We start from the raw sequence: 144179 nt of genomic DNA, 5'->3' as shown, positions 1-144179 counted from the left end.
ATCATTTATTAAAATACTGTGTACTACAGTAATGACCGGTGACCCACAGGAGGTAGAGATTACAGCTAGGCAACAAGTTCAGCTAGGGGAAGCAATAACGCCAGTGGAGAGTCTTAGACAAGAAATGGAAAAGAACATACCTAGCAAGGTATGGTCACAGTATGACACAGATGTGGGACTGGTAGAATCAGCTAGTCCCATATACATCAGAACAAAACCAGATGCAAAGCCTCCTTGGAAAGCCCAGTATCACATGAAACCTGAGGCAGAACAAGGCATAAGCAAGACAATTGAAGGATTAATAAAAACAGGGGTGCTGATAGAGACGCAGAGTTGCTGTAACACACCTATGTTGCCAGTCCTTAAAGCAGACAAACAGAAATGGAGGTTGGTACATGACTTGAGGGCAGTAAATGACATAGTGCAAGACTGAAGTGCCAAATCCCCACACGATGCTGACCAATGTTCCTCTGGAAGCCAAGTATTTTACAGTAATAGATCTATGTGGAGCATTTTTTAGTGTGGCCCTGGCAGAGGAGTGTAGACATCTGTTTGCATTGACATACAAAGGCAAGCAGTACACATACACACGCATGCCACAGGGGTTTAAACACTCACCCCAGGTATTTCATCAGGTCCTGAGAACAGACCTTGAGGAATTGATACTCGATGGTTTACTAATCTGTGCTCCCTCCTTGGAACAATATCATACCAATTCCATGAAAGTCTTGACAAAACTAGCGGAAGGGGGACACAAGTTATCGAAAACAAAGCTTCAATACTGCCAGACTCAAGTTGAATATCTGGGACGAACAATAGCTCATGGTACAAAGGCAAGAGCACCAGGACAATTAGAAGGCATCAGCAAAGCACCGCTACACCAAACAGTTGCCCAAATGATGACGTTTTTAGGGATGACAGGATTAACCTCTGACTGGATAGAAGATTATGCTGTCAAAGCAGCCCCTCTATGACAATTTATGAAAAATGCTGGGCAACTAAACCTTAATGCTAACATTGATTGGACGAATGATGCCTTAACTGCATTTGAAACATTAAAATAAGAAATGCAGTCTGCCCCGGCTCTAGCAGCCCCGGACTACACAAAGCCGTTTCTGTTATATGCAGCAAATCGGTATGACGGTTATGCAGCAGCAGTTCTTATGCAGGAGTCCTGCAGTGGGCGACGGAAGCAGCCTATTGCATACTACAGTCGTGGTCAACAGTTTTGAGAATGACACAAATATTAATTTTCAAAAAGTCTGCTGCCTCAGTTTTTATGATGGCAATTTGCATATACTCCAGAATGTTATGAAGAGTGATCAGATGAATTGCAATTAATTGCAAAGTCCCTCTTTAACATGAAAATGTATTTAATCCCAAAAAAACATTTCCACTGCATTTCAGCCCTGCCACAAAAGGACCAGCTGCCATCATGTCAGTGATTCTCTCGTTAACACAGGTGAGAGTGTTGACGAGGACAAGGCTGGAGATCACTCTGTCATGCTGATTGAGTTAGAATAACAGACTGGAAGCTTTAAAAGGAGGTGGTGCTTGAAATCATTGTTCTTCCTCTGTTAACCATGGTTACCTACAAGGAAACATGTGCCATCATCATTGCTTTGCACAAAAAGGGCTTCACAGGCAAGGATATTGCTGCTAGTAAGATTGCACCTAAATCAACCATTTATCGGATCATCAACAACTTCAAGGAGAGAGGTTCAATTGTTGTGAGGAAGGCTTCAGGGCGCCCAAGAAAGTCCAGCAAGCGCCAGGACTGTCTCCTAAAGTTGATTCAGCTGCAGGATCGGGGCACCACCAGTGCAGAGCTTGCTCAGGAATGGCAGCAGGCAGGTGTGAGTGCATCTGCAAATACTTTTGGAGGATGGCCTGGTGTCAAGAAGGGCAGCGAGGAAGCCACTTCTCTCCAGGAAAAACATCAGGGACAGACTGATATTCTGCAAAAGGTACAGGGATTGGACTGCTGAGGACTGGGGTAAAGTCATTTTCTCTGATGAATCCCCTTTCCGATTGTTTGGGGCATCCGGAAAAAAGCTTGTCCGGAGAAGACAAGGTGAGCGCTACCATCAGTCCTGTGTCATGCCAACAGTAAAGCATCCTGAGACCATTCATGTGTGGGGTTGCTTCTCAGCCAAGGGAGTGGGCTCACTCACAATTTTGCCTAAGAACACAGCCATGAATAAAGAATGGTACCAACACATCCTCCGAGAGCAACTTCTCCCAACCATCCAAGAACAGTTTGGTGACGAACAATGCCTTTTCCAGCATGATGGAGCACCTTGCCATAAGGCAACAGTGATAACTAAGTGGCTCGGGGAACAAAACATCGTAATTTTGGCTCCACGGCCAGGAAACTCCCCAGACCTTATTCCCATTGAGAATTTGTGGTCAATCCTCAAGAGGCGGGTGGACAAACAAAAATCCACAAATTCTGACAAACTCCAAGCATTGATTATGCAAGAATGGGCTGCCATCAGTCAGGATGTGGCCAAGAAGTTAATTGACAGCATGCCAGGGCGGATTGCAGAGGTCTTGAAAAAGAAGGGTCAACACTGCAAATATTGACTCTTTGCATAAACTTAATGTAATTGTCAATAAAAGCCTTTGACACTTATGGAATGCTTGTAATTATACTTCAGTATACCATAGTAACATCTGACAAAAATATCTAAAAACACTGAAGCAGCAAACTTTGTGAAGACCAATACTTGTGTCATTCTCAAAACTTTTGACCACGACTGTATAGCACCAGACTGCATTCTGTGGCGCTGTGATATCCACTCTGCTATCAGGGTCTGGCTGCTCTGCAGTATGCATACAACAAAGTATCCACCATTACTATGGGCTACCCTATAGTAATGTACACACATCATAAAATAGTGGAGCTAATAGAACAGGGAAAATGTGTGCTATCCAATGCAAGAATATATGACCCTATTAACATACCCAGATGTCTCCATTAAACACTTCAGTACAGTGAACCCAGCAGAAAGAATTCCGTTAGAATTCGAGGGTTTAGCACACAATTGTGTGGCAGAGTCATTGACATTCACCCGGCTTAGACCAGACTTAGAGTCAACACCATTGCCCGATCTGGGAAATGGCTATGTGGAGGACTATTTTGTAGACGGGTCTTGTTACAAAGACCACACTGGAAATCAGGCTGGATTTGCAGTAGTGAAGAAGCAAGGGAGGGAATTTAGAGAAGTAATGACAGAACATTGCCCACAGCCATTTTCAGCCCAACTGGCTGAACTTAAAGCACTTACTGCGGCCTGTATGCTGGGGAAAGGGAAGACAGTTAACATATACACTGATTCAGCCTATGCACATGGTGTGTGTCACCTGTTTGGGGCAGTCTTGAAACAACAGGCGTTCAGGAAAAGTGATGGCATGCCTATACAACATCACAAGCAAATTGTGAATCTTATGACAGCACTAATGTACCCGACACGGCTGGCTATAGTTAAGTGTCAGGCTCACAAGAAAGGCAATGACTTTGTTATTAGGGGCAATAATGCAGCAGATGAAGCTGCTAAACAGGCCTCCAAATGCATAATATAATAATATAATATAATAATATAATATGCCATTTAGCAGATGCTTTTATCCAAAGCGACTTACAGTCATGCGTGCATAAATTTTTGTGTATGGGTGGTCCCGGGGATCGAACCCACTACCTTGGCGTTACAAGCGCCGTGCTCTACCAGCTGAGCTACAGAGGACCACATCATCCCGGTGCTAGCACCAATGGTCATTGTAGAATCTGCCCCTCAGTTAGATGACATCAGTAGAATGCAGGAAACAGCAGGACCCTACGAACAGACAAAGTGGCACCAAAGAGGAGCTACGAAAGATGTGACAGGGTTATGGAGATCCCATGAGGGTACTATTGTAGCACCCACCATATTACTTAACTTGTTAATAACAGATGAGCATGGTTTTGCCCATTGCGCAAGGGGTGAAGTGATAAGGAAGATCAAACAGCAAGGATATTGGTCACCGCATCTACAGGCAATGGTAGATGATACGTTGGCAAAATGTGAAGTTTGCACACAAAACAATGTGCGCAAGGGCATAACCACGCCTATTGGTCACATACCGGCCCCAGAGGGACCATTTCAACACTTGGTCATAGACTACGTGGATATGATTAACAAAGTGAATGGAAAAAGATACATGCTTGTAATTATAGATAGGTTCAGTAGATGGGTAGAAGCAGTACCATCAGTAGACCTAGGATTAGGAACAGTAATCAAATTCCTAACCAGAGAAGTGATACCCAGGTTTGGAATACAGACAGAAATCAGTTCAGACAATGGGTCAGCATTTATTCAGAAAACAGTAAAACAAGTATTACAACAGCTAAAGATAAAGCATAGACAGGGATGTGTGTATCACCCACAGTCACAAGGGATGGTTGAATTAATACATGGAATCCTCAAGGATAAACTGAATTAAATCTGTGCTAGTGCAAGCTTAACTGGGTGGATGCATTACCACTTGCCTTAATGAGCTATCGCATGCAAACTAACAGAAACACGCACCTAACTCCGCTTGAAATGCTTACGGGTCGACCCATGCCAGTGCCAGTTATGAGAGGACCCTATAAAGGTCCCTCACTTGAACAATTCGAAATGGAACTCAAAGCATATGTGAGACAACTAACTGCTATACATAAAAGTATTTATCTCCAGGAAAAAAGACGAGAACCAGAGCCAGGACCAGAGGTGTCCAGTCCGGTGGTGTCAGGGGACCAAGTGTACATCAGGGTCTTCCAAAGGAAGTGGAATCAGCCCAGGCGAGAAGGTCCATACAAGGTGGTTCGAACTACGCCTACGGCCATACAGGTGGAAGGAAGCGCTGCGTGGTACCATCTGAATCACTGCACTCGAGTCCCGAAAGGAGTCGGTGCACCACCAGCGAGCCATGAGGAAGCTGAGGATACTGAGACATCAGGCAGGATCCAGGAAGAGGAGGAAGCAAGCACAAGCCACGACACGGGCACCGAAGTCCAGAAAGTACTCCCTCCTGAAAATTCAGAGAGTCAGGGGGTGGGGCCTGGTGACGGATGGAATACTGTTGATGGGATACCTACTATGGCAGGTACCCAAAGCACAGGCAATGACCAAGGTAACAGAGAAACCACAGGAGATGGAGGGGAAAGTGACTTCCCTACCATTGACTTCTCCTCCCTTCAACGGTCCCCCTAGTAACAGCTGGAGGCCAGAACAGTTGAAAAGCTGTGGATTGGCCTTGACGACAATCGCTGTGAACCTAGGGAAAGTCGTGCTAAGCCTACCCACAACCATGCAGTACTCTAGAGATAGTCTCACTGAACCAGGGAGAATATTCATTATGAACAAATAACAAATACTACATGTAGGATGGCCAAGGCTGGGCAGGTGCCAGATAGAAGGATATGCATTATTTAGAGTTAAATGCCTAAAAGACCATTGTATGGAAGTAGAATATAAAACGGATGAGAATGGAAGGCCCATAGGAAAAATTATGGGGATTGAGCAGGCGAAACGACTCATGATCCCACCAATACCAGACAAAATTGGACCTAAAGCTAGGATGAAGCTATGTTGCATAGCAGTCTTAATGGCAAAGAAACCACAACAATCTGAGGCAAGACAATGCGAATTAATAGGCCAAATACACCAACAACCTGGGGCAGGAATAACTACAATAAGGATAATGACCTCTGACCAAAAATGGAAGGTGTGGACAACTCAGACAGAGGATGCATGTAAATTAGATGAGTCAGATTACCAACTTAAGACCTATGGTGTAGCAATCAAGTGTCATTACAACTGGTGCACTTTGACAGATGAGACTGATATTACCCTAACCAAAGGAGACGTAGGGCAATATTTAGGTCAGCAGATACCGGCATTAGAAATACACTCTCCTAAGAAAGAAGGAACATGTAATATTACACTGGGAGATATAAATAGGATAAAAAGGGAAACTGCAACTAGCTCAACAAATGGTATTACCCTACCAACCACTACTTCGCCCTCAACAGAACAGACAAAATTAGAAGGAGGTCTACAATGGCTGTGGAATATCCTAAACAGGGATAAGCCATGGGAGGAAGCAATAAAAAATGAGTGGTACAAATGGGTACAATACTCAGCGAACGTGATTAAAATAATTACATTTAGTTGTCTGGTTTGCACTCCTTCTCCGTTACAGGAGCTAGTGATAATACCTAACCCACATAACTATTGAGAATGCGCTGACTTTAACCAAAACTTTTGTCACCAAAGAAGCCAGAAAGACCATATTGCCCAGAAGAATGCTTGTCCTACTTAGGAAGTCCGGGATATCAGAAAGACTATAACCAAACAGGATGGGGACGTTGGTGTAAACAGCTAGATATAAGAATAGACTCTAAAAGGATGGAGACACCAGAGAAACACCGAATAGACTTTAAACAGACTTATGAGTGTTTTAATAGAACTCAAGGGAAACACGATTTAGGGACATTCCAGGATGAGTGTGGTACTATCTGGCACTTAACCACTGATACCTCTTGGAATGCAGATACGCCAGAAAGGGCTATGTACCAGGCAGCAGGGACAAGCAAAGACAAATAGTGACACCAGAATAATGTCAGAATCAGAACTTGGCATTGCCCCTGATTGCTCCATATGAAGATCAGTCAGTGGCAGTGGCAGATTTCTTCTGGGTCTGCCAAGGGCGACGACTCAGGGCAACGTGACCAGTGGACTGGTAAGGGCTCTGTGCTAGGGTACAGTTGATACAACAAGCTGTAATAGTGGAGTGGGATTCCTTAAGAGTTTAAACTAAAAAGGACAAAAAGAGATTATGTGTCTGACCCTAATATATATTTAGATACAATTGGCCAACCTAGAGGAATTCCAAAAGAATATAAGGCAAGAGACGAAATTGGGTCAGGGTTTTAATCAATATTCATCTGGATAACTCCTAACAAAAACATAGAATAGATTAATTAAATTTCTTACAATCAACAGAGGTTCATAAATTATACGGACTCAGCATTAACAGCTTTAGATGAACAGGTGCATGCAACTAGCAAAATGACCTGGCAAAACAGACAGGCGTTGGATTGGTTATTTGCTGAAAAAGGAGGAGTCTGTGTAATGTTTGGGAAGCAGGGCTGCATCTTTATCCCCAATAACACCGCCACAGAAGATTCATTCACTGAGGCCATGATAAAACTCAAAGGACTATGACAAGAAGTCAGAGACAGTGCGGGGCATGATGCTCATGCCTGGGATTGGCTGGACTTGACTCTGGGAAAATGGGGAGCCATGTTTGCAAAGATGGCAATTATGAAAGGTGTAGCCTTGGTAGTAATGGGAGTAGTATTATGTTGCATACTACCTCTGTTGAAATCATTCTTGATTCAAACTACGGTTAAACAAATGACTGTACAGACAATTGTTAACAAATCACCCAAGGAAGTATATCCAGCTCCAGGAGCTCAGGACAGTATCTTGATAAGAGAGGAAAACCTCAAAGGGGGCCTGCTGGACTGTCCGTTTGGCAACCCTGAATGCGAATGGGGTGTTATCCCCGTGGGAGGATGGGCTTGCATTGACTACGAAACTAAAAAGCACAGATTGGGAGCAAACCTTAAGAATGATTTTCCGGACTTATATCCGGTTCTGGAATGGGCTCCACAACCTCAGCATGATGGTTCATCCGGAGAAGAAGAGGATGAAATAGTTTAAAGAGTGACAAACTTTAATGAGTATTTAATGAAACTACAGGGGCAAAGCTAAAAAACAAGTTATATGCACACGCTTACATCCATTCTTACACAAATGGTTAAACCATTATTATGTCTATTATCTGTTTTATTTTGAATATATTATTTATTAGGTCATGAAGATTGGGACTTAGAAAGTCCCATAAGGGGAATATATAGGTATTTGTTCATTACATATATTATAAAATAATTTAACAATAAGCAGAATCATTATGGGTTTAAAAAAGGATTAGTGACTACACCTGTCTGTGATGTATGAACATATTTTGAAACATTTGATATATGAAACATATTCTAAAACATATTTTGTGATCCAGATGCATGACTGGACAACCACATTGTGACTGCAGTAATCAATGTACTATATAATTATCATCAGGTGTGTATGTATATTATTTTTACAGGAACTGTCTTTATCACGCCACCAATAGAGTCAGGCAAGAGGAGGGGAAACCAAGCAGACATGGGCATAGACAGGAAAGAGGCTAGACAAAGAAACCATAGTGGCTCAAGGTCAAGGGTGGGTGGCTGTTTGGATAAAGAGGGGGTTCCTATATGATATGAAAAGATATGTTTAAAAAGAGAGCTCCAAGTCTGGGACTAGCAGTTGCTCCGCGGATCAGCTCGGCTTGTTACTTTGTAATAACATCTATTCTGAACTCACAAGCTCCAGTGTCTGACCGATATCTTTGAGAAGTATTTCCACGACATTAATCAGATGGCGCAGGAGTGATGGGGTCCGCTATAAAACATGACGGATGATATCGTCCGGTTGGGCTCCTGTTAAAAAAAGTGTAATTTGTCAACTATATTGACGCTGCTCTGACTGCTCTTCATTTGAAGATTTGACTGAGCTTTGGGAGTGATTAGTGTGCTTAGCTTGATCTAATCGTGGGAGAGAGAGAGAGAGAGAGAGAGAGAGAAGGAGAGGTGGGTGAGACAGAGAGAGAGAGAGAGAGAGAGAGAGAGAGAGAGAGAGAGAGAGAGAGAGAGAGAGAGAGAGAGAGAGAGAGAGAGAGAGAGAGAGAGAGAGAGAGAGAGAGAGAGAGAGAGAGAGAGAGAGAGAAGAGAGAGAGAGAAGGAGAGGTGGGTGAGACAGAGAGAGAGAGAGAGAGAGAGAGAGAGAGAGAGAGAGAGAGAGAGAGAGAGAGAGAGAGAGAGAGAGAGAGAGAGAGAGAGAGAGAAGGAGAGGTGGGTGAGACAGAGAGAGAGAGAGAAGAGAGAGAGAGAGAGAGAGAGAGAGAGAGAGAGAGAGAGAGAGAGAGAGAGAGAGAGAGAGAGAGAGAGAGAGAGAAGGAGAGTGGGTGAGACAGAGAGAGAGAGAGAGAGAGAGAGAGAGAGAAGGAGAGGTGGGTGAGACAGAGAGAGAGAGGGAGAGATGAAGAAAAAAGAAAGGACTGAGATTGAGTCAGAGATAAAAATGTGTTTCTAAAAATGTCAACGTGCGTTGAAAGAACAGAAAGGAAGATGAGAAGGACATAAAATATAAAGAAATAGAGGAAAAATGAAGAGAAACAGAGGATGAGGTAGACAGTCAAACTGAGCTAAAGAAAGTGTGGTGGCTTAGAATATGAGTAATTATTATGGTTCTGGGAATCAATTAATCTGTAATATTATTTAAAGGTAATTAAGAAGATATATTTAACTTTTTACTGGTCCTACGTAGGTCTCTAAGCTAGTCGAAGCTAGTCCTGTCTGCATGCCAAATGACCAAGGCTCTGGTCAAAAGTAGTGTACTATACAGGGAATAGGGTACCATTTGGTATGGCTGAGGAGTGGAGAGGACAGATACTTGAATTATCTTGTTTTAAGTATTCAAGCCTCTGAAATATTCGCAGTAGCTTCCTGTTGGCTTCTGGAGATTAAATAGATAAACAACTAAAATCCCTGGCTTTGTCATACATCACACAGATTGTTTTCAGCCAGCAGGTTTTCATCAAGCATGCTGCTCTACTGGAATATTCTTCAACTTGGGATGGGGAGATGTGATAGGCTACTTGTCGACACTGCAATTATGTCAAATATTGACACCACAGGGAATCATTTGAATTGTTCTACACAGTACAACGAAATACTTAATGTGTCCGTTTTCCAGACACAGATTAAGCCTAAGTCTAGTCCTGTGTTAAAACTTTATGGAGATCTGTGATTCTCCAAGACCCGTGCAGCGTGCTCTATCCCCATTTTTTTTTTTATGGGACTACTATGGTGGAAGAAGAACTAGCTCATTTGCATGCTAGCACTAATGTGTCTAGGCCCTATGGGATATTGCTTGTCTTTTCTCCGCTCATCTGATAAACAAGTAGACATTGTGTCACGGCCAAACTTGGCTGACTTCCATTTTGCATTTTGCGGTAGGAGGTTTGCATGCCATCCAAAAATTAAAATGAGACGCATCAGGCATCACAAAGCCATTGTCTGGTCTTATTTTGATATTAAAACGACAGCGGTAAAAATTGTCCTTGCTGTTTTTGGTTGGCAGTCACAGTGAGCGGGTAAAGCTTAGCTTAACTTTAAAATTGCAGCTAGGCTAATCCCAATGGAACCACTGAATTTTCTTGAGTTCTCTGTGTTTGTGTATGTGTGGGAATAAGTAAGTGTGTGTGTGTATGTGGTTGTGTGGGAGTGTGTGAGTGTGTGAGTGTGTGAGTGTGTGTGCGAGTGTATGTGCTTGCTCATATGTATGTGAGGAGAGAGAGAGAAAGAGAGAGAGAGAGATGAGAGGGAGATGGAGGGAGATAACGACAGAGGGGAAAGAGAGGGAGGAGAGAGATGAGGAGCTGTAAGGTGACCCAGAGGTGATCTCTTAAAAAGTTTCCCATATCCTCACCTTTGAAGTTTAATTGGGCATTTCCTTCCAGAATGACTCTGTGCTAGTGGCGGGTGTGTGTGTGTGTCTGTATGTGTGTGTGTGTGTGTGTGTGTGTGTGTTTGGAGGGTCCCTTAACCACCACAGTTGCCTAGGGAGGACATGAGATCAAAGGAACTGATCTGGACAACCAGTCCATAGAGAGATAGACGGAGTGTATGTGTGTGTTCAGATATGCGCATGGCATGCATCAGAGAAAGCGGTCAGGCAGCTCTAATGTGCCAAACAAGGCTTTTTTTCTGAAAGAGGAAAGCAGCTGAGATTTATCAGAAAAAGGGCTAGGTTGATGTTGTCATTAAACAAATATGTGATCACCTTGGAGAAGAAACCTGAGCTTCTATCTTCCTCACCACCACAGACCACATAGGTGATGTGATCACACTGCTGTCTGTCAGTGAGGCTGAATCTCTTCAGCGGTAAAACTATGAGCTAATCGCACTGTCACTGTCCTCTGACTGGAAACCAACAGAGCCACACGACAGACGGGGAGAGGACGGGGAAAGAGAAATGTTTTCAACCAGCAGACCAGTGGAAAACCAATAATGGTGTCAAAGTTAATCTCTTCTTTCGCCCTTCTCTCCCCTTCTCACCCCTCTCTCCAGTCAATTAACTGTATCAAAGGTGAGAAACCAACTAAACTTCAGCAAAACAATCAACAGAGGTCATGGAGAGAGGGAGAGATAACCGTTGAGATGCAAGCTGTCTGATGATCCAGGCTCCTGCTAAAGAGCTAATAATCTCCCTGTGAGCATGGAGTGAGACACGGGAGAGAAAGAGAAAGAGATAGAGAGAGAGGTGAGAGAGAGTGAGAAGAGAGAGTGGGGAGAGAGAGTGGAGAGAGAGAGTGAGGAGAGAGAGCGAGAGAGAGAGAAGAGAGAGCGAGAGAGAGAGAGAGAGAGAGAGAGAGAGAGAGAGAGAGAAAGAGAGAGGTGAGAGAGAGTGAGAGAGAGTGGGGAGAGAGAGTGGAGAGAGAGAGTGAGGAGAGAGAGGAGCGAGAGAGAGGAGCGAGAGAGAGCGAGAGAGAGAGAGAGAGAGAGAGAGAGAGAGAGAGAGAGAGAGAGAGAGAGAGAGAGAGAAGAGAGGGGGGAGTAAGGGGGGAGATAGAGAGCGAGAGAGAGAGAGAGAGAGGGGGGGGAGAGAGAGAGAGAGAGGGTAGACAGAGAGAGGAGAGAGTGGGGAGACAGAGAAAGGAGAGAGCGAGAGAGATCCTGGAGTGTCGGAGTGGGGAGAGAGCCAGTCAGTCTCTCTTCCTCACATTGAAAAGCAATAAAGAACACAGCGAGAAGAAGAAAAACAAACTAGAGAAAAAAGCCCTCATAATTACAGTAGTTACCTCCATACAGCAGGTTACCCCCACAATGTCTGAGAAATACAATAATAACGATCGTGCATAAAGGGCATAGCAGGACCCAACATTAATCTCTATCTTCATTAGCCAGGCAAAGCTGCATTAATTATTCTGGTAAATGGGCTTTTTTTCCCTGAGAGAGTGAGTCTCCTTCCCAAATGGCACCCTATTCACTGTAGTGCAATACTTTTGACCAGAGCCCTATGGCTCTATATGGTGAATAGGGTGCCATTTGGGATGCACGCAGTGTCCAGGCCTCGGGGCCAGGCAAGGTACAAGGCCGTGAACAGAAGGGGTTACGGGTGCCTCAAGGGTGTGTACTGAGACCTTTTATACTTCACATCGTACATATTTAATGGCTAATCATATGTTTGGATCTTGGATCTTTTACTCTTTTTCTCAGCCAGGGACTTGTTCTTTGGTCTTTCAAAGGAGATTAAACTGCAATGTTTTTTGGAAAGGTGTGTTATGTTGGTTGAGTTGAAAATTGTATTTCTTTTTGTTTTGGTGGTGAGCTTTTGAGGGAGACCATGGGACCCAATAACACTTTCTACTCAAGAAACACCATTAATACCACTGACCCAGAAAAGCAAAGGCCTCTGTATCCAGGCCGATGGTACTTTAATTGTACTGTAAATGGAGAGGTGTGAGAATTTAGTGAGTGTGGCTATGTCCCAAATGGCACCCTATTCCCTATTTAGTGCACTACTTTTGACCAGGGCCAATATGGCTCTGGTCAAAGGTAGTGCACTAGGGTGCCATTTGGGACGTTCCCTATGTCTGTTGTTGACGCTCCCTGTAGGAATGCACAGATGTTGGATGGCTGGCTCCTGTGGTTGGCTTGGCTCAACTGAGAGCTGGAGCAGTGGCGCTTTATTAATGAAGAGGGATCACATGCCAGACTTCTGTGTCTGCTGTGACAGCTACCGCTGGATGGAGTGGAGGGAGGGAACCATAATATTGACTGACAGGATTAATGTGTGTGTGTGTGTGTGTGTGTGTGTGTGTGTGTGTGTGTGTGTGTGTGTGTGTGTGTGTGTGTGTGTGTGTGTGTGTGTGTGTGTGTGTGTGTGTGTGTTATGAGACAGTGTCTGGTATGAGTTCCTTATTTTATGTGTGTGTTTGTTTACAATGTGATGAGACTGTTGGTGAGACAGTGGCTGTGTCTGAAATGGCACTCTATTCCCTATATAGGTCACTTCTTATGGCCAGAGCCCTATGGAACCTGGTGCACTATATAGGGAATAGGGTCCCATTTCAAACGTAGACTATGGTCAAGATTTAATCAGTTCGCAGATTTGGACCACCATTCACCATTTAAAGGTAATTTCCGATTGAGCCGACATATGCAGCATTTACCGTGAGTGTGGTCTCCGCGAATGCGGGAACATTGCCCTTAAAACATGCATTCTGGACAACGTGCGATGGGAATGAATCTAGAATAGACTTCATTTGCTATGAATGATTTAGTGAAAACAGCATGGTGCAACACACAGCACAAATAGAGGATATGAGGAGATTTTCAATCATGTATTCAGCACATCATTTCAGTTTCCTTCCAGTTGCAGTTCCCAAATGTGTGTGTGTGTGTGTGTGTGTGTGTGTGTGTGTGTGTGTGTGTGCATGTGTGCGTGTGTGCGTGTGTGCGTGTATGTGTGTATGTGTGTGGTCTCTCTCTGTCTGTGTATGTGGAGACATTCAATCATGTTTCCAGCACATCCTACCAGTTTCCTTCCAGTTCCAGTTCCAATGGAAAACATTCACTGGCTCTGTTTAATTCCTATTCCCCTCCCTGGCCAGCGTGACAATGACATAGGAGTTGGCAAGACAGCACAAACAGATCTTGGACTCTAGGATCTGAGGCTAACCCCTCCCATCCTCTCCCTCCCTTCTTTCCCTCCACATTTCCACTCTTCCATTTCTCTCATCTCCTCAGTGTCATCGGGTAGTTTTTCAGCCAGTCCCCTGCCTCGTTAAACACATAGGCCAGGCAACAGGAAAAAGAGTTAAGGACTGGCAGTGCCCTGGTCCTGCAATGACTAACTGTTTGAATTTACTGGTCATATTTCCTATTTTTGTCTGTGTCCCAAATGGCACCCTATTCCTTATATTGTGCACTACAAAGTGCACTATGTAGGGAATAGGGTGTCCTTTGGGACTCACACTCCGTCTGAGCTGAGAGGAGTGTAGAGCAGGCCGAGGGAGAGGAGGAACTAGGCATCTATTCAGTCCCACTCAGTGTGTGTGTGTGTGTGTGTGTATGTGTGTCTCCCTGGGTGACGGATAACTCTGGAGATGAACCAACTCCATGACCCTCAGATTTACAGCACAACAGAGACAGGTCCACAGCTCAGACACAGTGAGCTTAGCATCCCTCCAAGACCACAGTTTGTCTCCAGAAGCTACTGCAGTATCAATGAGGAATTGGAGGGAGGAGAAGCAGAGAGGGGAGGGGAACACACGCAGGCTCACAAATACACACACACACTATATTCATAAAAGCCAAGCCGACAACCAACCAATATTTCTCAACTGCAATTATTGTCATGTTTTTATGGAGGTTCTAAAGTTCTGTTATTTTCCTTCTCCCACACTTTGGACTGAGTGTTCAGGCTAATTAACTCTGGGCTATTTAAATCACAGGTGTTATACACTATGCACAATATATTATGCACCCACACGCGCACACACACACATGCGCACACACACACAGTGGGGGTTGAAGAGAAAAACAACAATTCAAAGAGGTGATTTTGTAGCAATCAACCCACTGAGGAACAGCTAGGGTAAAGTGCCGATATGCTTTTTTCATTTGTCATTTGAAATGTCAACACGTTTAACAATGAACCAGTACTACACCCACTCATACTTACAGAAACGACATGTTCTCGCAGTTGTTAGGCATATGTTTTCTCCCTTTTTCTGATTTTTTCTTCCTCTTCACAGTCATCCTCATCTCCAAGCTGACTGAACTGACCTGTTCAGGAGGATAACATTACAGAACATTCAGATAGAAATGTATAATGTAGAACAGATAGGATTGAAATGATTGTCGGTCAGATAGAATAGGGAATCGTGTCAGCTCTATTCATTCTATTTTTATCTACAACCCCTTGTGAGGCAATCATGTAATCACAGCACCCCCATGGTCCCAATCACACTTCCCCCTATCATACCACCTGTTTCCTTCCCTTTTCTGTATCTGTCGCAATGTAGCCTACAATTGCAATAAACCAGTTCTGCTACAGTTTAATATGATCATGTATGATTTAAAATGATTGTGGGCAGTGGAATAATATCACTATTTCAGAAATCAGCCTCTAATAGTTATCGGAGTAGAATCAATCATAACAGGACATATTTGATTGTAGTACACCAGGGTGAATAACTCTTTATGAAGAAACAAGCCAGATGTCTGTGTATTGTCATTAACCAGATATGTTTCGGATATGTGCTATAGGATTTATTTGAGCATATTTCAATGACTGTTGTCATCAGTTTACGTTCAGCCTAAATTGTTAAGACTGTGTTACTGCCCCCTAGTGCCCTCTTAGGGAAGCAAGGTTCTACCCAACACACAAATCAAATCAAATCATATTGGTTGAACGCACACATTTAGCAGATGTTATTGCGGGTGTAGCAAAAAAGCTTGTGTTCCTAGCGCCAACAATGCAGCAATATCTACCAATACACAACAATTCACACAAATCTAAAAGTAAAAGAATGGAATTAAGAAATATAGAAATATTAGGACGAGCAATGTCGGAATCCGGAGTATATATATATATATATATATATATATATATATATATATATATATATATATATATATGTGATGGGATGTATAGATATTATGGACAGTATGTGGATAGAATATGTAGTATATCTGAAGAATACATGGACAGAAAAGTACACAGTATGTACAGCAATAGTTATATAGGATGGCCTTGACTAGAATACAGTATATATATGAAATGGGTAAAACAGTATGTAAACATTATTAAAGTGACCAGTGTTCCATTATTAAAGTGACCAGTGTTCCATGTCTATGGACATAGGGCAGCAGCCTCTAAGGTGCAGGGTTGAGTAACCAGGTTGTAGCCGGCTAGTGACAGTGACTAAGTTAAGGGCAGTGTACTGGGTGGAGGCCGGCTAGTGATGGCTATTTATCAGTATGATGGCCTTGAGATAGAAGCTGTTTTTCAGTCTCTCGGTCCCAGCATTGATGCACCTGTGCTGACCTCGCCTTCTGGATGATAGCGGGGTGAACAAGCCGTGGCTCAGGTGGCTGAGGTCCTTGATGATCTTCACAATCATTCCTGATCAGGTAAGACTCACAGTAAGAAATACAATAACTCTGAATGTTGCTACAAGAACTTCAACTGACAGAAAAATGAGGAGGAAGAGGAGGAGGAAGATGAAGAAGAGGAGGAACCTGAACTGATTCAAGCAGCCAAACAGCCTGGAATGGAGTGTGCGATAAATCTCAAAATGACCACTTGATGGTGCTAAACTACCTCTTTTAGTTCAACTGCTGAGACCATTTAGTGAGGAAAGGTATATCCACTTGACTGCCTGTACAAGGACAGTATCATATTTATGCATATTTATCATATGTATATTTTATCACATTTATGCATATTTATTTAACTTTTATCTTAAGCAACTTACAGTTCAGTGAACGCATAGGACTACATTTTACATGTACAGTATGTGATCGCTGCAGGAATTGAACACATAACCTTCTTGTTGCCACACACAACTATCTGGAGGAATCTTTTGGTGTCTGAAAAAGTCTACTGTGTACCTCTGTAGACCCACACCATGCCATGTCGCCATCTAATAGCCTACCACAATCCCATAATTATCCACAAAGCGTAATGGCTCAGTTTAATTGTGTTCCGCATGAGTTATAGCTCACTCATTCATAAAAGATTGTGCTTTACTAAGATCCTTTTGTTATTTTTGTTATTTTATTTACATGCATTTGTAATCTGTGATGAACTGTTATAGCTCTATTGTAGGCTATACAAAATGCTTATTATATACTGTACATGTAGACCTACAAATCGCAGTGCTTTCTGACTTGAACTATGAACCCACAGCCTGTCACAGTGGAGACATGCTGAACCATTGTTTTTACTACTTCTCACTGGAAGTGGATACCACAATATCTTGGCTTGGCTAAATATAGGCCTACCAGTGAATAAAACGAACACACCCTAGCACAAGATGTCAACCCAGTTAGTCCTACAGAGCTCCACAGTCATTTATACAGTTAAAGTGATGCTCCAGAACTCTTGTATAATTTCAGCCAGTTGTTTTGAAAGTGGTGCTCACGAGCCAAAACGGGTCCCCTTTTTTTGTGTACTACGTCATCCAATTGTGTACTACGTCATCCATTTCGTATGATATATTACGGGGTTTTTTCAATGCGTATGATATGTTACGAATCCAATTCATACAAATGTTACGCATTTGTGGGCTTAAGATCCCTGACTGCATCTTTAATAACAGTAAGTACAGTTATTTTAACAGTAAGTTATATCTTAGGGTATAACATTGGAAAAGCGCTTGTTGAGCCAATGGCCACCATACCCCATATAAATGATGATTACATTTTGTCAGTTTTTTGCATAACATGCATAGTATTTTTGCAATGTGTCATGCAGATGAACTCAAGTTAGTGCATTTTTATTGTTACAGAGCAGACATCATCATGCCCCATTTATGTAAGTTTAAAACAAGCAGGGGTCTAGCCCCCCTTGAGGTTCTTGAGAGTATAGCCAGGTTTTGAGAGAAGGGAAGAAGTCCATTCTAGCAGCAGCAACGGATTAAAAAATAGACTGAATGACACTGAAGAGGTACATTGAAAAAAAGAAAACTAACAGAGGCTATGATAGAGTACAGATGTGGAATGTTAATTTGATCACTTTATTGCTGCTGAGAATTTTCCTGCACAGCAGGAAACGCAGACTTGCGTGTATTCAAGGTTTAAAAAGGCTTCTAAAGTTTGTATTTTCCACTTTAAAATGTCAGACTTGATTTACCTTAACAAAAAATGCATCAACCCCTACAAAAAAAGGTCAATTAACTATAATCCACATAATAATTCACATTTCCTGTTGCTGCTGGATTATTTTCCTGCTGTAGCAAACTGGCTCAAATTAAGTTCCTACATCTGTAGTAGAGGCAAACAAGGTCTTACTGTATCTGATGACATTGAGTCTGAGCTTGCTAAACATATCAAGAATCTTGCGGACCAGTTTCATGGGTTTAGTAGCCTCAAATGCAGAGAACTTGCCTACGAATTGGCACATCGAAACAACATCCCTGTCCCAGACAACTGGTCAAGAAATGGAAGGGTAAGTGATATTGAACAGTGATATCTATATATGAATGTAGGCATACATTTAAGATATACAAGATACCACAACCCCATTCCATGAATTTAACTTTGACCTACTAGCACCATCACCCACTGTCACAGGACACCCTACCCACTTACCCCAAGGTGGCTCAACCGTTCTTGGACAAGCTATGTTTTCAAAACTGTTATGTTTATATGAATTCTGATTATTTAAAGGGATACACAACATCCTGAAATATATGTAGATACTGTATCTTTGTTAGAAAGAATACTTTATATTTCTCTTGACGTGGTGATGCTGAATGTAAAAAACGGCTCAACTTACCCCACTCTCCCCTATTTAGGGAATAGAGTGCCATTTGGGAAACAGCCTGAGACCACAGATCAGTAAATAAAGACCACAGCACCGCCACCAGATTGTGTCTGGGGACTCACGCTCATCTTCTGGCCCCAAGTCAATTTAATTTAAATGTAAATTTCAGCGATGCATGGTGTTTAAAGGTTTAAATTAGCAAAAAAGGGAAAGTTAATTAACGTATTTCAGACAGTCTCTCCAAACTCCAAAGCCCTAATTTTTCTCTGTGTAATATACTCGATCAAGTGTTAAGGGGCAGGGCAGGGACAGGCTGAAGATATGCATATCGTTTAACCCATTCTCCTCAAGCTGTTGGCTGACTGCATATATTTTTGGATGTTGTCAGACTTTCAGTTGTGAAGGCTTAAATGTTCATAGATTCAGATGGAGATGGTAAAAACCTCAATGACGAATTAACAACTTCAGTATTAATTGGAGGAGAGCTCAAGAAAAAGAACAGAAGGAGGAAGGGAGAAGGGGGGAAGAGGAAAGAGAGAAGGCTGGTCAGGGAGAGAGGCAGTATGCCCCCCTTGGTAGGTAGTTGGACTGTAGGGGTTGTTTAGATTGTTATTTTGTGAATAGTAGAATAATATCACCTTGCCCCAGAACAAACATGTGAGAGTGTGATTTGAAGGAGTCAGGCGCAGGAGGGTAAATCACAGAATACAGAGTTTATTCCGTAGTACACAGTTACGCTGGATAGCGTCAACAGTCCAGTGCGCAAAACAGGCGCACTGGAACAAATACAGGCACACGGGGAAGATATATCCCAGCAATACAAAGTACAGGTAGCTCCACCGAGCTACACTCATCTCACATGAAACAATCACACACAAGGACAAGGGGGCAGAAGGAACACTAATGAGGGGAATATGAACCAGGTGTGTGTAATTGACAAGACAAGACAAATAGAATGATGAGATATGGAGCGGCAGTGGCTAGAAGGCCGGTGACAACGAACGCCGAAGCCTGCCCGAACAAGGAGGGGAGGCAGCTTCGGAGAAAGTCGTGACAGTACCCTCCCCCCTTGACGCGCAGCTCCAGCAGCGTGCCGACCCTGGCCTCTGGGACGGCCAGGAGGACGCGGAGCAGGGCGAGCCGGATTGCGACGGTGGAAATCCCGCAACAGGGAGGGATCGAGGATATCCCTCACCGAGACCCAGCACCATTCCTTCGGAACTTACCCCTCCCACTCCACGAGGTACTGAAGGCCCTCCACCCAACGCCTCGAATCCAGGATGGAACGGACGGAGTACGCCGGAGGGACCTCCCGCACCTCAGACTACTGGAGCGGACCAGCCACCACCGGCCTGAGGAGAGACACATGAAACGAGGGGTTAATACGGTAATCAGGGGGGAGTATTAACCTATAGGTAACCTCGTTGATTCTCTTCAGGACTTTGAACGGCCCCACAAACCGCAGGCTCAGCTTCCGGCAGGGCAGGCGGATCGGCAGATTCCGGGTCGAGAACCAGACCCGGAACGAAGACTGGGGCCTCACTGCGGTGGCGGTCAGCGTTGGCCTTCTGACGACGCACGGCGTGCAGGAGGTGGACGTGGGCAGCGTCCACGATGCCAGAACCGGTTGGTAACCTAACATACATTGGAATGTCGTCAGGTTAGTGGAGGAGTGACGGAGAGAGTTCTGGGCATTTTCGGACCATGGCAAGAACACCGACCACTCCCCTGGCCGGTCCTGGCAGTAGGACTCTGGGCACACACCGAGCAGGAGGAGACATACACCCTCACGTCCTTAGCCAAGGTAGGCCACCAGTACTTTCCGGTCAGGCAGCGCACTGTATGACCGATACCTGGGTGACCAGAGGAGGGTGACGTGTATGCCCAGTAGATCAGACAATCATGGATAAGAGCAGGCATGTACTGCAGCCCAGCTGGACATTGAGGTGGAGATGGCTCTGTGCGTAACGCCTGCTCTAAATCCGCGTCCATCGCCCATACTACCGGTGCCACAATGCAGCAGGCCGGGAGTATGGGGGTGTTGTCTCTGGGCCTCTCCTCTGTGTCATACAGCCATGACAGTGCGTCTGCCTTCACGTTCTTCGTACCCGGAATGTATGACAGTGTAAAATCTAACCGGGTGAAGAATAGGGCCCACATGGCCTGGCGAGGATTCAGCCTCCTCGCTGACCGGATGTACTCCAGGTTACGGTGGTCTGTCCAGACGAGGAAAGGGTGTTTCGCCCCTTCAAGCCAATGCCTCCACACGGTCAGGGCTCGGACAACAGCCAACAGCTCCTGATCACCAACGTCGTAGTTCTGCTCCGCCGGGCTGAGCTTCTTAGAGAAGAAGGCACAGGGGCAGAGCTTGGGTGGCGTGCCCAAGCGTTGAGATAGGACAGCGCCTATCCCTAACTCGGACGCATCCACCTCCACTACGAACGGTAGTGATGGATCGGGATGGGCCAGTACCGGGGCTGAGGTGAATGCGCATCTTTTCCTTGTTCAGTGGTCGATAATCAATGCAAGGGCGCAGACCGCCGTCTTTCTTCTTCACAAAAAGAAACTTGAGGAGGCGGGTGAAGTGGAGGGACGTATATACCCCTGGCGCAGGGACTCGGTGACGTATGTTTCCATAGCCTCCATTTCAGCCTGTGACAGGGGATACACATGACTCCTGGGAGGCACAGCGTTTACCCGGAGGTTTATCGTGCAATCCCCCGCCCGATGAGGTGGTAACTTGGTCGCCTGCGTTTTGCAAAACGCGTGCGCCAAATCGAGGTATTCGGGGGGAATGCGCACGGTGGAGGTACTGTCTGGACTTTCCACCGTTGTTGCACCAACGGAAACACCTAGACACCTACCTGACACTCTCGCGACCACCCTGTGAGAACCCTCTGCGGCCATGAGAAGGTGGGGTTGTGGAGTGCTAACCAAGGGATACCTAATACCACAGGGAAAGCAGGAGACTCAATAATAAAAAAAGTGACTTGCTCGCAATGAGTCTCATGGGTAATCATGGTGACTGGTGCTGTAACTTCCTTAACAAACCCAGACCCTAATGGTCGACTATCAAGTGCTCTGATGGGGAGTGGAATGAATAGGGGAACCAATGAAATACCTAGACTGTGTGAGAATGCCCTGTCCATAAAGATACCAGCTGCGCCTGAATCGACTAGTGCCTTACACTAGGAAACTACCATGTGATTAGGAAAGTAGATGGGTAGGGTACAGTGCGCAGCAGAGGGCTCTGAACAAGTGTGGGTGTTCGATACCTGGGGTGATGCGAAAGTGCCTTGCCTGCCGCCTCCAGACCCAAAAGAATGCTGACGACAACGTGCGGTGTAATGTCCCTTCGTGCCACCAGAGTGACACTGGCGCTTTCGTCCTCCGCTCTCTCGGATTGCGGTTCCACCCAGCTCCATCAGCTCGGGATCCAAGGCAGCTGGGGTGGGAAGGGGCAGACCCCCTCCAGGACGTCCTCTTACTGCCAGCAGGTTGTCCAAACGGATGGCCATGTCCACCAGTTGCGTGAAGGACAACATGGTGTTCCGGCAGGCTAGCTCCCTTCGGACGTCCTCCCGCAGATGGCCCCGGAGGTGGTCGATAAGGGCCTGCTCGTTCCACCCGGACCCAGCTGCTAGAGTCCAAAACTCCAAGGCGAAGTCCTACGCAGTCCTCGTCCCCTGCCTCAGGTGGACCAGCCGCTCGCCCGCCTCTCGACCTTCGGGTGGGTGATCGAAGACAGCCCGAAAGAGGTGAGCGAACTCCCCGTAGTTGTCCAACGCGGCTCCTCCTTCGTTCCAGACCGCATTGGCCCACTCCAGGGCTTTCCCCGAGAGGCAGGAGACGAGGGCGGAAACCTTCTCCCGCTCCGATGGGGCCGGCCTGATGCTGGAGAAGTAGAGCTCCAGTTGGAGGAGGAATCCTTGGCAGAGAGCAGCTGCCCCGTCGAACTCCCGTGGTTGGGATACATGGATCCCTCTGGGTGCTGGGGTGTGGGTGGCTGGATCCTGTTGCCCAGCTGGTCTCGACAGATCGGGTCCTCTCCTCTCCAGGCATTGGACGACCTGAAGAACCCGATCCATCGCTTCTCCCAAGCTGGCTAGCATCGTTGAATGCTCCTGGACCCGTGCTACGACTCCAGGTATGTGCTCCTCTCCCGCTGACTCCATAGCGGGTGGGTGATTCTGTGAGAGTGTGATTTGAAGGAGTCAGGCGCAGGAGGGTAAATCACAGAATATAGAGTTTATTCCGTAGTACACAGTTACGCTGGATAGCGTCAACAGTCCAGTGCGCAAAACAGGCCCACTGGAACAAATACAGGCACATGGGGAAAATATACCCCGGCAATACAAAGTACAGGTAGCTCCACCGAGCTACACTCATCTCACTTGAAACAATCACCCACAAGGACAAGGGGGCAGAGGCAACACTTATACACTTGTACTAATGAGGGGAATATGAACCAGGTGTGTGTAATTGACAAGACAAGACAAATGGAATGATGAGATATGGAGCGGCAGTGGCTAGAAGGCCGGTGACGACGTACGCCGAAGCCTGCCCGAACAAGGAGGGGAGGCAGCTTCAGAGGAAGTCGTGACAAAACAGCTGGAGACATGTTAATTTATACCTCAACTCTTGAGGAATTTGTGTGAATAAAGGTATTTCAGTCTGGGGTTTCAAAGTGAGGTATATATTAACATATGAGTGGTGGTCAGGGCCACATGCTGAGAGATTTGCATGGTTGCCATGTGAGGAAAGTGTGGTCTTCTGGCACAGGACTGGTTAATAGGTGTGAAAACCTTGTGATGTAAAATCTGGCCTTTGATCTCTCAACTCTACATGGGTTTCAAGTGTTAAGACTGTGTGATCTTTGATTCATGAAAGAGTTTATTTTATTCTGTAGTAAATCCTTTAGGTTAGACAAATGGACTTTGTTACTGTATGGCTGTGGCTGATCAGAATTCAACCTGCACTCTCTCAACACTGTTCAATATCCCTTTGATGTTCCCCCACCTTGAAAGACATAACAGACAGGTGTTCCAATTAGTCCAACAACTGAATATTTGAAGCGGTTCAGTACGTATAGTGATGAGAAACTAGAGAGACGTGGACACTGTAAAGATGAGGACAATACGATACAGCAATTTGTGCCCTCAAATGGTACCATATTCCCTATGTAGTGCACTTCTACTATGGGCCCAGGTCAAAAGTAGTGCACTATATTATAGGGAATAGGGTGCCATTTGGGAAGCAGCCTATATTTTGGTCTAATAGAGGGGTGAAGTAAGGAGCCATGTATGTGTATTGGGAGACCCTTTACTGGCACACTGCTTTTATATTTTACACCCCATAATATACAGTAGTATTCCACTGGTGATAATTATGCAGATAGGCTTCAGTGCTTCTGGGTTTCCCTGAGTATAGATAGAGTCCCATATGGTCAGTCCTACTACATATGGACCTGCCATAGGCGTACCCACCTCTACTGTAGCTTATAGGATAAACCATTATTTAGGATATTGTTTTATTTCTCCAGTCCATGGTCACATTTAATAGCAATTCATTAGTGAGGTGGGACATGTACAGTAAAGACACGTAAAAGCACATTACATTTTTGACAATGGTTTTATCACAAAGGTCAACTTTAACATTAGGAGCCTGGCCCTGGGCTACAGTAAACTAAACTACCGTTTGGAATCTGGGGCTGTGGGTGAGCAAACATTGTGTTGTTCCAATACTGAAAGAGAAGGGGGAAGGGAGCTTTTAGATAGAGGAGCAAATACAGCAACACACCAAAATGTCAATGGTTATCTATGTCTATACCATATGTCTATCTATATCTATATCCATGGTCCTGTCATAACATTATTATTTTTTTTTTTACTATAACACATACAAGTACATATTGACCCTGTAACGCCCCATGTTTCATCTCTCTACGGCAACAAACTAGGGACATATTTGGCACATCAAATAAATTATTATTTAAGTTGCATAGTGACTTCAAAGACTAGAGATCGCCTTGTTCTTGTGAACCGGGGAATATGTCTGGCTGGTCAAACTGAATGATAATGCCCTGTTTCTGGGCAGGCTCTAAACATTGTGTGTGTGTGCCCATGCACACGTCTCTGTTTCTGTGTGTTTGTGTATGAGAGAGAGAGAGAGAGAGAGAGAGAGAGAGAGAGAGAGAGAGAGAGAGAGAGAGAGAGAGAGAGAGAGAAGATAGCAGGACCCGAAGACCCTTGCTTCTCTCCTGAAAGTCTACATTAGTCCCCTCTGTTGATCTTGAGCCTTAACAGGAACAGCCACCATGACTGTTCTGATTTGTAATCAGGTTACCAAGTACTCTTGGATGACCTCTGTTGGGGCAGCAGCATCAAGGAGTTCATACTAATGGCTGTATTTTTTTTCTGAGAGTCTGTTGATCCTATTATATGGGCGGGGTAGCACTTTATAGTACAGCATGGAATAAAATGGTAATAATGGTAAAAGTATTTTGTTTTTATTATTATTTAGCAATCTTAGAAGATAACCTGCACACAAAAAATGCCCAAGAGACTATGGGGACTATCCCACTGCTGCCACCAATAGAAGGTGGGCATCTGGAGCCGCGCTAAAAACAGAAGTGGTGGAGTAGGGACTATACGCAGAGAAATCATGCACAAAGTAGCCTACACAAATGCAAAGCACGTGAAATATATTCATGTGAGCTGCACACATATCATAGTTTCAGCGGAATATCATCTGTCAGGCAGCCAGAGCCAGCAGCTCTCAACTGGTTGTCTCATGGAGCAGCTCACAGAAGAACAACATTGGTAGCCGGTCGGGTAAGTAGGAAAGAAATGTCAACTTATGATATCTACAATATTAGAAAAAAGGGTTCCAAAAGGGTTCTGCCGCTGTCCCCATAGGAGAAGCTCTTTTGGTTCCAGGTAGAACCCTTTTTGGTTCCAGGTAGAACTCTTTTGGGTTCCATGTAGAACCCTCTTTGGAAAGGTTTCTACAACGAACCCAAAAGGGTTCTTCTACCTGGAACCAAAAAGGGTTCTTCAACATAAAATTAGTAATTAGAATACTAGAATGGACTTTAACCTTCTTATTATGGTCCAAAGGTCAGCCATGTTGGTCAGGGAGTTGGCCAACCATGGTTTGTCAGTGCTGTGATAAGATATTGTGTAAAACAATGAATGTGACAAATGTATCTGCACTGTATGTATCTTAGCTAGCTAGCCAGACAGTTTTAGAGGAATGATTCCAGTAATTTTTCAAATTAACTGCCAATGTGCTAACACTCAATTCAAACAATGCAGTCCATCCACATACAATACACTACCTCAAAACAGTTGATGATAGGACTTAGACAAGTTATAAATGCAAAAAGTACTGATATTGTATCATATAATAGCACTCACAGCTTTCCAAGAAAACAAAATCTAAGACATTTATGGTCTGTTTACATATATTTGAGGCTATTATACAGAACATTGGTATAAAACCCATATAAACTATATATAATTAATTATATGACAATAGTTAAGGTTGACTATAATTCCATTACGCAATTTTTATACATCACATGCCTTTTATTTTCCTGAATAAGTAAAAGCAGGAAATGCATCGCCTATGCCTCTACTACCATGGCGGCAGGTAGCTTAGTGGTTAAGAGCGTTGTGCCAGTAACCGAAAGGTCGCTGGTTCTAATCCCCGAGCCGACTAGGTGAAAAATCTGTCGATGTGCCCTTGAGCAAGGCACTTAACCCTAATTGCTCCTGTAAGTCGCTCTGGATAAGCGCGTCTGCTAAATGACCAATTATTATTATTTTATTATTTACTACCATTAATTTCAATTAGACTGGTTTTGGGATTTCTCCCTGACCAAGATGGCTGCCATTTTCGCCCCATTATGGAACTTTTAGGGTTTATGAGATAGTCCCTCTATTAATTTAATAGGATCTCTATGTTCTTCAAAGGGTTCTCCTATGGGGACAGCCCGAAGAAGCCTTTTTGGTTCTAGATAACAGCTTTTTTCAAAGAGTTTACCAGTAAATGCTAACTAAAAGGCAACAATGGGTATGAAAACAAGGTATTGCAAAAGTTTTGTCCGAAGTCGTGGTTGAATCTTTGCCATGCGCAATTCAGTCATCATGCACTGTTTGAATGAACATTTCTAAAGAGTTTCCCAAAAAACCTTGCCAATTAAATGTTGACTGCAAAGTAGGCCTACCTGGCAGAATTATATCATGATGATTTGTATCAATTGGGAGGGCATTTGTTTGGCAAACTCTGCCATCACATGTACACTGTAGGCCTACATTGTTGTACAGTACAGAAACACAGCTAGCCAAAACTTGCTAGGTGCGCAATTTTTGTTGTTTTGCTATGAAAAAAAAATAATGATTTTGACAGGGAAAACCTGAAAAAACTATAGGGAAACAGAGCATTTTTCACACAGGGCACCTTTCCTTCGCTAGGTGGGCCGTTGGGGAAATTGTTGGCAAAATAGAGTAGGCTATACCCATTTCTCCAGGTACCACTACACAACAGAGAAACAGTAGTACACAGTAGTACACTCGTTGTAGCTAGCTGCAGTGGTGTAAAGTACTTAAATAAAAATAATTTTAAGTACTACTTAAGTAGTTTTTTGGGTATCTGTACTTTACTCAACTATTTATATTTTTGATTACTTTTACTTCACTACATTCTTAAAGAAAATAATGTACTTTTTACTCCATACATTTTCCCTGACATCCAAAAGTACTCGTTACATTTTCAATGCTTAGCAGGACAGGAAAATTGTCTAATTCACACATTTATCAAGAGAACATCCCTGGTCATCCCTACTGCCTCTGATCTGGCGGACTCACTAAACACATGCTTCGTTTGTAAATGATGTCTGAGTGTTGGAACATTCCCCTGGCTATCTGTAAATTTAAAAAACAAGAAAATTGTGCTATCTGGTTTGCTTAATATAAGGAATTTGAAATGATTATACTTTTACTTTTACTTTTGATACTTAAGTATATTTAAAACCAAATACTTTTAGACTTTTACTCAAGTAATATTTTACTGGGTGACTTTCACTTTTACTTGAGTCATTTTCTATTAAGGTATCTTTACTTTTACTCAAGTATGTCAATAGGGTACTTTTTCCACCACTGGCTAGCTTTGAAGAAACAGTAGTACTCTCACAGTAACTCTGCTGCTACCTACCACCTGTGCCATAAAATCCCAGGCCTCTTGGAAGAAACAGTAGTACACTCACAGGGAGGAGACCACTAAGACAATTAATTATGTGCATTAGACCTGTAAGCACCTCCCATTTCGGATACAGCCTACTTGTAAGTGTTTCCGCAAAAATGCACGCATATACTATATATTTACACTAATTTCTGATCGCCCACGCACAGTAAAGAAGTGTGGGTTAATTCTAAATATAAACGTGTCTATGAACATCGTGTTTCTGCATGGTCTGAGCTCGGCTTCTCCTGCCTGGTTAGCTCGGTCGTCACTAGTTACCACAGTCACAAAGTCATAAACCCCGCCCATTTATACACATTTCCTTCTCAAAATTGGTTTTTAAACCTAACCCTAATCTTAACCCTAACCTTAACCACACTGCTAACCTTATACCTAACCCTAACCTTAATTTAAGACAAAAAAGCAAATTTTTGTTTTTAATGAATTTTTACAATATAGCTTTTTCTGACTTTGTGGCTGTAGTAACTAGTGGAAACCCCATATATTCTTCATCCCTCCTCCCCGCGTTCGATGCGCTCTGCTATCGATTCTCTCTGGATCCTCAGTGCGGGCGAGAGCGGTGGTAAACATGGCGTCGGAAGGGATGATTTTAACCAACCACGACCACCAAATTCGAGTCGGAATTCTAACGGGTAATTTCTAAATATATCTAAATCGTTTGATGCCATCTCCGGCTACCTTTGTGTGTTCATTTTATGTGATTATCCGTACTGTCTTGCTCTCCACCGGGTTGTGGCCAGCTAGCTAGATGAGTTGTGGCTGTCTTGCATCGGCTTCTCGAGCCTGTCAAACGGTTAACGTTAACTCGCTAATGTAACGTTACTGCTTGACCGTATTCCTCGACTCCTATACTGCTAGTAATTTACAGATGTTTGCCTCTGTATATTTTTCTGTCATTTGCACCCTTTCAATGTTTTTTTAAAACGCAAAATACAAGATATGTTCATGAAGATGTAACTTGCAGCATTTTCTCGCTGTGTAGAAAACAGTTTTGTGATTTGAATAATTCATGTCTTGTACGCAAGCTGCAGCTAGCTTGGCAAAGCATAGCAGCAAGAGCCAGATTCTGTCAGTGTCACCGACTCGAATATGAGAACTGAATTAATGAGAATAAATTCTCACATTAGCTTATTTTCAGCATGATTGCTAAGCTATACTGTTACCGAATTAATTGATGTTGCTTACTAAGTTAGTATTGTTATTAATTTGGAAAATAGGCAATTATTTCAGATAGATTGGCTCGTTTTTAGTGTGGGACGCTTGCGATGTAATTTTGTACTCGAGCGTGTCATTTTAATTTTCTGTCGGATTTATTCAGATTGCTAGTTATATATAGGCCAGCCAATACAGATGACTGTTGAAATACATTTTATTTGGATGCATGATAAATTGAGCTGTATTTTGTTGCAGCTGTAGTCCCTATAGCTAGCTGTGGAGAATAATCGTGTTTTCTTTTAAATTCAAGGCAAGCCTCTGGCTACTGAGTTTGGGCTTGCTATCCCTGTCCCACTCACCGGACCCTTTTTTTATGGCAAGAATAATAGCTTAACGATGACTCCGTCGGTCAATATTGGCATTCCGCTGCCTCTGTGCACATAAGTACACACACACACACACACACACACACACACACACACACACACTGTTTTGACATAGATCCTCCGCAGTAGTTAGATTGCTATCACACACGAGTACCCCACCCCGCCCCCTAGTTTCGGGGTAGGCGCTGTTCATTGAAATGTGGTTCTGAAATGGGGCGTTGGGGGGCGGGGGGAATTGATACCTAGTCAGTTGCACAACTGAATGCGTTCAACTGAAATGTATGTGCAGCGGTTTGTTCGAACAATATCTCTGGAATTGTTAGATTGTGATAGGTTGGGTGGGGCATAGGGGTTTTCCCAATGACATGTACATTTACAGGGCGATTCCATGCCAGCTGGAGCGGAACATATTTTGTATATCTCAGTTTGTTCTGGCAATTCTCACATAGAAATTTCACTGAGAGAAGGAGGTTTGAAATGCTTTTTACATTTGTAAAACAAACCATGTTGGAGAAAATCATGACGAAAGTGGGCTCCTTTAAGACCCTATGATCTGTTAACTGTACATGATACAGACATCCTGGTGTCATTATAGCCTACTCCTTATAAGTGTGCTCTATCATATGGAATAGACCTATGTCTAGATTTTGAAATACAAATGTTCACATTAATTTATTCAACATCAAAAGTACCCTTTTTGATTTTGTTCATTTGAAGACATATTGTTTGGAACAATACACTAGACAAGTACATAACATTTCCAGAGTGGGCTGTCTGCTAATTCTGAAGTTTTTATAAATTTTATGACCACTACCAACACAGTGAATTGGAATATGGATTTAAAGGGAACTCCCTCTGCAGATAAATTTGCTGAATGTGCGATTCTAAAGGAAGGTTGTGATTGGTTAATTACTTATAACGTCCATTTCTATGTATAACATGGGTAATATCATTAAAAGTACCAGGGAGCCCACTCTGGAAATGTTGTGTTGGAAGAGTACTGTATACTGTTCCAAACAATATGTCTAAAAATAAGCAAATACATTTACAGTGAGGGAAAAAAGTATTTGATCCCCTGCTGATTTTGTACGTTTTCCCACTGACAAAGAAATGATCAGTCTATAATTTTAATGGTAGGTTTATTTGAACGGTGAGAGACAGAATAACAACAAAAAAATCCAGAAAAACGCATGTCAAAAATGTTATAAATTGATTAGCATTTTAATGAGGGAAATAAGTATTTGAACCCCTCTCAATCAGAAAGATTTCTGGCTCCCAGGTGTCTTTTATACAGGTAACGAGCTGAGATTAGGAGGTCACTCTTAAAGGGAGTGCTCCTAATCTCAGCTTGTTACCTGTATAAAAGACACCTGTCCACAGAAGCGATCAATCAATCAGATTCCAAACTCTCCACCGTGGCCAAGACCAAAGAGCTCTCCAAGGATGTCAGGGACAAGATTGTAGACCTACACAAGGCTGGAATGGGCTACAAGAACATCGCCAAGCAGCTTGGTAAGAAGGTGACAACAATTGGTGCGATTATTCGCAAACGGAAGAAACACAAAATAACTGTCAATCTCCCTCTGCCTGGGGCTCCATGCAAGATCTCACCTCGTGGAGTTGCAATGATCATGAGAACGGTGAGGAATCAGCCCAGAACTACACGGGAGGATCTTGTCAATGATCTCAAGGCAGCTGGGACCATAGTCACCAAGAAAACAATTGGTAACACACTACGCCGTGAAGGACTGAAATCCTGCAGTGCCCGCAAGGTCCCCCTGCTCAAGAAAGCACATATACATGCCCGTCTGAAGTTTGCCAATGAACATCTGAATGATTCAGAGGAGAACTGGGTGAAAGTGTTGTGGTCAGATGAGACCAAAATGGAGCTCTTTGGCATCAACTCAACTCGCCGTGTTTGGAGGAGGAGGAATGCTGCCTATGACCCTAAGAACACCATCCCCACCGTCAAACATGGAGGTGGAAACATTATGCTTTGGGGGTGTTTTTCTGCTAAGGGGACAGGACAACTTCACCGCATCAAAGGGACGATGGACGGGGCCATGTACCGTCAAATCTTGGGTGAGATCCTCCCCTCAGCCAGGGCATTGAAAATGGGTCGTGGATGGTTATTCCAGCATGACAATGACCCAAACACACGGCCAAGGCAACAAAGGAGTGGCTCAAGAAGAAGCACATTAAGGTCCTGGAGTGGCCTAGCCAGTCTGCAGACCTTAATCCCATAGAAAATCTGTGGAGGGAGCTGAAGGTTCGAGTTGCCAAACGTCAGCCTCGAAACCTTAATGACTTGGAGAAGATCTGCAAAGAGGAGTGGGACAAAATCCCTCCTGAGATGTGTGCAAACCTGGTGGCCAACTACAAGAAACGTCTGACCTCTGTGATTGCCAACAAGGGTTTTTCCACCAAGTACTAAGTAATGTTTTGCAAAGGGGTCAAATACTTATTTTCCTCATTAAAATGTAAATCAATTTATAACATTTTGACATGCATTTTTCTGGATTTTGTTGTTGTTATTCTGTCTCTCACTGTTCAAATAAACCTACCATTAAAATGATAGACTGATAATGTATTTGTCAGTGGGCAAACATACAAAATCAGCAGGGGATCAAATACTTTTTTCCCTCACTGTATGTTACCTTTGACCTTCAGCCAGTCCAGAGTCCACCAGTTATTACGCTCTATTAGGTTGTGGATTTTGTATGCAAATAAAAAAAACTAAGATGGTTACCACTTTGACTACTACTTTCAGTATTTTACTGTTGATTATTGTGAATGATTATGATAGTGTCTAGAGATGGGCCTAGTTGAAAAGGTTAACACAAGCTTTAAGCTGAAAGGGCTATTTTCCCCCAACATGAAATTCTGTCTGTCCTGTCTCCTCTGCTGTATGGTCTTTCCTCAAATAAAGATTCTCTCTGTGAAGCCTCTCACTTAAAAATGTCAATGGAAGGGTTCATTGGGAGATCTCACTTCTGTGGCAGACTACACATTTTCTCTCCCTTTCTATAACAGGCAAACTGAGCCCAACAGAATTGTGTTTGTGGGCAGCTTTATATATACCGTCTATGGTGGGCAGGGGCTTCTGAAGTTAGTGTATCAGTCTGGACCAATATTAGACAACTGTATGTTCTCAATTAGACAGATACAGTAGGCCTGTGTTTTCAAATAAGAGTTTACTATGACTGATTTATTATGATGAAGTGTTTGTTTGTGGGGTAAGCCCGTGTGTGTGTGTGTGTGTGCGTGTGTGTGTGTCATTAGGACTGTCAGTATGTATTGGGCAGATAAAAGTACCATATATCCTATCCTACCAGCCAGTCAGTACATTATCAGTCTGTTTATGTGCCAGAGAGAGACAGGTCCTGTGTTGTAGTGAAACCACTACTCCTGTTCACCCTCCTGCTGTGTGCATAGTGGCCTGGCAGCTATGATAGTGGAACTTGTCAGATGTGTGTGTGCCTGTGTGTGTCTAGAGGCAGCTATGGTATTTTCCTCGCAGGTGTGTGTGTGTGTGTGTTTAAGCTGAGCTGTGTGGTGTGCTTAATTTATGTTGGTTAGGGAGATGTGTGATGGGACTTTGCAATTGTGCTGTCTGTCTGTTTGACTGTCCTGCTGATCTGCATGTCACCTTTTTTGTCTAGCCTCCTATAGTAGTCCTGCAGTGTGTCGGTGAGGTATTTAAAATGTTGTGACGATATTATCTTTGATAAACAAACAAAAAAACAAACTTGGGGTGAGAAACAGAAACGAAATACCTTTCAAAAAAGTTGTTTTCTTCTTTTGGTTTCCAAAGTTGCATTCAAAGGAGCTGCGGCTGGCATCAAAGATTATTTCAGGGCGAGCAGAGTAGAGTAGAGCGTCTGCCTGACAGCCCCTGTCTCTGTGCTGTTCAAAGCACTGATCACAACCACGCTGTTAATGCTACACCATGCAAGGCAAGGCTACATACTCAGTCTCTGCTTTCTCTCTCTCCCTTGCCTTTGCAAAACAGCCTCCGTTGCGTGTCCCTTGTTGAAATCACCATATCTCCTATTTGTGAAAAGAGCAGAAGGGTTGTCTGTGTTCAACCTTTTACAAAGACTATAAGCCTTTTGAAACGTATTAGACAAATGACCTTGAACAACCAACTCAAGTCTGTCTGCCAGCAATGAAAGAAGTTAGCGTTGATGAGGTAAGGGAACATGTTGACTGTTGACACCTCTGTGGCGTCTTGTCTCTTTGGACACTCAACACTCCACAGATCTGTGATAACTGTGTAACATCTCTCTAAAGCCCTTGTTGGCTGATCCAGTGTTTCCGCTGCACTCATTTAATTGGCGCTGCGCCACAGGAAAATCATTGCCACCATGCCCAAAAAATATTAAACATAAACAAATATTTCTGTCAAGGCGCACTTTGACGATGCTAGTACAGTCCACATTTACTTTTTCTTAGCAAACAAAACGAGTAATAATTAGAACAATCAGACAACCCCATAGTAGAATAGTCTATTTACCTAGTCAGCTTGTTGTTGTGTGTTCTATGAGAGAGAAACATTCCTCTCGAGGTGCATTCAAGTTACGAGTGCCATAGGGAGGGAAACCTGCATTCTGACAAGCAATCAATGCACAACAATTCTTGCAATCGCGGGGAAAATAGCAGTTTTAATCGCCTTTGTTAAAAAGAGAAGGTTCCCAGCATTCCATTCCTACTTTATTTATTTCTAAACTCCTAAATATGTGCGAACTGCACCATTTTAAACCCAGAGTTTTTAGTAGTGTCATGGTTAAGCACAGTACTGCTCCGCAATTCACCATCAGTGCATAGGGGAGAGTAGGGCTAAATGTAACAGAGGGTAACTTGGGGTAAAACACAACTTTACCTCAAAATAATTTGTATTGAGTGACTTAAATTGTGATAAGACAGATTACATGTTTAGTTAAGCAAGAGTAGTGGCAACCAGGGAAAGTGGGAGAAAAAAATAGTGGTTTCTGTGAGAAGTACAGGCAAGGGGCGTGTCATTTATTTTTTAGTCATTTAGCAGACGCTCTTATCCAGAGCGACTTACAGTTAGTGAGTGCATACATTGTTTTTTTGTTTGTTTGTTTTTTCATACTGGCCCCCCGTTGGAATCGAACCCACAACCCTGGCATTGCAAGCGCCATGCTCTACCAACAGAGCTACACGGGGCCCATGTTACCCCCTGCCTGTTGCCTTAATAGGTAGGCCTACATCACTGTGTTTATGCAAGGTTTTTGGGACATAAAAAGATGCTAACTAGTTAAAATATCACATTTAGATCTAGATAATGATGAACCCAATAGGGTAAATGCAGATAGGCAACCCTATGATTCAGCCTATTTATCTTATAGCCACTATGCTGCATCAGTTGGGCTACAGATGATAATTGCTAATAGCATACCTGATAATATGGACCATGCATAGGCTACATGCATGGTCCAATGTTTGAAAATAATTGTAACAAATAATTTTACCAATATGTTATTGGGCTCATTTCTGGAGGTGGACATTTTATTTTAGATGGTGTCAGCATAATTTTAGTTAAATTCATTTTGGAGTAGAATTACCTTTTTAAAAAGTCACGAGAACTGAGCTTCTCAGTCCTTATACATTAAACTTATCTGGGGGGGTTTCCAGAGGAAACACTTGGCTGATCTGTGATCAGATATTGTAAATGTAAGCCCTGTAAACCCTGGCTGGCTGAGAAGAGGAGGCTGAGGAGAAGTGGACACCGGTAGGCAGCTAATTCAATCTAAAGCTCATGTTGACACCCTTTTAGGAATTACAGAGCTGTGTCAATGAGTGGCCTCAGTTTCTGCCAAGTCCCACTCTACAGTCAGTTGTACGGGGAGTCAACCAACCTTAAATCAAACTTACATCAACTTTACATGGTCTAATGGGATCTGATGGGATATTGTTTTGTCACTAAGGTCAGTCACTAGGATCAAGGTGCCTCTTGAAGAAGCATAGTAGCGCTTTGTTCTGTGCCTAGCTCCCGAGTGGCACAGCGGTCTAAGGCACTGCATCTCAGTGCTAGAGGCGTCACTACAGACCCTGGTTCGGTTCCAGGCTGTATCACAACCGGCCGTGATTGGGAGTCCCATAGGGCGGCACACAATTGGCCCAGCGTCGTCCGGGTTTGGCCGGGGTAGGCCGTCATTGTAAATAAGAATTTGTTCTTAACTGACTTGTCTAGTTAAATAAAGGTTAAATAAAATGTTAAATACAACAATACATCTCTTATAGTTTTCATTTACATCTGGCGGGGCATTTTCATAGGCTACCTGTCATTGGATTAAAGTTCATAGATCATACTCCTATGAATTATGGATTAATGTTGGTCTAGTGTTGGCTGCTGGGTGCCTTGGTCTATCTCCCATTTAGGCCTAGAAGACCTATGTCACAGTGGAAATGCATAAGTTCTACATTAGGCTTGGGCAGTATACCGTATACAGTGGGGAAAAAAAGTATTTAGTCAGCCACCAATTGTGCAAGTTCTCCCACTTAAAAAGATGAGAGAGGCCTGTAATTTTCGTCATAGGTACACGTCAACTATGACAGACAAAATGAGAAAAAATAATCCAGAAAATCACATTGTAGGATTTTTAATGAATTTATTTGCATATTATGGTGGAAAATAAGTATTTGGGCAATAACAAAAGTTTCTCAATACTTTGTTATATACCCTTTGTTGGTAATGACACAGGTCAAACGTTTTCTGTAAGTCTTCACAAGGTTTTCACACACTGTTGCTGGTATTTTGGCCCATTCCTCCATGCAGATCTCCTCTAGAGCAGTGATGTTTTGGGGCTGTCGCTGGGCAACACAGACTTTCAACTCCCTCCAAAGATTTGCTATGGGGTTGAGATCTGGAGACTGGCTAGGCCACTCCAGGACCTTGAAATGCTTCTTACGAAGCCACTCCTTCGTTGCCCGGGCGGTGTGTTTGGGATCATTGTCATGCTGAAAGACCCAGCCATGTTTCATCTTCAATGCCCTTGCTGATGGAAGGATGTTTTCACTCAAAATCTCACGATACATGGCCCCATTCATTCTTTCCTTTACACGGATCAGTCGTCCTGGTCCCTTTGCAGAAAAACAGCCCCAAAGAATGATGTTTCCATCCCCATGCTTCACAGTAGGTATGGTGTTCTTTGGATGCAACTCAGCAATCTTTGTCCTACAAACACGACGAGTTGAGTTTTTACCAAAAAGTTATATTTTGGTTTCATCTGACCATATGACATTCTCCCAATCCTCTTCTGGATCATCCAAATGCACTCTAGCAAACTTCAGACGGGCCTGGACATATACTGGCTTAAGCAGGGGGACACGTCTGGCACTGTAGGATTTGAGTCCCTGGCGGCGTAGTGTGTTACTGATGGTAGGCTTTGTTACTTTGGTCCCAGCTCTCTGCAGGTCATTCACTAGGTCCCCCTGTGTGGTTCTGTGATTTTTGCTCACCGTTCTTGTGATCATTTTGACCCCACGGGGTGAGATCTTGCGTGGAGCCCCAGATCGAGGGAGATTATCAGTGGTCTTGTATGTCTTCCATTTCCTAATAATTGCTCCCACTGTTGATTTCTTCAAACCAAGCTGCTTACCTATTGCATATTCAGTCTTCCCAGCCTGGTGCAGGTCTACAATTTTGTTTCTGGTGTCCTTTGACAGCTCTTTGGTCTTGGCCATAGTGGAGTTTGGAGTGTGACTGTTTGAGGTTGTGGACAGGTGTCTTTTATACTGATAACAAGGTCAAACAGGTGCCATTAATACAGGTAACGAGTGGAGGACAGAGGAGCCTCTTAAAGAAGAAGTTACAGGTCTGTGAGAGCCAGAAATCTTGCTTGTTTGTAGGTGACCAAATACTTATTTTCCACCATAATTTGCAAATAAATTCATTAAAAATCCTACAATGTGATTTTCTGGATTATTTTTTCTCAATTTGTCTGTCATAGTTGACGTGTACCTATGATGAAAATTACAGGCCTCTCTCATCTTTTTAAGTGGGAGAACTTGCACAATTGGTGGCTGACTAAATACTTTTTTTCCCCACTGTATATCGTATACCGGGGTATTTGGAAATAGCCACGGGATGGTTTTTTCAATATCGTTGAAACTATTCCTTTTTGATGTTTTTTTAAAATAATAAATTTGAATATTTGTAGCTTCTTTTCAAGTAAAGATAAAGAAGATTGCGTTCTTCATTTCACCTGTCAGATAATTTGTCATTATGAAGCTTACTTTTAGTCCCCAGTCACGTGGTGTTTGTTTACAAGCACACAACAAGGAGAGACGGGAGCCTTGTGTCACTCAATGGTGATCTAGTTACGGTATGTAATTCACAACTAAATGTTTGCCAGCTAGATATCTTATAACTATTAAGTTAACTGTCTAAAATGTGCTAAAGGCTCTGCAGTGGTTAGCTTCTTCCAAAATCAAGTTTGGTAACAGCAGAGAATCCCCTCCTGGATCAAGAGCCTTGCTGTCTAATATTTGTTTTGTGCATGCAGCAACCTGTGTGTAGCATTTTTGAGTTACTTGTATAACGTTATGAGCTGGGACGTCTGTCCTGCAAATACTTTAGGTCAGACACTGTATAAAATGTTTGCACGCACTCGTTAGCATTTAGTTAGCATTCTCAATTGGATTGTAAATGTACTTGTTAGCATTGCTAACCTTCGAATTACAGATGGATCAGTAGGGTATGACAATAGCACCCCTTGTGTTCAATGCCAGTATTACTGAATTTCCCGGTATGGCACAAGGTCGGTATGAATGTATGACAATCTGGATACCGCCAAGCCTACTCTACATTCTGCCTGCAGCTCCCCAGAGTGCTTAGCATACCAGCCCCTGTGCTGTGCTGTAGGTCCCTATACAATCTGTTAAATGTTTTGCCTTATTCCGTTTAGGTTTTTTCCCAAATTCCGTTTTATATTTCCAGGTTCCCGTTTTTCCTAGTTTTTTCAGGTTTTCGCTCTAAAAATCACATTTTGTTAATAGACCATCCAATGTTGTTGTTTTTCTAAGTTCACAATGTTTAAACCACATCAGAAGACCATTTGAGGTCTGGGAAATTTTTTTACGATTTAGATTTTTAGGTGTCGTTACCCTTTAATGCAAGTGTACACCAGGAAGAGACCTTGTTTGGTTAGGCGGTGTTGCTGTAGTGCTCATTTGAATTCACATGAAGTGTTCGAAAAGCACATGTGAAATGTGACGTGAAGTGTTCCAAAAACACATGATTTCCAAAAACACATGGTTTTATTATTTACTTGATTTCTCATGTAAAATGTAACGTGAAATGACACATGAAGTGTTCCTAAAACACGTTTTCAGAAGATTTCACATGTAAAATATCACGTGAACTGTTCTCCCCAAAGAAATTAATGTGAAATGTCACGTGAAGTGTTCCAAAACCACGTTTTCACATGATTTCACATGTAAACTGTCACATGAAGTGTTCCAAAAACACGTTTTACATTTACATTTTACATTTACATTATTTAGCAGACGCTCTTATCCAGAGCGACTTACAGTTAGTGCATACATTATTCTATTTATTTATTTATTTATTTTTTCATACTGGCCCCCCGTGGGAATCGAACCCACAACCCTGGCGTTGCAAACGCCATGCTCAACCAACTGAGCTAACTCCCTGCCGGCCATTCCCTCCCCTACCCTGGACGACGCTGGGCCAATTGTGCGTTTTCCCATGTGAAGTGTTCCAAAAACACGTTTTCACATGATTTCACATATCAAATGTCACGTGAAGTGCTCCAAAAACCCGTTTGCACATTTTGTGTGAAATCATGTGATTTTCCACATGTGAAATCATGTGATTTTCCACATGTGAAATCATGTGATTTTCCACATGTGAACTCATGTGGTTCAACGTGTGAAAACATGAAACTACACTGTTAGCCATTGCTGTTAATTTGGCTGTAAATTTTTGTCATTTTACAGTACATAGAATTTTTCTATATATTTACTGTGAATCGCAATGCACTTTGGTACTTTTTGGCCCGTCCTGCAAATTAACTTAGCACGCTTCACTGGCAATTGCATTTAAATCTATAGGATACTTGTTTAGATGCACTTATGGCACTAACATTTATTTTAATTTTTTTCCTGTAATTTTATAGTAAGTTACCGGCTACTGAGTTCCAGTGAAAATATTGGAAACAACTTTTTAATGTATTTCTACAGCTGAACTGTATTTTTACAGTAAATATACTGTACAACAATTACATGTATTCAGGAAGTACATAGAAATTCTAATTCCAATTATTTTCAATTCCAGAAAATATGGAATTGGAATTAGGTTCACTTTTTGAATTGACTGGAACTTCAATGGAATTGACCTCAATATTGGTTAGCACACTTGGGATGCAACCACACCTAGGATTTGAACTCACAACCTCTTGGATGCAAGCAACCTGAATTTCCTGCGTCACCACCAGGTCTGTGGCCATGACAGAGATCGGCCACAGATTTATTGGCAATTATACAAAGGGTGATTTGGTTATAACCGCATTCCAACCGGTGTCTATTCCACAAGTTACCACCGGCTAAATCTATGATGTTAAAATGCCTACTTACTCTGTTCCATCTGACTGCGGAATCCACTGTCTCATCAGCGCAGCCAAGCAATTTATAAACTTGATCTCCACAAAAAAAGCATCTAGACATTATCTCACATTTTGTTTTCAACAGCAAATATCTGTATAGACCTTGCTGTCTGTCTCTCCGACATTTGCAACATTGTTTCAATATTCAAATTCGATCTCTAACTGTCCCATAGTAATGAACGTGTCTGTAGTTGGGACAAGACCGCCAGGCAGGCAGCGTTTCTCAGCCAGTCGAAATCATGAATCAGCTGACATCATTTTTATGGATATATACAAAGAAATGTAATTTGAAAAAGGGTCAAACGAAAGAAGTGCAGCTAGTTTACAGTCTTTCCAGCTTCAGTTTGAAGTAATTGTGTTAGCTGGGTTGTTGGCTAGCTCCTCTGAACAACAGTGTCCTGACGAGTTAGCACATTTTCTATGCCAGTCGAAATCGCGCCTCATTAGCTCATTGTTATGGATGTATCCAAGTAAATGTAACTAGAAAACAGCTTAAACAAATTAAAATGCAGCTACTTTGCTGTTATTCTGGCTGCACTTTTTGACGTGAATGTAAGTTAGCCGTAGTTGGCTAACATTTTAAATGAAAATATGTCAATCATTATTTAAATATGTTGGTAACCCGTTGTATAAAAGTGATAATGCCTTCGAAGACTGTGTTTGGAGGATATATTGGCACCCGTGCCAATATATCCTCCAAACACCGGCTTCTCTGGCATTATCACTTAAGAATACGTTTCTGCACTTAAATAATCGTGCAAGTATCTGACAACACCAACAAAAAAGTAGCTGTGCTCATGGACACTTGACATTAAATCAAATCAAGTGTAAACACGCGATTGACGACACCCGCATAGCTGGTGCAGATCTGATTAGAATCTAGCCCTATGTGTGCATAAATGCTCTCAGGATTTGAACTTGCAACCTTTTGGTCTGGAGTGCATTAATGCCTCAGCAGTGCCAACAGATAGTTATTTGTTACTAAGAATATATATCCACTACTCTCAAATATAAGAGTACGGTTATGGTACAGTGTTGTTCCCTGGTTTACAAAAAGGTCAAAGGTACAAATAAGGTACCTTCAGAGGTACACATAGGAACTCATATGGTACTGGTCGGTACCTTTTAGGGGTACATGTGCGGATAATCTGCTATAATAGTAAATTTTTCTTTCCAATATATTCAATAAAATGGTGCGTTCGTAGCCATGTGGGAGGTGTGAAGTCGTAAATATCAGTTGGATGCGTTCATGTGCTTTGAACTCATTGAGAAATGCCAATTGGCTAATGGCCAACAAGCTGCATCACCCATGAACTAAAAGTAAAGCTATCATGATTGTAAACTAATAATGTAGTTCAAAAACCATATTAATAGATCACCTTTTATAAATAATGTTTTGTTGTTACATTTAACTGCAGAAAATTCTGTTATCAAGGTCATTTTCTTAGTAGGTGATGTCAGAGGTCATCATGTGGGAGAAGTCGGAGCTCAGGGGTGATAGACACGTTTCCCACTAGTAATTACCAGTTGGAGGGCCGTTCAAGTGTATTTTTCCCAGTCGTATGTGGTAAATTCCCACTTGGTTACAAATGCAGAATTAAGTACACTCATTACTGCACTTTGAAATGTAAGTTGGGGCAATGTGCTGGCATGGGGTTCATTAGCATATTTGGCGGCATGGGTGCGAACCGTCAGTGGAAATGTTTTACCAGTTTAAGTGGTTTTATTGTTATGTTGATTAAGGTTGAGCACCTCTTTTGACACTGTCAGTTCCGCAATCTTTGTAAGAACTTGTGGCAATCAAGATCTGCACTGTTAAGAGGTTACTGTGCTACTTCCAAAAGCTTAATGGCAGCTGTTTAATAGGAAGTTAATGTTTTTATTTTCAATAACTTGCTATCAACTAGTTGCATGTGGTTTATTGTGAAATTCACTGTAATTTACTGTAGATAATCCGTCACATTCACTGACCTGACGGTCTGGTTGGAAAGTGAGTATTACAATAACATGGTGACTAGCTATGAATGAAATATAATATGGCTCTTTGGTATCACATGCACTTATGTCAGCCTTTAACAAGGCTGCAGAACTGACAGAGCACATTAACTGGGATGACATTCCATCTCATGGGAGACCAAAAAGAGCTAGCTGAAAGCGACACCTCGAATAAGCCTTCTGATAGGCTGCCGCTGCTACAGAATGCTGCCAATCAGCAAGTGATGTGCATGTTGTCAACAGAAACGTCAGTGAAGGCACAGTAGGATACTGGCATGGCTTGCTAGTGTCCTGTAGGTTACTGGCAATGTTTTGTCATTGAGTTATTGTGACTTTTATAATAACTTACTGACAAGTAGTTTCCAGTTTTAAGATTTACAAATTCACAGCAACAAGTTTCCATTAAGTTACTGTAAAATGCATAATAACCTCTTTACAGTGCAGCTCATTATTGGCACATTCTCTTAAAAGTGTACAGAACAGTGTTAAAGGAGTTGCTCAACTTGCATCGGCATAACCATCAAACACTTCCACTGACGGTTGGCACAAACACACATTTATTTTGCCACACCCTCAAATATGCTAATGAGCCCCAACCAGTACATTTCCCCTAGCTATATTTTAAAGCGCAGTGATGAGCGTACCTTATATTCAAAAAATAATGGGTAGAAAAATGTCCCATATCTACAAGGTACCGAACTGTACCATGTGAGTTTATATGTGTAGCAGGAAGTGTACCTTTTTAAAAACCTTTTTTTACCCCAGGGAACAACACTGTACCCTAACCATACCCGTATTTTTTGAGACATTGTTAATATATATAATAAGTATGAACCTGGTGGCACTGCAGAAAGAACGAGGCACTCCCAACCAAGAGGTTGCAAGTTTAAATCCCCAAATAATTATTGTATACTCTGAGTCTACTTCAAGTGTCCTTGATCACTGCTAGTTTTATGTTGATGTAATGTTGATGGTGATAATTGTACAATTATTTACTTGAATCTGGGCAGCTTTTAGCAAAGTGCAGAAATGCATTCTTGCCAATAAGTCTGTGGCCGTATCTTTTACGCTCACAGATCTGGTGGTGTAGCTGCACTGTAGCAGGACATTACAGGTTGGTAGCGAGCAAGGGGTTATTAGTTCAAATCCCATTTAAAGCTGAGTCCCAATTTTGTTTACTGTACAAAATTATACAAGATTTTACAGTAATTAAAATCAGAATACAGCAGCATACTGTCATTTTATAGAAATAACACCTTCAAGTTGATGTATATATTTACTCTATTTTTACTGATATTTAGGAAAAGTGCAGAAAAATATTGTTGGCAATAAATGTATAGCCAATCTCCATTATGGCCATAGACCTGGTGTCACAGCAGGAACTTCAGATAACTAGCTACCAAGAGGTTGTGAGTTCAAATCCCAAGTGAGGTTGAGTCCCAAGTAATCAGCAGCATACTGTCCTTTAACATTAACACCTTCATTTAGCTGTACAAATACAGTAACTAGTTGTAGATTTACCGTATTTTACATTTACATCATTTAGCAGACGCTCTTATCCAGAGTGACTTACAAATTGGTGCATTCAACTTATGATAGCCAGTGGGACAACCACTTTTCTTCTTTTTTTTTATGGGAGGTTGGAGGGGTAGAAGGATTACTTTATACTATTCCAGGTATTCCTTAAAGAGGTAGGGTTTCAAGTGTCTCCGGAAGCTGGTCAGTGACTCCGCTGTCCTGGTGTCGTGGGGGAGCTTGTTCCACCATTGGGGTGCCAGAGCAGCGAATAGCTTTGACTGGGCTGAGCGGGAACTGTGCTTCCGTAGAGGTAGGGGAGCTAGCAGGCCAGAGGTGGATGAACGTAGTGTCCTCGTTTGGGTGTAGGGTCTGATCCTGAAGGTAAGGAGGTGCCGTTCCCCTCACAGCTTCGTAGGCAAGCTTCACCACAACTAGACAAAAATCTCCTCGCGATGTCCTTGAAACAAACCGGGAACTAGACAAAACCTGCAGGGGACTATGACTGTTTAAATTGAAATCATGTCAATTACGCCTTTTTAAAGTAAAGTATTCTAAAGGACGTTTGACATCACCTCATTGTCACATTTATTTCACGAGATCATTGTCACGTTGCTTCACATGTTGTCACGTTATCACCTTAAACTTCACATGAAATCACGTAAGGGACATAATGAGCTCCTAGAGAGCCGGAGGTGCTTGTAACCTTTTAGACTGGCTAAACCACAAGGGCTCTTCTTTCTGCTGTTGGTGTTGGTATGCTGCAGTAGGGTGGGATTCGGGTAGCAGTGCCTATGGGGTCGGACGATGCTCTTGAGGCGCTACATTCCTCATTCATAAATGTGTAACGCTACAGAGCATCTCTTCATGACATAATAATATATTTAGAGCACTCAGGGTTGCTCTTCACTGCCTCTCTCTGCCTGTCTGCTTGCCTGGCTACTAGCTCAATGACCCTGTAGGCTATCTAATGACATACAAATGCTTTTACTTGGGGTTAGCTATGTTAACACTACGTCATTGAGTACGGTTGCATGCACACAATGTGATTATTGTGGATAGTCAGATTTAATAGAATAGTTATATTTAAAACGTTTACATGCTTTGCAAGAAGATCGTTTTCCCTAATAATCCTGTTTACATGGACACATCTGAAATCAGGCTACCTGATGGGACTCTGATAAATGCTGAAAATCGCTAATCAAAATAAACGTTCTACCACAGCGACTATGTTATTTTTGGGAAGCATATTTGATTCTGAGTTCGGACATATACATTTTGTATGCAAAAACTACTTCTAGGATGCATACATTCAGTTGTTCCGAACTCACTTCACTCGCGCTAAAGAGGGAGGCTCGCTTGGCTGGTGCTAGCACATGCACAGATCAAATACACAGCTGGAATGCTGATTAAGGTGTTTACATGTCCTAATAATTAGAAAGATTGCGCAGAAAAACAGGTGTTTTAATCGGTGTACGCTTATTTCGATTTTGACCATACACCGATTAAGATAAGTTGACTGAACAGCGCCGGAGAAGATGGCTGCCGTTTTACAGCCCTCTAACCATTTGTACTATTATGTGTGTTTTTCCGTGTTATTTGTAATTTATTTTGTACATAATGTTTCTGCCATCGTCTCTTATAACCAAAAAGAGCTTCTGGATATCAGGACAGCGATTACTCACCTCGTATTGGACGAAGATTTTTTCTTCAACGAGGCGGCCGCGAAGGATATCATACAGACACCCGACAAGGCCCAAATCCCCGTCATTCGCGTGAGGAAGAGACAGAGATATCGTGGACGTAGATCGGGGTGCCTTGTAAGGATCCGACGGCGAGCGAGTAAACTGCCTCTTCCATCAATCCTATTAGCCAATCTTCAATCATTGGATAACAAATTGGATGACCTAAGATTACGGTTATCCTACCAACGGGACATTAATAACTGTAATATCCTATGTTTCACCGAGTCGTGGCTGAACGACGACAATGATAACATACAGCTAGCGGGCTATACGCTACATCGGCAGGATAGAACGGCTGACTCCGGTAAGACAAGGGGTGGCGGTCTGTGTATATTTGTAAACAACAGCTGGTGCACAAAATCAAATACTAAGGAAGTCTCAAGGTTTTGCTCGCCTGAGGTAGAGTATCTTATGATAAGCTGTAGACCACACTATTTACCAAGAGAGTTTTCATCTATATTTTTCATAGCTGTCTATTTACCACCACAAACCAATGCTGGCATTAAGATTGCACTGAATGAGTTGTACAAGGCCATAAATCAACAGGAAAACGCTCATCCAGATGCAGCGCTCCTAGTGGCCGGGGACTAAATGTGCAACCAGAGGAAAAAAAACTCTAGACCACCTTTACTCCACACACAGAGACGCATACAAAGCTCTCCCTCGCCCTCCATTTGGCAAATCTGACCATAACTCTATCCTCCTGATTCCTGCTTATAAGCAAAAACTAAAGCAGGAAGCACCAGTGACTCGGTTAATAAAAAAGTGGTCAGCTGACGCAGATGCTAAGCTACAGGACTGTTTTGCTAGCACAGACTGGAACATGTTCCGGGATTCTTCAGACAGCATTGAGGAGTACACCACATCAGTCACTGGCTTCATCAATAAGTGCATCGATGATGTCGTCCCCACAGTGACCGTACGTACATACCCCAACCAGAAGCCATGGATTACAGGAAACATCCGCACTGAGCTAAAGGGTAGAGCTGCCGCCTTCAAGGAACGGGACTCTAACCCGGACGCTTATAAGAAATCCCGCTATGCCCTCCGACGAACCATCAAACAGGCAAAGAGTCAATACAGGGCTAAGATTGAATCGTACTACACTGGCTCTGATGCTCGTCGGATGTGGCAGGGCTTGAAAACTATTACAGACTACAAAGGGAAGCACAGCCGCGAGCTGCCCAGTGACACAAGCCTACCAGACGAGCTAAACCACTTCTATGCTCGCTTCAAGGCAAGCAACACTGAAGCATGTATGAGAGCACCAGCTGTTCCGGATGACTATGTGATCACGCTCTCCGTAGCCGATGTGAGTAAGACTTTTAAGCAGGTCAACATTCACAAGGCCGCAGGGCCAGACGGATTACCAGGACGTGTACTCCGAGCATGTGCTGACCAACTGGCAAGTGTCTTCACTGACATTTTCAACATGTCCCTGACTGAGTCTGTAATACCAACATGTTTCAAGCAGACCACCATAGTCCCCGTGCCCAAGGACTCTAAGATAACCTGCCTAAATGACTACCGACCCGTAGCACTGACGTCTGTAGCCATGAAGTGCTTTGAAAGGCTGGTCATGGCTCACATCAACAGCATTATCCCAGAAACCCTAGACCCACTCCAATTTGCATACCGCCCCAACAGATCCACAGATGATGCAATCTCTATTGCACTCCACACTGCCCTTTCCCACCTGGACAAGAGGAACACCTACGTGAGAATGCTATTCATTGACTACAGCTCAGCATTCAACACCATAGTGCCCTCTAAGCTCATCACTAAGCTAAGGATCCTGGGACTAAACACCTCCCTCTGCAACTGGATCCTGGACTTCCTGACGGGCCGCCCCCAGGTGGTAAGGGTAGGTAACAACACATCTGCCACACTGATCCTCAACACGGGGGCCCCTCAGGGGTGCGTGCTCAGTCCCCTCCTGGACTCTCTGTTCACCCATGACTGCATGGCCAGGCACGACTCCAACACCATCATTAAGTTTGCCGACGACACAACAGTGGTAGGCCTGATCACCGACAACGATGAGACAGCCTATAGGGAGGAGGTCAGAGACCTGGCCGTGTGGTGCCAGAACAACAACCTCTCCCTCAACGTGACCAAGACAAAGGAGATGATTGTGGACTACAGGAAAAAAAAGAGGACTGAGCACGCCCCCATTCTCATCGACAGGGCTGTAGTGGAACAGGTTGAGAGCTTCAAGTTCCTTGGTGTCCACATCACCAACGAACTATCATGGTCCAAACACACCAAGACAGTCGTGAAGAGGGCACGACAAAGCCTATTCCCACTCAGGAGACTGAAAAGATTTGGCATGGGTCCTCAGATCCTCAAAAAATTCTACAGCTGCACTATCGAGAGCATCCTGACTGGTTGCATCACCGCCTGGTATGGCAACTGCTTGGCCTCCGACCGCAAGGCACTACAGAGGGTAGTGCGTACGGCCCAGTACATCACTGGGGCCAAGCTTCCTGCCATCCAGGACCTTTATACCAGGCGGTGTCAGAGGAAGGCCCTCAAAATTGTCAAAGACTCCAGCCACCCTAGTCATAGACTGTTCTCCCTGCTACCGCACGGCAAGCGGTACCGGAGTGCCAAGTCTAGGTCCAAAAGACTTCTCAACAGCTTCTACCCCCAAGCCATAAGACTCCTGAACAGCTAATCATGGCTACCCGGACTACTTGCACTGCCCCCCCACCCCATCCTTTTTACGCTGCTGCTACTCTGTTAATTATTTATGCATAGTCACTTTAACTCTACCCACATGTACATATTACTTCAACTATCTCAACTAGCCGGTGCCCCCGCACATTGACTCTGCACCGGTACCCCCCTGTATATATAGCCTCCCTACTGTTATTTTATTTTACTTCTGCTCTTTTTTTCTCAACACTTTTTTTGTTGTTGTTTTATTTTTACTTTTTTTGTTAAAAATAAATGCACTGTTGGTTAAGGGCTGTAAGTAAGCATTTCACTGTAATGTCTGCACCTGTTGTATTCGGCGCATGTGACCAATACAATTTGATTTGATTTATTTGATAAAAGGAGTAAGGTTTTACATGACTATTGCATAATCTGCCTAATGCCATAATCAGTTTAATATCAAATTATTACTGTGCATGTAAACGTACACTACCGGTCAAAATTTTAGAACACCTACTCATTCAAGGGTTTTTCTTTATTTTTACTATTTTCTACATTGTAGAATAATAGTGAAGACATCAAAATGATGAAATAACACATATGGAATCATGTAGTAACCAAAAAAGTGTTAAACAAATCAAAATATATTTTACATTTGAGATTCTTCAAATAGCCACCCTTTGCCTTGATGACAGCTTTGCACACTCTTGGCATTCTCTCAACCAGCTTCACCTGGAATGCTTTTCCAACAGTCTTGAAGGAGTTCCCACATATGCTGAGCTCTTGTTGGCTGCTTTTCCTTCACTCTGCCGTCCGACTCATTCCAAACCATCTCAATTTGGTTGAGGTCGGGGGATTGTGGAGGCCAGGTCATCTGATGCAGCACTCCATCACTCTTCTTCTTGGTAAAATAGCCATTTCACAGCCTGGAGGCGTGTTGGGTCATTGTCCTGTTGAAAAACAAATGATAGTCCCACTAAGCCCAAACCAGCTTGGATGGCGTATCGCTGCAGAATGCTGTGGTAGCCATGCTGGTTAAGTGTGCCTCACAGGCGGTGTCACCAGCAAAGCACCCCCACACATCACACCTCCTCCTCCATGCTTTATGGTGGGAACTACGCATGCAGTGATCATCCGTTCACCCACACCGCGTCTCACAAAGACACGGAGGTTGGAACCAAAAATCTCACATTTGGACTCCAGACCAAAGGACATTTTTCCACCAGTCTAATGTCCATTGCTCGTGTTTCTTGGCCCAAGCAAGTCTCTTCTTATTATTGGTGTCAATTAGTAATGGTTTCTTTACAGCAATTCGACCATGAAGGCCTGATTCACACAGTCTCCTCTGAACAGTTGATGTTGAGATGTGTCTGTTACTTGAACTCTGTGAAGCATTTATTTGGGCTGCAATTTCTGAGGCTGGTAACTCTAAATAACTTATCCTCTGCAGCATGAGAGCCAGTTTCATCATAGCGCTTGATGGTTTTTGCCACCACACTTGAAGAAACATTCAAAGTTCTTGAAATGTTCTGTATTGACTGACCTTCAGGTCTTAAAGTAATGATGGACTGTCGTTTCTCTTTGCTTATTTGAGCTGTTCATGCCATAATATGGACTTGGTCTTTTACCAATTAGGGCTATCTTCATACTACTTTGTCACAACACAACTGTTTGGCTCAAACGCATTAAGAAGGAAAGAAATTCCACAAATTAACTTTTAAGAAGGCACACCTGTTAATTGAAATGCATTCCAGGTGACTACCTCATGAAGTTGGTTGAGAGAATGCCAAAAGTGTGCAAAGCTGTCATCAAGGCAAAGGGTGGCTATTTGAAGAATATAAAATATAAAATATACTTTGATTTGTTTAACCCTTTTTTGGTTAATACATGATTCCATATGTGTTATTTCATAGTTTTGATGTCTTCACTATTATTCTACAATGTAGAAAATAGTAAAATAAAGAAAAACGAGTAGGTGTTCTAAAACTTTTGACCGGTAGTGTACTCAGTGTTTGTGTTGGTAGTTGGAAGATCTTATAGAATGCCCCCTGGGCCAGCTTTGAGGATCTCTGTTCTGCTGAATGTGAGCATTCACAGGCACATGTGTTTGGGGATAAATAGTGTATCTCCATACTCTGCTACTGTATGGGATCTGAATCAGACCATTGTGACTGATTGATACAGTGAGCATGTGATGCGCGCGCACACACACACACACACACACACACACACACACACACACACCCCTTCAGTCAGTGAAGGACAGTCAGGAGGAATAATCAATGTTCTCCCTGACCCCTCACTGTGATCCCTGCTGCTCTGTTAGAAATAGGTTTCATTGGGATACAGTGGTTACTGCTGTGTAGTGCGGTGTGTTGTAGACCCAGCCAGCCAGGCAGTGTGTCTGTGTGAGTACTGGAGTTTGGCCCTGACATGCTCCCTTCTTCCCTCTCCCCTGCCCTGGTGGAGTGCATGAGTGATAGAGAGAAAGAAAGAGGTGGAGAGAGACTGAGGGAGAGACTGTGAGAGAAAGAGTGCTGAGCCTGGATAGCGGGCGGGCGGGAGGATGGAAGGATCAGAGGCGTGTTAAGTCCATTAGGATGTGAATGGAGCTGTGCTGGGCCATAAGCATGCTGGGTGCATTCTCGCTCTGTGCTGCTGTCGCGTGAGTGCCTCTGCTCTGCCTGCCTCCCCCTACACACTTTCTATTTTTCCCTCTCCCTCTCCCTCTCTCTTTTTCTTCTCTCTATTCCTCGGTCTCCTCTCTCGCTCTCTTTCTCTCGACAGCAGGGTGGCAGCTCAGTCCTCGTAGGTTACACACACACACACACACACACACACACACACACACACACACACACACACACACACACACACACACACACACACACACACAGTAGTTGCAGAGGAAGACAACAACAGAAAGAGTATCAGGGCTAAAATCTCAGTAATCTATATCTTCAAAACCAATGTGCGCGTGCCTGCGTGGGAGAGTGTATGTGTGTGGGTGGGAGGATATAGACTGTGTGTGTGTGTGTGTGTGTGTGTGTGTAAATTAGTTTTGGACTCATTGTGATTCAGTATGTTGAGAAGTGATGAGTCATACTCCTCTCTGTGAGTTAGGCACGTGGAAGGAAGGATTGAAGAATGAAAGGAAAGAAGGCTCACTACCTAACCCACTGGGCTGTCCTCACCACCTCATGATGCCAGCCTGCTCTAACACTGGTCTTATGGTTCGGCCTAGTTACTTAGTGAGTGTGTCAGTCAGTTAGTTAGTGTGGGTAGTTGCTGTAAAGAGTGAGGCAACCCTTTTAGCTCATCCTTTTCCTCCTGTTGTTTTCTGCTGCTTTATTCCTCTGCTTTAAATCACCCTGACAGCATAGCCACTGCCACAGCTTAGTAATTTGACTGTTTATTATGATTATTAAACGTCACAACAATTTCGTTAAGGATAGATGGGGAAGGGGAAGTAGGAAGAGGTCACAGTCAATCAGATATGCTTTAGTTGTACTGTAATTTGTTTTTGTATTACTGTATGTCATTCAACATGACTAATGTGGTGAGAGTCCAGTATCTCTCTGAGCCACTGACTATGACCTTCAGGATCGAGCACTAAGCTGAACACTGATGCTAAGGAGAGTCTGTTTCCTTCTAACCTGATGCTACCGAGACCCATGACCCTGGCTGCACTTGGTCTGATTCTCTGTGATTCTCTATCTACCTTTCTCTTAGAAGTGTGACATGGAATAGTGTGTGGAAGAAATGTTGGAATTTCCTGCCGTTCCAACCCCCTGCAGAGATTACAAATCTATTTTTAGGGGACATAGAAGAGCACTCCCTTTCCCTCCTGTCCCTGTCATAGTAACATCAGGACTAGGGAAGGAGGTGTGTCAATGATTTATAGTCCACATTACACTGGGTGAAAATAGGCCTTTTAGTCTGGAAGGTGTGGGCTGCCTGGCATGGAGGTCATGGTGAGTTGTTCAGAACCCCCCCCCCAGCCAAACACCTCAGTCAGTCAGACAGACAGGTACTGGAGATAGCCCATGGTTCTAGCGCAAACAGTCAGCAGCAGCATGGAAAGCAGGGATTCCTGCAGCTGTCCAGAGTAATGTTGTCACGATCCCTGAATTTTGACTTTGATACTGATACAAAAAAAAAACAAGGCGTATTAGCAAAAGTCACAGAATGGGCACTTGATCCAGACCGCTACTGCGCTGTTCAATCATTGGGCATCTTTTGAGTTCAATATCATTTAGGGCTGTCCCCAACAACAACAAAAAATCTTGGTCGACCGAGAATCAATTGGTCAACATTTTTTAATTAATATTTCTTCCATATATAGACACATCCTATGTTTTAATCAAATCAACATTACATTACATTTTTTACATTTTAGTCATTTAGCAGACGCTCTTTTCCAGAGCGACTTACAGTTAGTGAATACATATATATATATATTTTTTTATACTGGCCCCCCGTGGGAATCGAACCCACAACCCTGGCGTTGCAAACGCCATGCTCTATCAACTGAGCTACATCCCTGCCGGCCATTCCCTCCCCTACCCTGGACGACGCTGGGCCAATTGTGCGCCGCCCATGAGTCTCCCGGTCGCGGCCGGCTGCGACAGAGCCTGGATTCGAACCAGGATCTCTAGTGGCACAGTTAGCACTGCGATGCAGTGCCTTAGACCACTGCGCCACTCAGGAGCCACTCAGGAGCCACTCAGGAGACGACTAAAGTCTGAGCTTTAAGCGCACTGTTTTATGAAATAATTAAGACACACAAATGACTAGAGGGAGTCCGACTGCAATTGATTTGATTGTGCCGGGCTCAGACTTGCTGCGCTATGTAAAAAAAAAAAAAAAGACAGCGAGTGACTGTGTGACTAGCACCTGTTCTCTCTCTCTCCTCCCTGCTGCACCGACCACTACAGAACATCAACAGTGTTTATCACGCTGTCCGTTTTGCTGAAGCTGCAACATAATTACAGCCATTTCTGACTGATAAGTTATGTTACCGAAATCCATCATTTGTTTAGGAAAAACATTCCCTGTTCCCTCAGTCCTTGCTCTGTTTACATGACATGTATTCATCACATGCACCTGATCAATAGGGCGTGACCTATAGAATATCATAATCACATCAATAAATTGGTTATAACCAAACTCCGAACACCATAACACATTGACCGCAAAATGGATGCAGAGGATGTGAAAAATAAACTTGAAACGGGGGAATGTTTACTGGTTGAGCAGGAGGTAAAGGGGAAGTCAGATGTGTGGAATAAATGTGACTAGTTGTGGAAAATACTGGGGATCAAGAAAAATAAGGTATGGAGCAAGCGCTGCGTGCATATTATGTGTGCCAAACAGGTGCTGTTAAATTATATTGTAATCTTTGTGACCGTTTTGGAACAATGTAAACAACACTAAATAAATTCTAAGCGTACCAGAGAGTCTGTTGTAACGTTGTTTTTGTAAAGCCTTTATTACAGCAAAGACATTCATTCGTGAATGCAATTTCCGAAATGGAACGGTTTATTTATTGTTTAAGCTAATTATTCAAGGGTCGCTTTGTTATTTTGTCTTAACTAAAATGCTTGATTGCATTTCAAATCATGAATGACTCGTATGCTGTGTGATGACATGAACGAATGAATGATTGATTGATACAGTAGCCTATGTAACTATTGAAATATAGGCGTAAGTAAGTTAAGTTATTAAGACTAAACAGGAGGTGCTCTTAGGCCTACAGCTCAATGGTGGTTATACAAGGCTACTATACTAAGCCTGCTAATGATAATGACATTACTTATTATTATAATGATGATCATAATAATAATAATAATAATAGTAATAATAACAATAAGAAGGAGATCAAGAAAAAGCAGGGTTATTATTATTATAAATAAATAAAAATCAGACAATTTGGAACAGTGTAAACAACACTAAATAAATTATAAATAATACCAGAGAGGCTGGTGTAATGAGAAAAAAAGTGTAAAGCCTTTATTACAGCACAGCAAAGATTAAAAACAGAATTTGTGAAATTGTTTATCTGACATGTTGTGGTTGCGTGAGGGCTGTTTTCTAATCTAACTGCTGCTGCCTCCACCGCATTGTTCTCACCACCAATATGCTGGTTAACTTTGCTATTATGCACATAGCAACATGGTCTAGGAAAAGGCGGCAATTCAACAACGCACTGATGTGTTTCAGAACTGTGGACAGCGACCGCTATCCAACGTGGGAGAAAGCGCATTTGTTATAAAATAATATTATTTTTATTAGTGTTGCACCATTCTTCTTACTTAATATAACCATATACAATTTCAGTAGCACATATCTTGGAGTGATGGACTGTTCCATCCCCATTCCCCACGGCCTCCACAATGGATTAGTCCACTCAGACAGGCGTGAATCAGACAGGTGTCTTGTACACCATGAAAAAATTATAAATGTTTTGCTATTGCTCGACTAAAGAAATCTCGGTCGACCGACAGCCTATCGACCAAACAATCGACCAGTCGACTAAATGGGGTCAGCCCTAATATCATTACATTTCAAAATGTTTATGTCAATGTTTTTGAGACAGCCATGTATGCATTAATGAATCAATTATACAATCATACAATCAATTTGACTTTGTTTTTACCAAACCTACTACAAAACAACATAATGGTAATAATTTATTTGAATGCTAAATCTCTATTGGTAAACTGGGTAAATTTACATTTTACATTTAAGTCATTTAGCAGACGCTCTTATCCCGAGCGACTTACAGGAGCAATTAGGCTTAAGTGCCTTGCTCAAGGGCACATCGACAGATTTTTCACCTAGTCGGCTCGGGGATTAGAACCAGCGACCTTTCGGTTACTGGCACAACGCTCTGGCATTACTGGCATTGAGCTTGTTTTAGCTGTCTCTCCTTTATCTGTCTCTCTCCCCCCTCTTCTCTCTTTCACTCTATCCCTTATTTTACTCTAGCACTGCTTGTCTGTCATGCTCAGATTATTGTTCTCCCTCTCTCTAGCTTGGTGTGCATGAGAGAGAGTAGAAAGGGGGACAAGCGGGGGTGGAGGGAAGAGGGCTCAGCTCAAACAGCTGTACTGTTAATCCAGGAAAAGAGAGCGAAAGAAGAAGAGAGAAAGCGAGAGAGAGGGAGAAAGAGCGAGAGAGAGATTACATCTGTTAACTCTGACCTCTCCTGCGCTGAACACACAGAACACCATCCTTGGAGAGCGGTAGCTACTGCCTGTTTCTCTTGCTTCTATCTTCATCATATGTTTGTGTCTGTGTGTGTGTGTGTGTTATGTTCTGCGTGTTGTGTGTTCTGTGTAGTGTTGTGCAGGGCCAGGCAGAATAACGAGCTGTGTGTATTTGTCAGACGCTCCTGATTCCAGCTGCAGCAACACAGCTGTAGCCTCCCTCATCAGGGGAGCTGTACTGTAATCCAATCATACACTGCCTACCGTTCTAAATAAAGACACACACACACAACCACACTAGGGTTGGCCAATATGAGCAACATATCATATCGCAATATTGTAAAAAAAAAAAAAAATTTAAATGTACGGTATTTGACAGTATTTGTATGTTTTTGAAAAAAAAGTTATAAATATGCTTTTTTTTTTTTTGGGTGGCAACACATAGCCTAAATTTCAATGGGGCTTTCTCCATTCTGATTGTTTTATACTGTTTAATCCAACTTCAACCCAAAATAATTTACAGCATTTTATCAATTTCTGCATTTCCTGCACTCGTGTTATAATTTCCACACTGTGCCACGTAGTGCTGCATGATATGAGCAATAATTCTAGGCCTAATTAATTGGTGAACTGTTGGAATCATGGAAATAGAATGATTATTCAAATTCTATAGTTGGAATATGGGCAACATTTTGAATACATTGTTGTTTGACATGACAACGAATGAAAAGCCAGGGTAGGAGTCAGTGTTGGTCAGTGTTTCCCAAGGGACCCTAATTAGATGTTACATTACATGTTTTGTTAGTGCTAGCTAACATATTCATGCTTCGCCTATTCCTCTCTGATTTAGGAGAGACCGTTGCACAAACAACATACTGATCTAGGCCTACACCAGGCCTGGCATCAGGCAGTACGTTTGCTCTGACTCTTTGTACATTTAGCTAGCTAACTAGCCAGATAACTAGCGATTAGCATTAGCGAAAAACACCATTTATTTTAGCCACAACTTGCTAAGAAAATACAAAGTAGCTGTTTGCAGACAGAAATATACACAAACTAAAAGTGTAATTATAGAATGCGTGTTGATTTATATTGAGAAGCAAAGTGGAAATCAGCGTCGTTGTCACCAACATCTTGTTGCATCTGAACATGCAGACAGAGTGAACGGCACCGCAAGCAGTGTTGCCAGAAACATTTCAGTGAGAATCGCTATTGGCTCCTTGATTTGTGGCTAGATGATGTTTTCCGTTGCCGCGATGACATCACAGCACCAATTTGCCTTGCTGTGGCACAGCTGCGGTCCCCGACATAGCATTTCTGCCCCCTCTCCCCCCGCGCACCCCCTCCCCTTGTGTTTCTCTGACTGTGTGTGCCCCATTGCTGTGACTTCTGTTGCAGACAGCTTCTCCAACTCTCGTTTGCAGCAGAATTGATTGGGAAAAGTCGCTAAATGCAATGAAAACCATAGAAACTCTTGGTGGCAAAACTCCCCAAAAGTAGCCTGAAAAGGAACTGAATTTGTCGCTAGCTTCTTTTACCAATAAAAGGCACTGGAGGGGTCTGAAAACTTGCTAAATATAGCGACAAAGTTGCTAAATTGGCCACACTGACAGCAAGTGCTCAAGTGACAGGGGGCAGGGCTTGGTGTGCAAAGCGCATGGGGAAGCGGCATGCAGGAGGAGAGGGAGAGAGAAGACTCAAATAGCAAACGGAGTAAACTATAAAAACGGACATTACACGCACGTATTACATTTAACCTTTTACTGCAGTGGGCTAAATCAGGGTCACACAGTGTTTCTTGGTAGTCTTACACAAGTCTACTTTGAAAAAGAAAAGTATACACCTCACACACATGGTTATGAGCTTAAAAAAAGAAGAGTTGAAATGTATTACATTTTGAGTTTGCATCCCAATATTACACTTTATATACATTACAGAATACTGAAATATAACAAAACTGTTTGACATAGAAACACCGTATTTTCTGCGTAAAAGTTGATTAATAATGAAATTATGAAGAATATTGATAACATGCGCCATGAGGCCACTACATCAATTGACTGCAGGAAAGGGCTACCAAACCAAACATTGAAATACCGTCGTTATAGAAGGTAAATTAAAAACCCAAACCGGTCTGTTCATCAATACCGGTATATAGTCAAATACAGTATACCACCCAGCCCTAACACACACACACACACACAACTCTGCGTACAACTGCGCACACACAAACACACACACACGTGCATTCAACACACAACCCCACAAACAGTGACACACACATACACACACACACACACACACACACACACACACACACACAGTTCAATTCACACAACTGCACTCACTCAAATGTACACAGAGAGAACTCATACTGTCACACTTTTATTCACAATCATTCACTCATGCAAGCAGTAGTGACACATTACATTAATATAGTAACAGACTGATATACATAGGCTGCGTCCCAAATGGGACTCTATTCCCTATGTAGTGCACTATATAGGGAAGAGGGTGCCATTTGTGCCGCAACCATATATTCAGCCCCTTCTAAAGATGAGTTCATCAGATTATGTTGAGTAGAGATTACATTAGAGTATGTGTCCTTTGGCATTTTGCCATCTGCAGGTCAGCACCTACAGTATATAGGAGGTATGACATTGACATGTCTTTCAACCTGTTTAGTGAGGCAGAGTTACAGAAATGACATGTCATCATCAGCCTTTTTACTAAGACACAGAAAGAGCCAGAGACAGGTTTTTTGCAATCTGCAAGGCATATAGTATTTGATAGTGACATGTCTTTTAGTTTGTTTAGTACGGCAGAGTTACAGGAATTACATGCTATCAGCCTGTTTAGTGCTGCATTTACGGGAATGTAACTACTGTATGCAGCCTATCCCTTGGACTTTTGCTATCTGCAGGGTAGGCAGCCCATTTATGTATGTGATGTGACAGTGGCATCTCTTAGTCTGTTTAGTCTTTAGTGCAGCAGTTACGGGAATGACAAGATGTCATCAGCCTGTTTAGTGTGGCAGGCTCATGGGAATGACAGCCTGTTTAGTGCGGCAGCTGAGTTGCAGGAATTACATGCAATGGGAATGACATCCTGTTTACTGAGAGACGGTAAGCAGCAGTGACAGTGTGGATGTCGGCCTGTTAAGAACAGGGTTACGGCAATGACCGTGTATCCATCCACAACCACAGCAGGGTAACAGCACTGACACATGTATGCTTCCCCTAGTAGGCACAATACGGTTACATACGTCAGTGACATTGTGTTCCATCCTATTCCTGGACTTAAAATAACTTTCAAAGGAGAATCTGGGTCCAGGAAACTGTCCCACAGTGCGCCATATCCCAGACATAGTGATGCAGTACATTAGGGAAGTAGGCCCAAGCCATGTCATCATGTGCAGTGTTTACTGAAACTGTTTATCACAGTAGTGCCATGGTGTTGACGTGGTGTAGGACGGTTATGATAATGACATGCCTCCCCTCGTGTCCACAGTAACTGTGTGTGTAGTAGTAATAATAATAATGATGTTTGTGTGTGTGAAGTCCAGTAGGCCCAGCCAACGACGGAGGTCATCAGTGTGAAGGCTTTTGGGTAATTACTGTGTGTGCTCCAAAAGGGAATCAAAGTGTGTGTGTGCGTGTGTGTGTGTGTGCATGTGCGTGTGTGTGTGTACTTTCATTCACAGGAGCAGGCAGCCAGTGGAAGGACTTGCGTCACTCCCCTCTGTAAATCTAAATTTCTCTGTCGCTCCCCTCATTCTCATCCTGCTCACTCCTCCACTCCTTCGTCTTCCCTCCTCTCCTCTACTTCTCCTCCCCTCATTCTCATCCTGCTCACTCCTCCACTCCCTCGTCTTCCCTCCTCTCCTCTACTTCTCCTCCCCTCATTCTCATCCTGCTCACTCCTCCTCTCCTTTGGGTGATGCCTCATGAAACCAGGACAAAAAAAGACCATGATTTTGGGGATTTTCACACAATTTCATCCAAAGAATGAATGGTCCTTTAGAGGAAGGATTATTAACATATTTTTGACATTTGTATCTTAAAGCATAACTGAGAAATAATTAATCAGAGTTGGTATATTTATGACTGATGTTTTTATTTTTATATGATTTTGGCCTTACCCAGGCCTCCTTTAAGACTCCGTTATGTTTCCTCTGTAAGTGCTACAAAGCAAACATTTGTGTCATATGAAGATTTACTGCTTGCTCTGTAATGTGAGTAGTATTTTGATTTGTATTTTTACCCCTTTTTATGTATATAATCTTTTTTTTGTGATATCCAATTGGTAGTTACAGTCTTGTCCCATCGCTGCAACTCCCCTACGGACTCGGGAGAGGCGAAGGTCGAGAGCCATGCGTCCTCCGAAACACGACTCTGCCAAGCCGCACTGCTTCTTGACACACTGCTCGCTTAACCCGGAAGCCAGCCGCACCAATGTGTCGGAGGAAACACTGTCCAGCTGGCGACCGAGGTCAGCTTACAGGCGCCTGGCCCACCACAAGGAGTCGCTAGAGCGCGATGGGACAAGGAAATCCCGGTCGGCCAAACCTTCCCCTAACCCGGACGACGCTGGGCCAATTGTGCGCCGCCTCATGGGTCTCCCGGTCACGGACCCAGGTCTGTAGTGATGCCTCAGGCACTGCGATGCAGTGCCTTAGACCGCTCTGCCACTCGGGAGGCAGTATTTTGATTTCAGTAACAATTTTCAAACATTAATTTATGAAAATTGACAAATATAAACATGGATATATAAAATATATTTTTAAAAATAGGCACATTGTTGAACATAACATACTCTACGGGCATATCAAAGTTCCAGAGTAGGATCTCTAATACTTTTAGGGTTAGGATCCAATTTGTAAGCATTACCAACACAGTGAATGTGAAAATGGATTCAAAATTGTCGCCCTCTGCTGGTAATTTACAGGATGTGCAACGATACAAGTAAAAGGAGGGCAGTGATTGGTTACATTGCCTACTATGCCAATTTCTCTGTATGAAATGGGCCAAAACTTTAAAACTAGCAGAGATCCCACTCTGGAACTTTGATATGACCATAGAGTAGTCTATATTATGTTCACAAATTATATAGAAAAAATTGCCAAATCAAAAATGGTATATTTTCTATATTCATAAATTAATGTAAGAATTTGTTTATTAAAATCGAAATACTACTCATATTACAGAGCAAGCAGTAAAGCTTTATATGACACACATTCTTTCTATGTAGCACCTACAGATGAAACATTATGGAGTCTTAAAGAGGCCTGGGTAAGGCCAAAATGTCATAAATAAACAAACAAATTATTTCTCAATTATGCTTTTAGATACAAATGTCAAAATATATATCAACAATCCTTCCTCTAAAGGACCATTCTATGGATTATATTTAATGAAAACCCCCCAAATCATGGTCTTTTTTTGTCCTCCACTTCTCCTCCCTCGCTCCAGACAGACCTGTCAATCTAAGATGTATGGTTTGGCCCTCCTCATCATTCATCTCTTCTCCATCCATCCTTTCTTCTTTACATCCTTTGTTGTTCTCTCCTCCCCCTCCCTCACTCACTCCATCCCTCCATACAAGTTCCCCTGCTTTCCATTTTCCCTTTCTTTTTTCCTCCTTTATTCTTTCAGGGCGGTTCCACGGTAACAGAATGACGCTGACTCAGATTTTTTCAATTTAAATGTTTGCCAAACAAAATGCGTTGATTGGAAAGTTAAACAAACTATACAACTGTATGCACAATGACTACTTTTAACAATTTCCACAGACATTTTTACAAAAACACATTTACTTGTTTCACAAAATTCAAAAAAATGTATAACGGAAAAGTGGTGCGTGCATATGTATTCACCCCCTTTGCTATGAAGCCTCTAAATAAGATCTGGTGCAACCAATTACCTTCAGAAGTCACATAATTAGTTAAATAAAGTCCACCTGTGTGTAATCTAAGTGTCACATGATCTGTCACATGATCTCAGAATATATACACCTGTTCTGAAAGGCCCAAGAGTCTGCAACACCACTAAGCAAGGGGCACCACCACGCAAGCGGCACCATGAAGACCAAGGAGCTCTCCAAACAGGTCAGGGACAAAGTTGTGGAGAAGTACAGATCAGGGTTGGGTTATAAAAAAATATCAGAAACTTTGAACATCCCACAGAGCACCATTTAAATCCATTATAAAAAAAATTGAAAGAATATGGCACCACAACAAACCTGTGAAGAGAGGGCCGCCCACCAAAACTCACAGTCCAGGCAAGGAGGACATTAATCAGAGAGGCAACAAAGAGACCAAAGATAACCCTGAAGGAGCTGCAAAGCTCTAATGTGCTGTGCTGTCCAAACTTGTGAAACAGACGTCTATGATTTGTTCAGATTTGGACTGACCAAACGTCCACTACTTTTCAACGTCCATGGACTTACGGTGTCGGTCGGTGCTCAGTGGGTGAGAGGGCTGGTTAAAGTAAATGGAAAGAGAGGGACGTCATAGACGTCTGTTTCACAAGTTTGGACAGCACACTAGAGTTGGGCGATGTCAACCTTTGTCCTATTGTGATTAAGGACCCATTAAACATAGTGATATACGATGTTATCGCCCCCTATTGACCAACTGCTAAAAGTACTTCTAAAAAGGACCGATAGTGCAAGCTTGCATGCTACGGGAGGGACGACAGGAATCATGACAAAATATATTTTGGAGCCAAATCTTCTTAAGTAGCCTATTTCTCTCTGTTGGAGCTGTAGCACAAAATAGTTGTGTGTCGGTGTGTGCAAGTGACAGTTATGATTTGGTAACAGAATGTTGATATTAGCTGGCAGGGGTCTTTACTTCAACATGATTGTGTTTTGCATTTAAGTAATTTAGCAGACGCTCTTATCCAGAGCGACTTCAGTAGTGAGTTCATAAATGTTCATTCTCTTTTTGTACTGGTCCCCCGTGGGAATCGAACTCACATCCATGGTGTTGCAAGTGCCATGCTCTACCAACTGAGCCACACGGGACCTTTTTCATTCTTACATGGTCAGCTCGGGGATTCAACCAGCGATCTTTCGGGTACTGGCCTAACGCTCTTCACCGCTAGGCTACCTGCCTGCTGTATTTCTATTACCTTTTTAATACTTTTTCTGGTAGATGTTTTCTAAGACCTCCTTTCTATACTGAACAAAAATATAAACGCAAAATGTAAAGTGTTGGTTTCATGAGCTGAAATAAAAGATCCCAGAAATGTTCCATACGCAGAAAACGTATTTCTCTCAAATTTTGTGCACAATTTTGTTTACATTCCTGTTAGTGAGCATTTCTCCTTTGCCAAGATAATCCATCCACATGACAGGTGTGGCATATCAAGAAGCTGATTAAACAGCATGATCATTAAACAGGTGCACCTTGTACTGGGGACAATAAAAGGCCACTTTAAAATGTGCAGTTTTGTCACATAACACAATGCCACAGATGTCTCAAGTTTTGAGGGAGCGTGCAATTGGCATGCTGACGGCAGGAATGTTCACCAGAGCTGTTGCCAGAGAATTGCATGTTCATTTCTCTACCATAAGCCGCCTCCAACATCGTTTTAGAGAATTTGGCAGTACGTCCAACCGGCCACACAACCGCAGACCACGTGTAACAACGCCAGCCTAGGACCTCTACATCCGGCTTCTTCACCTGCGGGATTGTCTGAGACCAACCACCTGGACAGCTAATGAAACTGAGGAGTATTTCTGTCTGTAATACAAACCTTTTGTGGGGAAAAACTCATTCTGATTGGCTGAGCCTGGCTCCCCAGTGGGAAGGACTATGCCTTCCCAGGCACACCCATGGCTACGCCCCTGACCAGTCATTTGAAATCTATAGATTAAGGGCCTAATTTATTTATTTGAATTGAACGGTAAGTCAGTAAAATCGTTGAAATTGTTGCATGTTGCGTTTTTATATTTTTGTTCAGTGTATATGTTTGACCAGAAATCAAATCCTTTGCTTATTCCACATTTTTAGGATGGAAAATGGTTGAAAAATGTATATATGCCTTAGTTTCTTCAAAATATAGACAGTTAGCTTTCATTTGAAATACAAGGGAGGATTATGTGCTCCTATGAACTTCACGTTAGTACTCATGAGGTTTTTTACATGGAAATTCGCTTACCCGTTTCTCTCTATTTACAGTGCATTCGGAAAGTATTCAGACCCCTTACTTTTTCCACATTTTGTTACGTTATAGCCTTATTCTAAAATGGATTAAATATATAAAAAGCCTCATCAATCTACACACTACCCCATAATGACAAAGCGAAAACAGGTTTTTAGACATTTTTGCAAATGTATTTAAAATAAAAAACAGATACCTTATTTACATAAGTAATCAGATCCTTTGCTATGAGACTTGAAATTGTGCTCAGGTGCATCCTGTTTCCATTGATCATCCTTGAGATGTTTCTACCACTTGATTGGAGTCCACCTGTGGTAAATTCAATTGATTGGACATGATTTGGAAAGGCACACACCTGTCTATATAAGGTCCCACAGTTGACAGTGCATGTCAGAGCAAAAACCAAGCCATGAGGTCGAAGGAACTGTCCATAGTGCTCCGAGACAGGATTGTGTCGAGTCACAGATCTGGGGAAGGGTACCAAAAAATGTTTGCAGCATTGAAGGTCCCCAAGAACACAGTGGCCTCCATCAATCTTAAATGGAAGAAGTTTGGGACCACCAAGACTCTTCCTAGAGCTGGACGCCTGGTCAAATTTAGCAATCGGGGAAGGGCCTTGGTCAGGGAGGTGACCAAGAACCTGATGGTAACTCTGACGGAGCTCTAGAGTTCCTCTGTGGAGATGGGAGAACCTCTCAGAAGGACAACCATCTCTGCAGCACTCCACCAATCAGGCCTTTATGGTAGAGTGGCCAGACGGAAGCCACTCCTCAGTAAAAGGCACATGACAGCCTGTTTGGAGTTAGCCAAAAGGCACCTAAAGGACTCTCAGACCATGAGAAACAAGATTCTCTGGTCTGATGAAACCAAGATTGAACTCTTTGGTCTGAATGCCAAGCATCACGTCTGGAGGAAACCTGGCACCATCCCTACGGTGAAGCATGGTGGTGGCAGCATCATGCTGTGTGGATGTTTTTCAGCGGCAGGGACTGGGAAACTAGTCAGGATCGAGGCAAAGATGAACGGAGCAATGTACAGAGAGATCCTTGATGAAAACCTGCTGCAGAGCGCTCAGGACCTCAGACTGGGGCGTAGGTTCACCTTCCAACAGTACAATGACCCTAAGCACATAGCCAAGACAATGCAGGAGTGGCTTCGGGACAAGTCTCTGAATGTCCTTGAGTGGCCCAGCCAGAGCCCGGACATGAACCCAATCAAACATTTCTGGAGAGACCTGCAAATAGCTGTGCAGCGATGCTCCCCATCCAACCTGACAGAGCTTGAGAGGATCTGCAGAGAAGAATTGGAGAAACTCCCCAAATACAGGTGTAGCGTCATACCCAGGAAGACTTGAGGCTGTATTCACTGCCAAAGGTGCTTCAACAAGGTACTGAGTAAAGGGTCTGTAAATGTGATATTTTCGTTTTTTATTTTTAATACATTTGCAAAAAAATCTAAACTGTTTTTGCTTTGTCATTATGGGGTATTGTATGTAGATTGATGATCTGGGAAAAAACTATTTAATCCATTGTAGAATAAGGCTGTAACGTAACAAAATGTGGAAAAAGTCAAGGGGTCTGAATACTTTCCTAATGCACTGTATATTCAGAGTAGGTTGATGTGGAAAAGAAGGGATGATAAGAAGATGAGGGGAATGGGGCAGAAAGGGGGGATGGAGAGGAGGAATCAGTCAAGGATGGATGATCACAGAAGTTTGAGGAAAAGCATTTTTGAATCTCCAATTTTCTTTTCCTGTAAAACCTCCCTTTTCTCTCTGAAATACTGCATTGAACTGTTTCATTAGTAAGAAGCTTCTATTGAATATTTATAAGTCGCTTAATAAAACATCAATAAAGGAGAAGATGCCCTTTACATGGAGCTGCTACTGCTAGACTCCAGGACTCTCTGCTACATCCCAAATAGCACCCTATTCCCTATGTCATGCACTACTTTTGACCAGGGCCCATAGGGTGCCTCAGGACTCTGCGCTGCAAACTTTTTAATTATTTCTAACTAATTCAAATGGAGAAACTCCAGGTTAATCTCTCTTTTGCTCCTCTCTCTCTCTCTTTCTCTCTCTCTCTGTTTCTCTCCCTCTCTCTGTCATCAGTTGTGTAGAATGTAGGCCAATGGGTGTGCATGTGCGTGTGTCTGTGTTTCTGTGCATGTCTATAGAGAGTGTGCAGGTATAACTATATAATTGGTTAGTGTTAGGGGGTGTAATTATGCTGAGATGCAAGTAGGCCACATTAATTGTGTGTATGTGTTTCTGTGCATGTCTGTAGGGAGAGTATACTGTATAAGTGTGAGTGTCAGCGTGTTTTGTGTGTTGAGGGATGGACTGTGCGGTGTGTTTTGCTGACTAAGTTCCTAGCTGGCAGTAACAGTAGGGCTCTGTAGGGCTGTGCTGTGTGATGTTTTATTAATCTGTCTATCCTGATGGAGCTTGGCTCAGATAGACGTGCTGGTCATTCCTAGAGCGAGCCTCTGCCTCCTCACCTCACCTAGCCACCTTCACTGGCTTGATAGTATACACACACAATCTCTCTTTATCTACAGTTGAAGTCGGATGTTTACTTACACTTTAGCCAAATACATTTAAACTCAGTTTTTCACAATTCTTGACATTTAATCCTAATAAAAATTCCCTGTTTTAGATCAGTTAGGATCACCACTTTATTTTAAGAATATGAAATGTCAGAATAATAGTAGAGAGAATGATTTATTTCAGCTTTTCTTTCTTTCATCACATTCCCAGTGGGTCAGAAGTTTACATACACTCAATTAGTATTTGGTAGCATTGCTTTTAAATTGTTTAACTTGGGTCAAACGTTTCGGGTAGCCTTCCACAAGCTTCCCACAATAAGTTGGGTGAATTTTGGCCCATTCCTCCTGACAGAGCTGGTGTTACTGAGTCAGGTTTGTAGGCCTCCTTGCTCGCACACGCCTTTTCAGTTCTGCCCACACATTTTCTATAGGATTGAGGTCAGGGCTTTGTGATGGCCACTCCAATACCTTGACTTTGTTGTCCTTAAGCCATTTTGGCACAACTTTGGAAATATGCTTGGGGTCATTGTCCATTTGGAAGACCCATTTGCGACCAAGCTTTAACTTCCTGACTGATGTCTTGAGATGTTGCTTCAATATATCCACATAATTTTCCTTCCTCATGATGCCATCTATTTTGTGAAGTGCACCAGTCCCTCCTGCAGCAAAGCACCCCCACAGCATGATGCTGCCACCCCCGTGCCTCATGGTTGAGATGGTGTTCTTTGGCTTGCAAGCTACCCCCTTTTTCCTCCAAACATAACGATGGTCATTATGGCCAAACAGTTCTATTTTTGTTTCATCAGACCAGAGGATCTTTCTCCAAAAAGTATGATCTTTGTCCCCATGTGCAGTTGCAAACCGTAGTCTGGCTTTTTTATGGCGGTTTTGGAGCAGTGGCTTCTTCCTTGCTGAGCGGCCTTTCAGGTTATGTCGTTATAGGACTCGTTTTACTGTGGATATAGATACCTTTGTACCTGTTTCCTCCAGCATCTTCACAAGGTCCTTTGCTGTTGTTCTGGGATTGATTGGCACTTTTCGCACCAAAGTACGTTCATCTCTAGGAGACAGAACGCGTCTCCTTCCTGAGCGGTATGAAGGCTGCGTGGTCCCATGGTGTTTATACTTGCATACTATTGTTTGTACAGATGAACGTGGTACCTTCAGGCGTTTGGACATTTTTCTGAAGTCTTGGCTGATTTCTTTAGATTTTCCCATGATGTCAAGCAAAGAGGCACTGAGTTTGAAGGTAGGCCTTGAAATACATCCACAGGTACACCTCCAATTGACTCAAATTATGTCAATTAGCCTATCAGAAGCTTCTAAAGCCATGACATAATTTTCTGGTATTTTCCAAGCTGTTTAAAGGCACAGTCAACTTAGTGTATGTAAACGTCTGACCCACTGAAATTGTGATACAGTGAATTATAAGTGAAATAATCTGTCTGTAAACAATTGTTGGAAAAATTACTTGTGTCATGCACAAAGTAGATGTCCTAACCGACTTGCCAAAACTATAGTTTGTTAACAAGATATTTGTGGAGTGGTTGATACACTTAGGTTGGAGTCATTGAAACTCGTTTATGTAAACTTCCGACTTCAACTGTAAATAACAAGTATTGCATATCTAGCAAGTTAGCTAGCAAAATGTACTAGAAAACAGTGAGGAGAAACAATAATACAACTATTTACTGTTGTAACTCTCTAAAACTGAAGCTGGTTTTACTATAAACATATTTGCCTAAGCATGCCTGATAGACATGGCTGTAGGTAGATACTGTCAGCCTACTTACCTAGGCTCATTTGTACGGTCTGGTCACTGTGCAAAGGCTAGATATGGTTGTAAATGTAACATCTGTGCCTGTGCACATGTATGCATGTTCAATTAGTCTACCCTTATGGTGATGTTATGCTGGCACGGTTCAACTGTTGTTCAAACTGTACAATAGAGTATAATGTTTTGTTTTTTGTCTTACAGACAATACCGTTTGGTGCCTAGGCTTCTTCTTGGAGTGGATTCGAGATACAGAAACAGAATACCTTTGCCTGCATGTGTCATTATAGCAGAATTGTCCTGTGAACCATATCCATCTCGAGGGATTAGATATTATGCTGGATTTCAAGCAGATGACTCATGAGGAGCTGAATGGCAGTTTGATCATGTCAACACTCCTCCCACAACTTTAGTATTCCCTGAACTTACTGTATGTTTCTTTGGATGGCAATTTCCTTATGACCACCTATACCATAATCTGCTGATCACCAGTTCTCTTAGCTACAGATTGTTACACCATGTAATGTGATTTAACCAAAGATTTTTGGTATCCATTACTGGGAGTTACAGGATAGGTACTGTTTGGTGTAGCACAGAGAATTTTCGACCAACCTTAGCGATGCTGTCGTTATCCTCAATTCGGGGAAACAAGAGTCTCATAAAATGTCTGTGTCCATTTGCAGGGGGTCAGGTTGAATTTATAAAATGATCTGTTACTTTTTTTTGCTCCATAAAGTAATACAACAATATGTGGGCCGCAATCGTATCTATTTCGAGTCTTCTCACTCATTGATCGAGACAGGGCTCTGTCATCATGACATGCAGCATGTTGGGGTGGACACCCACCTGTCTCGATCAATGAGAGAAGACTTGAAATAGACAAGATGTCTGCAAAAATTTGGGTAAGTTACATAATCTGGTGTAACAATCTGTAGCTACAGTTCTCTGCACTTGTGTGCCTCTACACCTGAGACACACTCGGACACACTGAACTGTACTACACTGTTCATACAATTTTTTTTTACCATATAACATTCTTGTTGAATACTGTTTTCTTGAGTTAGCATTAAATAGTGTACACTCCCCTGTATTTTAGAATTTGACAAATTAACAAACATTCTTTGGATATCTGAATGTCTAGCATCTGTTTGATGCTACAGAGCCCTGTACAGCTTACAGTGCCTTCGGAAAGTATTCAGTCCCCTTGACTTATTCCACATTTTGTTACATTACAGCCTTATTTTAAAATGGATTAAATAAATAAAAATCCTCAGCCATCTACACACAATACCCCATAATGACAAAGCGAAAACAGAAAACAAACAGCAAATTTATTAAAAATAAAAAACGGATATCTTACTTATTTACATAAGTATTCAGACCCTTTGCTATGAGACTCGAAATTGAGCTCAGGTGCATCCTGTTTCCATTGATCATCCTTGATGTTTCTACAACTTGATTGGAGTCCAACTGTGGTAATTTCAATTGATTGGACATGATTTGGAAAGGCACATACCTGTCTATATAAGGTCCCACAGTTGGCAGTACATGTCAGAGCAAAAACATTTACATTTACGTCATTTAGCAGACGCTCTTATCCAGAGCGACTTACAAATTGGTGCATTCACCTTATAGCCAGTGGGATAACCACTTTACAATATGTTTTTTTTTGGGGGGGGGGGTAGAAGGATTACTTTATCCTATCCCAGGTATGTGGGTGTAGGGACTGATCAGAGCCTGAAGGTACGGAGGTGCCGTTCCCCTCACAGCTCCGTAGGCAAGCACCATGGTCTTGTAGCAGATGCGAGCTTCAACTGGAAGCCAGTGGAGTGTGCGGAGGAGCGGGGTGACGTGAGAGAACTTGGGAAGGTTGAACACCAGACGGGCTGCAAGAGCCATGAGGTCGAAGGAGAGCTCCGAGACAGGATTGTGTCGAGCCGCCAATCTGGGGAAGGGTACCAAAAACTTTCTGCAGCATTGCAGCATTGGTCCCCAAGAACACAGTGGCCTCCATCATTCTTAAATGGAATAAGTTTGGAACCATCAAGACTCTTCCTAGAGCTGGACGCCCGGCCATACTGAGTAATTGGGGAAGAAGGGCCTTGGTCAGGGAGGTGACCAAGAACCTGATGGTCACTCTGTCAGAGCTTTAGAGTTCCTCTGTCGGGAAGGGAGAACCTTCCAGAAGGACAACCATCTCTGCAGCACTCCACCATTCAGGCCTTTATGGTAGAGTGGCCAGACGGAAGCCACTCCTCAGTAAAAGGCACATGACAGCCTGCTTAAAGTTTACCAAAAGGCACCTAAAGGACTCTCAGACCATGAGAAACAAGATTCTCTGGTCTGATGAAACCATGATTGAACTCTATGGCCTGAATGCCAAGTGTCACGTCTGGAGGAAACATGGCACCATCCCGACGGTGAAGCATGGTGGTGGCAGCATCATGCTGTGGGGATCGAGGCAAAGATGAACGGAGTGAAGTACAGAGAGATCCTTGATGAAAACCTGCTCCAGAGCGCTCAGGACCTCAGACTGGGGTGAAGGTTCACCTTCCAACAGGACAACGACCCTAAGTACACAGTCAAAACAACGCAGTAGTGGCTTCGGGACAAGTCTCTGAATGTCCTTGAGTGGCCCAGCCAGAGGCCGGACTTGAACCCGATCGAACATCTCTGGAGAGACCTGAAAATAGCTGTGCTGCAACGCTCTGCATCCAACCTGACAGAACTTGAGAGGGATGGGAGAAACTCCCCAAATACAGGTGTGCCAAGCTTGTAGCGTCATATCCAAGAAGACTCGAGGCTGTAATCGCTGCCAAAGGTGCTTCAACAAAGTACTGAGTAAAGGGTCTGAATACTTACGTAAATGTGATATTTTGGTTTTTAATTTTTTATAAATTTGCAATATTTTCTAAACCTGTTTTTGCTTTGTCATTATGGGTCATTGTGTGTAGATTGATGAGGACATTTGTTTTTGAAATCCATTTTAGAGTAAGGCTGTAACGTAACAAAATGTGGAAAAAATCAAGGGGTCTGATTACTTTCCGAATGCACTGTATAAATAGCTTATTCTCCTCTCTCTGCCTCTGCTTTGTTAAATGGTTATCTGGGAAACGCTACCGTTGTACAGGGAGATGCTTTGAAATAGAGCTCAGATTAGGGACCATCTCTCGCTCTCTCTCTTTCTCACTTTCTCTCTCGCTCTATACCTCAATTTCTCTCTCTTTTTCACTCTCTCCTCTCTTTCATTCCCTCGTTAGCCCGCTTCACTCACTTCCCACGTGTGTGCAATACACACACACACGGCACGGCTGTCTGCCGCTGTTGACCATGAGCCCGGGGATCAGTGTGTTCCTGTCTCTGATCCGTACGTCAGCCCTAAGAGGAGCTGACCACGCACACACACTTCCATCTCTCTCTCTCTCCTTTTTTCTTGCTCCCTGTCTCTTCCTTTCTTTTTCTCACATTGCCCTATTTTGCCCTGTTCTGTTCTTATCCTTCTCTTTCCTCTCTTTCCTCTTTCTGTCTCACTTCCTGTTGTGGGCTGTAGTGTGTAGTCAGTGTGTGTGTGTGTGTGTGTGTGTGTCCTTCCACTGTTGGTGTGAAAGGCGAGATCGTAAGAGAGAGTAATTGAGGTGAGCGACAGAAAGGGTTATTGAAGGAATAGAATAGGCCAGGGGTATTCAAACGTTTCTTGCCCAGGGACCCCTACTCAGGCAAACCGGGTAGGTATGTAATTCAAAATGTGGTTATTCTGTTGTCACTAGCGATATTAGTAAAAACCTAGAATAAAAAAAAGATATATTTTTTCATGGACCCCCTGCAGTACTACCTCTGTAGACCCCAGTTTGAATATCCCTAGAATAGGCCTATGACCTTGTACACTTGGTTTACTCACTCACTCTCACTCACTCACTTACTCACTCACTCGAACATTACTAGCCTAGTCACTACAGCACAGTCGTGTCCTCCCCCTCTCTCTCGCTCTCTCGCTCGCTCTCGCTCTCTGTTGCCTGGGGCTGTGGCACAGGGGTGTCTCACCAGAGAGAGATATGGGATAGGAGAGGAGAGGGAATCTCCTTACCCTCTCACTCTGCTACGTCTGGGCTTTCTCTGACTATTCTACCCTACTCTACTCTAAATTGGCTAATCTACCCTCACGTCTGCAAACAAATATTTTGGACCACATGGACCTCAGTTAGAGCTCCGAGAGAGAGGACAGAGAGAGGAGAGGGGTGGAGGAAAGAGAGAGGGGAGAGAAGGAGATGGTCAAGAGTTTTTCCTGACCAAGTTGCCCGACAAGGAAGAACTGTCTCTAGAGCAGCACTCGTCTCTACACCCTCTACTCTCCCTCCATGGTATCCCTCCGTCTCTACCCTCCACTCTCTCCATTCTATCCCTTTCTCTACACCCTCCGTTCTCTCTATTCTATCACTCCGTCTCTACACCCTCCACTCAAAATTCCACATTCAAATGAATTCAACATTTTGAATTTTGAAAAATATTCCTTTCATGCCTGTTCCAACTGCAGTCAGATTCTCTCTCTCGCTTTCACTCTTTCCCCGTCTCTTTCTCATCTCTCTCTCTCTCCTCTCTTCTATGTAGAGATCACTCCTGCTGCCTGCTGTCTCCTGCAGCGAATCAGCCTATTTATAGATCAAGGGTTAGCAGGGGAGAGAGGGAGTAAAAGGGGGAAGAACGAGCGAAGGAGAGAGAGTTGGGGGGAAGGAGAGAGTAAGAGGGAGAGTAGTTGGGGTATAGAAGTGGAAAGCGCAGAGAGATAGAGCAAAGACATGAGTTTTGGCTATAAGATGGGAGTAAGGGGGTTAGGGGAATGCTGCAATTATGAAGCAAGTGTTACAACACTCCCACTGCCTCTCCCTCTCTCTCCTTCCCTACTCTCTCTCCTTTGCTTATTCCCTACTCTCTCTGTCCCCTTCTCTCTCCTTCCCTATCTCTCTCTCTGTCTCCCTCCCTCTCTCCCTCTCTCTCTCGTTCCCTCTCCTTTCCTCTTTCTCTCTCTTTCTCACTCTATCCCTTCCTCTCTCTCTCCCTCTATTTATCTCTCCCTGACGTGGAGCAGAGCAGAGTAGAGAGCAGTAGAGCCCAGTCAGTGTTGCTGGTTGAAATGTCACTGCTTTATCATGTATTTAATAGGCTATAGGTCAGTTTGCTCCCTAATACGGACCACACAGCCATGGTGCCACCACACTGCCACCACCACCACCCCCTGCAGCCATTCTCTCTCTCTTTCTCTCCTCCCTCTGTCCCTCTCATTCTTTCGCTCTCTCTCTCTGTCTCGCTCTCCTCTCTTTTTCTCTTCACGTCTGCACTCTATATTTAGCTCATCCTGTCATTCTCTCATCTTCAAATCTTCCTCCATGCCTCATTCTCTCACTTCTCTTCTCTCGTTTTCTCTCTCGGTCCCGTGAGTAAAGAGTGTTGATAGAGATGTCACATCCATGTGGACATGTCCACACTTAGTCTGGACCTGAAGATGCTGGATGTGTGTTACTGTGTGTTGTGATACTGTTGTAATACTAACCTAGGCCTGAACTAATGGTTCCTAATCTCCCTCCCTCTCCCTCTGCCCTCTCTCTCTTTCTCATTCTCTCTTTCTCTCTCCCTCCCTCCCTCTCTCTATCAACAGTGAGTGACAGCTGCTTCAGGAACCTGGCTGAGGACCGCAGTGGAGTAAACCTCAAAGATCTGGTCCACGACCCGTCACTGTGAGTATGCGCACACACACACACCCTTTTAGACGAGCACACACATACCAGTCATCCAGGTCCTGTTCGAGGCGTGCGTGTGTGAACCTGCTGGCCTCTCTCCTCCACCACTGCACAATCCTGCTCTGCAGCCTCCTCAGCTCTCCTCTTAGCTTAGATTGTTCCTCACGTAGCACCCTCCTGACAAGCCACTTTCACCAAGGACAGAGCCTCCTCTCCTACTCTCTCTTCCTCTTTCTCTCCCCATCTCTCTCCCTCGCTCTCTCTCCATCCATCCATCGTCTCTCTACCTCCCTCCCTCCCTCTATCCTCTCAGAGTCAGGGGTCAGGCACCAGCGTGTAACGTGCCATTTAAATAATTGATTAATCTCGGTCCAATTATGCTGGTGCCACACTTGATATTTCACGGCTGCAGAAGCGTGTTGTGGAGCGTTGAGACACCTGTGTGTGTGTGTGTGTGTGTGTGTGTGTGTTGCAAAGCATTGAGGCACCAGAGGATGGTTGTGATAGATGACTCCATGACACCTCCCTCCCCGTGCCTAGACTGTAATGTAGCGCTGCTAGCTAGCCACTAACCGTGAGACTGTAATGTTGCTCCTAACAGTTAACTGCTGGTTAATGCCAACACCAGCTGGGCTTGGGCTGTAGGCTAGGCCATGACCACTATATTAACACCTTACTACATTTGAAATGTTATTCATTTAGCAGACGCTCTTATCCAGAGCAAATTTCAGGAGCAATTAGGGTTGAGTGCCTTGCTCAAGGGCACATCGACAGATTTTACCTAGTTGGTTCGGGGATTCTAACCAGCGACCTTTCGGTTACTGGCCCAACACTCCTAACCGCTAGGCTACATGCCGCCCATTCTACACACAAACACGTACGCATGCACGGACGTACACAAGTGCACACACGTGCATACATACATATATTCTAAGGCTGTGCGCTAATCTCACCAGTCAGACATCTCTCCATTTACCTCAAAGGAAGGGAGAGGGGGAGAGAGAAAGAGAGGATGGATGGGGAGGGTGTGGGGGTTTATACACTATATATATACAAAAGTATGTGGTCAACCCCTTCAGATGAGTGGATTCTAGCACACAGCCATGCAATCTCCGTAGACAAACATTGGCAGTAGAACGGCCTTACTGAGCTCAGTGACTTTCAACGTGCCACTGTCATAGGATTGAACTGTTCCAACAAGACAGTTCGCCAAATTTCTGCCCTGCTAGAGCTGCCCCGGTCAACTGTAAGTGCTATTATTGTGAAGTGGAAATGTCTAGTAGCAACAACGGCTCAGCCGCGAAGTGGTAGGCTAGACAAGCTCACGGAACGGGACCGCTGAGTGCTGAAGCGCGTAGCGTGTAAAAATTGTCCGTCTTCGGTTGCAACACTCATTACTGAGTTCCAAACTGCCTCTGGAAGTAACGTCAGCACAGGAACTGTTCGTCGGGAGCTTCATGAAATGGGTTTCCATGGCCGAGCAGCCGCACACAAGCCTCAGATCACCATGCGCAATGCCAAGCGTCGGCTGGAGTGGTGTAAAGCTCGCCGCCATTGGATTCTGGAGTGATGAATCACGCTTAACCATCTGGCAGTCCGACGGACGAATCTGGGTTTGGCAGATGCCAGGAGAACGCTACCTGCCCGAATGCATAGTGCCAACTGTAAAGTTTGGTGGAGGAGGAATAATGGTCTACGGCTGTTTTTCATGGTTCGGGCTAAGCCCCTTAGTTCCAGTAAAGGTACATCTTAACGCTACAGCATACCATGAAATTCTAGACGATTCTGTGCTTCCAACTTTGTGGCAACAGTTTGGGGAAGACCCTTTGTTGTTTTAGCATGACAATGCCCCCGTGCACAAAGCGAGATCCATACAGAAATGGTTTGTCGAGATCGGGGTGGAAGAACTTTACTGGCTTGCACAGAGCCCTGACCTCAACGCCATCGAACACCTTTGGGATGAGTTGAAACGCCGACTGCGAGCCAGGCCTAATCGCCTCGCGACTAGCTCTTTGGAAACTTTGCGGTATTTAGTTTTTTTATGTATTATTTTTTACATTAAGCCAAGTATATTACTCGCTAATATATGAACTGACACGCAAAACGACACCGGATTCAAAAATTAGAATCTTTCAATTTAAATTATTATATAAAATTCTTGCTACCAATAGAATGTTATTTATATGGGGGATACAATCTTCCCAGCTCTGCAGATTTTGCTGTGAAGAGATAGAATCATTAGATCATTTGTTTTGGTTCTGTCCATTTGTAGCTTGTTTTTGGACACAGGTCCAGGAATGGCTAAAGGATTGCAATATTTACCTGGAACTAACCTTGCAGATAGCATTACTGGGTGATCTGAAAAGTCATAGTCAATCAATCAATAATATAATAATACTTTTAGCAAAAATGTTTATTTTTAATTCACAATCTGTAGAAGCAATGAGAATAGAAAGGTTCAGAACTTTTGTAAAACATCACAGTACGGTTGAAATATATATGGCAAATAGAAATCCTATATGGATGGTGTTAAGAGATAGATGGGAGGTATTGAATAGAGTTGAAGGATGGGACTAATAACAAATAACAACAAATAATAACAAAGATAGCTAATAATGTAAGCATACTGTGTCCATAATAAGTATATAGGTTGTATGTTGGGAGCTTTTGGGAAAGAGCACAGTTAGAAAGATATGGCATTTAGAAGCAAACCGGATGGACATCATGAAAATGATCGGAGAGGTTGAGAGTAGAAGAAGTTCAGGAGCAAAAAAATAAATAAATAGATATATATATATATATAGATATAGAATTATTGTAAAATTAAGGTGTAGATAGTAAGTATAGACCGGAAGTAGAGGCCTGGGCATTGTTGTTCACTAATTTACTCCAAGTAGGGAAAGGATGGTGGGGTTGAAAAGTAATAAAGGGGAATATATATATAAAAAATAAAAAAAACATGGGGGATTGGAAGTGATGCAGACAATTACATTGATAGAAGATACAATCTATCTGCAATATTAAGCTGATCCATCCCACCAAAAAAAAAAAAATAATAATAATAAATAAATATTCAGTCTCTGGATAACAAAGTCGACGAGCTCAGGGCAACGATTTCTTTACAGAGCGACATCAGGGCCTGTAACATACTATGTTTCACGGAAACATGGCTCTCTCAGGATATTCTGTCGAAATCGGTCCAGCCAGATGGGTTCTCAGTTCATCGCACAGACATAAATAAATATCTCTCCGGGAAACGGGCGTAGGTGTGTGTTTCGTGATTAACGACTCATGAAAGTCCTTTTGTTCACCCGACCTAGAATACCTCACAATCAATTGCAGACCGTATTATCTCCCAAGATAATTTTCTTTGGTTATAGTCACGGCCGTGTATATCCCCCCTCAAGCCGATGCCACGACGGCCCTCAAAGAACTTCACTGGACTTTATGCAAACTGGAAACCACATATCCTGAGGCTGCATTTATTGTAGCTGGGGATTTTAACAAAGCAAATTTGAGGACTAGGCTGCTGAAGTTCTATCAACATATCGACTCTTGTACTCAGGCTGCTAAAATTCTTAACCATTGCTATTCGAACTTCCGGGATGGTTACAGTGGGGAAAAAAAGTATTTAGTCAGCCACTAATTGTGCAAGTTCTCCCACTTAAAAAGATGAGAGACGCCTGTAATTTTCATCATAGGTACACGTCAACTATGACAGACAAAATGAGAAAAAAAATCCAGAAAATCACATTGTAGAATTTTTCATGAATTTATTTGCAAATTATGGTGGAAAATAAGTATTTGGTCAATAAAAAAAGTTTCTCAATACTTTGTTATATACCCTTTGTTGGCAATGACACAGGTCAAACGTTTTCTGTAAGTCTTCACAAGGTTTTCACACACTGTTGCTGGTATTTTGGCCCATTCCTCCATGCAGATCTCCTCTAGAGCAGTGATGTTTTGGGGCTGTCGCTGGGCAATACAGACTTTCAACTCCCTCGAAAGATTTTCTATGGGGTTGAGATCTGGAGACTGGCTAGGCCACTCCAGGACCTTGAAATGCTTCTTACGAAGCCACTCCTTCGTTGCCCGGGCGGTGTGTTTGGGATCATTGTCATGCTGAAAGACCCAGCCACGTTTCATCTTCAATGCCCTTGCTGATGGAAGGAGGTTTTCACTCAAAATCTCACGATACATGGCCCCATTCATTCTTTCCTTTACACGGATCAGTCGTCCTGGTCCCTTTGCAGAAAAACAGCCCCAAAGCATGATGTTTCCACCCCCATGCTTCACAGTAGGTATGGTGTTCTTTGGATGCAACTCAGCATTCTTTGTCCTCCAAACACGACGAGTTGAGTTTTTACCAAAAAGTTCTATTTTGGTTTCATCTGACCATATGACATTCTCCCAATCCTCTTCTGGATCATCCAAATGCACTCTAGAAAACTTCAGACGGGCCTGGACATGTACTGGCTTAAGCAGGGTGACACGTCTGGAACTGCAGGATTTGAGTCCCTGGCGGCGTAGTGTGTTACTGATGGTAGGCTTTGTTACTTTGGTCCCAGCTCTCTGCAGGTCATTCACTAGGTCCCCCCGTGTGGTTCTGGGATTTTTGCTCACCGTTCTTGTGATCATTTTGACCCCAAGGGGTGAGATCTTGCGTGGAGCCCCAGATCGAGGGAGATTATCAGTGGTCTTGTATGTATTCCATTTCCTAATAATTGCTCCCACAGTTGATTTCTTCAAACCAAGCTGCTTACCTATTGCAGATGCAGTCTTCCCAGCCTGGTGCAGGTCTACAATTTTGTTTCTGGTGTCCTTTGACAGCTCTTTGGTCTTGGCCATAGTGGAGTTTGGAGTGTGACTGTTTGAGGTTGTGGACAGGTGTCTTTTATACTGATAACAAGTTCAAACAGGTGCCATTAATACAGGTAACGAGTGGAGGACAGAGGAGCCTCTTAAAGAAGAAGTTACAGGTCTGAGAGAGCCAGAAATCTTGCTTGTTTGTAGGTGACCAAATACTTATTTTCCACCATAATTTACAAATAAATTCATAAAAAATCCTACAATGGGATTTTCTGGAATTTTTTTCCTCATTTTGTCTGTCATAGTTGACGTGTACCTATTATGAAAATTACAGGCCTCTCTCATCTTTTTAAGTGTGAGAACTTGCACAATTGGTGGCTGACTAAATACTTTTTTCCCCCACTGTATAAGGCCCTCCCCCGCCCTCCTTTTGGCAAACCTGACCACGACTCCATTTTGCTCCTCCCTTCCTTGAGGCAGAAACTCAAACAGTAAGTACCCGTGCTAAGGACTATTCGACGCTGGTCTGACCAATTGGAATCCAAGCTTCAAGATTGTTTTTATCACGTGGACTGGGATATAATTTAGACGAATACACTGAAACGGTAACTGAGTTTATCAGGAAGTGTATAGGAGATGTTGTGCCCACTGTGACTACCCTAAACCTACCCTAAACTGAAAGCGCGAACCTCCGCATTTAACCATGGCAAGGTGACTGGGAATATGGCAGAATACAAAGTGTAGCTACTCACTCCACAAGGCAATTAAACAGGCAAAACATCAGTATAGAGACAAAGTGGAGTCGCAAATCAACGGCTCAGACACAAGACTTATGTGGCAGGTTCTACAGACAATCACAGACTACAAAAGGAAAAACAGCCACTTCGCCGACACCGACGTCTTGCTTCCGGACAAGCTAAACATCTTCTTCGCCCGCTTTGAGGATAACACAGTGCCACCGACGCGGCCCACTACCAAGGACTGTGGACTCTCCTTCTCCGTGGCCGACGTGAGTAAGACATTTAAGCATGTTAACCCCCGCAAGGCTGCCGGCCTAGACGGCATCCCTAGCCGCGTCCTCAGAGCATGTGCATACCAGCTGGCTGGGGTGTTTACGGACATATTAAATCTCTCCCTATCCCAGTCTGCTGTCCCCACATGCTTCAAGATGGCCACCATTGTTACTGTACCCAAGAAAGCAAAGGTAACTGAACTAAATGACTATCGCCCCGTAGCACTCACCTTTGTCATCATGAAGTGCTTTGAGAGACTGGTCAAGGATCATATCACCTCTACCTTACCTGTCACCCTAGACCCACTTCAATTTCCTTACCGCCCCAATAGATCCACAGACGATGCAATCGCCATTACACTGCACACTGCCCTATCCCATCTGGACAAGAGGAATACCTATGTAAGAATGCTGTTCATTGACTATAGCTCAGCATTCAACACCATAGTACCCTCCAAGCTCATCATTAAGCTCGAGGCCCTGGGTCTGAACCCCGCCCTGTGCAACTGGGTCCTGGACTTCCTGACGGGCCGCCCCCAGGTAACGAAGGTAGGAAACAACACCTCCACTTCGCTGATCCTCAACACTGGGGCCCAACAAGGGTGCGTGCTCAGCCCCCTCCTGTACTCCCTGTTCAACCATGAATGCGTGGCCAAGCACGCCTCCAACTCAATCATCAAGTTTGCAGACGACACAACAGTAGTAGGCTTGATTACCAACAGTGACGAGACAACCTACAGGGAGGAGGTGAGGGCTCTGGGAGTGTGGTGCCAGGAAAATAACCTCTCACTCAACGTCAACAAAACAAGGAGATGATCGTGGACTTCAGGAAACAGCAGATGGTGCACCCCCCTATCCACATCGACGGGACCGCAGTGGAGAAGGTGGAACGCTTCAAGTTCCTTGGCGTACACATCACTGACAAACTGAAATGGTCCACCCACACAGACAGTGTGGTGAAGAAGGCATAACAGAGCCTCTTCAACCTCAGGAGGCTGAAGATATTTGGCTTGGCACCTAAAACCCTCACAAACTTTTACAGATGCACAATTGAGAGTTTCCTGACTTTTCTATCATGGCCCCTAGGAGCAGTGCTGTCACCTCAGGTGACTGCTGCAATTAGACAGACAGGGAGGCAGGCAGACAGACAGACAGACAGACAGACGTGTCAATGGGTCTGAAATCTGCAGAGCTGGGAAGATTGTATCCCCCATATAAATAACATTATATTGGTAGCAAGAATTTTATCTAATAATTTAAATAGAAAAATTATAAGTTTTGAATCCGGCATCGTTTTGCATATCAATTCATAAACACTATGCCATGGAAACGGTACGTCAAAAATCTCTTCCCAACTATTTTACAATCTATATGGGACGGCTGTCAATCCTTTGGTCCTTAAATTAAACTAGTATACTTTTTTATTTATCATTCTTTAACCAATTATATTATTTAATGCAAGGCCGACAGACAAGTTCCTTACTTTTTCCCCCTTCCACTTTCCTTTTCCATTTTTGTGGTAATGCTGCAATTATTTGGTTGTAATTTTGGGTAGAGCAGACATTTCCATATGTTTTTGTTAGCTGCATGTGCGACATAACTCCACCAGTCCTACCGATAATATAATTTATTATATTATTTAAGATTATACCTTTTTTAAACATTTTATCAAAAACAAAAGGTTTTTTATCAATTAGTATATTTTGAGTTTAACCACAATATTTGTTGCATTATTTGTTCTGTCGTTTCTGGAGGATTAAATTGAAATTGCAACCAACTTTCTATGGCTTGTTTTAGAAATAGTGATATTTGGGAGATTATTTCTTTTTCAAAGAACTTAAAGTGAGAGGTTGTAATCTGAATAAAGGGAAAAAGGCCATTCTTGAACATTGGGTGAGACAATCTTACTAATTTGCTAGAGAACCAGTTCGGATTTAAGTATAACTTTTGTATGACTGAAGCTTTTAGTGATAGGTCTAATGCTTTAATATTTAATCATTTCTGTCCTCCGAATTCATATTCATTATATAAATAGGCCCGTTTAATTTTGTCTGGCTTGCCGTTCCAAATAAAATTGAATATTTTTTTCTCATATAATTAAAAAAACTGTTCGCTAGGCGTAGGCAAGACCATAAGCAAATAGGTAAACTGGGATAATACTAAAGAGTTAATCAGGGTGAATTTCCCACAAATTGACAGGTATTTACCTTTCCATGGTAGCAAGATCTTTTCTATTTTTGCTAACTTTCTATTAAAATGTATTGGAGTGAGATTTATTTCATTTGGGATATGTATTCCGAGTATATCCACATCACCATCAGACTATTTTATTGGTAAACTATATGGTAATGTAAAATTTGTATTTTTTAGTGATCCAATACTTAATATAGTACATTTATCATAATTGGGTTGTAATTCTGAGAGGTTAGAAAATGTATCTAGATCCTCTATGAGGCTGTGGAGGGATTCAAGTTTTGGATTTAAAAGAAAACATGAATCATCAGCGTACAATGACACCTTTGTTTTTAAGCCCTGGATTTCTAATCCCTTGATATTATTGTTGGATCTGATTTTAATAGCTAACATCTCGATGGCAATAATAAATAGATATGCCGATAGTGGACAACCTTGTTTCACTCTTCTTGACAGTTTAAAACTTTCTGAGAAATAGCCATTATTTACTATTTTACACCTAGGGTTACTATACATGATTTTAACCCAATTTATAAGAAATTGTCCAAAATTGAAATGCTCCAGGCATTTATCTATAAACCGTACTTTATCATATGCCTTTTCGAAGTCTGCTATGAATAGTAGGCCTGGTTTCCCAGATTTTTCATAGTGTTCTATTGTTTCCAATACTTGCCTTATATTATCGCCAATGTATCGCCCATGTAAAAAACCTGTCTGATTCGAATGAATAATGTCCGACAATACCTTTTTAATTCTATGCGCTATACATTTTGCTAGAATTTTTGCATCACAACACTGAAGTGTAAGAGGCCTCCATTTTTTTTAATGGACTGGATCTTTATATTTTCCACTATCCTGTTTCAGTAATAATGAAATCAGACCTTCTTCTTGAGTGTCAGATAATCTACCATTTACATAGGAGTGGTTAAAACATGCTAATAACGGTCCTCTGAGTATATCAAAAAAGGTTTGGTATACCTCGACTGGTATGCCATCCAACCCTGGAGTTTTCCCCGACTTAAAGTCTTTAATTGCATCCAGAAGTTCCTCCTCTGTCATTTCACCTTCACATGAGTCTTTCTGTATGGCTGTTAATTTTAAATTATCAATAGAAAAAAAATCTCTACAATTTCCTTCAGTTAGAGGAGATGGAGGCGACAGAAACGAAAACATATGCTTAAAGTACTTTGTTTCCTCCTTCAAAATATAATTTGGTGAATCATGGGTGACTCCGACATTTGTAACCAGTTTCAATAAATTACTTTTGGTAGCATTCCTATGATGAAGATTAAAAAAGAATTTGGTGCATTTTTCCCCATATTCCTCCAGTTTGCTTTATTTTTATAATATATTACACTTGATCTTTCTTGAATAAGTTTTTCCATTTCTTTTAGTTTTTCCTCTAATTTTAGTTTTTCCTCTAATTTATTCTGAGCCTCTGTTACAGTTTTTATTGCTATCTATCTGTTCTGTTAGACCTTCTATTTCCTTTGTTAGTGTGGACTCTTTTGACTTAAATTGCTTTTGTTTTCGAGATGAGTACTGAATTGCATGGCCTCTAAAGGCACATTTAAAGGTGTCCCATACAATAAGGGGATTTGCTGTACCTATGTTATGTCGGAAAAAATCAGTTATAAATTCCGATGTCCTAGTTAAAAGCAAGTTATCATCCAATAGGCTTTGATAAAATGTCCAATATCCTCACCCACGTGGAAATTCAGTAAGAGTAATGTATATGCCAATTATATGATGGTCCGACCGCATTCTGTCCCCTATCAACACTTTTTAAACTGTTGGTGCCAACGAGAATGACATGAGAAAGAAGTCAAGACGACTAGCTTGATTGAGTCTCCGCCATGTATATCTCACTAGATCAGGATATTTAAGCCTCCATATATCTACTAGTTCTAATGTATCCATGACATTCACGATTTCCTTAAGCGCATGAGGGTGATTGTTTGTAGTGTGATTTCCTTTACGGTCCATTGAGCTATTTAAAACGGTATTATAATCTCCCACCATAATAATAGAGTCTTGAATTGCTTGCAGAGTTGATAATTTATTATATATATTGTCAAAGAAGTGTGGATCATCATTATTTGGTCCGTAAAGGTTAATGAGCCATATCTGTTTATGGTCCAATAACATATTTAAAATAATCCATCTGTTTGGACAATTTGCACATTCGGATCGAAATTACTGTTAATTAATATCATCACCCCTTTTGAGTTTCTTTGCTCATGGGAGAAGTATATTTGCCCCCCCCCCTGTAAACAATAGATATTATATTCCTTCTCTTGGAGCCATGTAAATATTGTTCTTCTTTTGTTATTATCTGCTAAGCCATTACAATTATAACTGGCTATACTTATTTCACCACATACCATAATGGGATACAAGTTTCAAATCTATTTATCATTATATATGTTTGTACATTTACCAATAAAAAATACCATAGCGATTGACTGTCCATATAGCTGTACCATGATATTTGCATTGCTACTAAGTAACCCTCCAATTGTTCTCCACTATTTCCCCCGCTAAAGCCCCTCCCCATCCCAAGTTGGGCCGTCATCCCAGTGATCAGCATACCACCCCCGTCCCCCCGAATCCCTAGGCCCCCGAGAGGCCAGGACCCATCCATCGAAACAGCACACAGTGCCACCCACAAAACAGAAGCAGGTCAACCGCCAAAAGCATTTCCAATGCTCTCACATCAATATATACAGTGGGGAAAAAAAGTATTTAGTCAGCCACCAATTGTGCAAGTTCTCCCACTTAAATAGATGAGAGAGGCCTGTAATTTTCATCATAGGTACACGTCAACTATGACAGAGACAAATTGAGGGAAAAAAATCCAGAAAATCACATTGTAGGATTTTTAATGAATTTATTTGCAAATTATGGTGGAAAATAAGTATTTGGTCAATAACAAACAAGCAAGATTTCTGGCTCTCACAGACCTGTAACTTTTTCTTTAAGAGGATCCTCTGTCCTCCACTCGTTACCTGTATTAATGGCACCTGTTTGAACTTGTTATCAGTATAAAAGACACCTGTCCACAACCTCAAACAGTCACACTCCAAACTCCACTATGGCCAAGACCAAAGAGCTGTCAAAGGACACCAGAAACAAAATTGTAGACCTGTACCAGGCTGGGAAGACTGAATCTGCAATAGGTAAGCAGCTTGGTTTGAAGAAATCAACTGTGGGAGCAATTATTAGGAAATGGAATACATACAAGACCACTGATAATCTCCCTCGATCTGGGGCTCCACGCAAGATCTCACCCTGTGGGGTCAAAATGATCACAAGAACGGTGAGCAAAAATCCCAGAACCACACGGGGGGACCTAGTGAATGACCTGCAGAGAGCTGAGACCAAAGTAACAAAGCCTACCATCAGTAACACACTACGCCGCCAGGGACTCAAATCCTGCAGTGCCAGACGTGTCCCCCTGCTCAAGCCAGTACATGTCCAGGCCCGTCTGAAGTTTGCTAGAGTGCATTTGGATGATCCAGAAGAGGATTGGGAGAATGTCATATGGTCAGATGAAACCAAAATAGAACTTTTTGGTAAAAACTCAACTCGTCGTGTTTGGAGGACAAAGAATGCTGAGTTGCATCCAAAGAACACCATACCTACTGTGAAGCATGGGGGTGGAAACATCATGCTTTGGGGCTGTTTTTCTGCAAAGGGACCAGGACGACTGATCCGTGTAAAGGAAAGAATGAATGGGGCCATGTATCGTGAGATTTTGAGTGAAAACCTCCTTCCATCAGCAAGGGCATTGAAGATGAAACGTGGCTGGGTCTTTCAGCATGACAATGATGAAATTACAGGCCTCTCTCATCTTTTTAAGTGGGAGAACTTGCACAATTGGTGGCTGACTAAATACTTTTTTCCCCCACTGTATATATCCATTCAAATATCTTGCATATCTTATTTTCCATCATTATTGATTAATATGCGTAATAATGTCGGCAGTTCATGCGTAGGATTTTAACCTATAACCCGGATTGCCATTGTATTACATTACATTTTTGACAAGCAATTATTATTTTAGCAAACAATTATTGTGGTTCATCCTATATTCCCTCTAACATCCTTACCCCCTTGCAACAGATGTGGGATAAACATACACGCACATACTCTAACACACTCAACCCCTTTCCTCCACAATCAACCATAAGATCAGATGCTCAACGGTTGTTACATCCCAGAGCCCAACTCAAGAAAGGACCTGATTTTACGAATGCATATACAGTTACAGCTGTTTGAGAAAGCATGCAAGATTGAGCAAAAATTGACAACAATGTGAGATTTGATTAATCTATGTCAAGTCCTAGGTGATGGAGATCAGATCCACCCTCTTCACCTGAGACACAAACACTCTGGTACCGCGTTGTAACCATTTTCCCCAAGCATCTCCATACAGTCAGACCTTTGATTATTTTTGTGCCACTTGGGCCAATGTTACTCATGAGAGCTGATAAGAATAGAGAGGCGATAAATCACACTCACACTGATGACACTTACCTCTCCTTCACACCAATGACATGGAGCTAGATACCTGGCTCCGCTCCGGACACTGATGGGTTAGGGCCCATCATGAAGGAGGGAGGGAGAGATGGATGGAGAGGGACAAGTAGAGAGCAATGGGGGGAGAGACAGGTTAGTTGATGTATGTGTACGTCTGCACATTTGTGAGATTTGTTCAAGTGTAGCTTTTAGCTGGCCTGACAGAGTAGTTAGGGATAAAAGGTGGAGGGGGAATGAGGAAAGAGGGAGGCAGAGAGAGAGGAGGCACAGAGAGATCGAGAGATGTATTCTACTTGCTTTGGCAATGTACAGTGGGGAAAAAAGTATTTAGTCAGCCACCAATTGTGCAAGTTCTCCCACTTAAAAAGATGAGAGAGGCCTGTAATTTTCATCATAGGTACACGTCAACTATGACAGACAAAATGAGAAAAAAAATTCCAGAAAATCACATTGTAGGATTTTTTATGAATATATTTGCAAATTATGGTGGAAAATAAGTATTTGGTCAATAACAAAAGTTTCTCAATACTTTGTTATATACCCTTTGTTGGCAATGACACAGGTCAAACGTTTTCTGTAAGTCTTCACAAGGTTTTCACACACTGTTGCTGGTATTTTGGCCCATTCCTCCATGCAGATCTCCTCTAGAGCAGTGATGTTTTGGGGCTGTCGCTGGGCAACACAGACTTTCAACTCCCTCCAAAGATTTTCTATGGGGTTGAGATCTGGAGACTGGCTACTCCAGGACCTTGAACTGCTTCTTACGAAGCCAATCCTTCGTTGCCCGGGCGGTCTGTTTGGGATCATTGTCATGCTGAAAGACCCAGCCACGTTTCATCTTCAATACCCTTGCTGATGGAAGGAGGTTTTCACTCAAAATCTCACGATACATGGCCCTATTCATTCTTTCCTTTACACGGATCAGTCGTCCTGGTCCCTTTGCAGAAAAACTGCCCCAAAGCATGATGTTTCCACCCCCATGCTTCACAGTAGGTATGGTGTTCTTTGGATGCAACTCAGCATTCTTTGTTCTCCAAACACGACGAGTTGAGTTTTTACCAAAAAGTTATATTTTGGTTTCATCTGACCATATGACATTCTCCCAATCCTCTTCTGGATCATCCAAATGCACTCTAGCAAACTTCAGACGGGCCTGGACATGTACTGGCTTAAGCAGGGGGACACGTCTGGCACTGCAGGATTTGAGTCCCTGGCGGTGTAGTGTGTTACTGATGGTAGGCTTTGTTACTTTGGTCCCAGCTCTCTGCAGGTCATTCACTAGGTCCTCCCGTGTGGTTCTGGGATTTTTGCTCACCGTTCTTGTGATCATTTTGACCCCACAGGGTGAGATCTTGCGTGGAGCCCCAGATCGAGGGAGATTATCAGTGGTCTTGTATGTCTTCCATTTCCTAATAATTGCTCCCACAGTTGATTTCTTCAAACCAAGCTGCTTACCTATTGCAGATTCAGTCTTCCCAGCCTGGTGCAGGTCTACAATTTTGTTTCTGGTGTCCTTTGACAGCTCTTTGGTCTTGGCCATAGTGGAGTTTGGAGTGTGACTGTTTGAGGTTGTGGACAGGTGTCTTTTATACTGATAACAAGTTCAAACAGGTGCCATTAATACAGGTAACGAGTGGAGGACAGAGGAGCCTCTTAAAGAAGAAGTTACAGGTCTGTGAGAGCCAGAAATCATGCTTGTTTGTAGGTGACCAAATACTTATTTTCCACCATAATTTGAAAATAAATTCATTAAAAATCCTACAATGTGATTTTCTGGATTTTTTTCCTCAATTTGTCTGTCATAGTTGACGTGTACCTATGAGGAAAATTACAGGCCTCTCTCATCTTTTTAAGTGGGAGAACTTGCACAATTGGTGGCTAACTAAATACTTTCCCCCCCCACTGTAAACATATGTTTTCCATGCCAATAAAGCCCTTTTAATTGAATTAAATTGATACAGGGACAAAGAGAGAGAGAGAGAGGCAGTAACAGATTGAGTTTATTAATGGAGCTGTCCTAGAACAGAGTGGATCTGCACAGCTGGGACGCAGCAGCTGTAGACAAGGGCAGGGGGTATTACACACACACACACAAATCGCTCAACCCTATGTAAAAATACAACACAACCAACACACCAATCTCTCTCTCTATACCTCCCTCCCTCTTTCTCCCCCTCTTCCCGCCTTCTGTCATTACTGCTCTCCAGTTATTCCTAATTGCCTTCTCCTTCTCTATCTCATTAGTTTCTTGTCCTTTCAATCTTCAAGCCCAGAATAATCTGGAGTTTCGGGGAGTAGCATTCACCCAACCCCTAAAATCAATCAGATCAGGTGGGCATCTCGACTAGAATCACTGCTGTTAAAGACAAACAGATGAGATGACAGAACCTTCCCTTTTAAAACCACATTGCTACTGCTAATAGTGTCATTCCAAGTGTGTGCGTGCTTGTGTGTGTCTACCCCTCATCCCTATTTAAGACCTGTAGAGTACCTCACCCCAAACACACAACACACAATCCACACACACAACACAAGTGGTTTCCCTGACAGCTGGATTAATGAAAACTTGCTGTGTTTTGTTTAACACATTCTCATATTCCTATGTGTCAATTCAGTTTGTTCGTTTTGTTTCTTTGAATCTGTTGTGACTCACTTTTGACGGATTCCTTCAGAGAATTTTGACAGTAGACTGAATTCCCTCTAGCATTACATTAGGTTTAATGCTTGTATTTTCAGCATGTTCAATATTTTAAGGAGCTGAGGAAAATACTATTTTTTGTCGGAGAGTACTATTGAGGAGAACACTACATACTGGAGTTTACTGTGTAGTTCTTTCCCTGGTGTGGTAAATAAATGTTCCACTGGTAGGCGCCAGTGGACACGATTTGACTTGAAATAACAGTCTCATGGCATTCTCTCCCCTCAGCTCAGAGAAACACAATCACTCTCTAAAAAGAGCGAACACTGACTTATCTTTAAAGCCTCTGTTTTTGCCTATATTGTCTGTTTTGGAGAGTCAGTTGTCTTTTACCTGCACATACAGATCACTCATGAGCTCAGAACTTAGTGTACGGATTTGTTCAGTATAACCCTTTTTCATCTCTCTCTCTCTCTCTCTCTCTCACACTTTTAACACATCTCCTTTGACACTTACTCCTACTTACCCTCTTTTGCTACATATATCTTCACTCCCTGTTTTGTGTATGCCTTTTTCTCTCCCCCCCTCCCCTCGCTTTCTGTCTCTAGTGAGTTCGTGAAGACTGAATATGAACTAACTATGTTGTTGTTGTTTTCTGTGTTTTTCATCCACAGGCTCGGAGGCATCATATCTTCCTACAAAATAGTCCCAGATGAGATCGACGAGATTAAGGTGCAGATCTCTCTCTCTCTCTCTCTCTCTCTCTCTCTCTCTCTCTCTCTCTCTCTCTCTCTTACACCCCCCCCCCCCCCTTCTCTCTCCCTCCCTCCCTACTATCTCTCCCCTCTCTCTCTCTCCTTTCTCTCTACTTTAACTGCATGCTGCCCACTAGAGCCCACCTCAGGCTGTAGTTCAAAGGTGACACCATTTTGGATTCTCACATGTATTCTCTCTCACTACATGAAACAACTGTTGTGGTTTGAAACAACTGGTGAGACTACAACAAACAATTGTTACAGCGTTCTATCTTGGAAAGTTGTTCCACACAATGGGTGAATCTCAATTGTCTTTCAATGATGCCTCGCATCCTCTCTCCTTGCCTCCTTCTCAAAACACAGAGGACAAGATCCAAGGTCTTCAACTCCAATTTATTTTGAGAAAGAGGCGAGAAGAGAGGACGCGAAGAATCAAGGAATCAAGGAAAGATAATTGAGATTCACCCAGTGCTTTAGAGATTCACCCGCCTCTGTTGTCTGTATGATTGACACTGCTCCCAGCCAATGGGGTGGTAATTTCTGTGATTTACACTGCTCCCAGCCAATAGCCTGTCTCTCTGCTCTGTTTCCTCAGGAGACATTGGTGGACTGGTGTGATGAGAAGGAGCTGAACCTGATTCTGACCACCGGGGGAACAGGCTTCGCCCCTCGTGATGTCACTCCCGAGGTACATGGGGACCCCAAAGTTTGTGTTTGTGTCCATGTGAGTGTGGATGAGTGTCGACCCTAGATGTAGTGTAAGCCGATGTAGCTGTGATTGCGCGTGTGTGTGTTGGTTGGCACCTGCATGCATGGTCAATGTGCATGTTTATCTGTGTATTGTGTTTGTCAAACCGTAGATTGTCTTGTGCTTTGTCAGGTTTGTCACATTACAGATAAATACATTATTTTGTTCCACTCTGTTGTAATTCCATATGATGCATCTTGCATATTTTGTAAATGTGTGTATGAGTTTGTCATATTTTATGGTTGTTGTGAGAGTGTTTTATTTTATGGTTGTGCATGTGTGTGTGTGTGTGTGTGTGTGTGTATGTGAGGTAGAGGCAAGCGCTTGTGACTCCCTGGGGATTACTGCTGGCTGCTGGCTGTGAACGCCGTTTCTCTCTCTCTTTCTCTCCCTCCTTCTCTCCCTTTCTCTCTCTCTCCTCTCTTTCTTTGATCTGTCCTTCTCCCTTTCTCTTCTTTCTTTACTAATGTGCATGTTTGAAGTGTCATTCAACTCGAGGGCACACAATGTCACTATTCTTAAATCAATTCCACTCTTTTTTCCTGCTGGGATAGAACGAACAGGGGCTGCTAGAGGGCATTTCTGCCTAGAGGATCGAGGGGTTAACAGGGGGTTACACATACACACACACACACACAGGCGAGGGGGTTTGAGATAAATAAATAAACATCAGGGATTAAAGGAATCACTGTTCTAAAACATGCTATCTGCCTGTCTGTCTGTGACTCATGCTCATAGTAGTAGTTACCCTAGTCACTAGGGTATTAGCAGTGGATGTGGCAGTCGTATACTGCAGTGGATTAGGCAGTAGCTGTTGATTGTCCCTAACCCTGCTATACTGTATGGGCATGTTATGTAGTGTGTAGGTAGGTGATGACAACTGTACTATGCACCGTGTGTGCCGTACAGTAAAGTAATGATGCGACACCCCCCCCCCACTCTCTCTGCTCCCTCGCCATGCCGCAGGCCACCAGAGAGGTGATCGAGCGCGAGGCCCCAGGGATGGCCCTGGCTATGCTGATGGGCTCCCTCCAGGTCACACCTCTGGGCATGCTCTCCAGGCCTGTCTGTGGAATAAGAGGCAAAACCCTCATTATCAACCTACCTGGCAGCAAGAAGGGCTCACAGGTAAGATCTGGTGTGCGCGTGTGTGTTCAAGTTTTATTTGTCACATGCACAAGTACAGTGAAATGCTTAACTTGCAAGCCCTACCCGACAGTGCAGCATTCAATATAAAAAAGTGTAACTAATAAGAAAATATAAGAAATAAGAGGGGAAGCTATATACAGGGTCAGTGCCAGTACCAAATGTACAATGTGCAGGGAAACTGGAGTATTGATATGTACATGTAGGCAGATAAGGAGAAAGTGACTGGTAGCAGGATAAATAATAGTGATAGTTATGGCAACAGCATAAGTGGTGGGTGGGTGTGTGTGTGGTGATGAGTGTGTGTGTGGTGATGAGTGTGTGTGTGGTGATGAGTGTGTGTGTGGTGATGTGTGTGTGTGTGTGTGTGTGTGTGTGTGTGTGTATGTAAGTGTGAATGTGTGTGTGTGCAAGAGTGTCAGTATAGGCGTGATAGACAGATATACATGTAAAAAGGGCTGAAAAGTGACTGGTAGCAGGAATATATAAATACTGTACTATACTAATGGTAATATATATGTAAACAGGAGTATGCGCTCGAGTGTGCATGCATGTGTGTGTCTCTGTGTGTGTGTGTGTGTGTGTGTGTGTGTGTGTGTACATGTGTCTTTGTGTGTGTGTTTGCGCCCATGCCATACACCTGCTGTGTATTACTCTCCTTGACCTCTGACCTCTGACCTCTAACGCTCTCCTCCTACAGGAGTGTTTCCAGTTCATCCTGCCCGCTCTGCCCCACGCCATTGACCTGCTGCGTGACGCGGTGGTGAAGGTGAAGGAGGTTCACGATGCCCTGGAGGACCTGCCCTCACCCCCACCGCCCCTCTCCCCGCCCCTCACCCTCAACAGCGTCGCCTGCACCCAGACAGAGGAAAAGGTGACACTCTTTGGCTCTCCTGTGTTTTTTTATTTCACGGTGTAAGAAAGGGGGGGAGAAAGAGGGAAGGAGGCATAGAGAGAGAGATTGGTGGGTTTGTATTTTTACATAAGGTTTAGCGATTTGTGTGTGTGTGTGTATGTGTGTGTGTGTGAGAGAGAGAAAAAGAAAGAGGGTGATCTAAATCTCCCACCCTTGAGAATACAGGTGCTTGGCTAACGTATGATAAAAGGTCCACGAAGGGGACACCTGAAATATTGCTGCACCCGAGTGCTTTATTCCTGCACCATAATCACAACGTTTCCACTTCACAGAAGACTTCATAGCAGTACTTCGTTTTGATCATTATATAGCTGGTGTTACAACGTGTTTACCATGCTACTGTAATTGTCTTTTATCAATTGTTTGAAGTTATTTTATGAAGTACAGCACCTTAAATTGTGGTTTTCTGCACGAATTGTTCTTTACTAATAAAGTGTATTATTATTCTAAGGGTGTGCAGTGCGAGGATGATGAAGATGAGAAGACGAAGGACATTGGGGTGGCGTCCACCGAGGACCACCACCACCACACCCACTCCCACCACCGCCATTCCCACTCCCACGGACACAACTCGCACATCACCGCCGCCGCCATCGCTGCCAAGGTAAACACACTGTGAACACACAGTGTAATAATGTACTGTGTTGTAGGCTATGAATGTTACATGAAGGACACTGGGTTAGTGGTAGGAAAAGCCCTGAATCTTAGTTCGTTATATTATGATTAGTGCCATGGTCAGTTTCTCATATCCTAAAGGCCTTCATCAGAATGAATCATGATTATTTGAAACTGAGATGGAGGTTAAGCACAAAAAGAGGGATCGAGGGAGGAGTGGAGAGAGGGAGTGAAGGGGAACGGGGTGAGTTGGAGGTGAAGAGGAGACAACATTGAAACGAGAGAGGGCTGAGGGAAGGATTAGTGAGGTGGAGAGGGATTTGAAGCTCATTAAATGCATGTATTGTCTGTTACATTATTATCCCCTGTCCCTGTTCACTCCATTACTGCACATGTGTTGATCCATCACCATTGTGATGTTGTGATACGTCACTCATAAATCCATGTGTCTAAATGCCTGTTTGTGTGTGTTTTGAATGCACGTGTGTATATGCCTGATTTGTGTGTGTGTGTGCGTTTGAAAGCATATGTTTGTGTGTGTATGCCTGTTATGTGTGTGTTCATGTTGTTGTCCCATCCTGTGTTGACCCCATGTACCATATCCATCACCAGAAGGGGAAGCCCCAGCAGCACCATAACCATGCTGTTGTCATGGCAAAAGGTAGCCAGTATCTACCTGGCCTGGTATCTGACCTACCCCCCGCCCCACGTAATTTCACCTGCTTCTGCTCTGGAGACCAGCCGGTAACGGTAAGACCCCTCACAACCTCCCACCCACCCTCATGTCACACGTCACCCCTACATCACATACCAGTGTACTCTGCACGGCACCTCTCCCATAATTCCTTCCTGAAACACCATAGATGAATCTCAAAAGTACTCGATCCCATCCTCTCCCCACCTCCTTCACAGATCTGACTAGGGGAATGTTGGGAGGGGAGAACGCGAGGAATCGAGGAAGGACTTTTGAGATTCACCCCATCTTGTATAGGTCAAAAAGTGTGGTGTATCGCTAGGTGGAGCCAAGGCAGTGTTATTAGTGAAAGCTGGGTTAGCCTGTGTTGCTAATTAGCAGAGTGGGGTTCAGTGCTGTGCTGCCAGTAAAGCTTATTGTCTTAATTAGCGCATCGCTAAGCCCGTAGCGCTCCAATGGAAACCCCTTGTAAATCCCACTGGCTCTCCCAGGGCCTGTTAGCACTGCTTGAATGAGCCGCACGGATCAGTCGCAGATCCACACATCCACAGCAGCAGCCCTGGGGGGAAACTGTGGGCCTGCCTGGCCTGCTTGTCTCCTCACAGGCTCACAGTGGGTCTGTATCTGCAGCCATACTGTGTATGGTACACACACAAGCGTGCGTCGCACACACACACACAGGGTTTAACATGCGTCTGGGGCATTTGTCTAATGATGCTTATAATGTATTCATGTTGTTAGTTATTAGAAAAGTCTGACTTGCCAATCAGAAAACAGATGATCTGGAGTCACCAAAAAACATAGACTGACTGACCAATCTGTGTGCTTTCGAGATGTCTTTTATATCTGTGTGTATAGTAGAGATTACAGTGCTGTTTGTGCACACAGCTTTCCTCTCTGTTCCTGTGTGAGGATGAGATAACTACTCGTGTGTGTTGTAGTTATTACTAACCTGTTTTCTTTGTCGGTATGTGTGTTGTAGATATCATTAACTTGCTCTCTGCCTGTGTGTAGTAGTGGATATAACTGGAAATAAATTCTCTCTCCATAGATCCCAGACAGCATCATCTCCAGGGGTGTGCAGGTTCTTCCTAGAGACACAGCCTCTCTGAGCACCACGCCCTCTGAGTCGCCCCGCGCACAGGCCACCTCGCGCCTCTCCACCGCCTCCTGCCCCACACCCAAAGTAAGACACTTCCTGTGCCCTATACTTACACCTACCCCACTGCCCATCCATCTATCCCTCCTGTACCCCATACTCACCCAGCCTCACCCAGTCCTCTCACCTCCTAACCCTCCCTCCCTCCACCTCGCTGCCTCTTCCCCTGCCTCCCCCTCACTCTGTCCCATCGATGCTGGGAAGTGAAGGCATATTGCTCCTCAACTCCCTCCCTCTCCTCCATGGTTTTAGGGGAGGTCCTCTATTGGATCCCTATGGTTCCGTAACTCTTGAGATCATGTCCAGAATGTTGTCTCTTGATTGGTTGGAATTATAGGCTCCTCCCCTTGACCTCGATTCCATCCTATCCCCATGCTTCGCTTTAAAATTTTAACATTTCATTTCTTGACCGTAGAAACGTCCTGTAATTGGTCAGAGCACACAGAAGGGCGGAGCAATGACCTCAGCTGGAGTGTCCCATTAATTATTTGATTGACAGGTGTCATGATGTCTATCTGTGTCAAACTGCACTGTGACTCTGTGGAAACAAAGAAACCAACCAAAGACTTGACATGCATGTTGCTGCTGTTGTTTTCATGTCCTAACGCTAACCCCCCCGGTTGAGGTGCCTTGCCTAAGTAATAAGTGATCTAAACTCTTCCTTTATGTTCCTAATGTTGATTAACGACTTTATTGTGGGCTGTGTTTTGGTTCAGGTGTTTCTGGGTCTTGTGTAAGTGATCTAAACTAAGTAGACGTGATCTTACTCATTACTTACCATGTTTGTAATGATAATGAATGGGCTTAATGTGTATAGTGCTCTGGAGAAGTTGCTTCTTCAGGAGTTTTGGGGTCTGTCTCAGAGTTGCTGTGATTAGAAAAGATGCCTGTGTTCTGTTCCTCACAATGTTGCTGAGCTAAGAGAGTGGAGGAGTGGTATGGGAAAGGGGGGGGGTATAACTTGACTAGATCAGAATGGTTGGCAGACTTTGTCTTTCACCACTAAGCCCATTCTCATCATATCATGTTTTTAACTGGTAGGTCTGTTCTGTGGAGGATTGTGGCTTGCCAGCCACTGTGATCATACCTTCATACCTTCATTCCATTATACTGCTCTGATCGTAAGGCAATATGACAGAGTCTGTCTTGAGCTTGTGTTGAGTTTGTCATCCACCTGGTGAGGTGTGTGTTTCGTAGGGAAAGGCTGTATCAAGCAAGGGGAGCTTCTCTTTTTAGTGGTTTGTTTCTGTGCTTGCTTACATGTTTCTTTCAGAGTGCCCTTCCCTTCCCCTCACAGCCCCATAAGGCTGCATCAACTGGGTAAGAGTGTGTGTGTGTGTGTGTGTGTGTGTGTGTGTGTGTGTGTGTGTGTGTGTGTGTGTGTGCTTGCAACAAGATCTCATAGTTTCCATTTGAAATTCAACGTATTATGGATGAATGTCTATTTTTGACGCATTCATTCCTTGTAGTTTCAGGGTTAATTCTGCATGGTTACAGGGGCGGCAGGTAGCTTAGTGGGTAAGAGCGTTGTGCCAGTAACCGAAAGGTCGCTGGTTCTAATCCCCGAGCCGACTAGGTGAAAAATCTGTCGATGTGCCCTTGAGCAAGGCACTTAACCCTAATTGCTCCTGTAAATCGCTCTGGATTAGAGCGTCTGCTAAATGACTAAAAATGTTTTTTTTTTTTTATGTTAAAACAGAAACAACTCAAAGGGTTAAGTTTAGGGATTCATTCCGAGTGGTTAAGGTTAGGGCTATGATTTGGGGAAGGCTTAAAACAAAATAATTAAAAATGACACACTATTACCATCAGGTATCATCAGTATTCTCGCGGCTTGCTAAAGCATTGTGAACTGCCGTAGCGCGGTGGTCTAAGCAACGCACTTCGGCTCCGAGCATCACAAGTTTGCTCCCAGTGCTGGGCAATCTTTTTTTTATTTTTTTTTATGGTAAACGCCGAGGAAGCATATATCGACTTTCTCAGGACCTTTTCAAACGTCCGAAATCGCAGTGTGTTTCTAGTGATCAATCTGGTGCGTGTGTGTATGTGTGTGTATGTGTGTGCATGTGTGTGCATACCCCATGCAAAGCAGTCCTAAACCTGCATCAATAATCCCTATAAATGTAAATTAAGTGCAGTTGTTGGTTGAGCCGATGCAGATAGGCAGAAGCATAGAGAGGCAGAGACCGAAAGAGCTATGCAGCACCAGGCAGCATCATCAGTCAAAGCCATAGTGTGTCTTGGACAGAATTCTGATGTTCTCCACAGCTCCCTCTGTTGGGGAAAGTGTGTACTGCACCTTGTAGTATGGAAGGGTTGGTTGTTTAGCAACAAAACCGACGCGTGTGCAACTATGGGGCAAAACAGACGGGTGTTGGCTTAGATTGTTGACAACATGTCAACTATATTTAGTCTCTAAATGTTTATTGAAAACATAAGTGCACAATGAGCCCTTGTCTCTCAAAATACATTGTTACATTTGTTGGTTAGCTAGCTAGTGAATTTTTTATTAGCATTGACATTAAATCAGTCAAAACACCTCAAAACAAGACATGATATCAATAAGAAGATACAACGAGCCACCTACGATTCCCCACATGGCAGCTTCTTGTCATTGTTGCTAGCTATCTGACCGTTCAGAATCATAACAATGTGCGGCTTCTGGCCACATCGATGCGCGCGCATCATTTTCGTGATATTGTCAGCCAACCCATTTATAATAAATTTCACTCCTTCACACTTAGGTGCCCTGTTTCTATGAAGTGATAGGATATGCACCTGGATGCTCCTCTTAACTTTTCCCCTCACTCATATCACACACTAATGTATGGTTTAATCCAGATTATTCCAGGTCAGGATTATTCTCATCTGGGATTAATCAAGGCCAGTTGAGAGAGAGAGATGATCTGGGGTGAGTTTCCTGAGAGCTTCGTAGCTAAGATCATCTTAGGTCCATTAGTAGGCAATGGAAGAAATATTATCTTAGTTCTATAAAGCGTTCTGGGAGAATGGACCCTAGCCAACGCTGGTCAGTCAGTGAGTGGCGAGAGAAAAGAGACAGACCGACCGTTAAATCCCAGAGCGCTTAGAGTTGATTCGGTGACCCCTGTCCTACAGTTGCCCTATCCCTAATACTGTCTCTAGCTCTGCTGACATGGTCCTGTCCTACAGTAGCCCTAGTCAATTCTTGGGCTGACTCTTTTCTCTGTGTATATCAATGATGTCGCTCTTGCTGCTGGTGACTCTCAGATCCACCTCTACGCAGACGACACCATTTTGTATACATCTGGCCCTTCAATGGACACTGTGTTAACAAACCTCCAATACAACACTCCTTCCGTAGCCTCCAACTGCTCTTAAACACAAGTAAAACTAAATGCATGCTCTTCAATCGAACGTTACTGGCACCCGCCCACCCGACTAGAATCACTACTCTCGACGGGTCTGACCTAGAGTATGTGGACAACTACAAATACCTAGGTGTCTGGTTAGACTGTAAACTATCCTTCCAGACTCACATTAAGCATCTCCAATCCAAAGTTAAATCTAGAATCGGCTTCCTATTTCGCAACAAAGCCTCCTTCACTCATGCTGCCAAACATACCCTCGTAAAACTGACTATCCTACCGATCCTTGACTTCGGCGATGTCATTTACAAAATAGCCTCCAACACTCTACTCAGCAAATTGGATGCAGTCTATCACAGTGCCATCCGTTTTGTCACCAAAGCCCCATATACTACCCACCACTGTGACCTGTACGCTCTTGTTGGCTGGTCCTCACTACATATTCGTCGCCAAACCCACTGGCTCCAGGCCATCTATAAATCACTGCTAGGCAAATCCCCGCCTTATCTTAGCTCATTGGTCACCATAGCAACACCCACCCGTAGTATGCGCTCCAGCAGGTATATCTCACTGGTCATCCCCAAAGCCAACACCTCCTTTGGCCGCCATTCCTTCCAGTTCTCTGCTGCCAATGACTGGAATGAACTGCAAAAATCTCTGAAGCTGGAGACTCTTATCTCCCTCACTAACTTTAAGCATCAGTTGTCAGAGCACCTTACCGATCACTGCACCTGTACACAGCCCATCTGAAATTCGCCCACCCAACTACCTCATCCCCATATTGTTATATATTTTGCTCATTTGCACCCCAGTATCTCTATATGCACATCTATCATTCCAGTGTTAATACTAATTGTAATTATTTTGCAATATGGCCTATTTATTGCCTTACCTCCATAACTTGCTACATTTGCACACACACATATATATATATATATCTTTTTTTTTTTCTGTTGTATTTTTGACTTTATGTTTGTTTTACCCCATATGTAACTCTGTGTTGTTGTTTTTATCGCACTGCTTTGCTTTACCTTGGCCAGGTCGCAGTTGTAAATGAGAACTTGTTCTCAACTGGCTTACCAGGTTAAATAAAGGTGAAATAAAAAAAATAGTCCTAACCCTGTGTCTAGCTCGGCTGACATGGTCCTGTCCTACAGTAGCCCTAGTCCTAACCCTGTCTCTAGCTCTGCTGACATGGTCCTGTCCTACAGTAGCCCTAGTCCTAACCCTGTCTCTAGCTCTGCTGACATGGTCCTGTCCTACAGTAGCCCTAGTCCTAACCCTGTCTCTAGCTCTGCTGACATGGTCCTGTCCTACAGTAGCCCTAGTCCTAACCCTGTCTCTAGCTCTGCTGACATGGTCCTGTCCTACAGTAGCCCTAGTCCTAACCCTGTCTCTAGCTCTGCTGACATGGTCCTGTCCTACAGTAGCCCTAGTCCTAACCCTGTCTCTAGCTCTACTGACATGGTCCTGTCCTACAGTAGCCCTAGTCAAATCAAATCAAATCAAATTTTATTGGTCACATGCGCCGAATACAACAGGTGCAGACATTACAGTGAAATGCTTACTTACAGCCCTTAACCAACAGTGCATTTATTTTAAACAAAAAAAGTAAGAATAAAACAACAACAAAAAAAGTGTTGAGAAAAAAAGAGCAGAAGTAAAATAAAGTGACAGTAGGGAGGCTATATATACAGGGGGGTACCGTTGCAGAGTCAATGTGCGGGGGCACCGGCTAGTTGAGGTAATATGTACATGTGGGTAGAGTTAAAGTGACTATGCATAAATACTTAACAGAGTAGCAGCAGCGTAAAAAGGATGGGGTGGGGGGGCAGTGCAAATAGTCCGGGTAGCCATGATTAGCTGTTCAGGAGTCTTATGGCTTGGGGGTAGAAGCTGTTGAGAAGTCTTTTGGACTTAGTCCTAACCCTGTCTCTAGCTCTGCTGACATGGTCCTGTCCTACAGTAGCCCTAGTCCTAACCCTGTCTCTAGCTCTGCTGACATGGTCCTGTCCTACAATAGCCCTAGTCCTAACCCTGTCTCTAGCTCGGCTGACATGGTCCTGTCCTACAGTAGCCCTAGTCCTAACCCTGTCTCTAGCTCTGCTGACATGGTCCTGTCCTACAGTAGCCCTAGTCCTAACCCTGTCTCTAGCTCTGCTGACATGGTCCTGTCCTACAGTAGCCCTAGTCCTAACCCTGTGTCTAGCTCTGCTGACATGGTCCTGTCCTACAGTAGCCCTAGTCCTAACCCTGTCTCTAGCTCGGCTGACATGGTCCTGTCCTACAGTAGCCCTAGTCCTAACCCTGTCTCTAGCTCTGCTGACATGGTCCTGTCCTACAGTAGCCCTAGTCTAACCCTGTCTCTAGCTCTGCTGACATGGTCCTGTCCTACAGTAGCCCTAGTCCTAACCCTGTCTCTAGCTCGGCTGACATGGTCCTGTCCTACAGTAGCCCTAGTCCTAACCCTGTCTCTAGCTCTGCTGACATGGTCCTGTCCTACAGTACCCCTAGTCCTAACCCTGTCTCTAGCTCTGCTGACATGGTCCTGACCTACAGTAGCCCTAGTCCTAACCCTGTCTCTAGCTCGGCTGACATGGTCCTGTCCTACAGTAGCCCTAGTCCTAACCCTGTCTCTAGCTCTGCTGACATGGTCCTGTCCTACAGTAGCCCTAGTCCTAACCCTGTGTCTAGCTCTGCTGACATGGTCCTGTCCTACAGTATCCCTAGTCCTAACCCTGTCTCTAGCTCTGCTGACATGGTCCTGTCCTACAGTAGCCCTAGTCCTAACCCTGTCTCTAGCTCTGCTGACATGGTCCTGTCCTACAGTAGCCCTAGTCCTAACCCTGTCTCTAGCTCTGCTGACATGGTCCTGTCCTACAGTAGCCCTAGTCCTAACCCTGTCTCTAGCTCTGCTGACATGGTCCTGTCCTACAGTAGCCCTAGTCCTAACCCTGTCTCTAGCTCGGCTGACATGGTCCTGTCCTACAGTAGCCCTAGTCCTAACCCTGTCTCTAGCTCGGCTGACATGGTCCTGTCCTACAGTAGCCCTAGTCCTAACCCTGTCTCTAGCTCTGCTGACATGGTCCTGTCCTACAGTAGCCCTAGTCCTAACCCTGTCTCTAGCTCTGCTGACATGGTCCTGTCCTACAGTAGCCCTAGTCCTAACCCTGTCGCTAGCTCTGCTGACATGGTCCTGTCCTACAGTAGCCCTAGTCCTAACCCTGTCTCTAGCTCGGCTGACATGGTCCTGTCCTACAGTAGCCCTAGTCCTAACCCTGTCTCTAGCTCTGCTGACATGGTCCTGTCCTACAGTAGCCCTAGTCCTAACCCTGTCTCTAGCTCTGCTGACATGGTCCTGTCCTACAGTAGCCCTAGTCCTAACCCTGTCTCTAGCTCTGCTGACATGGTCCTGTCCTACAGTAGCCCTAGTCCTAACCCTGTCTCTAGCTCGGCTGACATGGTCCTGTCCTACAGTAGCCCTAGTCCTAACCCTGTCTCTAGCTCGGCTGACATGGTCCTGTCCTACAGTAGCCCTAGTCCTAACCCTGTCTCTAGCTCGGCTGACATGGTCCTGTCCTACAGTAGCCCTAGTCCTAACCCTGTCTCTAGCTCTGCTGACATGGTCCTGTCCTACAGTAGCCCTAGTCCTAACCCTGTCTCTAGCTCGGCTGACATGGTCCTGTCCTACAGTAGCCCTAGTCCTAACCCTGTCTCTAGCTCGGCTGACATGGTCCTGTCCTACAGTAGCCCTAGTCCTAACCCTGTCTCTAGCTCTGCTGACATGGTCCTGTCCTACAGTAGCCCTAGTCCTAACCCTGTCTCTAGCTCGGCTGACATGGTCCTGTCCTACAGTAGCCCTAGTCCTAACCCTGTCTCTAGCTCTGCTGACATGGTCCTGTCCTACAGTAGCCCTAGTCCTAACCCTGTCTCTAGCTCGGCTGACATGGTCCTGTCCTACAGTAGCCCTAGTCCTAACCCTGTCTCTAGCTCGGCTGACATGGTCCTGTCCTACAGTAGCCCTAGTCCTAACCCTGTCTCTAGCTCTGCTGACATGGTCCTGTCCTACAGTAGCCCTAGTCCTAACCCTGTCTCTAGCTCGGCTGACATGGTCCTGTCCTACAGTAGCCCTAGTCCTAACCCTGTCTCTAGCTCTGCTGACATGGTCCTGTCCTACAGTAGCCCTAGTCCTAACCCTGTCTCTAGCTCGGCTGACATGGTCCTGTCCTACAGTAGCCCTAGTCCTAACCCTGTCTCTAGCTCTGCTGACATGGACAGTAGCCCTAGTCCTAACCCTGTCTCTAGCTCTGCTGACATGGTGCTTTTTAAACAGAGACTGTCAACAGTGACAGATAGAGGAAGACACTGTGAGGGGAGAAGCCTGGTCTTGTGGGAACCAGGTGTGAAACAATAAATACTGTATGCGGATAGGGTTGGATGGTGTGTCGTGTGTTTGTTATGGGTGCAGTGCTCGACTCAAGGTCAGCCCGTAAAACTCCTTCTCTCGTCTGTGTTTATGTGTATAGAATTTATGAGAACAATTCCTACACAGTTAGCTGTTTTTGTAATTTTATCAGTAACTTCCTATTAATCAACAGGATGACATTGTATAAATTGAATACAGTAGATTACCATAGAATGAACAGTAAAATACCATACATTTGTTTTACAGCACACTGTGAGACCTTTCTGTAATTTCAACAATAAAACACTGTAAAATGCACAGTAAAATACCATAAATGTTTTTTACAGTATTAATTATGGTGCATTATAAGAAAATGTTGTGGGCGGGGAAAGAGTCTCTGGCTCATATTTTAAGGCGTGCTTTGTAAGAGGCTATATTTGTTTCACCCGTGAGTGAGATTCCTGTACCCCCACAGAATACGGTAATATACTGTATTTTTGGAATTCTACAAACCTTGTCCTGAAAATGTACAGTAATTTACTGACCAATTGTTGACAGTAATTTACTGTAATTCAGAATAGAGTACAGTACCACATTTATGGAGCGCCAAAAACTTTTTGGGTGCATGGTATTGTTGTTTCTCACTCATTAACATATTTTTAAGCGTGTGAGTGACTAGCCATTTCCTTTAGATCAATGTCAGTTTAGAAGCCTTTGTTAAGGCCTAAAGTGCAGTGATATAAAACACCAAATATCACTTGGTATGCTGTAATATATAGTTAAATATTCACTATTAGCGATTGCTGATTTTATTTTCAATACAATTCAACAATAAAGTACTGTATTGCTGTTTTGCTATATATTTACTGCAGCATACTGTATATTATGGTGCATTGTAGAGAAATATTGTGTGAGGAGAAAGAATCGCTGGCTCATTAACATATTTTAAGGTGTGCCTTGTAAGTGGCTATATAAGTTGCACCCGTTAGTGAGAGTCCTGTACCTATTTAAGTGATATGTGGTAGTAGTTCCGTAACAATTAAATGTATAGAGGGAACAGATCAGAGTGGTATCGGGTCTTAAACCTTTTAATAATTGAATATTTACCCATGTCCATTTGATCTGTTTTGCCCTGTAATCACAACCAGTTTGGAAGCCTTTGTTTAGGCCTCTAGAAGTGCAAGTGATATAAAACATCTAGTATTCATTAATATGCTTTAATATGCAAATACCTACATCTACAGCAAACCTGCTTGCTGAATTACAGTAAAATACTGTATAAATATTTTTCTTACAGTTTAATAGTCACTTTTACTGGACTGTGTTTCATTTCTCTGTCATCAAGTTACTGTGAATATCTCAGTATTGTATTGGCACCATCAAGAGAAAGTTAGAGATACAGCGCCTTCAGAAAGTATTTATACCCCTTGTCTTATTGCACATTGTGTTGTGTTACAGCCTGAATTCAAAATGGATTCAATAGATTTCTTTCTATTTTTATTCACACCCCTGACTCAATACTTTGTAGAAGCACCTTTGGCAGAGATTACAGCTGTGAGTCTTTCTGGGTAAGTCTCTAAGAGCTTTCCACACCTGGAATTTGGAACATTTGCCCATTATTATTTTCAAAATTCTTCAAGCTCTGTCAAAATGCCATAGATTTCCAAGTAGATTTAAGTCAAAACTGTAACTCGGCCACTCAGGAACATTCACTGTCTTCTTGGTAAGCAACTCCGGTGCAGATTTGGCCTTGTGTTTTAGGTTATTGTCCTGCTGAAAGAGGAATTCATCTCCCAGTGTCTGGTGGAAAGCAGACTGAACCAGGTTTTCCTCTAGGATTTTGCCTGTGCTTAGCTCAATTCCATTTCTTTTTTTATCCTCAAAAACTCCCCAGTCCTTAACGATTACAAGCCTACGCATAACATGATGCAACCGCCACTATAATTGAAAATATGGAGAGTGGTACTCATTAATGTGTTTATTTGATTTACCCCAAACATAACACTTTGTATCCAGGAAAAAAAAGTGAATTGCTTAGAGAAATGTTTTGCAGTGTTACTTTAGTGCCTTGTTGCAAACAGGATGGATGTTTTGTAATATTTTTCTTGTGTACAGGCTTTCTTCTTTTCACTCTGTCAATTAGCCTAGTATTGTGGAGTAACTACAGTGTTGTTTGATCCGTTCTCAGTTTTTTTCTATCACTGCCATTAAACTCTAACTATTTTAAAGTCAACATTGGCCTCATGGTGAAAACCCTGAGCGGTTTCCTTCCTCTCTGGCAACAGAGTTAGGAAGGACGTCTGTATCTTTGTACAGTGAGGGGAAAAAAGTATTTGATCCCCTGCTGAATTTGTACGTTTGCCCACTGACAAAGAAATTATTTGCATTTTAATTAGGGAAATAAGTATTTGACCCCCTCTCTATCAGAAAGATTTCTGGCTCCCAGATGTCTTTAATACAGGTAACGAGCTGAGATTAGGAGCACACTCTTAAAGGGAGTGCTCCTAATCTCAGCTTGTTACCTGTATAAAAGACACCTGTCCACAGAAGCAATCAATCAATCAGATTCCAAACTCTCCACCATGGCCAAGACCAAAGAGCTCTCCAAGGATGTCAGGGACAAGATTGTAGACCTACACAAGGCTGGAATGGGCAACAAGACCATCGCCAAGCAGCTTGGTGAGAAGGTGACAACAGTTGGTGTGATTATTCGAAAATGAAAGAAACACAAAAGACTCTGTCAATCTACCTTGGCCTGGGGCTCCATGCAATATCTCACCTCGTGGAGTTACAATGATCATGAAAACGGTGAGGAATCAGCCCAGAACTACACGGGAGGATCTTGTCAATGATCTCAAGGCAGCTGGGACCATAGTCACCAAGAAAACAATTGGTAACACACTACGCCGTGAAGGACTGAAATCCTGCAGCGCCCGCAAGGTCCCCCTGCTCAAGAAAGCACATATACAGGGCCGTCTGAAGTTTGCCAATGAACATCTGAATGATTCAGAGGAGAACTGGGTGAAAGTGTTGTGGTCAGATGAGACCAAAGTCGAGCTCTTTGGTATCAACTCAACTCGCCGTGTTTGGAGGAGGAGGAATGCTGCCTATGACCCCAAGAACACCATCCCCACCGTCAAACATGGAGGTGGAAACATTATGCTTTGGGGGTGTTTTTCTGCTAAGGGGACAGGACAACTTCACCGCATCAAAGGGACGATTGATGGGGCCATGTACTGTCAACAAAGGAGTGGCTCAAGAAGAAGCACATTAAGGTCCTGGAGTGGCCTAGCCAGTCTTAAGACCTTAATCCCATAGAAAATCTGTGGAGGGAGCTGAAGGTTCGAGTTGCCAAACGTCAGCCTTGAAACCATAATGACTTGGAGAAGATCTGCAAAGAGGAGTGGGACAAAATCCCTCCTGAGATGTGTGCAAACCTGGTGGCCAACTACAAGAAACGTCTGACCTCTGTGATTGCCAACAAGGGTTTTGCCACCAAGTACTAAGTCATGTTTTGCAGAGGGGTCAAATACTTATTTCCCTCATTAAAATGCAAATCAATTTATAACATTTTTGACATGCGTTTTTCTGGATTTTTTTGTTGTTATTCTGTCTCTCACTGTTCAAATAAACCTACCATTAAAATTATAGACTGATCATTTCTTTGTCAGTGGGCAAACATACAGAATCAGCAGGGGATCAAATACTTTTTTCCCTCACTGTAGTGGCTGGGTGTATTGATACACCATCCAAAGTGTAATTAATAACTTCACCATGCTCAAAGGGATATTCAATGTCTGCTTTTTTTTTTTTTTTTTTTTACCAATAGGTGCCCTTCTTTGCAAGGCATTGGTAAACCTCCCTGGTCTTTTTGGTTGAATCTGAGTTTGAAATTCACTGCATGCTAAACACAATTATTGCACACAGAGTGAGTCCATGCAACTTATTATGTGACTTGTTATTAAGCACATTTTTACTCCTGAATTTATTTAGGCTTACCATAACGAAAGGGTTGATTACATATTAACTCAAGACATTTCAGTTTTCATTTTTAAGTTCATTTGTAAAAATGTCCACTTTGACATGGGGTATTGACATGGGGTATTGTGTGTAGGCCAGTGACAAAAAAAAATCTCAATTTAATCCATTTAAAATTCAGGCCGAAACCAAACAAACTATGCTAGACTTAGTATGCAAATTCCACACAACAAAATGTGGAAAAAGTCATATGATGTCTTGTTGTAATTACAATTATTTTGAAGACCAATGTATCCTTAACTACAACATTTTCAGTAATGGTTACAGATTCGTTTTACTTGCTATGACTATGAAACGTAAAAAAAAAAAAATCAAGCTTGGTTGAATGCACTGACTGTAAGTTGCTAAGAACAAGAGTGCCCGCTAAATGACCAACATTTAAATTAAATGTAAAAATGAAAACTTGCAAAGAACACTGCGTAATATGTCGCTGCATGGGTAATTCCAGTAATATACCGTAAATTAGATTACACTAACATTTTTTGTGCCGTAAAATGGATTACAGTAAAATGGATTACAGTAGTTGTACAATAAATTACAGTAACTTACTGGCTGCCAGTAAGTTACTCTACATTTTACAGGAAATGTTTTACAGTGTATTCAGTGGTAGATATGGCATGCAAACAAATAATCCTCCAGTTGAATTGATAGGGAGAGAGAGCGAGAAAGAGAGGGATGTGAAGAAGAGAGAGAGAGAGAGAGAGAGAGAGAGAGAGAGAGAGAGAAAGAAACCGAGATGAGGGAGACGTGTAGAGATATAAAGCGCTTTTCAGACAATCAGTGGAATATGGCAGAGTACCCCGCTCTGCCATAGTTTCTAAACCCAGAGTTTCTAAACCCAGAGGCGCAGCATCGCAAGACTTCTGGGAACGCTTGCGAAACAGACCAGGCCGGGGTTTGGGGTTTTAGAAGTCAATGAGAAAAGTAAAATAATCTTCCTTAGTTGTTAATTTTCTCGAAATCTAAAGGCACAACCTAGATTTGAGCCAATGTCTTAAGTAATTGAACATGTTATTACTCCAACCTCATGAAAGTAACAAACTGACACGTTTTCATTTTCGTCAAAAACAACTTTATATCAAAGGAGTGCCTTTTGATTTGATGGCCTGCATGTGCGCAGTTCGGCGCGAGACAACCGTTAGACCCGATGATAAAGAAATGTGTGAGTAAGATATGACTAAAATGTCACACCCTCAGTTAAACTAATAATGTATGACTATTAGTAGACTAGAGCTTAGAGAGTTAATCAAATGTGTTTATATAAGATGCATATTTGCCCAGCAACAGAGTATTTTTGTCTTGTAATTAGGCACGCATGTCACGATCGTCAAGGAGAGACCAAGGCGCAGCGTTGAATGCGTACATATTTATTAATAGAATGATCACACGATCAAAAACAACAAACGAAAAACGTGACGTCTATGGTTTCAACACAAACCAACACGAACAAGAAACCACAAACACAAAGTGAAAGACAGACAGTTAAATATGGCTCCCAATCAGAGACAACCAGCTGACACTCGTTGCCTCTGATTGGGAGTCACTCAGGCCAACATAGAAATACAAACATAGAATTACACACCCTGGCTCAACATAAGTGTCCCCAGAGCCAGGGCGTGACAGTACCCCCCCCTAAAGGCGCGGACTCCGACCGCGCCAACTAAATACCACAGGAGAGGGACCGGGTGGGCACTCCGCCTAGGCGGCGGATCCGGCTCCGGGCATGATCCCCACTCCTTCTCTAACCCCCCAAAGTACCCCTGGTCCGATCTGGCCCTGCTGACCAGAGCTGAACTGAACACTGGTGGAGCGGATTGCTCTAGCTCCGGCGTGACGCAGCACCTGACCGGTGCCGGACCCGCCACCGTGCCGGACTGACGACGCACACCACTGGCTTGGTGTGGGGAGCAGGAGCGGGCCGGACCGGGCTGACGAAGCTCACCACTGACTTGGTGCGGGGAGCAGGAACGGGCCGTGCCGGGCTGACGACGCGCACCACTGACTTGGTACGGGGAGCAGGAACGGGCCGGACAGGGCTGACGAAACGCACCACAGACTTGGTGCGGGGAGCAGGAATGGGCCGGACTGGGCTGGCGACGCGCACCACAGACTTGGTGCGGAGAGCAGGAACGGGCCGGACAGGGCTGACGAAACGCACCACAGACTTGGTGCGGGGAGCAGGAATGGGCCGGGCCGAGCTGGCGACGCGCACCACAAACGTGGTGCGGAGAGCAGGAACGGGCCGGACAGGGCTGACGAAACGCACCACTGACTCGGTGCGGGGAGCAGGAATGGGCCGGGCCGAGCTGGCGATGCGCACCGTAGACTTGGTGCGAGTGGCAGGAACAGGCCGGACCGTACTGGGAACACACACCACTGGCCCTACATGGGGATCAGGAACAGGCCGGACCGGACTGGCAACACACGCCAGTACCTCTCGCCGTGCCTCTACATCTTCCACCCCCTCTTCGACCAGTGGCCCCCGTAACCTGGCGGCCTCCTCTGCCAATCCGCTGGGCCGCTCTGCCGCGGTCTCCTGCTGGCCCGTCGTCCACGGCGTTAGCCCCCCCCTAAAATTTTTCTGGCCGTCTCCCCTACCCGTGGACCAGGTCTCCATGTCCCTCGCCAGCCTTTCGCCCTTCTGCCACAATGTCAAGCCCTTCTCTTCCTCACTCGGCTTGACCCAGTCGAGGAGGCGAAGGAGATCTGTTAGGGATCTCCCTGGCGATGGCTCCTGGACACGCTGCTTGGTCACATCTTGGTGGTTTATTCTGTCACGATCGTCAGGGAGAGACCAAGGCGCAGCGTTGAATGCGTACATATTTATTAATAGAATGATCACACGATCAAAAACAACAAACGAAAAACGTGACGTCTATGGTTTCAACACAAACCAACACGAACAAGAAACCACAAACACAAAGTGAAAGACAGACAGTTAAATATGGCTCCCAATCAGAGACAACCAGCTGACACTCGTTGCCTCTGATTGGGAGTCACTCAGGCCAACATAGAAATACAAACATAGAATTACACACCCTGGCTCAACATAACAGTGTCCCCAGAGCCAGGGCGTGACAACGCAGAAGTGCAAATGATTGAAACCAATAACAGGAGACAGGTTTCAAAAACACACAGGGAGGGGGAGTGAAAAAGGCTTGCAGAATATTGTGAGAACAGCGATAACTAAAAAATGCAGCCTGCCCGAGCAAGGAGTAGACTATGATAGGAACATGTGTGTGTGTGTGTGTGTGTGTGTGTGTGTGTGTGTATGTGTGTGTGACCTGATGGTCAGGAGAGCAGAGGATAACCACGTGAGCTAAACCCAGGTGTGAGCTTACAAGATGTGTACAGTGGAAAAATACAGCCCGCCTAAAGCGGGGTGGGATTTTTCCTCTGACGTGTGTGTATAAAAAGATTGTACGACCATTTTGTTGCAGAGCGCTCTGAATGAATAAAGGCTGACCATTGCAGAGTTGGGTCATTGTATAATTTATTTAAACTAGAGATTTACACCTCTGGGAATTATTCAAAGATTTAAGAAGTGTTTGACTTCAACCATTGAGAACAAAATTCTCGTGACACCCGATGACGTGTTTCTACACGAGTTTAGCTAGCCAACATCGCCATGACATCGCCAACAAGTGTGATCAGGATTTCTATTGGAGAAGCAATTTTAGCCTATCTTCATACTGTACTGTCTTTGCTATAACACCATAAGCATGCATAAAAACGTATTTACATGCAACAGCAAATGATTAATCCAAAAATGGATTAGTGGGCAAGTTAGCTGGTCCTGCTGTTGGATGTACATTCCGACGTATCACCACGCAGGCTACGTTTTCTACTGTGATTGGTCAACAACGACGGCACCGATTTGAAAAAATAGAGCAGAATCCTATTCTCCGCCTCGGCTGAGCGGCTTCCTCAGGCATGGATGCATTGTTGACCGCTCCGCCTGGATAACACCCCCCCCCCCCCCCCCGCTGCACACTGTGTCAGCGCCATAAGGGAGAGAGAGAGAGAGAGGGAGAGGGAGACCTGGAGAGAAAGATAGATATGAGCATGACAAAGAAGGACATGGTCTCCCACTCTGAAACAGACCCTATGATTAAAGAGTCTTTCTATCCTACATATTTACAGTATCAGCCTTGTGCAGCCACAGACCCTGTATGATGTGTGAAGGCGGGGATGTAGCGCTAACAGTCACTACCTTGGCTACACAAACATCTGATCCTGTATCACACACTGTCTCAAAAAACACTGCTACACTCAAACGCGCACACACACACACGTATATCAACCAGCCTTGCCTCAGTGCAGCATCAAGCTGTTACATAAGCTGCTCCTGTGCTGTGAGCAATTCATGACTGTGTGTGTGTGTGTGTGTGTGTGTGTGTGTGTGTGTGTGTGATTAGCTCTGGGGTAATATGTTAACACTCAGGCACAGTCATCTCTCTCTGTCGCTCTCTTTGTCGCTCTCTCACACACACATACATACACACGTACACACATGCTTTGAGCCCCGCAGGCACATGGGCTACAGCACAAACATGGAGCATAGCTCTCAATGCACAGAAACACAGCGAGACTGACATAGCGAGAGAGATCCATACAGCTCTCGCTGTGTGTGCGTGTGCGCTACTTGTGTGGGTGTGTGAGCGTGCACTTTTGTGTGTGTCTGTGCATGTGTGTAAGCCAATGTTCCCTCTAAGCTCCCCTCGGACTGCCATGCAGATGAAATATCAGCCCGCGCAGAGAAGCACGAGATTGAACTTCACTCAACTTTCTAGAGTTTTCCCCTTTAGTTAACACTATCAATGTTTCCTTTACTGTGGGAATTGTGCTCGAATCAACGCAATATTAGCTACTTTCAACATACCGAAACCAAACGAACTATGCAAGACTTAGTATGCAAAACGAACTGTGCAATTGTCTTGTAAGCGAGCGCATTGGAGTAGAATTCTATTGCATTGACATGCACAACTCAGGCCCGTACTCTACACAGACCGGTGCGCCATAACCAATCAGAGCTGCAGTAGGCCTATATGCAAATAGCCATTTGCCATATATTTATCTGTGCCATTCACTTTGAACTGGACAGCATGAGCGGTTCTGAGTAGATGCGCTTGTTTAGAGATCAAAGTGAGAGTACCTGTCACGCCCTGGCTCTGGGGACAATGTTATGTTGAGCCAGGGTGTGTAATTCTATGTTTGATTTTTCTATGTTGGTCTGAGTGACTCCCAATCAGAGGCAACGAGTGTCAGCTGGGTGTCTCTGATTGGGAGCCATATTTAACTGTCTGTCTTTCACGTTGTGTTTGTGGTTTCTTGTTCGTGTTGGTGTGTGTTTAACCATAGACGTCACGTTTTTCGTTTGTTGTTTTGATCGTGTGATCATTTAATAAATATAATATGTTCACCCGCAACGCTGCGCCTTGGTCTCTCCATGACGATCGTGACAGAAGAAACCACCTAAACCAGACCAAGCAGCGTGTCCAGGAGCCATCGCTGGCAGATCTCCGTGGCAGCCTCGACTGGGTCAAGCCTAGTGAGGAGCAGAGAGGGTGGACTTGGGACCAGTTGAGGAGGAGCTTCGACTGGGTCAAGCCCATTGAGGAGCTGAATGGCGAGAGTTGGAGACAGAGGAGCGAGAGTTGGGCAAGAACGATGGAGGCCTGGCCCACGGGGAGGAGAGACCCCCAGAAATTTTTTAGGGGGGGGGGGCTCACGACGTCGGGGCAGCAGGAGGCCGCGATAGAGCGGTCCAGCGGGTTGGCAGAGGAGGCCGCCAGGTTACGGGAGTCACTGGTCACCAGGGGGAAGGAGGTTGTAGAGGCACGGCGAGAGGTACTGGCGTGTGTTGCCAGTCCGGTCCGGCCTGTTCCTGATCCTCAAGTAGGGCCAGTGGTGTGTGTTCCCAGTACGGTCCGGCCTGTTCCTGCCACTCCCACCAAGTCAGTGGTGCGTTTCGTCAGCCTGGCGCGGCCCGTTCCTGCTCCCCGCCCCAAGTCAGTGGTGCGCGTCGTCAGCCCGGTCCGGCCCATTCCTGCTCCCCGCACCAAGTCAGTGGTGCGTGTCGTCAGCCCGGTCCGGCCCATTCCTGCTCCCCGCACCAAGTCAGTGGTGCGCGTCGTCAGCCCGGTCTGGCCCATTCCTGCTCCCCGCACCAAGTCAGTGGTGCGCGTCGTCAGCCCGGTCCGGCCCATTCCTGCTCCCCGCACCAAGTCAGGGGTGCGCTTCGTCAGCCCGGTCCGGTCCATTCCTGCTCCCCGCACCAAGGCAGTGGTGCGCTTCGTCAGCCCGCTCGGCCCGTTCCTGCTCCCCGCACCAAGTCAGTGGTGTGCTTCGTCAGCCCAGTCCGGCCTGTCCCTGCTCCACGCACCAAGCCTACGGTGTGCGTCGTCAGCCTGGTAAGGCCCGTTCCTCCTCCACGCACCAAGCCAGGGGTGCGCGTCGTCAGTCCAGCACAACCCGTGCCTGGGTCATGTCCGGAGCCGGATCCGCCGCCTAGGCGGAGTGCCCACCCGGTCCCTCCCCTGTGGGATTTAGTTGGCGCGGTCGGAGTCCGCGCCTTTAGGGGGGGGTACTGTCACGCCCTGGCTCTGGGGACAATGTTATGTTGAGCCAGGGTGTGTAATTCTATGTTTGATTTTTCTATGTTGGTCTGAGTGACTCCCAATCAGAGGCAACGAGTGTCAGCTGGGTGTCTCTGATTGGGAGCCATATTTAACTGTCTGTCTTTCACGTTGTGTTTGTTGTTTCTTGTTCGTGTTGGTGTGTGTTTAACCATAGACGTCACGTTTTTCGTTTGTTGTTTTGATCGTGTGATCATTTAATAAATATAATATGTTCACCCGCAACGCTGCGCCTTGGTCTCTCCATGACGATCGTGACAGTACCTGTAGCCACCTGTGCACATTTGTTCATATTCTTTGCTAGTTAGTAAGATATTAGCCCAGTTATAGCTAATTTCTAGTCAACAATGGGGGAGTGGTTGCTTCCTACAAGAGCACAAAATGTGTGCATTTCTAGCCTTCTTTGAAAAGCGAGTCAGGTAAAGAGCTTTTTTTATGTCTTGAAGGGGCAGTGTTGTATTTTGAGATGGTCTTGAATAAGCTAAGAAGCCAATAGGCAGAGGGTAGCATAATTTGTCTGATTCTCTGTAATAATGGTATGGGAATAATAATGATTTTTATTTTGTGGTTTCTTGCATCAAACAACACAAAACATTTAGTCTCCTCCTTGTCTGAAGGACAAGTAGATAAACAGGTTAATGTTAAGCCCTGCATGTTTTTTTTCAAAAGTCTCATGGAATGAAGGCCTACATTGAACACCACACAATTGGCTGCTGCTGTAAGCTGAATGATATAACAGCTAATTTCATGTTAAAATGTTTGGCAAAATGTCCATTGTTGTTGATGGTAGGCCACTCTGGTAGGCCTACATTATGATCAAATAACCACAGTAGCCTACTTGGCCACTGTTTAAAACCGTAACTTAGAGAGGGTACAGCCTCAGTGTTCACAGTGAACGCACGCTGGAAGTTGCACAGAATTTTCACAATGTTCAAGTTTGCGCTCAGCAGACCTGAAATTTGCTCAGTGCCCAAAAAAATTAAGGGAACATTGGTGTGAGCGTTTGAATTTGTATGTTGTTCGTGTGTGTGTGTGTGTGTGTGTGTGTGTGTGTGTGTGTGTGTGTGTGTGTGTGTGCGTGTGTATGTATGTACATGAGATGTGTGTGTTAGCCAGCTGGTCCACTGGAGGGGAATAGTCCTCAGTCCTAATGTGATGGCTGGGCTAGAGCCTACTGTATACAGGGAGAAGGGACTCCATCTGTCATATGTTTCTCTCTGTATCTTTCTCTCTCTCTCTCGCTCTCTCTCTTTCTGAATATCTCTCTATTTCCTGTGTCTATAATACAGTGCATTCAGAAAGTATTCAGACCCCTTGACTTTTCCCACATTTTGTTATGTTACAGCCTAATTCTAAAATTGATTAAATAGGTTTTTTCCCTCATCAATCTACACACAATACCCCATAATGACAAAGCAAAAACAGGTTTTAGAAAGTTTTGCAAATGTATAAAAAAAAAAAAAACTGATATCACATTTACATAAGTATTGAGACCCTTTACTCAGTACTTTGTTGAAGCACCTCAAGTCTTCTTGGGTATGACGCTACAAGCTTGGCACACCTGTATTTGGGGAGTTTCTCCCATTCTTCTCAGCAGATCCTCTCAAGCTCTGTCAGGTTGGATGGGGAGTGTCGCTGCACAGCTATTTTCAGGTCTCTCCAGAGATGTTAGATCAGGTTAAAGTCTGGGTTCTGGTTGGGCCACTCAAGGACATTCAGAGACTTGTCCCGAAGCCGCTCTTGCGTCTTGGCTGTGTGCTTAGGGTCGTTGTCCTGTTGGAAGGTGAACCTTCGCCCCAGTCTGAGGTCCTGAGCGCTCTGCAGCAGATTTTCATCAAGGATCTCTCTGTACTTTGCTCCGTTCATCTTTCCCTTGATCCTGACTTGTCTCCCAGTCCCTGCCGCTGAAAAACATCCCCACAGCATGAAGCTGCAACCACCGTGCTTCACCTTAGGGATGGTGCCAGGTTTCCTCCAGACGTGACGCTTGGCATTCAGGCCAAAGAGTTCAATCTTGGTTTCATCAGACCAGAGAATCTTGTTTCTCATGGTCTGAGAGTCTTTAGGTGCCTTTTGGCAAACTCCAAGCGGGCTACCATGTGCCTTTTACTGAGGAGTGGCTTCTGTCTGGCCACTCTACTATAAAGGCCTGATTGGTAGAGTACTGCAACGATGATTGTCCTTCTGGAAGGTTCTTCCATCTCCACAGAGGAACTCTGGAGCTCTGTCAGAGTGACCATCGGGTTCTTGGTCACCTCCCTGACCAAGGCCCTTCTCCCCCGATTGCTCAGTTTAGCCGGTCGGCCAGCTCTAGGAAGAATCTTGGTGGTTCCAAACTTCTTCCATTTAAGAATGATGGAGGCCACTGTGTTCTTGGGGACCTTCAATGCTGCAGACATTTTTTGGTACCCTTCCCCAGATCTGTGCCTCGACACAATCCTTTGACTTCATGGCTTGGTTTCTGCTCTGACATGCACTATCAACTGTGGGACCTTATATAGACAGGTGTGTGCCTTTCCAAATCATGTCCAATCAATTGAATTTACCACAGGTGGACTCCAATCAAGTTATAGAAATATCTCAAAGATGATCAATGGAAACAGGATGCAACTGTGCTAAATTTCGAGGCTCATAGCAAAGGGTCTGAACACTTATGTAAATAAGCTATTTAAGTTTTTAAATTTTTTGTACATTTGCTAAAATTTATAAAAACATTTTTTCAATTGGTCATTATATGGGGTATTGTGTGTAGATTGATAAGGAACATTTTAAAAAGAAAATCCATTTTAGAATAAGGCTGTAATGTAACACAATGTGGAAAAAGTCAAGGGATATTAATTATTTCCGATTGCACAGTATATAACTCAGTCGGGACCAGGTTCCAGCTGCTGCGCAACGCTAACATCCTTCCTCCCATAGATGGGCGGCAGGTAGTTTAGTGATTAAGAGCGTTGTGCCAGTAACCGAAAGGTCGCTGGTTCTAATCCCCAAGCCGACTAGGTGAAAAATCTGTCGATGTGCCCTTGAGCAAGGCACATAACCCTAATTGCTCCTGTAAGTCGCTCTGGATAAGAGCGTCTGCTAAATGACTAAAAATGTTTAAAAAAAAATGTAAGATGGTCTGCTTGTACAAGCACCACCTGGACTGGACACAACTAGACAAACATATTTATTTGAGAAGATCAGGGAGTTTTGTGACGAAGAGGCCATGGACATCACATGCCCTGCACCAAAGTCAAGGGCAGGACAGAAACAGGCTCTCCGAATATAGATTTCCTTGTTCATGCGTGGTGCAGACGGACCAGTTCATCACTGGGGGCGAGTTCCCAGTCATCCGGACTATCTGCAGTGCCTCTATGCACATTCACATGACTCTCTCCTAACACACACACACACGCCATATGTTGCTGCTACTTTTTTGTTTGTTTTATCCTGCTGCTCAGCCACTTTACCCCTGATTGTATGCATATACTTGAACTACCTTATCTATCACCAGCATCACTGATATCGTTATTGTTCTTGTACATACTGTATATTATTTTGTTCTTTCTCTACTGGCATTGACACTTTTGTTTCTTTTTTTACACAGTACCAGTCAAAAGTTTGGACACACCTACTCATTCAAGGGTTTTTCTTTATTTTTACTATTTTTTACATTGTAGAATAACAGTGAAGACATCAAAACTATGAAATAACACATATGGAATCATATAGTAACCAAAAAAGTGTTATACAAATCAAAATGTGTTTTATATTTGAGATTCTTCAAATAGCCACCCTTTGCCTTAATGACAGCTTTGCACACTGTTGGCATTCTCTCAACCAGCTTCACCTGGAATGCTTTTCCAACAGTCTTGAAGGAGTTCCCACATATGCTGAGCACTTGTTGGCTGCTTTTCCTTCACTCTGCCGTCCAACTCATCCCGAACCATCTCAATTGGGTTGAGGTTGGGGGATTGTGGAGCCAGGTCATCTGATGCAGCACTCCATCACTCTCCTTCTTGGTAAAATAGCCCTTGCACAGCCTGGAGGTGTGTTGGGTCATTGTCCTGTTGAAAAACAAATGATAGTCCCACTAAGCCCAAACCAGATGGGATGGTGTATCGCTGCAGAATGCTGTGGTAGCCATGCTGGTTTAGTGTGCCTTGAATTCTAAATAAATCACAGACAGTGTCACCAGCAAAGCACCCCCACAACATTACACCTCCTCCTCCATGCATTATGGTGGGAAATACACATGCAGAGATCATCCGTTGCTTGTGTTTCTTGGCCCAAGTAGGTCCCTTCTTCTTATTGATGTCCTTTAGTAATGGTTTCTTTGCAGCAATTCGACCATGAAGGCTTGATTCACACAGTCCCCTCTGAACAGTTGATATTGAGATGTGTCTGTTACTTGAACTTTGTGAAGCATTTATTTGGGCTGCAATTTCTGAGGCTGGTAACTCTAATGAACTTATCCTCTGCATCAGAGGTAACTCTGGGTCTTCCATTCCTGTGGCGGTCCTCATGAGAGCCAGTTTCATCATAGCGCTTGATGTTTTTTGCGACTGCACTTGAAGAAACTTTCAAAGTTCTTGAAATGTTCTGTATTGACTGACCTTCATGTCTTAAAGTAATGATGGACTGTCGTTTCTCTTTGCTTATTTGAGCTGTTCTTGCCATAATATGGACTTGGTCTTTTACCAAATAGAGCTATCTTCTGTATACCCCCCCCCCCTACATTGTCACAACACAACTGGCTCAACCACATTAAGAAGGAAAGAAATTCCACAAATTAACTTTTAAGAAGGCACACCTGTTAATTGAAATGCATTCCAAGTGACTACCTCATGAAGCTGGTTGAGAGAATGCCAAGAGTGTGCAAAGCTGTCATCAAGGCAAAGGGTGGCTATTTGAAGAATCTCAAATATAAAATATATTTGTATTTGTTTAACACTTTTTTGGTTACTACGTGATTCCATATGTGTTATTTCATGGTTTTGATGTCTTCACTATTATTGTACAATGTAGAAAATAAAGAAAAACACTTTAAATGAGTATGTGTCCAAACCTTTGATTGGTAGTGTATATTGACACTTTCTATTTTTGATATTGACTTAGCAAATATGCAAGTAACAATTTCACTGTACCGTTTACACCTTCTGTAGAGACCCTTCCACTTAGCAAGATGTGGCTGGGGGTTATAGCATTTGTTTCACATGTCCCATTAATTCAGAGAAGTGTGTCTGGGTAACCGTCATCTAATATTTATAAAATAGTTTTATCTGGGCACTTTCTGTTTTTGATATTGCTACTATGCAAATATGCAAGTAACCATTTCACTGTACCATTTACACCTTCTGTGTCCTGTGCATGTGACAATTAAAGTTACATTTTATTTGATATAGTGTGTGTTTACCAGAGACGGTAATTTGAAGAACAACATAACCTGCACTAAATTCAGATTAGGAAATAGGCCAAGGACAAGATAGTGTCATTTTACTTTGAGTTTTTCCTTACCTCCTTAAAGAGATGGGTGGGGCTAAGGCTTAAGAGGGTGTGAACTATGCTGAATGGGTGTAGACAAGGAAGAGCTCTCCAGTAGGTGTACCAAAACATTCAAGGGCCATTTTCTCAAGAGTGGGGTTACAAGTTTATCAACTTTCAAAGTAGAATTACTTTCCCATTGTTTCTCAACTGCAGTTTATGATATAAAATTTTCTAGCTCTGAGTCTCCACTTTTATCCAATGTAAAAAACACAACTTCAATTTCTGCTACATAAGACCGAATCGAAGCAGTGAGTCACATATATGACCTTTGTCACCCCTCCTTTCCTCTCCCCATGCTCTTGCTGTTGTCTCTGTTTAAAGCAGTGTATTGTAAAGGACAGTAGAGTGTCTGTCTAACCTACTTAAGCTCCTTTCTTTCTGCCCTGACAAACAGAGGATGGGTTGCAGGCATTACACATCAGTACTGACATACACCAGAGGACACAAGACGACACACACACATGCCAGCATACGGCTGCTACAGCCACGTCCAGAATTAGCTCCTAGCTCCTGATGGCCACTCATCTTCCTCCTCTCTCTTTCTCTCTCTCGTTCTCTCTCGCTCTTTCTCACTGCTCTCTCTTTCTCTCTCATTTTCTCTATCTGTGTCTTTTCTCCATGCTCCCTCACTCCCCCTCTTTTTCTCCCCATCCTACAGTCTTTCTCTCTCTCCCACTCTCTCACTTCGCCTGCTGTGCTCTCTCTGCCTTCTCTGCTGCCTCATCTCTCTCACTCTCACTCCCTTCCTCTCTGAGCCTGTGTGTGGTGTAGTTGTGTGTGTGTGTGTGTGTGCCAGTGAGCGTGTGGGAGACTACATCTTCTTACTCAGAAGCAGAATAAAGCATGGTAAGCAGCCTGTCTCTTCTCTCCTGACTGACTGACTGACTGGGGTTTTGTGTTTTGGTGGCTCTTTCTGCATGTGTTAGAGGGTAAAGAAGGGTTATTGTTTTTGTGTGTGTTAGAAGGGATGGGGAGATTGTGGCTCTTTGTGAGTAGTTGGTGTATTACGTGTGTGTGTGTGTTTGTTTGTCAAGGTTTGTGTTTTGACTGTGTAAAAAGTGTACTATAGCTCAGTTTGTACTATACTGTTTTCAATTAGCTAGCTACCACTCACATCTCCATATATAGCTGTTGCTGATGCAGCAGCTACTCTTGCTGGGTTATACTAGCACACAGTAGCATTGCTTATCTAGGCTTGCTGAAACCTGTAGCTAGCTATCACATAAAAGGTATGTTTTAAATGTTTTATTTAACCGTTATTTTGACAGGGAGTCATGCTGAGACAAAGGTCTCTTTTACAGATGAACATACACAAAACACAGCAATATACACAATACACATCTATATACACAATACACATCAATATACACACCAATACACTAAAAGCAAATCACAATCATATAAAACAAACATATTCTTCAGTGAAAAGGTCTGAGTGAGTTTTGAATCTGATTAGAAGGCATGCCATTCTCTCAATAGGAAACAACTGGACTGGGAGTACTGTATTAGATACAGTGGTTTTAGATTACATGGTCTCAGATGTTGGCCTCAGGTGATAATGCTGTCTTGCTGCTGTTCCTAGATGTGGAGTTGGCAGAAAGCCAGGACTTGGATGCTACTGTTACTGGAAGCTTAGTGTCTTGTCAGTGCTGTTGAGAGCAGTTCAATATTAGTAAGAGATGGCTATTGTGCAAGGTTGTTTACTAGTCAGAGCAACCTAAGGTTCTCCCTCGCTCTCTCTGTGTAACGGTTGTAGTGCCTCGTCACCATAATAGTTTCCCCTCTGTAACATGGAGCGAGAGTTAGACAGCATCACCCATATTCAGCGCAACATAACTCAAGGACTGTTTCATAATGTTTATAATTCACTTTCAGTCCAGTTACAGTGGTAGAGGGTTGTTTGGCTCTAGTCAACTCCACAGAGGGGCAGTGTGTCTGTGTGTGTGTGTCTCCTTCCACCCTCTTCCTGGGGTGAGGATGTGTGAGGAGGGGTGAGGCTGGGTGAGTAGGGGTGATGCTGGGTGTGGAGCGGTGAGGAGCGGTGAGGCTGGGGTGAGGAGCGGTGAGGCTGGGGTGAGGAGCGGTGAGGGTGGGGTGAGGAGGGGTGAGGCTGGGGTGAGGCCAGTTGAGGCTGGGGTGAGGAGAGGTTCTGCGTGCCTCCAGAGTGGTGCCCTCTGGGGAGGAGTGGGTGTACGGGCAGCTGGCTCTGGGTCTGAGCTGTACACATGGATAAAGGACATGCATAACGCGATTAGGAGTGAGGCACAGCATTCAGGACAGATGAGGTGGAAGAGAGAGATGGAGGGTGATAAGAGCGGGAGAACATATAGGAGAGGGAGAGTAACAGGAACAGGAGCTTCTGTTTTACCCAGAGGCCGTGCACTTCCGGCTGGATGCTACGCGTGTGTGTGTGGTGAAGTGTTTGTGTGTGTGTGTGTGTGTGTGTGTGTGTGTGTGTGTGTGTGTGAGGCATCTGCTGAGGTGTGTGTGTGTGCGCCAACCTAATCTAGCTATAGAGTGGGCGATGCCATGCCACAGATTGAGGTTGGCTATGCTTTACACTGTGTCGAACAACACTGCCAGCTCTGGATGGGCTGGAGAGAGGGTTATAATCAACTTGGTTCTATCCAGGTATCACACTGCTAAGCTTAAGGGTATACACACACACACACACACCTGGCGACTGTCCAGACCTGATTTACAGCACTGCAGATAAATAAGGCTAACTGTGGGAGAATATCTATTTCCCAAGCCTTTGTTTCCCTCGTGTTAACAGAAACATATAATAATTTCATACAACAACAGTCATGGTAATAATTATACTGAACAAAAATATAAACGTAATAATTTCAAAGACTTTACTGAGTTACAGTTCATATAAGGAAATCAGTCAATTGATATAAATTCATGAGGCCCTAATCTATGGATGTCACATGACTGGGAATACAGATATGCATCTGTAGGCCACATATACCTTAAAAAACAGGTAGGGGCATGGATCAGAAAACCAGTCAGTATCTGGTGTGACCACCATTTGCCTCATGCAGCGTGACACATTGTGTTGTGTGACAAAACTGCACATTTTAGAGTGGCCTTTTATTGTCCCCAGCAGAAGGTGCACCTGTGTAATGATCATGCTGGTTAATAAGCTTCTTGAAATGCCACACCTGTCAGGTGGATGGATTATCTTGGCAAAGGAGAAAAGCTCACTAACAGGGATGTAAACAAATTTGTGCACAACATTTGAGAGAAATAAGCTTTTTGTGCGTATGGAACATTTCTGGGATCTTTTATTTCAGCTCATGAAACATGAGACCAACACTTTACATGTTGCTTTTATATTTTTGTTCAGTATAACATTGGTTGGTATGTTTGTGCTTGCGTGTGTGTGTGTGTGTGTGTGTGTGTGTGTGTGTGTGTGTGTGTGTGTGTGTGTGTGTGCAGCAGTCCCATGACAATCCTACCCACTTGTCTCTGTAATAAATGTCCATTGATTTGTCCTTGCACCCCCCGCCCCCCTATAATACACACACACACACACACACACACACACACACCCTTTAGACGTTGATTGATGATTGGAGCAGGAGTCTGAGGTCAGCTCAAGGAGAACCACAGGGACGCTATGGTTGTTGTAGAGATACGCGTGCACACATCACTGAGTCTTACACATCAGTAACAAGAGGTGAAAAGGTGCATGTGGAGCCACCTGACTCATACGTGAATAAACTGACAAAACTTAAGCCCAACCCAAGCAACGTGTGTGATACCACCTTCCCTTTCTAAAAGTGTCATTCCGTGTGTGTGTGTGTGTGTGTGTGTGTCTGTGTGTGAGTTAGGTAGGTAGCCTAGTCAGGCCATTAACCGAAAGGTTGCTAGTTTGAATTCCCCGAGGCCACAAGGTGAAAAATCTGTCTATCTGCCCTTGAGCAAGGCACTTAATCCTAATTGCTCCAGGGTGGCCATCAATAATGTCTGATCCCCGGCCGTGACCCCACTCTCCATTTCACACCTCATACTTGTACAGGTTACCCACTTGTACATGCAGTGAAACAGGACCAATATAAGCACCCCATTTGTGCGTGTGTGAGACCCCATCCCATCTGGTATGCTGTTTTAGCACTATTCTCATCCTCCATTATGAAGTCAATACTCCTCTTCTGCAGTTGTTCTTTTAGCAGCCCATTTGATTTGCCAGCGTGACACAACTCTCATTGCGGTTTTCTCATGTAATAATAACAATAGCAGATGTCTCTGTTACTGAGCTTGGTTTTGCTTTCTTCATCATAGTATTAGTCCAGGCATCTTTGGATTGAAATTCGAACTTAACTCTGTGAGGATAGCGCTCCGTCTTGTTGTATGTACAGTAGAGTAGGGGTGGGAGTGTGTAACCATTGGACAAAACTCCTGTTTGACTGTCAACATTTGAACTGGGCCTCTTCTTGCCTTGTATTTGTGTCCAGGGCCAGTGTGAGATGCAACTGTTGTCCACCAGCCCAGTAGGGGCACTGTTTGGTCTGTCCTCGCTCTCCTGCCTCGCCCTGCCTGCGGCTGCCACTGGCTGCTGTGTGTTAATCCTGTTCTCTTCTCCCTCCCTCCTTTCCCCTCTTCCCCTATTTTCCTCACCTCTTCTTTCCCCTTTCTCTCCCTCTCCCCCTCTCGCTGTCTCCCACGGCACCGTCCCTAGGCCCGGCTCCCCTCCTGCTCATCCACTTATAGTGTCTCTGAGGTACCTCAGCATGTGTCAATCTTCCTGCGTCGCCGTGGCAATCACCCCATCCACATTTCTATCTCCCTTCCTCCATCGGATACCCTCGTTCCTGCTTCCTTCGAGACCCACCATCCTTTCCTCCTGTCGTCCCCTCTCGCTATCCTTCCACCTGCCTCTCCCCTCCTCTCCCCTTACTGTAATCCCCCCAACCTCTCAAACAGGCATGCATCTCACTGATGACCAAAGAGTTTATAAATCTGGAGATACTCTATATAAGGTTTTAAAGTGTTATTTTGTTGTGTTGTTGTAGGGTATTTCTTGAGTTTTTAAGTTTACCGGCTAAATGTTGTTGTTTATTTTTCAACCCTTTTTCTTTTATTATCGTAGACCGTCATTATTCATCATTTTTCGATGTATCTTTTTTATCCTTCCCTTGTTCTAAAGCCCCTCAGTGTCGTGCGAACTGATGACCTCCTGCTCTGAGCTGGAGTATCTGTCACACACACACTCGGCTGCGGCACACACACACACACACACACACACAAATTGTAGCTGTAGGAGAGACAGAGTCAATCTCTGAACTTCTCTTCATTATAAACCCTCCCTGACTGCGTCCCAAATGGCACCCTATTCCCTTTATGGTGCACTACTTTTCACCATGTCCCATAGGGAATAGGGGGCCATTTGGAAGGCAGCCTCACTCTTTGGTTCCTTAGGCTTTAAATCTAATCCACTCTTAGAACAATACTTTAAAAAATACCCTCCTGTCCTAATCGTCACACTACCATTAGAACCATGGGATGAGTAACCATGGTCTTTTGCTTTGTGTGCATTGAGACACCACAACGTTTGTTTTGTTTTCCTTGCTGCTGAGTCAATGATAGTTAATGTATAAAGTAGGTTCATATCCATACGGTTCAGGGCGTTTTTTCATGTTTGATTTGTCTTTGTTTGTTTGGCTAATTGTTAGTAGTTCATTGCAGTCAGTCATTACCTGTGTAGTCTCTCTTTCATCTCTCATCAGTCTCAGCAGGTGTGCTTGCTTTGTAGTGGGTTTGACCAGTGTGTGTCTGGACAAGTGGGAATTGGAGGTGTGTGTGTGTGTGTGTGTGTGTGTGTGTGTGTGTATGTATTTGGCATGGTTGTCCGTGTTTGTTTAATGTTTGAAAGTATGAGCCGTGTGTGTGTGGACCAGGTGAGTGACTGTCCTGTGGCTTTCTCCAGGCCGCACGGAGAGAGTTCAGGGCTCACCTGGATGAGGTCATCACGCTCCAGTCTAGGTACTCTACCTTGGACCAGGTAAATGGTTACACACACACACACACACACACACACACCACTCTCAGGGCCATCAGAAAGGCCTCCTGTCATCTCAGGTCTGTGACAGGCTCCCTTTATCACTAGAGGGCATTTAGCACTATTGCTATCCTGGCCCACAGGCTGTGATCGATCCCTCTGATTGGGTAATCACCTTGTATTTTATTTATTTATTGGGCCGTCATGTCTTTCTTTTAGTCCCCAGTAATCAGAGTCCTCATTGGCATTCATCAACATGAACATCATCTGTTTCTGCTTCACATCTCATCTCATCTTGATGACTTAATGTGGACGTGGACATGGTGGGTGTGTGTGTGTGTGTACCGTCACTGTGTCTGTTTCTCAGTATCTTTTGCAGCATCTGGCGAAGACAAAAATCATATTTCCTTCCCCTTCATTCATTTATTCACTCAGTCATTTATTCATTCAATTATTCATTCAATTATTCACCCAATCCTTCCCTTCTCTGTTCGCCTCACTGTTTCATTCATGACGTCTGGTGTTGGCATAATGAGCAGCGGAAGAAAGATGGAAGAGAAGAGAGAGAGAGAGAGAGAGAGGAGAAAGGGAGAGAGAGACCCAGTGCTGGCAGATGGAGAGCATCAGCGACCACACAGTGAAGCGAGTGACTATGTTCCTTCCACTTGTCATGTTCCTGTGAGACCGTTGTCATGGTAAAGGCAGACGAGACTGCCTGAACATAAGGCAGCTGGCTGCCTACGTATCTGCTCATTGGAGTGTGTGTGTGTGTGTGTGTGTGTGTGTGTGTGTGTCTAGCTATTGTGATGATCTCTCATCCATCTGTGTAGTCGCTGTTGTTTGTCTAATGCAATGTTGTTGTTTAGGTTGAGTGCTTAAGGGGAGCTGAGCTCCTGCCTTACTATTATTTATGTTGTCTAGCCTGTTTATCTCCAGCCTAGGCGGGTTGATCCATAGTATTACAGAAGGCCAATGTTGACAGAATCCTCCATAGCCCATTTCCCCAACCTTCACCTCATCTCACTGCTAGCCTTTGTTTTGTTGCCTGCACGACCATTATTTCCCTTCCACTTATGATACTAAGATGGGTGTACTGTACAGACCTGTTCAACAAAACATGATGCCAGGTGGTTCTACTAAATATACCCTCCACCACCACCCCCACCATTACCCGAGTCAGTACTGCTCAATGTCTTACCGTGCATCTGTTTTGAAATGTGTTTAGACGGGTTAGTTTCAGTAACGGTGTGTTGCACCTGCTCAGTCTTCCTCCTTCACGCTGAGCCCACATCGTTCTGTGTTCTCTCATTCTTTTTATCACTTCATCCGCTCCGTCAACTCTAGAACTTGACGACCTCTAGTTGGGTTATAGATGAGTTTATTCCTACCCTGGTGGGTTACCGAGCCTTAAACTGCTGATGACTTGTAGCTACTGTTTCCTAGCGTTCCTCTGCTCTGTCTGTCTGTTGTAAAACTCTTGTCTCTGTCATGTGCTGTCCTGTCCATACGCTACTGTAATGTAGCTCCACTCTAGGTTGGAGGGGCTCAACGAGGACCGCAGAGGCCATAGCAGGACCTACGACTCGCGAGTAACTACCCCCCCCCGCCCCCCCCGTCGTTCTCTCTTTCTTTCTTTCTTTCTCTCTCTCTGTCTCTCTTCTTTCTATCACTCACTCTTTCCTCAGTAGCAATCTATTTATTATTCTAACATACAGTGAGGGGAAAAAAGTATTTGATCCCCTGCTGATTTTGTAAGTTTGCCCACTGACAAAGAAATGATCAGTCTATAATTTTAATGGTAGGTTTATTTGAACAGTGAGAGAGAATAACAACAAAAAAATCCAGAAAAACGCATGTCAAAAATGTTATAAATTGATTTGCATTTTAATGAGGGAAATAAGTATTTGACCCCTCTGCAAAAAATGACTTAGTACTTGTTGGCAAAACCCTTGTTGGCAATCACAGAGGTCAGACGTTTCTTGTAGTTGGCCACCAGGTTTACACACATCTCAGGAGGGATTGTGTTCCACTCCTCTTTGCAGATCTTCTCCAATTCATTAAGGTTTCGAGGCTGACGTTTGGCAACTTGAACCTTCAGCTCCCTCCACAGATTTTCTATGGGATTAAGGTCTGGAGACTGGCTAGGCCACTCCAGGACCTTAATGTGTTTCTTCTTGAGCCACTCCTTTGTTGCCTTGGCCGTGTGTTTTGGTTCATTGTCATGCTGGAATACCCATCATCCACGACCCATTTTCAATGCCCTGGCTGAGGGAAGGAGGTTCTCACCCAAGATTTGACGGTACATGGCCCCGTCCATCGTCCCTTTGATGCGGTGAAGTTGTCCTGTCCTTTTAGCAGAAAAACACCCACAAAGCATAATGTTTCCACCTCCATGTTTGACAGTGGGGATGGTGTTCTTGGGGTCATAGGCAGCATTCCTCCTCCTCCAAACACGGCGAGTTGAGTTGATTCCAAAGAGCTCGATTTTGGTTTCATCTGACCACAACACTTTCACCCAGTTCTCCTCTGAATCATTCAGATGTTCATTGGCAAACTTCAGACGGGCCTGTATATGTGCTTTCTTGAGCAGGGGGACCTTGCGGGCCCTGAAAGATTTCAGTCCTTCACGGTGTAGTGTGTTACCAATTGTTTTCTTGGTGACTATGGTCCCAGCTGCCTTGAGATCATTGACAAGATCCTCCCGTGTAGTTCTGGGCTGATTCCTCACCGTTCTCATGATCATTGCAACTCCACGAGGTGAGATCTTGCATGGAGCCCCAGGCCGAGGGAGATTGACAGTCTTTTGTGTTTCTTTCATTTGCGAATAATCGCACCAACTGTTATCACCTTCTCACCAAGCTGCTTGGCGATAGTCTTGTAGCCCATTCCAGCCTTGTGTAGGTCTACAATCTTGTCCCTGACATCCTTGGAGAGCTCTTTGGTCTTGGCCATGGTGGAGAGTTTGGAATCTGATTGATTGATTGCTTCTGTGGGAAGGTGTCTTTTATACAGGTAACAAGCTGAGATTAGGAGCACTCTCTTTAAGAGTGTGCTCCTAATCTCAGCTCGTTACCTGTATAAATACACCTGGGAGCCAGAAATCTTTCTGATTGAGAGGGGGTCAAATACTTATTTCCCTCATTAAAATGCAAATCAATTTATAACATTTTTGACATGAGTTTTTCTGGATTTTTTTGTTGTTATTCTGTCTCTCACTGTTCAAATAAACCTACCATTAAAATTATAGACTGATCATTTCTTTGTCAGTGGGCAAACGTACAAAATCAGCAGGGGATCAAATACTTTTTTCCCTCACTGTACATTCTCTCCTTTTTTGAGTAGCTGTATGGTGTGGTGGTGGAATCTGTGGATTATCAGTTCCGTTCCGTTCTCTAGTAGTCTTTTTCTCTGCTCATCCTCTGTTCTTTTCTCCATTAAGATGCCATGTAGTTCTGGTCTCTCGCTTTTGTTCGTGTGGGCTGTAGGACCATGCTGTGTCTCCTCACTGTCATCCCTCCCTACCCCCTCTCTCTCTCTCTCTCTTTCTGTCAGTGTTTTTGACTGCGTTGGTGTGTCATCAGTAGTGTTGGTCCTTTTTTGAGTTGTGGTTGGTTGGTTGATTTAATCTTGGTCGTACTGTGGTAGAGAGGGTCTCTGTCTCTGTTCCACCAGACCTTAGCTAGCTCATGTGCCACTCACCTTTTAGGCCAGGGGCATTGGGTCTCAGAGATTCCAGCTAGGGGTTCCTACGTCCTGCAGACAGTGTTCTATATAAACACCTGTAGAAGACAGCTGTACTGGGATGTGAAGCGAATCCCACCTCTTCCCAAACCAACTCTAAGCCAAACCTAAGCCCACATGGGGTACAATCCAATGAAGCAGTGCCCCTTAAACATTCCCACCTCCCCACCCACCTACCCCATACACATGTTCTGCTCAGTGAGACTAATCCACTATCCTTGGCCTAAGGGATCCTCATCTTATCGATTTATTTATTGCCATTCATGTTCTGAGGATTGTTTTGATTGTGATTGTCCTTATGTTATGCATTAGAAGTTGATGGATGTGTAGAATGTATATGGTCATTCCAATATGTTAGAGCCAGTGTGGAATGCTTTTATCCTTGTTGGACAGAGGCTGCTATTCCCGTTGTGGTCTCACCTCAACCATTTCTCTCTATATATGTAGGTTCAATCACGGTGTGGCAGCAAAGAGAACATCCTGAGAGCTAGTAAGTTATTTGATTGAGAATTTTCTGTGAGAGTGTGTGTATGTGTGTGTTAGTGCTAAGCGATTAGTGCTTTTTGAGGTCGGTTCGATTATTTAAAGATTATCACAATTTTGGTTTCAATTATTTATACCTAATAAAACTCAGGAGAAAAAACGAGTTGTCTTCACAAAAGTTGAGAGTGAAAGACTAACACTTGCACTTGGCTTTTCTTACTAGCACTGACTTTTCTGATAGCTGCTTCATTTAAGAAAAGTTTTACTTACTATGACTGTGTGATGGGGTTGTATGCGTGAATGTTCTCACATGCGTGTTTGTGTGTGTGATGGTGAAAGACGACTATCCTCTCCATCACACTCCTTTGACCTTTCTCCTGTCTCGCTCTCTCTGTCCATCAGGTCACAGTGCGGTGGACATCACCAAGGTGGCTCGCCGGCACCGCATGTCTCCCTTCCCCCTCACCTCCATGGACAAGGCCTTCATCACTGTACTGGAGATGACCCCCGTGCTCGGCACTGAGATCATCAACTACAGAGGTGGGTCAGACGGACGGACTGACTGACAGAGAGAAAGGGACGGACAGACCGACAGAGACAAGTAGGAGGATTGGCGGCCGGACAGACAAAAACACAGATGAACGGACCGACAGAGAGACGGAAAGACAGACAGATAGATAGACTGACTGACTGAGAGACAGGCGGGTGGAGGGACAGACAGACCAACGGACGGAAAGACAGACAAACGGACAGACCGAGCAACAGGCGGACAGAAAGCTCAGTCATCCCCGCGTCACTGGACATGCCTTTCTTTCGATCCCTATCATCAGTCATACCGCACACTCGGCCTTCACTACTGTCTGTAGTTGTTCTGTATGGCTGTTGACTCCATACCCTCTCTATACCCCTGACCCTCTGTCTGTAGTTCCCTTTACCTACAGTCTGTAGTACTGTCTGTCTGTATCATATGTGTGTCATGATGTTTCTGTTCCAACAGCTGTTCCACCTGACCCAGATGCTCTCCATTCCACCCTGTCTATCGGTCTGTCTGAGTCCCCGCCTACCTGCCTGTTCTCATGTTTCATTGGCTTGATTGTTGATTGATTGATTGCTTTGCAAGCCAATAAACAGCACACACCTCTTGACTGTTGCATACACCTCCTAACCATCCAGACCTTTGGCCAAGGGTATGTAGTTCTGTCCTTGAGCTGTTCTTGTCTATTCATGTTCAGTATTATGTAATGGTTCATGTTTTGTGTGGACCCCAGGAAGAGGAGCTGCGGCTTTCGCAACACCTCATGGGGATCCTAATAAAATACAAAATACCAAGGGAGTCCCTAGACCCCACATTGATGGTCCAGGTTTTGACTTCACATAGGTCAACTTTAGGTGCTTAGGTTGCTTGTTTACACCAAGTAATCTGTAGTTTTCAAAGACTTGGCAGTACATTCTACACCATGCATAGAGTTGGGGAAGCTAGCTTCAGGTAGAATTGGCCCATGGCTCTCTAGAATACAGAGCATTGTCACCCATACAGTGTCTTGCAAAGTATTCATCCTCCTTGGCATTTTTCCAATTTTGTTGCACTACAACCTGTAATTTAAATATATTTTTATTTGGATTTCATGTAATGGACGTACACAAAATAGTCCAAATTGGTGAAGTGAAATGTAAAAAATAACTTGTTTAAAAAAATTATAATAAATAAATAACAGAAAAGAGGTGCATGCATATGTATTCACCCCCTTTGCTATGAAGCCCCTAAATAAGATCTGGTGCAACAAATTACCTTCAGAAGTCACATAATTAGTTAAATAAAGTCCACCTGTGTGCAATCTAAGTGTCACATGATCTCAGTGTATATATACATCTGTTCTGAAAGGCCCCAGAGTCTGCAACACCACTAAGCAAGGGGCACCACCAAGCAAGCGGCACCATGAATAGCAAGGAACTCTCCAAACAGGTCAGGGACAAAGTTGTGGAGAAGTACAGATCAGGGTTGGGTTATAAAAAAAATATCCAAAACTTTAAACATCCCACGGAGCACCATTGAATCCATTATTAAAGAATTGAAAGAATATGGCACCACAACAAACCTGCCAAGAGAGGCCCGCCCATCAAAACTCACGGACCAGGCAAGGAGGGCATTAATCAGAGAGGCAACAAAGAGACCAAAGATAACCCTGAAGGAGCTGCAAAGCTCCACAGCGGAGATTGGAGTATCTGTCCATAGGACCACTTTAAGCTGTACACTCCACAGAGCTGGGCTTTACGGAAGAGTGGCCAGAAAAAAGCCATTGCTTAAAGAAAGAAATAAGCAAACACACTTGGTGTTCGCCAAAAGGCATGTGGGAGACTCCCCAAACATATGGAAGCTGGTACTCTGGTCAGATGAGACTAAAACTGAGCTTTTTGGCCATCAAGGAAAACACTATGTCTGGCGCAGACCCAACACCTCTCATCACCCCGAGAACACCATCCCCACAGTGAAGCATGGTGGTGGCAGCATCATGCTGTGGGGTTGTTTTTCATCGGCAGGGACTGGGAAACTGGTCAGAATTCAAGGAATGATGGATTGCGCTAAATACAGGGAAATTCTTGAGGGAAACCTGTTTCAGTCTTCCAGAGATTTGAGACTGGGACAGAGGTTCACCTTCAAGCAGGACAATGACCCTAAGCATACCGCTAAAGCAACACTCGAGTGGTTTAAGGGGAAACATTTAAATGTCTTGGAATGGCCTAGTCAAAGCCCAGACCTCAATCCAATTGAGAATCTGTGGTATGACTTAAAGATTGCTGTACACCAGTGGAACCCATCCAACTTGAAGGAGCTGGAGCAGTTTTGCCTTGAAGAATGGGCAAAAATCCCAGTGGCTAGATGTGCCAAGCTTATACCCCAAGACATACCCCAAGAGACTTGCAGCTATAATTGCTGCAAAAGGTGGCTCTACAAAGTATTGACTTTGGGGGGGTGAATAGTTATGCTTTCTGTTTTTTTGTCTTATTTCTTGTTTGTTTCACAATAAAAAATATTTAGCATCTTCAAAGTGGTAGGCATGTTGTGTAAATCAAATGATACAAACCCCCCAAAAATCTATTTTAATTCCAGGTTGTAATGCAACAAAATAGGAAAGATGCCAAGGGCGGTGAATACTTTCGCAAGCCGCTGTACATAACATGAATCCATAATATGCACAAGTCCAGAATGAAAACCAGGTCCATATTTAATTTCTGTCTCCATCCATCGTCTTGTTTTCTCCGCCAACACTTAACTGAGAGCAGTGTCCAGTGCATGTTGAATGACTATCATGGCCTCAGTCACCTTGCTGCCTGCAGTGTGTTACTGTTGGGTCTATTCGTGGGTTGTGTTCTGTTTCTATGGCTTCTGTGTGTGTCTATGGGAGGGGGTGTACAGTGCTATATATTGAACAACAACGACAGCCCCTAACCTGCGTGGCCCCCGGCAGGCCCTGCTGGAGCAGAACCCGTTAAGCCCATTTGGCCCCTGAGTGGCACGGACTGGAAAAAGCCCCCTTACTTTATCTCAGCCACAGCGTCCACAGGAGGAGCACCAAAGCAGGAGAGGAGAGCCGTGGCTGGGGGCCCGGGGGCCAATCATGCTAATGCAGCCTCCTCCCTGGCTCCCTGGCATCACACAGGTCAGTGATGTCATCGGTGACGTTATCGGTGACGTCATGCCTCCCTCCTCACCACCAACCACCACCCCACTGAAAAGAAAAAAGAAACGACAGCACCCCACTGCCTGCCCACTTCCCAGAGTGCCCACTGCCCAGACCATGGCAGACAGGGTTCCGGTTGGGGGTCTCGGGACGGGGGGCGGGGGGGGGGGGGGGACACACGACCGGGGGACAGGAGGGGCCCCACCCTCCTCTCTCTTCACTCCACTGGGTCATTTCACCTCCTGACCACTAAGGGGCAATAGAGGGGCTCGGGCCAGGCCATGGGCTGCTACTAGTGCTGATGTTGCTGTTGCTTCTCAATCTGTTGCATGATCTGGCTGCTAGCAAAATCCACCTACTATCCTCCTCCTCATATTACATTAGTATTGTACATTTATGGAGGACCTTTCACCATGATGTCCTGAGCAGTTCGGTCCAGTGCCCACACCGTGTTAGAATAATGCGGGAGGAGTTTTTAATGTATGTAAAAATATATGTAAATGCAGGAGTGGGCGAGCTTTACTCTGCCATTCCTACCGCCCTCTCTCTCTTCCAGCACAGCGAAGGTCAAATGTGAGGGCTCAGAGTTTATCCACCCCCTGTCAGTTGTGACTGGCATCTATGTGGGTAGAAGAGATGCCCACTAATCCACTACCCACCCAGGAAGCACATAGACACACAGGGGAGAAGGTGTGGAAACAAAACACCCCTCAGCTCAGACGAAACGTCTCAGAACACAAGACAACCATGTTGTTCTTTTTGCTTGTTAAGTTTGGAAGGGCGTCCTGCTCCGTTGATTTGATTTGTTCTCTGCGCCAAGCCTGAATAATAGATTTGTATATGATAGAGACGTTTCCGTTTCCCTCTCCTTCTTTCTCTCTCTTTCATCCTTTATCTCTCTCTCTCTCTCTCTCTCTCTCTCTCTCTCTCTCTCTCTCTCTCTCTCTCTCTCTCTCTCTCTCTCTCTCTCTCTCTCTCTCTCTCTCTCTCTCTCTCTCTCTCTCTCTCTCTCTCTCTCTCTTTCTGTCGGCCATGAGAGAAGTGAGTGACCCAGTTCTGGGAGCGCTTTCTGTGTGGTCATTTCCCATCTCCCATCATCTGCATATGCAACAACCGCCGGGCACAAGGACATCATCCACCACAGGACGGGGGAGGCACCCAACCAATCAGGCGCGAGCGAGCAAGGGCTAGAGGAACACACACTCCTTGTGACAGTGACACACAGAGCGTCAGGGAAACACAAAGCCAGTACATAACCCCGTCACTAACGTAACCCAAGAACACATTCAGGAAGGTGATAACACAAGAAGTGTATGACCCTACCCTAATCAACAGTGGTTGTAGGTCGACTGGGGTGTTCTAGCAGTTTGAATCCCACCCACTGTCCTCCTCCCAACTGCCCTGTCTCTGAAAGAAAACAGTAGGTGTAGGGTGCTGATGTATGGGATAAAGTTGAGCATCACTCACACAGTGAGTTAGTGCATCGCTATGAACCATAGGCTCTCCGACACCAACCCAAAGTAAATATGGGCAATAGTGTAAAGGCTGCGCCAGGAATAACTCTTCATAAATCTTTGAAATGGCGTTGTTTACTCTCTCCGATGGCAGTAAGTAAGGGCTCAGGGTACTTTACAAAGTGCTATTTTGTCTTGTTGGTTAATATAATGATACAAGGAACACCTAAGAGATTGATGGGCCCATAGAGCGATGAAGGATATTGGATATTTCAACTAAATTGAAGAGGTGGAGGCTGTGCCGGTGTTGCAGAATGGTGTTGTAAGAATCACTGTTGGTGTTTTGGTTGTAAAACTATCACGGGTGTACACACACACACACACACCAGTGTGCACTAGGCATCGGTCTCTGTCCTGATATGAGGAAATAGAGTGTAGTGGGGATATTTTATGGTATCTGTCACTTTGTTTGTTGCTCCTGTTGTGATGTGTAATGCATCAGGTTGCAGTGTTTCTTAGCTAATAGAGAGCATATGTTTCTATTTTTGAGGGCCCTTGTTACCTGTCTCGTCGTTTTGTGCAGTGGTGTGTGTGTGTGTGTGTGTGTATTTTCTGCTGTGTGTGTAGTTGAGTTCTGTCTTGCATTCCATGGGGAGTTGTTATGTTATTAACCAGCTACATTTTGGTTGTCTTGTCAGCCAGCTTGACGGAGGCGATGCGAGTGTGTCGTGGCGCTCCGTTCGCTGTGTATTCGGTGTATTCGTCTGTTTCCATAGATACCTCTGTATCCATCTGTTTGATCACGTTATAAAAGAGATGTTCTATATTTAGCTGCTCATCAGATGTGGTATTTTGGAACAGTAAGTCTCCTCTAATCATCCTTCAATAGAGGAGAAGCCTGCTCTCTCTCTCTCTCTTTTTCACTCTCTTTCGCTCTCTCTCTTTCTCGCCATCGCTCTTTAGTTTTCTCTCTTCATTACTTCCTCTCCCACCCTCTCTCTCTCTTTCTCTTTTTCTGTGTCATTCTCCCTGTTCACCATGGCTTGTTTTCTCTTCTCTTTTATGTGCTGAGAATGAGCTCCCCGCTCTCTCCCCAGAGGAACCTGTCTCTGTGCGTGTGTGTGTGTGTGTGTGTGTGTGTGAGTGAGAGGCTGTAATTAGTAGCTCCGCTGCGTCAGAGTTAGCTAGCGTCACAGTGTAACACTTGGCTCCCCAGCCTTCTCTTTCCCTCTCTCTCTCTCTCGCTCTCTCTCTCTTTCTCTCTCACACACACACACACACACATACACGCTCGCGCACACACACACATCTAGCAAGGGTTTCATGTGATGTAGGCCTGTCTCGATTTTGTCTTCTTCACGTTCAACAACACCTACTCGACACTCTGTCTTGTCCTACCATCGTCTGTCTGTGCTGTTGTCAACAGATTGTGTGGCAGCATGGTTATAACTTTATGTGTTCTCTGGCCCATCCTCACTGCACTGCACTGCATACACACACACACACATTAACCAAAACATAGAGGGACACAGCCTACCCCGCCAGCATGCATGTCACATCTTGTGTACTCCTCCAATTGATGTGTGAAATGACAAGCTTTTTTTCTACTCTCCGTCTTTCCCTCCTACCTTTCTCCTATTTCTACTCTACTGTACTTTACTCTACTATTGTAGATGGGATGGGTCGAGTCTTAGCGCAGGACGTCTATGCCAAAGACAACCTGCCTCCATTCCCTGCATCAGTCAAAGATGGCTACGCCGTGCGAGGTGAGATGCCAGGACTAGTGGGTGTACAGTTTAGGAGTTTGAGAGATTACAATGCTAGACTTTAGTATCAGTGCTTGTTTTTGTGTCTTTGACCATTGCAGCCTTTTCAGCTATTTATGTCTTACTGTTCTCTCGCTCTCTCCTGCTATCGCTCTCCCCATCTCCATCCCTCTCTCTCTCTCTCTCTCTCTCTCTCTCTCTCTCTCTCTCTCCCTCTCAGCGGCTGATGGTCCTGGAGATCGCTTCATCATTGGAGAGTCACAGGCAGGACAGCAGGTGAGCTCCTTACAGTTTGTGAGCCCTGATATTCTGGAGTGTTGCTTTGAGAACATACTATAATAAGACCTCCCCTCCCTTTTCCTACCTCTGTGTGAGTCAGAGTATTCACCTGGGCTATCCTGCAATGTGAAGTTACACAGGTCACTGGCTCAGCTGTGATTACAAGACTCTCCACAGAGACGGACCATGTCCTCTCTCTACCTCTACACAGAGTTTTATATAGAGCTCTGCTCTACACACAGACCCTGTCTCTGCAACACTCCACTCGGCTTTCTTACAATTGTCACACAGCCTCCACTATGGAGCCTCATGTTCAAGAGTAGCTCAAGTGTATCTTGTGAAAATGGTATACAGTCGATTGATTTTCCCAATTGAAATGTTGATAACACTACTCCATGCCGGCAGTTATAATGCATTATGATGCAGCTATAATGCCTTAAAATACTTTCCATTAGCATGTTGAACACCTTTATAATGTCCAACCTGTATGTGTCCCTGTAGCCCACCCACACAGTGATGCCGGGCCAGGTGATGAGGGTGACAACGGGGGCTCCTATCCCCTGTGGGGCGGATGCTGTGGTGCAGGTGGAGGATACTGAACTGCTCCGAGAGTCTGAGGACGTGAGTCAACCATGACCTATGACAACTTCCTGTCCCCATCTCAATTATCACAACAACCTTTATTGGAATACACTATACAAATGCAATACAATAACATACAATCTGTCTCTCTCCTCTCTCTTTCTCAACTCACTCCCCTTTTCCCTCAACACTCTCATCTGTCTCCTGTACCTCCTCTCCACAAACTGACAGCCTTTCTATGTTGTACATAGACTTACTCATCTGCCACAATCCTCTTCCTTACAATATACTGTACTGTATTTTCTTCACTAACCTGTTTGTCGTTGCAGGGCACAGAAGAGCTGGAGGTGCGGATCTTGGTACAGGCACGGCCTGGACAGGACATCAGGTGAGCGAGAAGTTTTAGGTTGTACCAATCAGGCTGGTGGGGTCAATTCCATTTAAATCCAGTCAATTCAGGATGTAAACTGAAATTCAAATGTTCCTTAATGCTGTTCTGTATCAGTACTATACCACACAGTCATCTATATCTCTGTCTCCCCTCCCTCCAGGCCTATAGGTCATGATATAAAGCGTGGGGAGTGTGTCCTGTCCAAGGGAACCCACATGGGCCCCTCTGAGATTGGCCTGCTGGCCACCGTAGGAGTCACTGAGGTGGAGGTGCAGAAGTTCCCTGTGGTGGCTGTCATGTCCACTGGCAACGAGGTGAGCACACGCACGCACGCTCGCATGCATGCACACACATTTTGTCTTCTCTCATGGTGTCTTTAATACCTGGGTTTGAGGTTAGAGAGGCGTGTAAGGCGGCAACCGATTGCTGGGTCGAATCCCAGGTCTGTTGGGAAGATCTTGCAGGATGTGAGATGGTTTCCAATAGACAATGGATAATTATGTAATCTTCTTCTTTGTGTGTGTGTGTGTGTGTGTGTGTGTGTGTGTGTAGCTGTTGAACCCAGAGGATGACCTGCACCCAGGGAAGATCAGGGACAGTAACAGATCTACACTGCTGGCCACCATTCAGGAGCACGGATACCCTACCATCAACCTGGGCATCGTCGGAGACAAGTCAGTGAACATAACTCAATCATAACCCCCAATAACAATTGGCTTGTCTACCCTCCTAGAAAACATTGGGCTGGTTTCATGGACGCACATTACTCCTAGTCCCGGAATCTGAAAGTGCTTTTTAGTCCAGGACTAGGCTAAATCTGTGTCTGCAAAACTGTAGATAGATATATACGATCAAAAAGATGGGAGGGTCTGAACTATGACCTTTCCCCTACAGCCCAGATGACCTCCTCAACGCCCTGAACGAGGGCATCAGCCGTGCTGATGTCATCATCACCTCAGGGGGCGTGTCCATGGGAGAGAAGGTAAGATCCAATCCAAATGAAATGTTTAAATAAAAAAGAGAAGGGGATGAGAGGTGGGGCAGCGAGCTCATTTGGATGGACATTTTTGCGAGAGGTCATTGTGTTTGAGAGAGCTAAATCACTGCCATCATGGCTAGCTAGTAGGGGCTAGAACTCGTTTTGGAATTCACCACAACAGTTGGTTTTCTATGTTGAACCTCACGTACTGTCCAGCTCATGCACTCTGCTGCCATCTGTTGTTCTGACCCAGCTGGTGCTCCTTGGTGATGAAGCGGCTGGTTTGGCTGACCTTTTGAATGTTTACTGCTTAGCTGAGTTCTCTGCTTCCCTCGCTGGGTTTTCTGCTCCAATTATTTATGTTATTGGATCACAAATTTACACCTCACCATCTGTCAGAGACCGGCAGACATGTTAAAGATGCACAAAGTTTCCATTCGATTAGAAGTTTAATCCTCTCCCATGTGTTCCTGGCAATATCAAAGTCGATTCAGTTAACTTTATCGGCATGGAATACACTGTAAATACAGTACAATAACATACAATGAATCTCTTTGCGTTTCAGGACTACCTGAAGCAGGTGCTGGACATTGACCTCCATGCCCAGATCCACTTTGGACGGGTCTTTATGAAGCCAGGGTGAGACGTGATGGGGTTATTCAAAGTTTATGCCTTCTTAATTAATTAAGTGAGGATGGTTTAGAAGAGTTGGATAGTCCATCATGGAAGGTCTCACTGAGTTTGTCATCTCTCCTCTTTAGTCTTCCCACCACGTTCGCCACTGTAGACATTGACGGGGCACGGAAACTGATATTTGCTCTACCAGGTATGTCTTGATGAGATCTGCATGTCATGTGTACAGTGTGTGTACTGTGTGTACTGTATGTTGTGTGTGTTTGTGTGTATAAATGTTGTTGTTGAGTCTCAGGACTGGCAGGGGACCGCTGGTCTTGACTGAGATCTCAGGCACTTATCTGTGTCTCTGCTCTGAGTCCAAAACGCCACCATTTACCAACCAAATATATGTTTCCTTGAGGGAAACATGTTATATTAATCCAGCAGCATGCCCTCAGACAGAGGTAATGTTTCTCTTTAATCACACTCCCCTTTCAGTTTCCACAGCATCTTGGAACCCTTCCAACCCACAGCAGCCATTTCTATTCTCTCTGATTGATCATTTTCATTTTGTAAATGAGTTGTAATTAGTATTATAACCATGTTTGTGTGTGTTTGTATTTTTATATAAGCCCTCCAAAACCATGCTCCTGTGTTTTATCTCAGACTCACACAGCCCAAAAACTCAAACCGCAGCCAACCCTGACCCCCATCCAAACCAAACCTGAAATTTGACCCCTATTTGACCCACCCAACCAATCAAAGTGCCCTGCCTCCTCTCTTACTCAAGCCTGCTGACAACAGCCTCTTGTCCCTCTACTTTCCTAGCATTCGACCTGGCCACTCCACACCTCTCCATAGGCCCCAGCCCAGGACTCCTTAGTCCCTTGCCCAGGCCCCCTGCCTCTGCCCGTCCTATTGCCAACCTGCCCCAGCACCCCTGCCTTGTCTCTGCCCGTCCTACATATGTCCGGACGGCTAGTCTGTGGCTGTGGTGACCGCCACTCTTTTTATATTCCCCCTTTAAGGTAATTTCACCTTCAGAGACACAGGCGCCATTCGCATCGACCCTGTGCCCGACAGTGAGGCAAGCAGGGTGCCCGTGCCACCGCCCCCGCGCGGAAGTAGGTGCTACCAACCTGGTTGACCATGCTGTACCGTTCAGTGTGCTGCTCTCTACCTGAAAGCAAGCTTACTTCACCTGAGCTCAGAAAACGGAATTTAAACTGAAAATGGGAAATGTGTTTTTTCTTTAAGAGTGCTTAACTGAAACTCGACCCAACTCAAATTATATGGGCTTCAAATTATCTAAAAAACTTTTTATCAGGCCAAATGGATACATTTTATTTTTTGTATTTTTGTCTCCCAGACTTTGGGCATGTTTGGGGGAATTTTTGTCAGTTTTTCTAGTGGTTATTAAACTAAACAAGATCACTACACCTTTTAGTGAACCCAAACTTGAATCTTAACAAAACATAAAATAAACTTGAGTTTTTCTTTACTTATGTGATTTTCTGTTCTGTTTTCTGAGAGATAAATATTGTTTTGTTTCTTTAACGTTTCTGTGGTGTTGCTGTTGGTTCTGTCGCTCCTCGTTCTGTTTCTCAGTATGTCCCCAAGTCCCTGCCCCTGTGAGTATCTATCCCATGATTCCATGCTGTTGCTTGTTGTTGTGATTTGAGAGCGCCGCTCACCCTCTCCCCCTGATATTGCTACCCCTCACCGCTGCTTGTTGGTGTAAAGAGATAGCACTCACAAACTTGTCCCACTCTCAAGAGCTCTCACCCACCAGTCCCTCCTCTGTGAAAACGTTAAAAGGCAGAAGCGTACATGTCTCACTGTCTACCTCCCCATTCCTCCAGCCCCAGCCCAGGTCCCCAGCCGCAGCCTGGCCCCCATACTGACAGACCAGTGGGGTGAAGAAAACCACTGCCCTATGCACTGAGCCCTTGTCCTGTCCTACAGGGGCTACTAGCTGGAGCATGTCAACAACAACAATGCTCCTCAACCCCAACCCGTCCAAACCTTCCCAGGCCTATCCTGCCGTCTCCCTCCTCAGCCCTGAACAGTGGTAATGTCCCCTCCTTGTCTCCCTCTCATCCTCAGCACCTCTCTCTCTGTTGGTCAGGTAACCCAGTGTCTGCTGTCGTCACCTGTAACCTCTTCGTCATCCCTGCTCTGAGGAAGATGCAGGGGATCCTGGACCCTCGGCCCACCATTATCAAAGCCAGGGTAAGTTAACAGCACTGGCTGTTATGGAGGGTTTCTGGACACTAGGTCAAAAAAATACAGGTTAAGACAGTGTAATAATTAAATGCGGCAGCGTTAGAAATTGGAACAGCGCTGTTGCTGATTCTAAACTATTAACATTGAAAACGTGACCAGCGGTTAGGAAATCAAGTAATAAAGTGTCTGTAGATCATTAGAAAAACATTTACAGTACATTCGGAAAGTATTCAGACCCATTGACTTTTTCCACATTTTGTTACGTTACAGCCTTATTCTAAAATGGATACAATAATTGTTTTCTCTCATCAATCTACACACAATACCTGATAATGAAAAAGCAAAAACAGGTTTTAAGAAATGTTTGCAAATGTATTAAAAATAAAAACGGATTTACATAAGTATTCAGACCCTTTGCAATGAGACTCGGAATTGAGCTCAGGTGCATCCTGTTTCCATTGATCATCCTTGAGATGTTTCTACAACTTGATTGGAGTCCACCTGTGGTAAATTAAATTGATTGGACATGATTTGGAAAGGCACACACCTGTCTATATAAGATCCCACAGTTGACAGTGCATGTCAGAGCAAAAACAAGAAGACTCTAGGCTGTAAACGCTGCCAAAGGTACTTCAATAAAGTACTGAGTAAAGCAGGGTTGCCCAATCCTGTTCCTGGAGAGCTACCCTCCTGTAGGTTTTCGCTCCAACCCCAGGTGTTACTAACCTGATTAATCTTATAAACCTGCTAATTATTAGAATCAGGTGTGCTAGATAAGGATTGGAGCAAAAACCTACAGGACAGTAGCTCTCCATGAACAGGGTTGGGCAGTCCTGGAGTAAAGGTTCTGAATACTTATGTAAATATGTGTGCCATATGTTTGCTGAGTAGTTAGCTGAAATTCACTACAATTGTGTTTATTTTCTACTTTGATGGCAAACTTTCTGTACTGCTAGCATTCAATTCCAGTCATTTTCGCTCTGGCGCTGGTCCAATGAATGTAGTTATTTTCTAACGCATCTGCATGGAATTATTAGGTTGTCTTAACCTTCTCTATCTTCAACCTAGTCTGGACACGGGTGAAATACAGGCACAAAATGAAAAAGCGTGCCACCTTGCATTCATGGTCCTTGGAGCCAGATATGTGTGTCCTTTGAGCTTGCTGCATAAGTTAGGGAGTTCGAGGGAGAGCTGGAGAGGGTTTTATACACATAGCTTTAATGCAAATACGTTGGGGTTTAAATTTGAGTGTGATGTCATCATTCTGCTCCCTGCTCTCTCCTGTGTGTGTAAACAGCTGTCCTGTGATGTAAAGTTGGACCCTCGTCCAGAGTACCACCGCTGCATCCTGACATGGCACCACCAGGAGCCTCTGCCATGGGCACAGAGCACAGGTATTATCACATACTAAGTAAATACACAATAGTTTGTCAGCATGTTTGCATGGAATAATGGATAAGGGAAAATGCTTATCAGAAAGTTTATCCTTGCCATGTTATAGACTCTCTCTCTGTCTCCCCACCCTCCTCCCCCTCTTGTCCCCTCCCCCCTTTCTAACCACCCTCTCCTTCATTCTCTCCTCTCTCTCACTCTTTCTCTCTCTCTCTTTCTCCCTCTCCACCTCTACAGGAAATCAGATGAGTAGTCGACTGATGAGCATGAGAAGTGCCAATGGGCTGCTGATGTTGCCTCCTAAAACAGAGCAATACGTGGAGCTGCATAAAGGAGAGGTTGTGGATGTGATGGTCATAGGACGACTATGATGATGTCATCTTACAGGGACAGATAGATAGAGAGGAAGTGGTGCATGTCCACATATCATAACTATTCTGTAATACGTAACGGCACAGCAAGTTTTTATTGATTTGGATAATAAAGTTGATCAAGTATAATTAATCAACATCTCGAACACAAAATAAATGAGTACATACATTGATCATGAAAATATGAATTTGAAAAGATAATTGTATTTCAAAGAAAGACAAAATGTAATACCTTTTAAAAGTGGAGAAAAATATATATAAAACATAAGAGATTTATTCTGTAATATATTATATTATTATTATAAGTATCATGATTATTATGATAATTATTAATATTATATTATCATCATATTAAGCAACTCTGTTTCTCTTTCATCCTTGCAATTGCTTTGTGTGTTCAACCCTAGACCTTATAGATAGATAGCAGTAGCATTTCAATAGGAAGCTGTAGGTGCTTAACAGGATTAAAAAAGAAAGCCTATTTTCTTATCTCACAAAAAGGTTAAAAATACATCTTTTTTTTTTTTTTACAATGAAAACTCTTTCGAGATAATGTCAGAAGTCCCCCTTGGTCTATGTCCTGATTCTCCATCCTTCTCCTGAAGTGTGCACATTGGCTGGAGGGAGTTTCCACCGTTGCTAAATCCATGCAAGAAAGTATACAGGAAAAGAGTGGAGAATCAGGATGTAGCCTTGGTGCTCTGGCTTGATAGGAGAAGTGCTTTCAGGGTCCTGAGGGTGCCTTTAGGTGACAGCTATCTTTACCTCCCTTTAGTATTCTTCTCTTCTATGCCACATTATATTGGCTTCATTATGCTTCATAATGGCTTCACACACAGCTTTACTTGTCGTTTATCTTGTGAGTCGTGTTTATGTGCGCAGTGCCAAAAGTGGCAGGCATCATGATGAGACCTGGTCCTGTATTTATAAAGTGGCTCTGAGTAGGAATGCTGATCAAGGATCAAGGCCCGTATCCACAAAGCATCTCAGAGTAGGAGTCCTGATCTAGGATTATTAATTATGATCTAAAATGCAAAACGGATCCTAGATCAGAACTCCTACTCTGAGATTATAAGCATTTCGCCTCACCTGCTTTAACATCTGCTAATCTGTGTACGCAACAATAAACATTGATTTGATTTTTATTTGAGATGCTTTGTGGATGCAGGTCCAGGTCCCCCCGGTCTATATAATCGTATTAATTATGATTTTAAAAAAATAAACTGATCCTAGATCATCACTCCTACACCTTTATGAATACAGGCCTTAAAGGCGGAGGAAGGCAGTGGCCCACTAGCTTCATCAGTCTAACCTCACCTGGTCCCACACAGAGATATGTATATTCTGGCTCTGGTTCCAAATGCCCTTCTACTCTACCAACACCACCTCTCTCCCCCCACCCTCACCCCTCCAGGACTGCTCACCTCACACACACTAGTACAGATAGATGAGGGAACTGGGGTAGGGAGAGAACTTTCTCTTTTATTTGTTTAATTTCAGAAGGAAGAAACAGCTTATTTAAAGTGCTGACTGCCTTT

The 144179-nt window shown here is 43.9% G+C and overlaps 1 protein-coding gene across 5 annotated transcripts; it reads left to right on the top strand.

Annotated features, from left to right (window-relative positions):
- Positions 1 to 28502: 28502 nt before the first annotated feature.
- LOC311145853 (gephyrin-like) lies at positions 28503 to 142888 on the top strand. Of its 5 annotated transcripts, XM_084182189.1 has the most exons (25): positions 28509 to 28585; positions 73410 to 73488; positions 89360 to 89417; positions 90036 to 90128; positions 91155 to 91316; positions 92035 to 92208; positions 92702 to 92854; positions 93478 to 93615; positions 94611 to 94745; positions 124611 to 124685; positions 128871 to 128913; positions 129309 to 129446; positions 129904 to 129948; positions 135714 to 135806; positions 136027 to 136082; positions 136587 to 136706; positions 136997 to 137055; positions 137219 to 137372; positions 137611 to 137732; positions 137953 to 138040; positions 138603 to 138676; positions 138799 to 138863; positions 140781 to 140884; positions 142176 to 142272; positions 142508 to 142888. In XM_084182189.1, exons 1-25 carry the CDS (start codon positions 28522 to 28524, stop codon positions 142639 to 142641), a joined length of 2523 nt encoding a protein of 840 aa, XP_084038315.1. In that variant the 5' UTR covers positions 28509 to 28521; the 3' UTR covers positions 142642 to 142888. The 5 variants fall into 5 exon arrangements, with proteins under 5 accessions (XP_084038316.1, XP_084038315.1, XP_084038319.1 ...); XM_084182190.1 differs by lacking the exon at positions 124611 to 124685 and having other exon boundaries at positions 28503 to 28585; XM_084182193.1 differs by lacking the exon at positions 129904 to 129948.
- The last annotated feature ends 1291 nt before the right edge of the window (positions 142889 to 144179 follow it).

This window comes from Coregonus lavaretus, assembly GCF_964263955.1.
Source record: "Coregonus lavaretus genome assembly, chromosome: 18".
Classification (NCBI taxonomy): domain Eukaryota; kingdom Metazoa; phylum Chordata; class Actinopteri; order Salmoniformes; family Salmonidae; genus Coregonus; species Coregonus lavaretus.
Note: the sequence above shows the minus strand (reverse complement) of the source record. Positions and strands in the feature narration are given on the sequence as shown.

Bases quoted from the DNA above. Each gene is read 5' to 3' on its own strand.
- LOC311145853 (XM_084182189.1), top strand. From the start codon at position 28,522: ATGGCGTCGGAAGGGATGATTTTAACCAACCACGACCACCAAATTCGA. The intron at 124,686-128,870 runs GTAAATGGTTAC...CTATATATGTAG, and splicing joins GGTACTCTACCTTGGACCAG to GTTCAATCACGGTGTGGCAG. The intron at 129,949-135,713 runs GTCTGTCTGAGT...CTACTATTGTAG, and splicing joins CCATTCCACCCTGTCTATCG to ATGGGATGGGTCGAGTCTTA.